The sequence below is a fragment of the Cricetulus griseus genome (genome assembly GCF_003668045.3).
Source record: "Cricetulus griseus strain 17A/GY chromosome 1 unlocalized genomic scaffold, alternate assembly CriGri-PICRH-1.0 chr1_0, whole genome shotgun sequence".
Lineage (NCBI taxonomy): Eukaryota > Metazoa > Chordata > Mammalia > Rodentia > Cricetidae > Cricetulus > Cricetulus griseus.
Genome location: NW_023276806.1, coordinates 11831684 through 11975862, shown reverse-complemented (window position 1 = coordinate 11975862; position 144179 = coordinate 11831684). Strand labels below are relative to the sequence as shown.

Here is a 144179-nt window from a genome sequence, read left to right as displayed (position 1 = left end):
CATAACTGGAATTGGCATACATAGATGGCACATGAGCAGGTCTCTATAATAGTGATAATATACCCTAAAATTAAACTATTTTGGCCTTTTTGAAAGTCAAATCATTTTGGTAAATGCCTTTGGAAGCCTCATTATTATTATGACTACTACTAATTTATACATATATAATGCATTTAGCTTTATTGTATTCTGAAAATTGTATTTTAGAATTACTTTACCCACTGGAGAGAGCTTAACAGCTATTTCATAATAGTCAGTGATGTCTCACCCTGATGGCGGACAGAAATGCTGTAATATGTCACTTTCTCTAGGGAGGTGGCACAGTTTTAAAGAGTTCAGCTTTGACAAGTGGGTAGACCAAGTGTTGGGTACTTCATGGAGTTGTGCTTTTCTTCGCCGTACCTGTTACTCATCCCAGGCTGAGTGGATACTTTAAAATGTTTTATACTGGTAAATTGCTATGTGTTGGAGTTCACAGAAGACCCGGCCCTGGACGTTGGACTCTTTCCCACTTTCTCTTCACTCTCAAACATGTTTGTCTCACAAGACCCTCCAGGGCCCATTTTCTGGGATAGGCTGTCTCCTAACTCTGTGAGAGGAGAGGGAAGAGAAAGGCAAAACAACCCACAATGGGAAATGTGATGTCTTTGAGAGCAGCTATCAGGTAAACCATTTCCAACAGAGGTTAGAAGTGCCTACAATGGGGGAAAAACCAACCTCAGCCACAGGAAGCTCGTTTTCAAGGAGAAGACTTGGGGAGTTCACCTGTCAACTTTATCAATGGCTTCTGTTGGACTTGCAAGTCCTCATTTGGGGGTGTTCCCTTAGTATCCTTCCTGCTGCTTTTACTCTTTCATTTGTAAGTCTCACCTGAAGAGAAACTCTGTTCTGCCCAGGAGTCTCTCAAGAGCATTAGCTCATTGCCTCAATGGGGCTTCCACCACTGATACTTGATTTCTGCTTCATATTTTGAACACCCAAATTGATGTTTTTGCTATTTATCTGTCTGTCTTTCTGTCTGTCTATCTATCTATCATCCATCTATCTGTCATCTAGCTATCTGTTTTATTTATTAACTATCTATCTGATATCTCTATCTAATATATTTATCTAGCACTTAATGTTTCCATCTGCTACTCATTTTTCTTTTACCTTGTATTGCCATATACTTAATGCACTCAACTCATTCAAAACCAAAAATACAGCTATTGTTATAATTCTCAAGATTTGAAAAATAAAGGTTCCAAAAAACCCACTATTTAAATTTCATCTTTAATTGAACATCAGACTCTCCTGAAGGACTTTAAAATACACTACTTAAGACCAACTGCTACTTCAGTGTTCTAAGATTTCACAGATGACTTCAGGGGACAGCTACAGCTGAGCACTGCTGATCCACCACAGCAACATTTCAATTTTACTTTATATTATAATTACTTGGGCATGATCTTACCCAGATCTAGTGAATCAGATGATAAATGAAATAATAAATAATTAAATTGTTAAGTTTGAAAATCACTGAACTGTAAGCTATGGGTGAACTCCTGATTCTTTCTGTTCCTACTCTGGTTTCTCTCAGTACCCTTCTCTACTCCCATCATTTACACTGTTAAAATGCAGCAATATCTGTGGGAAGGGAAACATATCAAATTAGGCAGCCACTGTGAGAATGTTCTGAGCTGAGAGCAAGGCTACAAATGAGTAGATAAAGATGGGTAAATTGTACAGATAATACGAAAATCTAGATTCCCTCTGTTATGTCTCCATCAGGCTCATAACATATCTGCTGCTTGCTAAGTGCCGCAACCCAATGCCCAATCATGGCACTTTTCCTCATGGCAAAAGCAGAACAAATGACGCTACTGATTAAGCGTTACCTGCAATAATGCAATGCTGCTGATACTATCTCATTTTATTTTAGTTTTTACAATAACCTTATGAGGAGCATAAATTATTTTTAGATTTTAGATAATTAACCTAAAATTCAGAGGAACTTAGCTCTTATCTGAAGACCCACAGCTGGGGAAAGGCTTAATGAATATCAGACCTCAATTCTCTGGACTCACACTATTCCCCTGATGCCTGCATTACCCTGTATCCACCAGATGTAATGAACAGAGAACTCTGGTTTCACAGATTTGAACGGCTACTGTGCAGAGAAAAAGTAGATGCGTTCTTTATTGCTGCAGAAGTCAGAGCATGGCTTAGCTCATATAAATTCAAGAGAGGTGGTATGTATATCATGCTAATGCACTCTGACTAAAATTAATTAAAGTACTGGTAGCTGTTTGTGGAGCACCAGGATGAGTGGTTGTATTAATACTTCTCATGTGTCTCCACAACACCCTAGGATTAGAGCAACTGGGCTGTCTCAGAGAAGTTAGGAAAGTTTCCCAAAGTTACAGGATCCTACATGGTTGCCATGGTGGCAAAATCAAATGAAGTGTCTAGGAACAAAGTGCTCAGGTCAAGCACAACTCAAACAACTCCACATCTCTTATCCCTGACACCAAGATAGAATTTACTAACATGAGGATTATGAGTCTGGAGAGAGGACTCAACAGTTAAGAGCCCATATGGTTCTTGCAGAGGACCTGTGTTCAGTTCCAAGTACTCATGCTGGGAGGTTCAAAGGTGCCTGTTAACTTAAGCTCCACAAGACCTTTCTCTGAGCACCGGGTCCATATGCACTACCCCCTCAAATACATAGGATTGAAAAGTGAAAAATGTCTTAATAAAAGAATCATCAAATAATATGGCAATGACTTTGTATATCAAGGGTTTCATGTCAGTCTCTACGGAATGTTGAATATGAGTCAGGGGGCCTCAGTTCCTTGACTGGATAATGGTAAATACCTGTCTTACAGATGTTACATTCATATTGACAGTGACTTAACCCTTTTTGAATGAATGCTTTTGGCTTCAGTAGTTGCTTTTTTTCCCCAATTACCATGTAGATTGGGTCTTTCTGTAGACAATTTCCCATTTTTAGCTCTGGCCTTTTCAGTAATGTTGTAAAAGCACAGGCAACCACAGTAAAATTAAACAAGTGAGACATTTCAAAGTAAAAACAGACAACAAAAATCCCCCCCACACACAAACAACCAACAACATGGAAAAGCTACCTACAAAGTAGGAGAAATTGTTCAAGAATCATATATATTAGACAGGATTAAAATTCAAAATTCTGTGAGGAACTCACACAACGTAATAGCAGATAATGAAACACTCCATTTTCCCATTTGGAAAAAATGAGCCCAAAACTTGAACAGACAATTAAATGGCTAACAAGTACATAAAAATGTGCTCACCACCACAAGTCATTGGGGGAAATGTAAATCAAATCCCAGAGAGATGCCACTCACACATGTTAGGATGGCTATGATTTTTAAAAGCCTTACCAGTGAAGATGAAGAATATAAGGAACCCTTTGCATGCTGTAAGTGGGGATATAAATTAGTACAGCCATTATGGAAAGCAGTATGGATAGTTCTCCAAAAATCAAACATAAAATTATTGTGTGACCTAGCAATTCTACCTCTGGGAATTTATCTGAATGAAATGAAATCATTATTTCCAAGAAATATCCATTTCATGTTTACGGCAGTGCAGAATCCATAAATGGATGGATAGATAAAAATATCTATATGTACACACACACACACACACACACACACACACACACCCATGAAAAGAAGAGAATCCTATTTGGAACAACATGGATGAGCCCTGAAGGCATTATGCTAAGTGAATAAGTGAAACGAGAAAAGGCTAAATACTATGTGACCTCATTTATATGTTTAATCTTAAAATGTTGAGTTCAAACAAAAAACAATAAACAAACAAAAAACATAATGGCTACTGCCAGGTCCTGGGAGGTGGTATACAGTGTGGGAATATAATTGCCAAGGGATGTGAACTTGGGATTAGGTGATAAGCTCTGAGGAACTAATACAGAACATGGTGCCTACAGTAGCTAACCCTGTCTTGTACACTTGAAATTTATAGAGTCAATCATAAATGTTCTATCCACTGTGATCAGAGAGTTGGGACTTATACAAAATGACAGGCTAATTAATTTGACTGTGGCAAAATTAATTCAAATTATCTAGGCATCTCATTGTATTCCTTACATATGTAGAATCTTATCTATCGAGCATAACTCAGTAAAATTGCAAGCAACAACAACAGAGATCTGGTGATTTTAATGTGATTCCTGTTTGAAACAGTTCATGAGATATGGCTACCTTAAAATAAAATTCTTAAAACTAGATGCGTATATGATAGTGCTGTGGCAAGTGAGTTGGCTGGACTGTTACTTGCCTTGATCAGGTAGAAATCATGATTAGGTAAAGCATAACTTCTTTGTGTTGGTAGTCCTGGGCTACACTGCACACGAGGCTCATAAATGGGGGTTAAAGGCTGCAAGGTTTATATCAGCAAGCCTTGAAAACTGCAGGCGTGGAAGCTTAGACCTTAGAAGCCAGGCACTTTTAACTTGAGATGCTGCAGTCCATTGAGGAGTTTATGGCTTTGCTCACTGCCCTGATCTGGAGAGCTGCACTTTTAAGCAGTAGCTAGCAGAAGCAGAAGTGTCCAGAGCCTTTTCCCCTGACCCAGGCCTGCATCTCTCACCCTTGGCTCTCTGTTGTCTTCCACCACCTGCAACCTTGGGTCTCTATCTTCTCTATACTCCTAATATCTTTTCAGTTCTAGTGCCTTTAGCACTTTCTATCTCCAGCTGCCCTCTGGAACCTTCAGTTGCCCTTTTGTCATGACTGCTGGTGTTGCTATGCTACAGCTACCAAGGAGGCAGCTGCTATGATACTCTAGGGTCTCTTTGTGGGGATGTTGTTACTGGCTACCCCTATCAGGAGGTATGGCTGTTGATACCTGAGTGTTTCTCACCGTAACCTCTGTATCTTCAAATCCATGGAGATATGCTTTTTTTTTTTTATACACTGTCCTACTTAGACATTTCCTATTAACTTCCTACAACCATACTTATTTGATATATATATATATATATATATTTGATATATATATATATATATTCCCTACTTCTGAAAAATATATTAGTCTTTAGTGCCTCTGTTGATTGCTTCTCTAACTCCATTTGTTGCTCCATTTATTATAAGTATTTTTATGACTTCATAAGATTAAGAGGTCATCCTTGTCTCTATCTCTTTTTTTGTAACTGTGTTCCCCTCTTCACCTAAATTCTCCACTCTTTCATTTTCCAAGCTGGCAACATTCCCATATGGTCTTTTAGGCAACTATCAATCTCTATTTAACTTTAAGTTACAGGATGGCTTAGGGCTGAAGGTCAATTGGTAGCTGTAGGGAGACACTGTAACCACGCCTCCTAAGGGCTGGCTACAGGTATGCTTAACCACGCCTGTCAGGGCGTGGTCAGGGGTTCAGGATGACGTGGGGGGTTCTTAAGGGGCGGGAGACACGAGGGAGCCCCCTCTCTCTCTGGCCTCCCTAGCTTGCTGCCTCTGGGCCTGCTCTGGCTTGCGCTTGACTGGTATTATCTGAATAAAGATATCTTAACCTACAGGCTCATGCTTCAGGTAACCATTGATATTTTGCTCGGGTATTTTATTATGACCCTGCTATGGGATTCCAGCCCAGTTCTGCAGCTGCCTCAGAGTACCCAAATAACACAAGAGACACTAATTATGAAACTGTTGGCCAATGTCTGGGGCTTCTTATTGGCTAGCTCTGACTTAATTTCTAACCTATTTCTATCAATCTAAGTGTTTCCATGTGGTCTTCTCTTATTGGAGAAATGTCCGGAGACATGTTATTCCTATCGCATCCTACATTGTGTCTCCCTCTGCCTACCTTTTCCAGACTCTTCCTCATCTCCTAGACCTGCCGATCATGCTGCCCTATTGGCCACAGTATTTTACTCATTAACCAATTAGATAAATATATATGGAAGACCGTTCCCCCCCCTCATCATACCCCCCAAAATAAACAACAGCGGTGTGATTTGATTTCAGTGTCTGCTTAGGCGATGGTTTTGTTCCCTTTATAATTTTTCTTTTTGTACTCTGTTTTCACCATAGCAGATTCACTGAAGCCATAATTTTCCCTAGAATCCTGTCTTCTTGAACCTCCGTCTCCTGCTTCAAGGCAGACTCCATCTGTACGTGCATCACACTCTGTATGAAGGAGGATTCGGGGCAACAAACATGATCTCCACCTTTAATGGAGCTGGAAAATGTGCTCTTATGAATGCCTGGAGAGTAGTGACTGACTGGTGGTGCAGGTCATACATGATTCTGCCTCTTGGAACCTGGAGACCACATGTGCTTGAGTGAGCTCTGGTCCTTGTCAGTGCTCTATGCCTCTTGGCACATATGGATGGAGGGAGTTAATAGAGGCAGCGACTCCATGAGGAGACACCTACTGCAATCTCTAAGTTTGGAGCACTGTGGCAGGCTTCCCAGGACTGGTTTCTAACCTGTATCTTTCTCCTACAATGGAAATGGACCTTGAAGAGGTAAGCTGAAGAGCTTTATGTCAGCTCTTTGGGCCTTTCCCTTGGCTTATCATATCTGACAACGGTTTGAACGAGTCCCTAGACTTGCCATTTGTGTCAGAGGAGATGGTAGTTTTGAAGACTATGTCTCAAACACTCCACAGGTGAACCCCACCAGACCATGCTTTCTGTTGGGCGCAGATGTGATGTAGTCCATGTCAAGCCTTGGACGTTAGTACAGCATTTGGAACGGGTCACATTCCTTCTTCCCCTGGATGCCTCTGGTATGTCATGTGACTATGCACACTTACTGCAGACATCGTGTGACTGTGAGAAAGCCTACCAGGCAGGGCAGGGTGAAGCCTCGGGGAAGCACAGCACAACTCACCTGACCTTTACCCCGATTCTGACCTTTTCAGCCATATGAAGTCATGAATCACCTTTGTCACTTCCATGCTATGTTTCATCAGTTTTGTGTCCTTTGTTATTGAAAGCACTAATAAAGTCACATGAAAACTCAGGTAATGTCCTAGGAAAGGGCTCAAATGAGCCTTTTTCTGTGCTAGGAGGTTTTTTGTTTTGTTTTGTTTTTAAATATACATTTGCAATGAATTCAATTTTAAGTCCTTTCATGATGACTCATTTAGTTCTAACACAAACTAGAGGTACTTACATTCTGCCTTCTACAGAAAAAGAAACAGAGGCACACTGTTACAATAAATCTTTATGCCAAAGACGCCTGAGCCCTGCCACCATGTGGGTGCTTTCTGCAGCCCACATTCTGCCCACCACTCTAAGGCCCCAAATAACACACAGAGACTTATGTTAGTTACAATGCTGCTGGCCAATTAAGTAGGATTTCTTATATGCTAGCTCAGTCTTAATTATCATAAATCTATATATTTTATAAGACTTATTTTATCAAGGACTGATGGGGAAAGTACTTCTGTATATGTTTATCTTATTGATTGTTTAATAAAGTTCTGCTTGGCCAATGAAATGGCAAGTTAGGCAGGACTAGGAGTCAAAGAGGATTATGGGAAATGTAGTAGAGAAGTGGTGATCCAGGCAGGAAGTGACATAGCAAGGAGACTCATATTTAAAGAAGGAGAAACAGGAAGCATCCCTCTTTTCCCCTCCGCTCCTGCTCCAGCAGCTTGATGTGATCCACTGGCAAGGAGGGACGCCAATAAGGCGTCCGATAAGATAAGTCTTATAAAATATATAGATTTATGATAATTAAGACTGAGCTAACAGATGAGAAGTCCTAGTCATTGGCCAAGCATCTTTGAACCTAATACAAGTTTCTGTGTATTCATTTGGGCCTAACTCAGGCAGGCAGCTGGCGTAAAGCTCACATGTGGACGTGGGGCTCAGGCAGCTTTTGGCAGAAAGATTTATCTTAACAAAGGACACCTTCCGCTGGCACCCTCTCTTGCCGGTGGATCATATGGTGACTCCAGAGCAGAGACCAGGAGGAAAAGCAAGAGAAAAGGGATGACTTCCTTCTTGTCCCTGCTTATACATGAGTCTGCCTGCTATGTCACTTCCTGCCTGTATCACAAGACTTCTTTTTACTACATTTCCCAGAATCCTCCTTGACTTCTAGTCCCACCTATCTTGCTTTCCTATTGGCAACAGTACTTTAATTATCAAACAATAAGTCAACATATACCCAGAAGAACCTCCCCACCAGCACACCTGAAAGTTAAATGATTTGCCTAGGATCAGATTAGAACCCCAATATCTGGACTCAGAGTCAGGGCTCACTTTACCACTTAGTGGCTGAATTGTCTTCTCTGTGAACGTTGCTCAGAACCTAGTGTTGCTGCTGAAGTCTGATTATTGTTCGTTGTCAATGTACCTTTCTCTATTTCTGCCCCACAGTTATTTAGCCTATCATCTTTAGTGATAGTGTCCTGAAATGTCAAAATAATTAGTTTCTTTTCCATTCACCCTGGTCATTAGTCACTAAGCTCTTTAAGTTGTAAGATACATGTAATTATATAACTTTGGATAATAATTCTCTAACCCTTCCATTGGATATTTTATTTCATATCTCTTCCTGAAATTTCTACTAATGGAATGTCCAGTATTCCATAACTTTACACTTTACACCTCTTAACTTTCATCACACTGACTCATCTTTTTATTTTTTTCAGCTACATAGTTCTTATAGAGCAACTTGCTAAGTAGTGAGAGATGCAGAAAATAGACCATTAAATAATGTGATTCAGAAAGATTTAGTTGTATAAAGGACAAGGAAGTATGGAGTTGAGTGACGCTTGTAACCACAAGGGTTTTGACAATAGGGATACCAACACCAATTTGCCCATACCATATCCACTAATTTGTGACAGGTTTTATCCTGACAATTACTGTTTTAGTTTTCAAAAGCACCTTCTTGTTCCTTCTGCCACCGCACCTAGTCTTGTTTTATGAATATTTCATATTCTTGAGTGCTATTAGAATTTATTAATATTTGTATCCTCTCCTCATTCATGTGCTGAAGCAGTGAACTTAAGTATGATGGTGTGTGGAGATGGGGGCATAGAGAGGTAATTAGGTGACAAGGATGAGATCCTCCTGATGGAATTAGGGTCTGTATAAAAATATCTCTCTTTTTGCTCCGCCTCCCGCCCCACTCCTGCTATAGCAAGTAGCCAATCCAACTGACCACAGAGCCCTCACTAGTAATAATGTAGACCACCACTCTAACCTTGGACTTCTAGATTCCAAATTTATAAAAAATAAATTTCTATCAATTTAGTCACCAAGTTTATGGTATTGGTTTATTTTTGTTGTTGTTATTGTTTGTTTTTTGAGACAGGGTTTCTCTGTGTAGGTTTGACTGTCCTGGAACTTGCTTTCTAGGCTAGGCTGGTCTTGAATTTACAGAGATCCACCTATCTCTGCCTCATAGGTGCTGAGATTAAAGGCATGCTCCACCACTAATCGGCAAGTTGATGGTAGTGTCAAAGCAGTCCCAGTGACTAAGAAAATTATGTCACTGAATGTCTGCAGTAAAAACGAAGGCAACAAGAAGCATCCCTTTAGCCACTAAATCATACCCTTCTTCCCCCTTCCTCTTCCTTTTCTTCTCTCCCTTTTCTTCTATTACTCTTCTTTCTCTTTCTCCTCCTTTTTTCTATTCTTCTGCTTGCCCCTTCCTCTGTTTTTTCCTCCTCTTTGTCCTTTCTCTCTCTTCCTGTTGGACACATTATGATGAGGGTTCTGGATGCCTCTTTGGATGCTATTCTACTCACACCCAGGAGCTTGAAGCTTACTCTGCTTTATTCCATAGTTCCAGTGTCTAGAATTGCTAAAATGTCTCATTAATTTAGCTTCATCTGTCTTTATTTCTTACCATCTCTTTTATCATAAATTTATTAAGCTATTAAGAATGTAGAATAAAATATAACTATTTTCTTACCATTACGTTTCCATAAATGTTTTTGGAAAATATTATTTTAAGAGTTACCTTTCTGAGTATCGGAACAGGGGGATAGTTGGAAATTAATTTGGATTGGTAACAGTAGAAAGCCAGAGCTGAAACAAAAACTGTCTCTGGGTAGAGTAACTAGGATTGGAGAGGTTTGTGGTTCTTAAGAATAAAATTTCTGTAGATTGATTATACCTTCCTGCTTTTTCTTGTTCACATGGTGAAAGCTTCACTCACAATGTTGCTTGCTGTGTTACTGTTACATCCAGTTTGAAGGAAGTTTCTGTGTGAAGGAAGGGGAAATGCCCAGGCTCATGAAATCTCAAGGCTCACAAGGATCAGGAAAGTTACAAGACTCCAGCCCCTTCCCCCAACCACAAAGTCAGAAAAGCAGTGAACAATGGCTGAGAGAGGAGAAGCTCAGCAGCAGTGGAGCTGCCTGCAAGTTGCACAGGGCCTCCAGTGATGTGCCCTTTGTGGGCTGGCATCCATGCAGGTAGTTGAATCATCTATCTGTGATTCTAGCTATGTAATCATCTATCTATGTATTTATATATCATCTATGTATCCTTTTGTGTATCTAGCAATCTACGTATCTATTTGTGTTTCTATCAGTGTATTGATATATCTACTTATCTATGATCCATGTTGTAGTGATATGTTATTTATGATTGATTAAAACTTACCTGGGGATTCAGAAAGCAAAGCCAGCCACAGCTATAGAAGTCAGGCAGTGGTGGCACACACCTTCAATCCCAGGACTTAGGAGACAAAGGCAGATGGATCTCTCTGAGTTCAAGACCACTCAGGCTTACACAAGACTGAATCAGTCTAAAAGAGTAACAGAGCTCATGCCTTTAATCCCAGGACTCATGAGAGGTTTTTAAGACAGGAACAGAGTCAGTAAGCGGCATTTGTTCTCCATCCACACTGAGGAGAGGCAGCAGTTTGAGACTTGGTGAAGAGCTCATGTGTGGATCAGCCTTTTCAGCCAAAGCTAAAGGTGAGTGCCAGTGGCCAGCTGCTTTGCTTCCCTGATCATAAGTAACATATCACTTTCAATGTACCGATGATCTATCATATCTATCTATCTATCTATCTATCTATCTATCTATCTATTTATCATCTATCTATCTACCATCTATCATCTATTTATTTTTGAGACAGGGTCTCATTGTGTAGCTCTGGCTGGCAGATGAGTCTGGTCTTGAACTCACAGATAGCCACTTGTGCTTGCCTCCTGAGTGCTGGGATTGAAGGCAGGGATAATGCCATACTGCTGGTTATCTACAGTGACAGCATTGCTGAACTGCTTGTGCTCTTGCTACTGGCTCCCAATATATTCATTGGTTCACCGCAACAGACTCAGATGAAACCAGTCATTTATTTGGCATCTCTCCCTGCCTTGGGTAGATAGAGGTAGACTCCCTAGAAAAGTCAAGCAACATGACTGCATCTAAAATAGGGTCTTTAGAAAGCACGGCTAGATGAGGTCACGAGAATAAAGCTCTACTTTTGCAGGACGATGGCCATCTAGGAAGAAAACTGTTCCTGTCCACCATGTGAGAATCCAAAGCTGCCAGCTTCCAAAATTACAAGAAAGTGATCTCCTATTGTCTTGCATGCAGCCTGTGCTCCTTTGCTTTGGCAACTAAGGATAACGAGGCACTAAAAATAAGCGCAGAGAGAAGCTGATTATTTGCTATGGGGTAGAGTTCTTTCCATGAAAACCTTCTGAACTTGAGTCAAGGGATCTACTGAATGAAGTTCTGGCTCTGCCATTGACGTCAATGGCTTTTTGGGGGGTTTTTGGACAGGTACTTATGACATTTGACTACAATTTTCTACTGTGTAGAATAGAACAAATTCTATTTCCTGAATCTTGGTGTATCAAGCAAGTTATACTATCCCACAATTACTTGTAACATGCTACTTATTTATTTGCAATTGGTTTTCTCAAGTGATCTATAATGTCGGTTGTTGAGTCTGTGAGCTAGAAAAGATAACTAAGTACTAATGGCTATGGCTGGCATGGTGCTGGGCACGCAGCATGCGCCCACTGAATTCAAATATAAAGTCAGTGTGTAACCAGATGGCTATAAAAATCTATGGCTTTCTGCTGGTGGTCCCCACAGGGGAGCTCATGGAGATCTTGGCAGCAGAATCCTTTGCAGGGCTGAAAATCCATGCTTCTCGTTTTCCCTCGGTCAGCCCGAGACAGTGTCCCTAGCATATGCATCTCTGCTAGGAGTCTTAACCTCCTGCAAAGTTCAGAGCCTTTGTCTCTGTATGGCATCTAGCACTTTAAAGTGATTTGCTTCTATTTGCATATGTGTGTTTGTGTGTCTGTGTATCTATGTGTCTGTGTGTGTATATGCATGTATCCATGGGTGCTGTGTAGAGGGCATCTGGTTTAGTTGGAGATGGAATTACAGGCAGTTGTGAGACACTTGCTTTGGGTGTTAAGAAATGAACCCAGGTTCCCTGGAAGAGTACCAAGCATTCTTAACTCCTGATCCATATTTCCAGCCCCAAGGCTAATATTCTTAATAAGAGAGATTTGACTAATACTTTATCTTTGTTTACAGACAGATCTTCTCTAGTGAACTTGCTGTATTGGAATAATTTTTATTCTCAGAATTTGGTCTTTTGCCCACCAAACAAATATTATTTTTTTACTGGAAACTTTTCTTGCACAGGGGCGTTAGACTGTCTGCCTTTGTTCAGTTAGTTCTTCAGGAACCTGCCTGCACATCTGTCTTTCTGCATGCATCTCAGACACAAGTTCTTATTTCTATTTCCACTTAATTGAATGAGATCAGACTCTTACTCTAGGGCTGTGTGGCTGCCATTTTCAACATTATATTTGATGTGAATAATGGCACAAGAGGGATTCCTGATGAGATTATTGGAGAAGCTATATGCTCCATCTGTGGGAGCATCTAGTCCCATTGTCAGAGTCCATGTTGAACACAAGCTGTATGTTCCTGACCTTTAACTGAGCCTGGAGATGAAAGCCACTCTGACACTGATCTTTGTCAGCCATTCCCCAAAGGGCATCCTGCGCTGCTGATACAATTTTCTATTTTGAATGTAACAGACAGTCTTCCATTTGATTCTCTATTCCTAGCCACGATAGTGGGTTTCCTGGGTGCCAGATGCACTTTATGCTAGTTTCTTCGAGGATTTGACTTTGACGCTTTACATTCTGCAAGGTAGCTTAGAACATCTTTTTAAGCCTCTCTGTCATTTTTTATGTTTTGAAGCATTGCAGATAACTGCAATAAACTATTTTTCTTCCATATGAATGTTTGTTTATCCATTGAATATTTACCAGGGACCTTATTTTTAAAGTATTAACTTCTTATATTTCAAAAATTAGCTGATGATATCCATGATGTTTTCAAGCCACTAAGTTGAAAAAGTAGAACAACACATGGCTAAATTTAAAAATTGTTTGTTTGTGTCTCTGTGTAGGTTTGTGAATGTAAGTGTTGTGCCTTCCAAAACCCAGAAAAGGGTGTTGATGTATTAGAGCTGGAGTTACAGGCAGTTGTGACCAGTCTGATGTAGGTGTTGGGACACAAACTCTGGTCTTCTGAGAGAGTAGTGATATGCTCTTAATCCCCGAGTCATGAGTTGACTAATTTAACACTAACTTTCAGGTAGATTGTTCATATTTCATCATCTGAGTAAGTGCACATATTAAATATGTGTATGATTATACAAGTATATGTTATCCTGGATCTATATGAGGCAGATAGTATTGGCAATTTTCTCTCTATACCATTAACACTAATAATTACATAACTTTTTATTAGTAAAGTGCTCCAATTTTTTAAAGTATCTGGATCTTCATAAACTCTCAGAGGTCTTCAGGATATATATGATACTTCTACATAACTAAAATGTGTTTCAAGTAAATTGCCCAAGGGTACTGCATAAATAAGGGGCAGAGTTGGGCTAGGCTGATTCTTAATATGGTATTTTTTTGACTGGAGACCCTTGCCCTCAAGGAGTTTATGATTTAGATGTTATTAAGACATGCTCATGCACATTAATCAGTTAAACACAGCATGACAGTGTGCGATTATGTGCTTTTTATGATATAAATGCAGCAGATTTCCAGAGACAAGGCAGCTGCATGGCCTGAATAACTGAAGAGCTTCTTCGAGAAGAGGTAAGTCTTGAATAAGGATATAATCAGGGCAAGGCATGAAAATGCACAATTCTGCCAGGGAAGAAAGCAAAGTCCTGACTATCAGCCTGAGAACCAGGGGGCTTTATTCTGTCATTAGGAGGAACACTGCACCCGTTAAGTAGCTTGCTACAATAAGCAGTTTCACTGCGGGCAATTTGTAGGGGGGATTAAAGTAAGACGATTCTGCAGATTTCAAGTAGTACCATTTTGGAGAGCTGGGGCAGTATTGTGCGGGGCGTTCGCTGCTTTTGTCATCTTTCCTGTACTCAGAGGGTGGAGCTTGTAGGGTCTGCTCTATGGGTTGCACTTGTCCTTTCACAAAAAGAGGCTGTGGCTAGGCCCCCACGATTGTGACTGTATCTGTTCCAGGGCAACAAACCAAGCTGATCGTGTCTGCCTGATTGGGAGTGTGTGGTCCACTCTCCGCAAATGCCAGGGCAGCTTCACATCTCCGGGTCCTGTAAAACTGCTCAGAACATCTGGGCTAATTTACCAGCAGACAGATTCTGAGTCTATCACTACTGACAAATGTGACAAACACAAACTCAGGCACATGTTTGGTGGCTTTGGATGAAAATGAATCCTAGCAGGATCTTTTAAAAATTTAATATTGCAGGATTTCCCAAATATCAATACAGTCAGCTTAATTTTGGCCCCTTAAAGATAGCAATATAATATCCTCAAGCTCCAGAAACATCCGAGATGTGCTTGCTCATTTGTTAGAGAAACATATGAGCATATATTGATATAATCTGTGCTAGTTTTCCTTTCCTTTCCTTTCCTTTCCTTTCCTTTCCTTTCCTTTCCTTTCCTTTCCTTTCCTTTCCTTTCCTTTCCTTTCCTTTCCTTCCTTTCCCTTCCCTCCCTTCCCTTCCCTTCCCTTTCCTCCTCCTCCTCCTCCTCCTCCTCCTCCTCCTCCTCCTCTTCCTCCTCCTCCTCCTCTGTAAGCCTCAGTCAGCAGAGATCATTTGTACCATATGGAAATGTGGTCAGGAGGGAAATTGAAGTGAGCAACTGCACTAGTGCCATCCTGAAGATAAACTTGAATCTGAATTATGCAGGGGCAGAGGTGATGACGGAGGACCACTCACAAATGTTGTTGGAGGTCCAGATGACTGGAGACGGTGTTTTAGATACGTGCTCCCTCTGACTTGGAGAATGGTGGATTCTGTGGGAGAAAGAGTGGAATGACAGACATTAGTAGCAGCCTGCGTGGTAGACATGGGTGCATTCATCAGAGTTCTCCAGAAAGACAGGACTGCCTCTGAGTGACAGCAAGAGAGTATGAAGGTGGGGATGGGTGGGATGGAAAGCGGGCAAGGCAGGTTGATTTTCTTACCCCAAGAAATAGGGGGGTACTAGCAAGTGGATTCAGCGAAGAGCTGAGTTCAAAGGCAGCTTAGGAGTGGATTCCCTTTGCTTGAAGGAGCCCAGTCACAGTCTTCTTTGCTCTCAGAGCCCTGGTTGCATTGGATGGGTCTATGTATGACACGGTGAAGGTGAAAGTGGTTTACTTGAAGGCTACTGGTTTTCTAAAGTTAATATCTAAAGAGGCTTTCTGGCTTAAACATGGATCCCACTATGGGATTTTCTGCTTTCCATACGAAAATAGAATCCCCATAAGCTCTTGTTCTGTTCTCTAAGCAGCTTGATGAAGTTACAGTCAGAATAATAAGAATAAGAGCTAAGAAAAAAGACAGAAAAAAAAAACCATGAAGCTTCTTTTGGAAAGATATACTTTAAAACATTTAACACAATGTTATATGGGATTCCACATCTGGTCTTTCTACATTTATGACACCAATAAAGCATGCACCTGTTAGTTTTTCATCACAAGCCATATTTCTCATCCATCATGCCTGACCTTGTCATGGGATATTTCCTCTTTAGCACTCACTTGGATTTTTCTACTGAGTGCAAGTTGGAAGTGGCTACGAAAGAAAACAGTTTCTTCTGACATCTCGTGGATGAGCCATTTATCTCCGTGGAACACAGGGAAGTACTAGATGAGCAGACTGGAGAGTCAGAAATATTTCCAAAAGTGTATAAGACTTCTCTTTCATCTCCATGGCCATGCATGCTGTATATGATTTTGCACACATATATCTAACCTATGTCAAAATATGCCTCTGGTATTACTATAGGAATGGTTGTTTCAATCTGAAGATCTATGCCTTGTAGGAGGAACAGACTGAGAGGGAACACATGTCCCATGTACTGGTTTCCTTTCAGTGCTTTATTTATTTTTATTATGAAAAATGTCCAACATACAGACTCAAGAGAGAAACTAGATTGTTTGTACACTCTCAAGTGCTCCCCTTTTTGCTAGAAATTGAACACAGTGCATCCTGTACGCTAAACAAGTGCCACACTGATCTAGGTCCCTAACATCCCTTTTACTTTTTATTTTCAGACAGGATCTCACTAAGTTGCCCAGACTGGCCTTGAACTCACTTAGTAGTAAGAAGCCACCGAAACTCTAATCTTCTTGCTTTGCTTTTTAAGGAACTAAGGAAGAGACCTGCAGGTCCCGGTCCAGGTCCCTTTGTATCTTTTGAGGAAATTCATGTAAAAGATTCATAAAAAGTTAAGAACTCCTTCCCCTATATATTGTAAGACATTATCAAAACTAAAGCACTGTACTTCAATCTGATTACATGTCAGTTGTCACTCCAACTTTGATATATAGTGTCATTCAAATCAGAACTCAAACAAAGTCCACACACTGTACAAGGTTGGACTTTTTAAAAATTACCTTTATTTAGTGTGACTGTGTATGGAGATCAGAAGGCAATGTATGGAAGTCAGTTCTCTCCTTCCACCACATGGGAACTGGGATTAAATGGAGGTTGTCATGTCTGTGTGATCTGAGATATCACCCTGTCTCATGAGGTATTATTATTATTATTATTATTATTATTATTATTATTATTATTATTATTATCTTTAAGTCTCCCATTCTTAAATTCTGCAGCTGGAGGAATTATGCTGACTTACTATATTTTCTGTTGTTGTAGCTGAATACCAAGACTGAGTTGTTGCTATAGAATAAAGGTATATTTAGCTCATGGTTCTGAGAGCTAAAGAGTCCATAGTGAGAAGGCTGAAGGCCCTTCTTTTTGGTGGGGGCTCTATAGAGTCCCAAACCAGAGTAGTCCCAAGCCAGAGCATCACACGGGACTTTAAAAAATGCTAGCTTAGGTTTTTCTTACTATTTTTATAAAGTTATTAATGCAACCAACAGATCCTAATGTTTATAAATTTTTGATCTTATCTATCTTTTAGACATCTAACTTGATCTCCCTCTTAACACTTTAACAGGGTGATTCATTTGTCTCAAAGAAGTATTCTTTTCATGACTGTTGATTTAATCTTAAGATGTCACATTGTATATTTCTTTGCTCCCTCATCTTCTTCCTCCTCCTTCAGTCCATATTTTTGGAAACTGGAGCTCTGGAGATGTGATGAGCTCCAGATTAGATACTTTGCACAAATCCTTCGTAGGTCTTGTAGTGTATTCTTTTACATCAGTAGGACTTGCACTCTCTCTAGCCCTCTTTAGCTAGTGCTAACTCTGACCTGTGGGTTCACATGTTGTCAAGCTTGTCGGCCTTTATAATTTTTCCATTTAGCAACTGTCAATGACTGTGTTAGAGATTTTTTAAGCAATTGTTTTCACAGGGTGATGATACAGTGTGTCTATCATCTCTCGTTTGTTTAGTGGGAGATGTTGATGGATTCTTACATTTCATGTAACCAACTTCTTCACATAAAAATAAAGGATTAAGTGTTTCACAATAGAATATATTCAACATGATAGCATTAAAAGGAGGATTCAGCTATAATCATTGTTTCATGTTGACTCACCAACCTGAACCTCAGGACTTCAGGGGAAGCTTCTTCTGGTGAAGTCTCAATTTGAAAGTAGATGCCAGGCTGAAAAACAAGAAAGCAGGTTATCCACTTCTACCCACTAAATGTGAATGGGGTAGCAAGGCAAAATGCTAAGAAACATAGTCACTAAGTTAAAAACCACCATCGAAAACAAGTATGACAATTCAAATTGCCCTACCCCTGACTAATTTCCAACTGTAAAGTCTAGTTAGAAAGACTAATGGAAAACCAGCCTGACTTTTTAAATTTTCTTTAGAATCATCACTGCTTATGATAATTCTGAAATAAAGGCATATTTTAAATTTTTTTAAATGGAGGACTAACATGCGTATATCTAAGTGTCAGAGTATGTGATGTCATATGATTTGTGTGGAAATCACCTTCCTGAGTGATTTTTATAACTGCCCTTCATAAACATTTAGGAGTGGCTTCCCAATTTTCATTTTCTAGATCTTGTAAGATTTTCCTTTGGCTGTGGGAGCTGATCACAATGTCCAACTTTGCAAACTTCTACTAAAAGTGAATCAGACTTGAGCTGAATGCTCCTCTTCCCACCTGTAATTTATTGGGTGTGGAGAGGCTCTTCACAGTGCTACTTCTAATGTGAGGCGCTTGGGTTACATGTGCAATGTCTGAGAACTTGGCACATTCGATCTCACACTACATAATATGGGACATGAGAAGAGGAAATGCAGAGCAAAAAAATTCGCTAGCTCCTTTGAAATCCCCTAACCGTCACATGCACATTTCCAGTATTTAATTCCCTCAAATCTGCATGGCTGGAAGATGCACATGACCACCTTTCGTAAGTCCTCTGGGGTCCTGTTCTTGACAGAGACATCAAATGGGCTAAATTGTCGCATCATCATAGAACTGCATTTGCTAACTCTCATCATAATCATTTTGGAGTCAAGGAAACTGAGGTTCAGAGTGGTGATCTCTGCAAATATGAGCAGCAAGGTCAGAGCCCAAATTTCCACTCGGACATCTGTCCAACTCACAAACTTGCTTGTCTCTACCAGACATCCTGACAGTTAGCCTTATCTGCAGGCATATTATCTCAATTTTCAGGAAATGTTCTGTGCCATCTTCATTAAGGTATATTTTGTAATGGCAGAATGTTGCTGCCGTGGTCTCTTTTCTGTTTGAAGAATCCATTTCTTGTAGATGTATCCAAAAAAGCAGGTGATCACTGCCCTTTTAGCCCTCTCCCTGGGAGCTTTGCAGTGAAGAATTGTATAAAATAGAGGTAACTTGGTATGGTGCTAGGTGAAGTGGAATTCTTCCAGCTCTGGCCCAAGCAGAAAGTCAATACATTAAAAGCCAGAAACCACCAAGGAGCAATGTGCTTAGAAATCCAATACTGTAATAAGTAACTCAGTACTCTGTCCATGAAAGATCCCTCATTGTCCCCCCAAAATGTTAATGTACTGCCCCTTGGTGTCAGTCACTCCTGCCTCTTAAAACACACACATGACAGAAATCAATAAGGGGAAATTTTTTTCTTCCTTGAATTTGCTACACATTCTCTGAGATATTATCAAGGAAGAAATGCTATGCCATTACTTAACTACATTGGATGCCTTTGTTGTGAAATTGAAATTAAATTGAGTACTCTTAGAATGTGCATTTTGTATGAGACTTGTAATTATATATATAATTAAAAATTAAACCTAAATGGTCTAGTTCTCTTTATGAAGCCCTCTTTCTCTCACGTATTGAGTTACCGTATTAGTGGGTTTATGAACTCCATTAATGAGACTAGGCTTTCACATTCCTTTCACTTCATAGCTCGGTATAGATAGGTGCCAGAACCTCTGACCACAATCTGTCCTGCCTCCCAGATGTGCTGGGGAAATGGTAGTGCAGAACTCGTGGGAGTGGCCTGCCAATGTCTGATATAACTGGAGTCCCACTGCTACATTGTTTGGATGGCCAGGAACCAGAGACTGGATGTCGCAGAGAACTGGGGTAGAACTAAACCCAAATGGTCTTAAAAAAATGAAAAACATTCCTAATGATATTCTGTTATACCCATAGACCAGTGCCTTGTCAAGTCGTCCTCAGAAAGTCTTACCCAGGCAGCAAATGGGAGAAGATGCAAAGATCCACAGCCAGACATTATGTGAAGAGAGTATAAATTGGAAGTCTCCATCAGTTACCTCCCCTTGAAGCTCAGGGAACCCTGAAAAGGGGGGCAGTGCTGTAGGAGTCAGAAGGGATGAAGAACACCAGAGAACATGGCCCACTGCATCAAATAAATTGGGCTCATATGGACTCACAAAAACCAAAAGTGCAAGCATAGGACCTGCTGGGGTCTGCACCAGGCCCTATGCTTGTATGTCGTGGTTGTTAGCTTGGTGTTTTTGTGGGACTTCTGAGAGTGGGAGCAGAGTGTCTCTGACTTGTTTACCATTCTTGGGACCCTTTTCCTCCTGTTGGGTTGTCTTGTCCCATCTCAGTGTGAAGGATTTCGCCTTGTCCTATTGTATTCTGTTTCATAGTGTTTGGTTGTTTTCTCTTAGAGTCCTCCTCTCTTCTGAAGGGGAGTGGATCCTGAGGAAGGGGAAGATGATGAGGAACCAGAAATGGAGGGAGGAGAAGCTGTGGTAGGGATGTATTTTATGAGAGCAACAGCTATTTTTAATTTAAAAAGGGACTTGATATCATCATTTTTTATTGAGCAGTTTGCTCTATCTTGGGCCCTTGTTAGACTGAGAAAACAAGGAATAAGATAAATGACTTCTTTGCCTTGGGTTATGTGTTACCAGAAAACACAGGAACAGGGACAGTCAATTACGATACTGTGTGTTAAGTATTCCGATGCTTGTTGATGTTTGTAACAGAGTCGTCAACTGATCTGGGGCAGTAGGAATAATGGATCACTTAGAAAATTAGTACCATAGTGACATTAAACCGATGCAAAGGCAATTTAGTCAGGTGGAGGCTACACTGGGCCCAGACTAGAGGCTTGGGAGAGAGGAGAGGATCCTTAGACAAAGGAAAGTCTCCCAGAGGCTGGAGAAGTCTGGAGGACCTACAAAACTCAGAGACACTCAAAAGACAGGAGTGAAGAAATATGAAATTTAAGGGGCTGTTTCTAAAATTGTCAGTCAAGTATCTAGAGAAATAAAAAGATAATTGAAGACAACAATCATGTCATTGCAAGGGAGAGTTTGGTATGATCCCATTGATATTTCAAGAAGGACTAGTTGGCTGCTGCTAACAGCAGATGGAGGGGAACCTTTAAAATAATCTAGATTGGTTAGATTGGCAGCTTCATTTGGAAATCTTTGTGATAAAAAACCTGAACACAAATTCATAGTCATGACAGGTAGTTGACAGGACTCAGTGATGGTCATCAGTGACTTGGAGAGATGGACAGAATCCGACAGGATGCCCAGCTTCTGGTTTAGTGCTGAGTTCATTTCTAGGCATACTGGGTTTGAAGTGCCAGGATTTTCTCAAGAGCAGGCACTTTTCCCTTGAGGACACTGGGACAATGGCAAGGGTTTCTACATGATTTAATCATCTTCTCCAAAGGTTCATGTGGTAAAAGCTCCAGCCCCACAGTGATGCAACTGGAGGTGGTAGAACTTTGGAAAGGTTGCTTGGTAGCAAGACCTTAGGAAACTGGCGATCTGTAATCATTCTGTGTTAGCCATTGGTATTTCTTTCAAGAGGATCACTATAAAAGGAATATATGTGGCTCGCCCACCTCTCTGTGCTCCTGGTTTGAGTATGTTTACATCACTGTCCCCACCCATGATCCCTCTATTGCTGCACACATGTTGAAGTGATGAACCAAGGAACAGCATTCATACTGTGAACTCCCTGAAGGTGGGTCAGGTTTGCTTTAAAGATAGCTTCATCGAGATATAATCTGAACACTGTAAAAAATCGCATATTAAAGAACAAAACTCAGGGGCTTGGGAGATGGCTCAGTGTTAAAAACACTTAAAGTTCTTGCAGAGGATCTGGATTCAGTTCCTAATATGCACACGGAAGCTCACAGTTATCTGTAACTCCACTTCCAAGAAACTGACACTCCTTTATGGCCTCCAGTTGCATCCAGCAAATCATTTGTACACATGCAAATTAAAGCAAACAAATCACTAAAGGAGCATTTAAAGTATAGAATTAAATGGTTTGTATTCAGATTTGTGAAACCATCATTGTGGAAAATTATAGAATATTTCTAACACTTCTAAAAGAAATCTCTTAGGTACTACTCTCCATCCCCAAACAATTGTGATCTACTTTCTATGTGTATAGAGTTCCCTAATATGGACCCTCTCCTTCTCTCCCCCCCATCTCTCTCTCTTTCTCCCTCCCCCCCCCCGTGTTGAATATCATGTGATGCATATGTACATGTGTGTATGGGTGTGCTTGCCTGCCTGGACTTGAAGTATATATCACATGCTCTTCTCTGTTACCCTCAACCTTATTCCCCGAGACAGTTTTTCACTGAATCTGGAGCTATGCTGGTTGCCAGTGAGCCCCTCTTTCCCTAGTCCCCACAGTGTTGGGTTTACAAGTGTGTGGATGTGGGGTTCAGGACTTGATGCTTGCAGGGCAAGTGCTCTTACTGCTGAGTCATTTCCCTGACCCTGTTCTGGACTTCCCTGTCAACTGAATTATAGAGTATGCGGTGTTTTATGACTGGCTTCTTTCACTTAATACAGCATTTTGGAGGCTCATTTGTGTCACAGCACAGATCAGTTCTTACCACCAGTGTGTGTCACATCATTCCATGGGCTGGGGCTCTGGCCTGAAGAAAAAAGTGAAAACCAGTAGAGCACCATACAGTGTTCTGTATACTTGAACAGTGAGACAAAATAAGCCCTCTCTACCTAAGTTGTTGTTTACAGATACTTTTTGTCACAGCAACAAGAAGGGAGAATAATGTGAGGGACCACTGAGAATCCAGAATGATCTCTGTATTTCAGGATCTGACATTTGAAAAGACCAGAGACATACTGTAAGGTAACAGTGGGCTCAAAATGAGATCAATATTTGTTTGACTTTGACTACTTGTCCCCCAGTTCTCTTTACCACACCCATCTTTAGTGTGTAGATACATCATACAAGGCTGAACAGCACACAGCTTGACCCTTGTCACTATTGCTACACTAGTTAACTCTTCTTGCCGATGTGACAACATATATGACAAACACAACCCAAGGAAGTAGATTTTATTTGGGCTTGTAGTGGGAGAGAAAGTCCACCTTGGCAGGGAAGATATGGTGCAGGACCATAAAGCATCTTGCTACATCATGTCAACCAAAGCAGAGAGAGATCAATGCTGATGTTCACCTCACTTCACTTTTGCTTTGTAGTCCAATACCCAAGCCTAGGAAATGGTGCCACACACATGTCGGGTGGCTCTTATAACCATAATTCACCAGACCTAGAAACGCCCTCACAGGTATTCCCAGAGGTTTGTGCTCTAGGTGATTCTAGATCATGTCAAGTTGACAGTTAATATTAACCCTATTAACTGGTTTATACAGGATATGCCAGATATAGAATAATTTTTAAATATTTATCTATTTATTGTGTGCAAGTCAGTGGGGTTGAAGGAGTCCATTTTTCTCCTTTTACCTTGTGTGTCTTGGGATGGAGCTCAGGTAGTTTGTTGGGCTTGGTGACAAGTTCTCACTGAGTTGTTTCACCACCGCAAAGCTGGCTTTCATTGGAAATACTATTTGGGAAAGATGTGTTTTGCATTGAAGTCAGGAATTCTCAGGAATGATTCTGACTTGGGAGTAAAGCAGAAAGGAAGCAGTATGAACCAGTTGTAGAGAGTGGTTTGATGGTAGAAACTTAGACGGCTGTGCTCAAATGTGTCTTTTCTCTTCAGTCTATATATGTTAAGTTCCTGTCTCTGTGACACTGGGAGGGCTTGGTAGACTCCTAATATTATCAGGGCTAGAGGAAGCCTTGGGGACAGGTGGTGTTGACATTATATTCTTCATTTGGAACAGTGGTGTAATTAAATGAATTCATTTATTCAGTATTTAATGAGAGCCTACCATGTTTCAGACATGGTGCCAAAGGCCAAGTTGCAGAGATGAAGCAGCATGGCCATTGAATTAAGATCTTCATGCCTAGTGGATGCAATTTCAATAAACATGGCAAATTCTGATTGTGCTGGGAATTTCAGGAGATGCTGAGTGAGTCAGCAAAGACTGAGCTGGGGGAAAAGCGGGAGGAGGCAAACCAAGCAAAGAACATAGGATCTCCTTGGGCTAAGCATATTCAGGGAAGAATTGCTCAACATTAGCAGAGACTGGAACCCGATGTGAGAGGAGGCCACAGAGGCTTCTGCCCCCAATCCAGTGATTTCTGACTGAGTGAGATACAATCACGGCATTCTGTAAACTTAAGTACATTTTAATGCCATTTCCCCTTTTGTTACATCTGTTTTTTACAAACCAGTGTTACTGAGTAGCTTACCCTTGGGACATGGGATGGTTTTCACATCCTTTTGAACTTCTTAGGGCAGCGGAGAGGTCTGCAGACCATGTGAACTAGTTTTGGGATGTGTGTGAACCCTGGCTCTTGGACCTGATTTTGTTTCTGTTTCCAACATGCAGTTCAGCTCTAGCACCCACCCAGCATGGGGGCCTCCAGTTACACCAGCTGCTGAGAGTGTCTGGTACATCTATGTGTGCACATGGTTGAAAATTCCTTCTGCATAAAGTCATTGTTCCCCTAGCACAAAAAGAGAGATTGGAGAGCGTTCTATGTTCCATGGAGAAGAGGAAAGGAAAGAGAAATTGTTTGCTTTCAGGGTTTCCAGATTGTTTTTTTTTTTTTTTTTGGTTAAGTTTCTTGGCTGTTTTTCCAAATTCACTAACCTCAGGTTTGTGCCCTGTCTCCATGGTGCTGCGTGTTTTCTGTGTTTTTACTAACTGGATGAACAGTACAAAGAATCGTCATAGGAGACAATCCTCCATTACACCACCCCACAGCATTTTCTTGTCTCTTTCAATTGACAATTACTTCCATTAACTAGAAGAACAGTGACAGCACAACTTTTGGGATGTCTTCTCCCTGCTTTTGTCTCCTGTATTCCTTGGGGGACATTTTTTTCCATTCATTTATTTAGGTCCTAAATAAAGTCATGCACAATTATGAACATACACAATACAGTATGTTCACACTGGCATGGCTAAATTAAACCTATTAACCAATTATGTTATATCACACATATTCATCATTTTTGTTTTGAGAACACTTAAAGTATACTATCTCACAACTTTTAAAATATAGCATATTGTTATCAACCATATTTATCATGCTCTCAGTAGACCTCAAGACTTCACAGAGTCCATGCCTCTTGTCCAGCTGCAGTTTTATATCCTTAAACCAATCGTTTCCCCATTGTTAAAAGACCCACACTGAAGCCTAATAGCCACAATTCTGCTCTCTGTTCCTTGGGGGGACATTTTGAACTGTAGTGTAACAACATGCAACTTGCCCTCATAGCTCCTTTTCCGACTGGGATGGGCTTTGAAGATGATCACTTGGAGATGGCGCTTTGGCATGCTCCCTGTCACCTGGAGACTGGAGGGCTTTGGAGGAAGAGTTCTGTGATCGGCTCCTGCTCCCCTGTCCTCTACCTCCCTTTCCTACCCCAGAGTGGTCCTAGAAACCAGAATCATTATTCTCCAAGCCAAGTCAGAGACAAAGTCGCTCTTCTCCAAAGTAGGGATGAAGCCCAGAAAGGTCACTCCTTCCCCTCTTGCTTGAGAATCCCCTGCTAGGGTGATTCTGCCCCATCTGTGAGAAGGGAAACCAGAGAGAGAGAGAGAGAGAGAGAGAGAGAGAGAGAGAGAGAGAGAGAGAGAGAGAGAGGCCAAGAACTGGAGCTGACTAGCCTGACTGGATCTTCCCCTGCAGTCTATGACTAGAAAATCACACCTCTACACAATCACATTTCCAGACTCTGTCTGTTCATCATCAAACCAAAGCGCCTGTAGAGAATTTCCAATCTGAAGCGTCCTCCTTCATTTAAATGAAGTTTCATTTTGACTAAAAGTATTTACTACATATTTCTCATGGCAATTTGTCTTTTGTTATAGGAATGTCAGCTGTGACCCTTATGACAAGTAAAGAAAGATAATGCATTCTCCAATCTCTGTAGCTGTCCAGGTTTGTTTTCTGTTGCTATGACAAAGACGATGGTCAAAAGAATCTTAGTGAGGCAAGGGTATATTTTATTTTACACTTTTACACCAGAGTTCATGGTTGAGGGAAGTCAGGGCAGGAACTCAAGGTAGGAATCTAGAGGCAGGAACTGAAGGAAAAACCATGGAGGGCTAATGCTTACCATCTTCCTCATGGCTTACTCAGCTTGCTTTCTTTCGTAACCAAGGGCCACCTGTCCAGAGATGGCACCATCAACAGAGAGCCAGGCCCTCTCATATCAATCACTAATCAAATAAATGTCCCCACAGACTTGCCCATGGGCAATTTTTGGAGGCAACACCTCAACTGGGATTCTTTGTTTCAATATATGTCTAGGTTTGTGTCAGGCTGACACAAATCTAAACAAAACAAAGCAACAACAAGAAAACAGTACACGCTCTATGCACTTTTTGAATCTATAAGACTCTACAGGTCTACTTTATAGACTCTAAGTCCCAAGTTCCAGAAAATAATTGCTAAGGAAGGAATGGAAATACTGGGACCCCCCCAAAAAAAAAACCTCCTTCTTTTACATTTGGAGACGGCATACTAACAGTTGTACAGGGCTGTGAAGGAGATAACAATATATCAGTATGTCTCTATAAGTAACTAAACAAATCACTAGTACAGTCGGGCAAACAGCTCCAGGTACAGGGGATGAGTAGTCTAAAAGGCTCAATGGGTACAGGAATGCCTTGCCTGGTGGAAAACAAAGAGAACACATTTGCAGAAATAGGCTAAGTTGGTTTATAGAGTAGAAGTAAAACAATCTCTGAAGGGGACTGTAGAAAGAAAGAGAGACAGACAGACAGAGAGAACAGAGGGGGAGAGAGAGAGAGAGAGAGAGAGAGAGAGAGAGAGAGAGAGAGAGAGAGAGGAGAGAGAAACAGAAGGAGAGAGAGATAGAAGACACAAAGCACATTTATATTAAAGGGGACATTTGTAAAGAAATGGTCAGAAGCTTGAATGACTTGTAAAAACATGAATAATTTGTTAGGGAGAGAGAAATTTTTAACTGTATTCATTGAGGACTGATAAACACTCTTGTGTAATATTACCTAACAATTCCTAACTGAAGAAATGACGGTGATGGCTCTGTTGTATCTAGACAAGACTTTAGGTTGAGGAAGGGAAATCATTTTTCAGACCCTAGGCTACATGACAAGGGAAAGAGTTGGGAGTTTTGCTTCCACTCTCAGGCATGGATCGGGTACTCTGCAGCTGCCTCAAATAGATTTGCAAAAGCCCTCTGTAGGCCTCCTATTTGAAACGAAGACTTGGAAGCACCACAGGATTAGCCATCACATTCTCTAGGCCTTTGAGGAGACTTCTGTCACTTGTATGGCTATGAGTGTGACCCCGAGGGACTATAAAATATGGCAGCATAAGGAGAGTATAGGATGAGTTACAAAGAACCACCAAGGATGAAAGGTAAGTACCAATGAAGAAAAGCAATTACAGTTCAGTGAGCTAAAAATAAAAATATTTTTTTGGAGGAAGGAGCCAAAGTGGGAATGAAAAAGATTAAGTTGCAAGGTTTCTAAAGGCTAGTAAAAGCTTTTTGGGTAAATCAAAAAGCCTGTCACAAATTTGCTCAGCTTTTACATTATTTTAGGTAATCTTAAAAAAAGCCTATTAGATGTAAAGCCAAGGATGAAGTGTAAAGCTAAAATGTAACTCGGATTCCTGGAGCTTCATGCATTAAGCCCTTGGGTCTAGGAATGCATGGACACTAGGAAAGTTCCTGAGCTGAACCTGATGACCCTAATTATTTAGCTAAGGAAACTGTGGCCAGGGAAACTGCATTCCATCACCGTGTGGTCGAGTCTACTGCAAAGCAAGGGTCAGAGTATGAGATTCTGCCACCCCAGTCAGCTCTTCATGCAGGAGGCGATGTAGGTCAGGTACGTAGTGCCTACACCAGGGAAGAACTCCATCAAGGTCTATCCACGGGACAGTCCTGGAACATGTGGTCAGAATCAGGATTAGATTTCGAAGGATGATGGAAGACGAAGAGAAGTGTGACCTGGGAGCCAAAGCTAGGAGTAAATGAAATGAGGCAGACTGGAGGTTGAGGAAGTTCTAGGGACAAGATGAGAAGCACAGAGGCAGGAAGGGGGAGGCCAGAGTGCTGTCGGATTCTTCCAGGAACACGTTTGAATTCTGAGAGCTTCTGTGATGGCTAGTCTTGATTATTTGCTTGATGGGATGTAGCATTTCCACAGAAACAAACCTGTGGACATGTCTGTTTAATGAGGTTAATTGAGGTAAGAAGGATCACTCCAAATATAAGTGGAAGCTTGTATTGAATAAAAAGAAGAAAGCCAGTGACCTACCTGCATCTTTCTTTCCTGCTGTTTCTCTTTGGTTGCAATGTGGCCAAACCCTTCAAGCTCTTGTGGCCAATAATTCCCTGCCATAATGGACTGTGTACTCTGGGACCATCAGCCAAAATTAAATACTACCCTCCTCCAGATGCTTTTGTCATATTGTTTCTATGAACTTGAGGCTGATGTTTTACTGGGTATTTGTCATTTTCTGTCTTGAGTCTAAGCCACTCAGACCAACTTGGGCACCATTCAGAAACTTACCCTGCCTCCATTGTCATGGTAACATTTACCTATGGTTTAGAAAGACATTGTTCTACCCTCCCTCTGCCCCCATTTGTTTTGTTTATTAAGACTGGAAGTATACACTGTGTAGAAGTCCTCTTTAAGGAAAATAAAAATTAACACAACTCCCCAGAAAGTCAAACCCGCCTCCTTTTTATTTCAAATCAAAAGTTTTATAAAAGGTACTTGTGTCCTATCCTCAGACAGAATTTTCTGGGTTACTCGGAATGTTTTCATGAGGAGACGATTAGCTGCAGGCTTAGTGTTCTGGATGGCTCTTTTTAGGGCTGAGGTGGGCCCCAGGGAAATGAAGAATAACTGACACAGCAAGGAAAGTGTTGACATGGTCACCTGTACTTTATTTTTCTCACTTCCTTTGAAAATACACCTCTCCTGTCTTTCTACCCTTCCAGAACACCAATGCCATAAACGGGGTGTTGGATGGGGGTGTCTATAAGCAGTATATAATCTCTATTTCATAAATAATCATCATTTAAGGTAAGTCCTGAAGTTCAGATCTGTAGCTTTCAAATTCCTGCCTCATTTAAGCAGAATTGAATTTACTTTATTTTATTTATTTATTTTGTTGTTTTTTTTTTTTTTTGAGACAAGGTTTCTCTGTATTGCTTTGGAGGTTGTTCTGGAACTTGCTCTGTAGACCAGGCTGGCCTCTAACTCACAGAGATCTGCCTGCCTCTGCCTTCTGAGTGAGGGGATTAAAGGCATGGGCAACCAATGCCCAACTCCTTGAATTCTTTTAATCCACAAGTAACATGAGTTCCATGTCCTTGGGCAGAACTAGTCACCCTAGAACTAGAGAAACTTACATTTTCTTTTACAAAAATAGTTTGAGCATTATCTTTGAGAAGTTGGGAATATTTCTCCTGGAAGAAAATGTTTAAGGATCTTGCTGGAGCAATTCTTGGCCATTTGCGTGCTGTAGCTTTTTCTTTAAATCTCTTTGGTTTAAACCTCTTTGGTTTACAGGAGCTGTGCTGTAGCTCTATCAGGTGGACCTGGGCTCCCCAAGTCTGCAGTTTGATTAGTTGTGGGTTTCTACAATGGTCTCAGTTTCTTAAAAAGGGAAGTTTTCTTGACAAGAGGTGAGGGCTACGTTTACTTTTGGGCATAAGGATATATACTTAGAATGTATTTATTAAAGCAGTGGTTGTAGGTTCTTCTCTAAGATCCATGACCTTACTAGCCCTGGGTGGTTGCCTGGGTTTCCAGCACCAGGCATGATTTCCCTCCTGTTGAGTGGATCTTACGTCCGATTAGAGCGGTGTGATGCTACTGTAACCTTAGGATTATCATGTTAGGCTGGTCTTCATTTGCATTTGTAGGCATCATAGTTGGGTAGTGTTACGATAAATCTTTCCGCCAAAAGCCGCCTGAGCCCCACCGCCACGTGTGAGCTTTACGCCAGCCTCCCACCTGAGTTAGGCCCAAAATGAATACACAGAAATTTGTATTAGGTTCAAAGCTGCTTGGCCAATGACTAGGATTCTCATCTGTTATCAGTCTTAATTATCATAAATCTATATATGTTGTAAGACTTATCTTATCAGATGCCTTATTGGCGTCCCTCCTTGCGGTGGATCACATTGTGCCGCTGGAGCAGGAGCGGAGGGGAAAAGAGGGACTCTTCCTGTTTCTCCTTTCCTTAAATATGAGTGTCCTTGCTATGTCACTTCCTGTCTGGATCATACTTCTCTACTACATTTCCCAGACTCCTCTTTGACTCCTAGTCCTGTCTACCTGCTGTCTCATTGGCCAAACAGATAAACATACACAGTACATTCCCTATCAGGGTAGGGCTATTGGTTGCTTTTCTTCCCTGGAGGTTTAAATGTTCCCTTATGCCTTCTGGTAACAAGAAAGCTAGTCCTCAGAAAAGAGGCTTTCAGGTCAGATTTACCTCAGGTCCTCTGGGCCCCCATCCATAACAATTACAGTGCTTATTAGTTTGAAGATGCCCCATGCCCATGTTGTTTCTGTTTAAAGACTGGATAAGTCCTGAAGAGTGAAACACATGATGTGCCAGACACACCGGGATCTAATGTTCAGACTACCAGACACACCGGGATCTAATGTTTAAAAACACAGGCCTGTTTCTGTGGGGTCCATATTCAAGAGGCTGTGCTGAAATTGAAGGCTAAAACTGAGACAATAGACCAAAGCGAGAAAATGTGTTTGGCACTTAATATATTTATAAATTAAGCAGAGGTAGGTTCTGGCTTTAGAAACAATCAGGCTAATTTCAATCAGTTCCTAAGAAATCTCTAACAGGCAGCTAGTATTAAAATTAAATATCTTCCTAAGTAAGTGAAAAGTAAAAAAATCAAGAAAGCTATATTCCTTGCCTAGTTGTGAACATACCTAACAAAAGTAACTTACTGAAGGAAGGGCTTGTTTTAGCATGCAGTTTCAGTGTACCCTGCCAGGGCAGGCGAGTCATGGTGGCAGAAGCTTGAGGCAGCTGCCCTCCTCCACTCCAGACTCAGGAAGCAGAGGGAGAGGAGTAGGGGTGTTCCATTTGCTTTCTCTTTTTCATTCAGTCAGGAAACCCAGCCCAAGGGATGGCTCAGCTCACAGTTAGGGTAGGTTTTCTAACAGAATCAAAAAAATGTCTTGCAGGCATAACCTAAGGTTTTTCTCCAGGTTGATTGTAGATCATATCAAATAGACAATATTAACCGTCACAAAAGCAATATTAAAAACAAAAACAACCAACAAATTAAAAATCACCTTGCATAACAAAAGAAACGTCTTTATTTTGTTTTCCACATACTTCTTGTAAATCTCCCCGCAAAAAATTACATCTCATCTGTCACTGGTTCCTGGAGGACAATTCCTGTAATACTCGTTGTCATAGATCAAAATGTTACCTTGAAACAGTTCTGGGATCGAACACGAGTAGGCTGAAAGTCCTTTTGATCAGTTTTCATTGATTGTATTTCAGAAATATTTTCATCTTGTCATTTTTACTCAAGGACCAGAAGTGGTTTCTTATTGATCCTTAAACTCCATGCAAGCTTCTTTACCTCCTAGTGATGATTTAGCCCCCTCTTCAACATCATATTCATCAAAACTCAGTATTAACATCTAATTTTCCAAGTTATCTTGCTTTTCTTAACATCCAGCTACAAAGTTATATAGTTCATCGCGTTTTGAAAGGTCACAAAATTCTTCCTCTTGTCTTTAGTCAAATGGCAGGTGCATGAGTCAGATGCCAAGCCACCAATTGGCTGTGTTTTGTCCCAGGTCACCTCACCCTATATCCAGTTATCTTTCTTCTAGATTCCGTTGCCTTTTGATTAAATCATTGTACCCCTGAGTTGCTAATCAAGAATGGTCCTTACTGAAATGTCATTTTATTTCCTTCAAACTCACCTCATTTTGGAACACCTGACCTTTAGCTCCTGTTTTATTCATTTTTCTTGTTGCTGTGACTAAATACCTAACAAAAGCAACTTGGGTTGGGGAAGAATTTTTCGTTTTTGTTTTTAGATCACAGTTTAAAGGGGTGCAATCCTCCATGGCCAAGAAGGCAGAGAGTGAGGCGTCTGGCGTGCTGTACCCATGTCTGCAGTCAGGAAATCAGAGAAGCATGGACACTGGCACATAGCTGGCTTTCTTCTTTTATTTAGTTTAAGACCCCTGTCCATGAGGTGGTGACATCCACATGCAGGGTGTGTCTTTCCTCATCATTTCAACCTTTCAGGAAGCACATTCAGAGACACCCCAGAGATGATTCCATGGTGATCTAAACGCAGTCAAGGTGACAATGAAGATCAGCCATTGCACCCATCGGACCCTAATCTGTCTTTGTCACATCTGGTGTTAACATTTCTCCCCACATGGAGTATGATTTTGATAGACCCTTTCCTAGTAGTACTGTGTATGTTTTGTTCCTCTTGCATAAACTTCTTGGAAGAGTTTGCACCACCATTTTCCCACCTGGCCTGGTACTAAACACAATGGGTCTTTACACAGATCATGTGTGGTTTAATATCTATTGACAGAACCACCATGTAAAGGAGGAGGCTAAAGCTGCTTCGACTTCTACACATCTTCCTGCTTTGAAGACAAAACACAATTCTCTTCCTGTTGGTGCAGTGGCTGGTTCAAAGCTGTCCACACCAGCCAGAGCAAGGCATATTCCCTATCAGTTCAGTTGCCCTTGGCTTTGGAGGTGTGGCGTGAATGAGAGTCTCACCCAAGGGAATTGGTACTTACAGTAGTGGAGGGGCTGAGTTTGGAGATGAGTTGCTTTGTCCCTAAGTTCTGAGTCTGGATTTCCCTGAGGAGCCATCCTCAGCACTTACATGCCTTAGAGATTAGGTAAGGGCTAAGTTGCAATGTTCGTGGTTCTCTCTTTGTGAGGCATTCTTGCACAGCTCTGCTCTACTTGACCATACTTTCATTTCTAGAGCACAGTTTATTGTCTAGGGTTTTCATTTCAACAGAGATGTATCCTCTAAAGAATGGGGAAGGCTGAGATTTTACCTTCCTCTCATTTACCAAGTTGGCTTGCCAGTTTCATGAAATCTTGGCAAGAGAATGGACATCCTGAAACTCAGAGAGACAGAGAGTGATTACAGCAATTGCAGTAGTCAAAAGTTAGCATTTATACTAATTTCTAAACCTTACTGCCCATAGAGTCACATGACAGAGAGGCACAAAGAAACCTGCAATATATATATATATATATATATATATATATATATATATATATATATATATATATAGTGTTGTGTGACCAGCAAATCACAGCTATAGAGAACCCTACTCCTTTATGATAGGCTGCAGTCATTTTAGTCCAACCTGTGTCCTCAACTTGTGACTTTTATTACTAAAAATATCATCAAATAAAGGCAGTCTGCAGCAAAAGGTCACCATTGCTTTTGTTCAGAAGACATGGGGACATAGGTACATGGAGAATTGTGTCCTCTATACTGCATGGTCACTTTGCACTAAATGCGTGTCTTGTGTTCATCGATAAGAACAATAGTGGTGACTGTGATGGGTGACAGAAGTCAGATGATGAGGTGATGATGGCTGAATGTACATCACTTCATCTGTCTTTCTACAGATGTGCTAGGAATCTAGGTCCCCATGCTTGCATAGTGAGCATGTACCAACTGAGCCATCATCTCCCTGGCCTGTTTCCTCCTTCTCATCCATAAAAGTTTATATTATTAAATTTGATTTTGGGTGGTAGAACTGTAATTCTAAATCATTTCTTCTGTGCATCTAACAAGTCAGGTATGGTAATAGAAGAGTTTGTAGAGAACTGTGCATAATTGAAAGGCATGAGTGAGACAGCAGCACTTATTCTTGGAGTTGGTGATTAGATGCACTGACGGAAGTAATTAAGGTGCTGACTGTTCCAAGAGCAACTCCGTTCCCTCCACCTGTGAGTCACTAGTCCTTTCATGGTGACTCACAGAAACCCATCTTCTTTAGGGAACCCCTCACCTTCTCCTCTTTTTGCTGTTCTTCCTCCTCCTCTGAATACTTCCTTGTCTCCTCCTATGAAGTCAGGCATTTGAGGGTGACGCTTTTCTGGTCCCAGCTTCCTCCCATGTTCCTTCCCCCTGCAACTCCTACAACTGTGCTGGCTTTCATACTTGCCATTAAACCTTCATCCTGAGCACACAAACATTCTGTGTCTACCCTCTTCCCAGTGGTCTCTGGAAAAAACAAAACAAAGCAAAGCAAAACAAAACTAAAAACACCTTCTTTCACACAGCAAGTCGGGTCCTGTGGCCAACACCCTGTCTCTGTATACTTGAGTCAAATTTGTACTTCCCTGATTTTGTTTACTCTAGCTTTTTCTTTAAATCATCTTGCTCATTGGTGTAGTGGCTGTCCACCCATCAAGACTTTGGCTACATCTTATCCTCTGGAGGTGTTTAGCTGTCATCATGGCCCAGACTAAGCTCTCCTCCTGTGTGCACTCATTATCCTCCTTGTCTCCAGAATCCTTTATCTAGACTGGTGTCATCAGTGTACCCCCTCCATACATACTTCTGACTTCTACTTTTCTTTCTTGGACTAAAAGACACTTCGAGCCAGAGACAATGTCACATTTTTATTTCCATCTCCAGTATCAGCCAAGAGTTGAGCACATAGTGATCTTTGGAAATATTTGCTGAGTGAGCAGAACTGACAATTCAAAATGAACTTATGTATAACCCTTGACTTGATGAATTAAGTTTTAATGTCACAACAAAACCTCACTTATCAAATAGCTGAGTAACTGTTGGTAGACCCCTATATACAATAAATAATACCTATGTACAATAAATAATAAGAATAAGCAAATGAAGGAGAATACAGCTGCATTTTTAAAAAATGAATATGGTATATTTTCCTGAACTCTAGAGATAAGTGAGTATAATACAAAAGGTATGGGGTATATTGTTAAGGTTTTAGATTTTATGACTGTAGTAAAGAAAGAAATCCTGGCCACCAATATGGGGCATATCATCCAAGAAAGCCCTGTTGGTTCATAGCTGTGCCCACGGCCGATTGGACAGGACAGGCACGGAACTAGGCACTAAGGGAGCAAAAGCCACTGCTCTTAGCCCTGAAGCATTTTCTGGTCTAGTGGCATGACTGCATCTTAATAGCCTCTTAACACACAACTGCAATGTAGGTGAGCTCATGAGTTATACAAGATTGTACCCTAGGCTGATGGCTGAAACACAAGTGTTTCACCTGGAGATGTTTAAAGCTTATTATCTACATCATAACAATAGATAAGAGTTTATTATACTGGTGCCTGAATTAAAGTTGGGTAATTAGAATAAAGACAATAATCAAGGTCAACAAATTTCTTCTGTGTTTGAAGGCTTTATACAAAGACTTTGGACACAATGCCACCAGGTAGAAGCTACAGATTTCAAATGGACCCAGTATAGCCCCTGTCTAGAACTGGGAAAGAACTCTTGGCAGTCCTTCACTGCTCTCCAGATGTTTGTCTCACAGAGTCCCACGGCTGTCAGAGATTCCATTGAGGAGTTCCTCCCTCACTGCACAGGGAGGCCAGTCCGCTGATACAACCCAGGAAGGGAACCTGCCTGCCCAAGTGGCTGATGACTCACGCGAAGACGGAGAAGGCTTCCAGTAACACGGAAAGCACTTAGCCCTGGGACCCAGGGCTAAATTGCATTCTCAGTAGCCATATTGAGTTTAGACCCCCAAGAACTCTCACTGTAGAGTGAAACACAAACAGCGGAAAATGCCTCTGGAGACTACTGTTTGGTATGAAATGGTCCCCCACGCACACTGTGAATGAAACCTTTGGCGGGGATCTTAGTGGCGGCAGTAGCACTACCCTGTGCTTTGTCACGTTCCTGGGTCTCTTTATTTACTTCTGGGGAATGACATAAAGCAGTCCTTCACTAGAAGCTCCATGACTCTTGCCATGAGTAGGCCTGGGTTCTACCTTTGGCTCTCTGTGTGTTGGGGTTCATCTTCCTTTTATTTCAAGGCAGGAGTGTGACTAGGTAAGCATTCTGTCATTCTGCAGGGATGACCTAAGTTGCTTTGTGTTTTCTTTCTTCCTGAATCAGCCTGATAATAGCCACATTCTCTTTTCCCTCCACGTGTGTCAGTTTGCAGGCCTGGGCCCAATGCCTCCTCCTGCCTGTGGCAGGAAGGAGTGGGCTGGCCAGATTCTGCCAAATCTGTAGGCCACACTAGACATTTTTGCTCATATTAAAAAATAAATCTGGAGCTGTTTAACATTCCTAAGCTGGTGGTGGGTGTACGTTTGTGTTTATGTGTGTGTGTGTGCAACAGGCAAAAACTTGAAAGCAGAGTTTCAGCTGGCCCAGAACCTACCATTTCCATCCAGCTGTTGGCCTTGTGCCGTAAAACAAGCTTGCAGCCTATATTAATAGCTCCTGTAAAATATGCCCTGTTATTTTACTCAGGCAATAAGACTCCCAACAGCTGTGGGGAACATCTTTTGACCCAATAACAGACAAATAATTTTCTTCATTTGGTTGGAGCCTGGGGGCCAGGGTGAGCGAAACAATACTAAGATTTTTGTAGAATCAATGCCACTTGATTACTAGAAAATAAAGTAAGATTCTGCATAAGACATAAACATTTTTATTCGATGCAGCATCCCTCAGTTATGACAGTCCTTTGTCATGAAATGCACTGATTTATTCAGATGATGACTTGAAGGAAGTGGGTAGGATTTTCAGGCACCACTTTCTAGCTTCCAGAATGTCACTTTGGGTAAACAAGAACTGTTTTCTGTTGGATTGCTGTTAGGAAGCCTTCAGTTTGTAATGATGAATAAGGAGTTGTTAGAGGCAGGAGGAAGAACTATAATTTTTGTTTCTGCTGTTCTGCTGCTGCTGTCTCTGCATTGTTAGAAAAGGTACTTCAGGGCCGTGGAGACAGCTCACTTGGTAGAGTGTTTGTGGTGCAAGCACCGAGTTCTGAGTTCAATCCTCTGAACCCATGTAAAACAAGTTAATTGTGGTGGCGGCATGCACTTTTAATTCCAATGCTGGAGTGATGACACGTGAGGTTGTCCTCTGCCCTACACACACGCACACACACACACACACACACACACACACACACACACACACACACACACACACACACACACACACACACACACATACACACACCACACACACACACACACACACACACACACACACACACACACACACACACACATACACACCACACACCACACACACACACACACACATACACACACACACACACATACACATGCACTTGTACACATATGTAAATACACACACACAGTTAAAAAAATCCTTCATCAACTGGTTTATTTACCAAGATGCCTAAGGCATGATAAACTATATTCTAGGGGTTTGTGTCCCAGCAGCCTCCATTTCAGAGGAGAATTTCCTTCTTGGCCCATTGTCTGGTAGCCAGCTGATGGCTTGCAGTTTTTTTTCCACACCCACAGTTTCTACCTCACCCACATTTTGGAAGATTGAGTTGAGTGAAATGTTTGTACTTGCTGACGATCTGAACTCAAACAGGGTGTCAGGATTTTCTGATTGAGACCAGAGACTGTCAAGTTAATTTGATAGGGTGCTATTTGAAAAATGGAAATACGTCTGAGCGAGTATTTTTAGATCTTCATCGGAGACTTCTCTCATCCTTCTTTATGACTCTTGATTCAATTAACAAAAGCAAAAACCTAAAAAAAAGGCACCTAGATCCTCATCTGTCAGAAACTGACATGGTTACTCTAAAATATTAGAGTTTGGATTGGTTATTTCTTAGTTTCCAAGCTGTTCAGCATCTGAATATAAAAACCATTGACCCATACAACCTCCCCTCTCACATTTTGAGGACTAGAAGGCAACACAATGTGCACATGTACTTTTAAATTCATTGTGTACCATTTTTGTCAGTTTCAAAATAATGTCAAAACGAATCTGAAACGATATGATCAGGAGCTTGTTATTTGGAATCACATGCTATATTTCAGCAATTATGCAAATTAATAATGTAACACAATCTTATTTAGAAGCAATTCACATGATAAATGGAAAATAAAATACGAGAACAGAGTAAAACTCAATTCTCAATTTTTACAAGCTGTGTCTTATCATATTACTGAACCGAAACACAGTTAGGCTTTCATTGTGAAACACTGTATTTGTAACAAGTAAGATTATTATAAAAATTAAGCATTAAAGGGTATATTCTTTGCTCGCTCTTTCCACAGCTAGAGAGTATAATGTGTTCCTCAAATTGCAACCATATTGTTTCAGAAATGCCTATCAATGTGAAGTGTCATTCAATTTCACGGAGCCCTCTGTTTCCATTGCCTCAACTGTAAACCAAACAAGAAAACAGATGTGTGATTGCAGTTCTTTTGAACTACCAATTCTCGAAGAGATCTGCCTTTTCCTAGGATTACAAATTCTTTTGATAATTACTGTTTTGATAAAATTATCCTTCTTGTTCCAGTTAGCTGTTTTCATTGACTAGCAAAGGCAGTAGTCAAAACTGGCTAGAAAACGTATCTTCCTTTGAATTCTGTCTTTTCTTGCTTTTTAGAAACTTTCTGCTCTTTCTCTCTCATTCTACAGGCTCTCCACATGTCCCCTCTCCCCCGTTAATGAAGCCATGCCTGAGAATTGGACTGTCACATGTTTCCTCATGTGAGTCATCTCTGCACTTACACGAGCATTTTTCATTGACCACACAGAGAACTAGAAAGTGTTCAGTTGCTAGGAATCCTAGGAGCTGAGGCCATCTTATTTTTGTCAAAGAAAGTGGGTTTCTTTGCCTCCCGCTGTTCCTGATGTGTCCTGGAAATTTCTTTGGTAGAGCTTAAATTTGTTTCACTATACTTTTTAATAATTGACCTTAGTTTGCCTTCCAGGGCAATGCAGAACAAATCTAGCTACCTTTTCCATCTGACAGGTTTTTGAATATCTGAGGAGAGTAGCCATGTCTTTCCTTTGCCTTCTTTTGGTAAACTTAATCATTCCCAGTTCCCTCATTTGTTCCTCATTTGACATGGTTTCCTGGTTGTGCCAAGCATTTTCCCACCACCGCCCATCTTGATCTCCAATGATGAGCATGTTTGAGCTTCAGAAAGCTCTAAAATATGATATCTAAGAGTGAACTCAACACTCCAAGCCTCTCTCCATGCAGAGATTGTACGTGAGCTGTAGTTCTGTATGCATACTTCTTTTTAAAATCTATTGGAACTCTCAGCTTTGTTGTTCTTCTTCACATTTTTTTGGAGACAGACCATATGTGAGGCGTGTCTTGACATTAGAGATGCCATAACCCTAAGGAGACCATGTGGTCCTAGAAACACAACTACAGGCACATGATGGCAATGCACAAAGGACAGGACTGCGGAGAGTTTAACAATGTCTTGCCCTGTGAGGGTCTCCAGACAGTGGAGCACTGCAAACCCTTGATGGTTGTACAGCTGGGTCTTAATTGCTGATAGTAGATTACAAAGGTAACCATGAAACAGTGGAATGACAGACTCTCCATTGTTCAAGAAATCTCAATGGTGGCTCCTCAGTGACTATGAAATTTCAACTGTATTGTCTGTGGCATAATTGGTGAGTTAGAATGCTACAGATACATAACTACTGTGATTTTGTCATTGACAGGTCTAGAACTTGAAATAAAGCAGCCCTTTCTAGTGCAACCAGTAGCCTACCAGAGGATTGGTCTCTACAAGGTGATAGGGTCTAAGTTCACTGACTGGACCATATCTTCAAAACACATAACAGAGATTCTATCACCTAATTGGCATCTATTTTCTTATGCAGTACGTTGGGTGGCCTTTCTTATCTAAAGCCCAAAGCAGGCAATCTCATCTTCCCTTTAGTGAATTCTTCAATGAGGAAAAACGAATCTGTTTCATGCATGTCTTCCCATACACTTGCATTGATTCTCAGCTTTTTTATCTTTTCCAATACACTTCCAGCTACTTACACAGTGGTCCTCTTAATTCTCAATCCACATCACAGCTGGTCCTTCGTAATGAATGGTAGGTGGGAATGGGGGCAGGAGCGCTAATGAGAGAGTCAGGGAAAAGGCCCGTGTGATGGGAAGAAGATGTGGAGGTAGAGAGGCTTTATGTGTTTCTGGAGGATAAATACTTTATATCTAGGGATCTCTAGAGATGACTCTCCTGTTTGTTTCACATCCAACAGGAGAAATAATTCTGAAGAGCCTCTACAAGGTTGTGTGGTGGGAAAACTCTGGCTCATTGTGGTTTCTTTCCTCTTTTGCCCGTACTATTGCTCATAACAAAATATAGGACTAAACAGTCTAAGGAACATGTTCCTTAAATGTTATTTACCTCTGCAAACAAAGCCCAGGACTTTCCTGTCATGGAATTGCAATACATGCTCATCTTTTGTTGCAAACCTCAGAGATGACCTTAATGCCAAGTTCTTCTTAATATCCTGCATTCTGTTTAATTCTTGATGGTTTAATAAAGTGTTGATTATTGTTACCCACTCTGTGCTAGCAGGAAAGGTAGTCTGTATTCTAAAATAAGATGACACTGGAGCTTAGATAGATCAGGACTGCACCAAGGTCATGGGCATTATATTCGGGAGTTGGCAGTATTGTTTCTCTTCTAGGGCTTTCTCCAGAGACAGTACTTCTTTATAGAGTAGAGGCTCTTTATGTCAGCATATTATTTCTCTTCTTTTCAGTTGTCTTCCCAATGGCCTTCTAAGATAGAATAGACAAGCATGATACATTTGCTTCTAATCAATCAATAGGCTAACCTGGAATATACACATACACACATGAATGTCAAAGATATCCTTTGCTGTCTGTGATATGATATTTTGCATATGAATAGCTAAGCCTTGTCTATGTTGTCATTTAGGCACACATATACTAATATCTATGTGTCATTCAGTGGGAATTTTGATCAGTTTTTATTAAAAGACTAAGAAGACTAAGAAGACTTAGAATGGTTCCTCACAAGCATTGCTAGACAAATGGATCTTTAATCTTCTCCTTCTTTCCTTCATGCTCCTCATGCACGCTCTTCCAGGTTTTACATTTCTTCTGAGTCCCCATCAGCATCTGCAGGTTTGTCTATACGCGGGAGCCACCACTCATCCCTGATTCTACCTTCTCCTTCTGCAATCACCACTGTAACCTCCACCTGCTTCATCAGGTAAAGCCTTCTGCTGATCAGTTCCTGAAAGACGTGCATGTTCGGCTTAGGTCCCTGTCACCACCACCTTTTAAACAAAGACTTTGCGGTTTGGGTCTTCCATCCAACATGCAACACGTTCTGGTTCCTTTCACTTACATTTGGAGTGAGACCTCTTTCTAAGGCCAGATCTGCCTTTGTTTGATTAAATTACACCCATTGCTCACAATTTTCTGAAATCCAGGGGCTTTGGTTATGTATTTTTCAGAAAGGAAACCTGATTTACGCAGATAGGGCAAGTTCTTAAAACACAACAAGAATCAGTCTCCTGATTTGAAAAAAAAAAAAAAAGGATGCTCCATTATATAATAAGAGAGAAAGGAGTGAGTGTGGAGGAAGAAGAGAGAGAGAAGATTCCACTTGCAGATAGTTAAATGATTTCTAGATGGGCTCCTAGACTTGGGTTAGGGAATCTGAAAATTTAAGAGAATCATTAAAAAGTGATTGTATTCTTATAAGACTAGACATGGCCACCATTCAACCTAGGGGGCAGAAGATATTGTTTGTAGATTTGAACCTATAATTACAGGGAGGGATTGTCAGAAATGGGATTTTTAAGAGATTCTTCCTCCTTTTCCTTGATCTGGTGTTTTCTCCTTCTGTTTTCTTTCATTGCCCTTTGATAATTCTATTTTCTAGTTCCTTCTAAATTTTCTTTTTAATTTGTTCCTAGTTCTTTCTCTCTCTCTTTTTCCCCTGCTTCTTGCTCTGTCTTTACATACATTGCTTCATTTAATTTGCTGACTACATAACTATATCCATACCTGATGATAAATATTGCCATCTTGAGAGGATCTAAATCACCTAGGAGTCAAATGTCTGCAAGGAGGATTCTAGATTACATTAACATTCATAAAAAGATGTACCCTAACTGTGAACAGCAGCATTCCATGGGCTTGAGTCCTGGGCTGAATATTAATGAGAAAGCAAGTGAGACATTCATCTCTATTTATCTCTCTCTCTGCTTCTGGTCTACAGGTACAATGTGACCAACAGCTGTGTCTCCTGCCATGGTAACCTACACTGTGCAACCGTGACCCAAGATAAACCCTTCATTCACTAAATTGCTTTTGTCAGATATTTGATCTCAGCAATGAGAAAAACAGCTAACACACTTTGCTTCCTAAATTAAAAAACAATAGAAAAATTCATATAGCCAATACAGTTGGCTTTCTTTTTAAAATATAAAAGAGGATGAAACACTAAACTTGAATTAACATTAGAAGTGAATGCTCTAAAAACGTGTTTAGTTCAAGTATCCCTGATTTTTTTTCCTCTTCCAATAATTACCTCAAATTGAAGTTATTAGCAGAATGACTTTTATAATCGTTTCCCTCTGTTTGTCAGTTAGTTGTCCCTGATTAATTACAAATTCCTATAGCCCAATAATTTTACTACTTTAGAATGCCTTGCCATGAGAAGAATTTGATTGTAGAATTGTTTTCATAAGCTTCAGTTTACTCCTACTTATCTGGCTTCTGTGTTCATCTTCTTATTTGGAAATGAATTCTTTCTTATCTGTGTAAGGACACACAAAGAAATATTGGAGTAAAAAGTTGAAGATGCATGTTCATTCATTCATTCATTCATTCATTCATTCATTCATGTAGTTTAAAGTTGTCCTGGTGAGAAGGCTCAGAACTTAAGAGTGCTTACTCCTTTTCCAATCAGCTAAGTTTAGTTCCCATCCCAGCACCCATGTCAGGTGGTTTACAACTGCCTAGAATTCTAGTTCCCAGGAATCTGACAGCATCTTCTGGCCTCTGTAGGTACCCACATTTATGTGGCATACACACACAGATACAACACACACAGACACACATTAAATAAATTTATTTATTATTTCAATAACACGATTTTTTATTGTCTCTTTGGAAATTTCACATCATGACCCCAATCCTGCCTACTTCCCAGTCCCTCCATCTCTTCCCCCTCACAATTACGGCATCCCGCCTAAAGAACCCCCCTAAAATTAATTAAAAAAAACAAACAGAAACACCTTACTCCTCCATTTTTTCTGCCTCACCAACACTTCTTCATTTGTCTAAGTATACTCTTTTTTCCAATCAACACTACCCACAAATGATCACTGCTATGAGGCAATGGTTTTGTGCAAGGTCTCCGGAACACCGTTGTCACTGGACCCTCACTGAAGCTCCTCTAGGCTTTCCTGCTACTGCCCCACGTCATTGAGATCCTGTGGCTATCATTCTGCAGCAAGAGTCACTTCACATGCTCCAGCAGGTCCTAGACGGGGTAGATGTTATAGTGGGCCTGGGTGGTAGCTGAGCTGGTCGGTATGGGCCCACCAGAACTGACCCCCTCAGGTGAGGGGTGGAGCCAGCTCTCCTATGCCCATGTCAACAGGGCCAACTCTCATACTCTAGTGGTGAGGGGTGGGGTCATTTCTCCCAAGTGCAGGGGTTGGGTGAGAATCTGGGGGTTTGGGGTTGGAGGCGAGAGGTAGCTCTCCCATGAGGGGCAGGGCCATGTCTCCTGCTGCAGTGTCCAGCAAGGAGTGGGGCCAGTTATCCTAGGGCCAGTGAAGGGCAGAGCTAGCTCAGCATGGGCCTCAGACTCTGACATGCATAGTTCCTAGGGCCATAGACATCACTACAAACCCCAGCTATATCAAGACCATGGACCTAGACATAGCCCTTGGCAGCAAGCAGCTCAGGCCCAGATGCCACCATTACCTCAGTGGCAGCGAGGCCACCCAGATCAGTATGCCCCTAGCTGTAGCAAGTCCCTTGGTCATCACCATGGCTGACCAGACCCCAGCCATCCACACTGCCCATGGTGGTAAAAGGAGCCATGGGTGTCAACTAACTCAGACCCAGGCAGCACAGGCCACTCAGATCAGCATGGCCCCAGTGGCAGCACAGGACACTCAGATCAGCATGGCCCTGGTGGCAGCACAGGCCACTCAGATCAGCAGGGCCCTGGTGGCAGCATGGCTCTCAGACACCAATGTAGACTCAGGTATCTGACCAGACCCTGGGCATCCACGTGGCTTACAATGGTTACTAAAGTCTTAGACATCAACATTATCCTGGCTGCTGTAGAGTCATAGACCTAGACATGGTCTTTGGCAGCAGCTCAGGCCCAGTTGTCATCTTAGCTCTGGGTGACAGTACAGGCCCCTCAGATCAGCATGGCTCTGATGGCAGCATGGTCCTGGACAGCAGCCTAGGCCCAGAGGTCCCCATACATCAGCCTGGTCCTCATTGCCTTTGCTTCTCACAGCACACAAACCATTCTTTTCTTTCTCTCCCATGTCTTCACTGTGTATTTATTCATCATAATAACATCTATGCACCCAGTGGCCGAGGACCTATGGTTGTCTTCAGCCAGCCTGGACTGTGAGGATCCAGGTTGGCCCATCTGTGTCTTTCACCTGCCTGGGCAGAGTGGAACCAGGGGCTTGTGCCAATAAATACGTTTGAATGGTAGTTTATAGTTGCAGGGGAAGGCTGTCAAGTCTAGCCCGAGGTGATGCAGGGGAAAAGCAACAGAACTGTCGGGCAGGGGGAGAGCCTGCAAAGACAGGCTGTTCCTCAGAGTTTTACTGGGATTAGAGAGGCCCTCTCAGTTCCAAGTAGAAGCCAGTGCCCAGAAGTAAACACTGGGCACTGTTAGTGATCAGAAAGCAATACTCCAACATATACTCTACTTGAATGTATTGAGTACTTCCAAGAAAGTAGCCTTGGAACCAAGGTCTCTGTAACCCTCTCACCCTCTGTTCCCCCACTAAAACACAGCAATGTACCTTCCTCTGAAGTTCACTCATCTTACAGGTGGATACGGTAGACATTGACCCTTCAGAAGGAAGTGTGGATGTCACGTTTCATTGAAACTTATCTTCCTAAAACCATTACTCTACCCCCAGATTGCATTATTTCCCCCTTTTCTCTCTCTAGTGAGAAAGGCACATATTTTTTCCCACCCATTTGGTTGTGAGGTATTTACTTTTGTTTTTTTGTGATATGTCTGTGCAAATTATAAATTTAAAGCCATTGTTGGGGCTTATATTCTCTCCATTGCCAATTTATTTCAATCATAGAACTTATAAACAGCTAATGGGAAGTTCATATATGTGTGACTTCCACCAGTTTCCAAAGTTGTAGAACTTTAAAATGATATTTCAACTTCAGTTTGGGTATTTTCCTTTTCCTAGGAGTGTAAAGAGATTTGATAGGTAACTATTGCTTATAAGATACTGGAACACACATGGAAGTGAGCAAAGTCCAGTTACCTTTACCTTGAGTTATTGGTCTTGATAATCATTATGTCTCTGAGTAAGTTGCTAAACTCTCTGTGCCTCTGTTCTTTATAAAATGGGTGTAGAATCTCAACTTATCTTATGTCGAGTTAATTTGAAAGATAAGAGTTTTCATGGGAATCAAACTATTATATTATCCCATACAAATACAACATGTCAATTAAAAATGTAAAGAGAATTTCCACACTGAGTATAATAAGTGTCATAAAACCTAGCATTATTGTGATCTTCACATCTTCAAAGACTGTCCACCCATGAAAGGTTTTCCTTTGTAAGCAATCAAGCCAGATACAGATTTTCCTGTCATGAATCTTTAAGGCTGAGTGTCAAGCAGCAAATTAGAGGACAGTTTCTTAATCAGTGGCATTGATTTTCACTTTCTTTCTATATCATTGCTCATTTGTATTAAGGCTCAACAGAGATTGTTTTTTTAAAAAAGTGCCAGCCTTGGTTAGAGAAATGCTCATAGAGACAGGGACACCTACTAAAGAGATACTGAGCTCCTTTGAGTGATTAAACTGCTCTGTGAAGACAACATTTCCTGTAGTGTGCACAAGACTGGGAAAATAGGGGTTACAGAGCTAGCCAAGCACTGCTGCCTTCAAGGCATGTGTCTTCCAGAAAGGCATTTAACACCCAGGATTCTCTCTAGTCTTTAAATGAGAAGGAGAAGTTGGAAGGGAGAGAGGGAGGGAAGGAGAAAGAGACAGAGACACAGAGACAGAGACACAGAGACACAGAGAGATAGATACTCTAGGCTTTAGGCTGGGTATGTAGCTCAATGGAGAAACACATGTCTAGTATGTGTGAATCCATCCCTACGTTCAATTCCTAGAACAGCAAAAATCAAACAAAAGGAAATACTCTGTTTTTCACAAGGAGAATGAAGCTCACAGGGTTATGAAATGCTTTGTGTAGAAAGAAGGATGAGAAAGAAGAATGGGATTTGTTAAACTCTAACTTTTCTTTGTTGCTTGCTACAAGTGTTTTCCCCCTTCTTTGCTCCTGGTTTGCTTTGCGATTGGTGATCAAGGCCAGCGTTCTGTAGTCTCCTTAGTATCATCAGAAATTCAGGTTCAGAGGCCCTCCCTTCTACCTATCCTAATTTACCTGCTATGCAATTACAATATGCAGAGGAAAGAAAATACACATTTGTAATCTGGAGAAATGGCTCAGCAGTTCGCGGTGCATACTCTTCCTGCAGAAGGTTGAGTTTAGTTCTCAGCACCCATGTAGGTGGTTTACAATTGCCTATAACTTCAGCTCCAGGCAATCTGATGGCCTCTTTTGGCCTCTGTGGGTACCTGCAGTAATATACACATAACCACATACATAACTAATAAGCAATATAAATCTTTTAAAAGACATAGTTGCAAATCATATGTGAAAGAGGCAGAGTGTGGGACTTGAGAGATGGCTTAGGAGTTAAGAGTATTTGCTGCTGCTCTTTCAGAGGACCAAATGCAGTCCCCAGCCCAAACTGTCTATAACTTCAGCTGCAGGGGACCCAGTCCTCTCTTCAGAATTCCAACGGGACGTGCACTCACACATGCAAATACCCACCCCAACCACACATAGGTATATACTTAAAAAATAGAATTGATCCTTTTGTTTGAAAAGGTAGAGTTGGAAAATGGCTGTACCATTGACTACTCGGAGGGTACTTTTCCTGTTACTATGCCCACAAAATTCAGCAGGAACACTTCATTGTACCCACTGTACGGAACGCCTTAGTGGAGAATGACTTATTTGGGCTCTTGGATTCTGGGGCTTCAATTCCTCATGATAAGGAAGGCCTAGCAGAACAGCTGAGCTCATTGTAGCTGAGCTCATGGCAAATGCTCTTCATGTCATGGCAGATGAAGACACAGACGTCTCCAGAAACAGTGACTTTCCACTCTATTAGGACCCATCTTCCAAAGGTTCTGCAGCCATCTGAAATAGGAAACCAGCATTCAGAGCATGGGCATGCGGAGGGATCCACAGATCCAAGCAGTAATGGAGTAAACTCTAAAACTATCAATTTCTAAGGTCTCCCCTTTTGGAAGCCTGGCATACTGGTTAGATGGGTCTGGCTGGGCAAAATTCCATCATTGGCATTGCTTAGGCTTTTCTTGTTTTGCCTTTTGCTGTTGCAATGATGAACTATGACAGTTTTCTTATGTGATGGTTTTCTGTAGATGAATTCATGGAACTCTGTATTATCTACTTATTTAACATGAATTCTTCTCTTACATATAATTTGCTCTGAGTTAAGATCCCTGTGCCATCCTCCATCCACAGAAAGTTTTGCCTTGCAAGGTGCCTTAAGAATGTTTTTTTTTTTTTTTATTCACCCAGTAGGGTTGGGTTCCTCTGTGGTGCTTTCCTCTTTCGCTGGAGATTCTTTCTGCAGCTGCATGGAGTTTAGAGACGCTAACAGTTCCTCTGGGCTCATCTATATGTCTTACAATGCACTTTATCCTTCTGTGAGGAATGACAGCCCTCGTTTACAGCCCCCACTGAGAACACACAGCCATACTTTGTGAGAAACCAGGTGGCACATATTCCTGTAACACTTGGCCCTCCCTCTGGAAGAGACTTTAGCCATACCCCTTTTTGATGACATGAGTAAAATAGTAAGACTTTCCCTCTTTTCCCCATCAGAGCTCTGGACCAGTTAAGATGAATGAATAAGCACATGGCAATTGGGACTTTGTTTTATTTCTGATGAAAACTTGTTGGTGGATCTAGAAGCCAAAGTCTTCTCCCCCACCTTTCTTCTTGTATTTCTCGAGTGAACCTAGGGCTTCACACATGTAAGACAAGCACCCTGTCACTAAACTTCATCTCTATCCCTGTTTGCAAATATTTTTGAGATGGGGAGGGTCTCACTAAATTGTGTAGGCTGACTTTTAATTACTCTATAGATTAAATTACTATATAACTTCAGGGAGTTCTTTAATGTACAATTTCCATGCTTTAGCATTCCTAACAGCTTTGATTACAGGCCTGTATCTCTAGACCCAGTCATATATATATATATATATATATATATATATATATTACAGGAAGAGCTTGTAATAAAACCTACTCTATCAAGAGTAATGGGCAACAATCAGCTCCTTCAAACATCCGTCTTGTAAGTGGGGCATACCCTGAATCACAGAGACTAACTACTGTGTGGTCTGGGAAAGACCTGAACAAATGTTTTCAACAGGCCAGCCTGCACTGAAGGAGGGAGCTGGGTCCTACATTGTCAGTCATCCACATCATTGTGTCACTATGACCAGGACAATGAGGCAATGAGGCAAAGCCTCTCTTTGTGGACATCAAGCAAATGGCAAAGACAGACTTCTTCCCATCATCATCATTGTACTCTGCCAGTGGTAAAACCCAGGCCAATATTTCCTACTTTGCCAGAGTTAGGCACAACTTGATAATGCCATAGCTGGCGATGCATTTTACCTATCTGGTGATAATTCATGTTACAAAGCTCATTCATTCATTCATTCATTTATTCACTCATTCATTCATTCAATGCTCTAGCCACTCACTGGACTCTGGGTACAGTACCTGGCTAGGTAGAAAAAGTTCTTACTTCTTGAAAAATTGCCATTCCCAAACAAAGGAGGCTGAAAACTGTATCAGAAAGGAAAAAAAATAGAGCAATATGACTAAGGCTGTTCAGTTACAGAGGTCAGAAGAGAAGGTCTCTCCACAATGAAGTAAGATTTGAAGAGACAGGCTTGGAAATCTAAAAATAAAGCCTTCTAGACCAATAGAATGGTCAGTGCAAAGGCCCTAGAGTCCTGTGGTGTTTGGTTTTCTGTGTGCATTTATGTTAATTCAAAGAGAGGAAGAGGGTCAGAGAGGGCAACATGCAAATGAGTAGACAGCTTGGCTCTCACACAGAGCATGAGCACTTCTTATTTTGGGGGCTAATCTTGCTGGCAGTTATCAGTGATTACAGCCCTGGGCCAAGCATCCCTCGAAGACCTTGCCAAGTCTCTGTTGCAGTTCTCAGATGAGCAGTGTTATTCTAGGTTACTCATCTGGAAGAATGCCTTGGAATTATCCTTATTGTCCTTTGATTCCCCTCTGCTGATAAAGCGACACCACCTCCAAGGAGGGAAGGCCACACACACTGGGTGACAGTGTGTGCAAATCCTAAAGTCTGATTTACTGCTTGTTCCTTGTCATCCACTATTAGTGAAGGTGTCACAGGCCCGACATATCCTGTTGGGCATTTGGCATGTTTCTGGTGAATGCTTGTATTACATTGATTTTGAATCACCAATGGTATTAAGTGGGTAAACAGCACAGCTTTAGAAGAAATCCTCTGAGCTTTGGGATATTAAGATATTCTTAACATCTACTCTATTTTTGTTACAGCTTAGTCTTGGCTAAATTCCATAGGATCAGAAAGCCTTGTTCATCATTAGACTACCGATTTTTAAAACTTGTGTTTTCAGCTGGTAGCTGTAGGGGAACCTGTAGCCAGGCTTGCTTAAGGACTGGCTACAGGTCTGCCTGACCATGCCTGCGAGGGCATGGTCAGGGTGATGTAGCGTAAGTTTTCAGGTGGCTGGGTTTCATCTTTTCAGCTTGCTGTACAGACTGCTACCACGCCAGCTGGCTAGGTTGCTCTGAGTGGGATATTGGAAATCTACAATCCATTTGGGACATGCTGTGGGTTCCACCGGGCCTATGGCCTAGGCTGGGAAAGCTCCCTCTCTCCACAGGTGCTCCTGGCTCCCTGCCACACAAACACATTCCTGCTTCAGCTGTATAGGTTGCCATTCATAAGCCATCCATCCATGAGGGTGTTTCTTAGAAGCTGGCTTTTCTACCATGGTAGTTGGGTACACTAATGGTGTACGAGTAACAACCTTAGAAGTATAGTCATGATACCTGGGTGGAGTAGGTGCCTGGGATTGGAGTGATTCTGCCTCTGAGGCATCCCAATGATCTTTAAGCCTAGTAATGATATCCTTTTGAAAAGTTTCAGTCTCCTTAATCATAAAAGATTCCAAGCATTTTAATGAATCTGTAAATTGCTCTAACAATTGCTCTACATGTTTTTCTAGGTCTTTAATATGATCATCTTTAGGCAGCATCTGGATGGCATGGAAACTGCCTTGTAGGTATTGGAGTCTAGATTCGAGGTCATGATTTGCTGATTTTGAGTCCTCAGCAATCGACTGTATGGACCTATGTAATCTGTCAGCCCTGTACTGTAAATTATCTTCCAAACATTCAAATCTATACTCAAATTTGTGATCTGCTACCTTAGATGCTTCAATAATTGATTGAATGGCATTGTCCAATTCTTCAACCCTATCCTGGGTATTTTGCACCTTTGCATCTAATTTCTGGGTAACATTGCCTATCTGAGTTTCTAGCTGGCTATAGATATTCTTTAGCTCATCATGGTCTTCTGACAGCCTAGCCTCTAAGTCCTCAGACATGGAGGATCTCTCTGTGTTTATCTTATCATAAATATGCTGCATCTCATCTTGGGTAGTAGACAGCTCTGTCTTTAGCGTATTGGACACAGAGCCAAGCTTATCATCCAATTTCTGTTCCACTTGCTGCACAATTGTGGTCTGACCTAATCTGTTCTCCAAAACCTCATTGTGTAAAGCTGTCATTTCCTGCAAGCAGGTGGTAAGGTTATCCTTATCCCTGTTCCTGAGGACTCTGGCTAGTAATACTATTTGTACCAGCAGGCTAACTGCCATTATGGCATATAGGCCAGTAATTGGCAAATTAGCATCCTCCTCAAACATTGAATTCATGTAATAAGCAAAATTATTACCAATTTTAGCAAGTGATAAATATTCTGCCATAATTTTACCTGATTTCTACTCCAGATACAGTAACTATCTTTGATCAGCAGGTGGCGGAGGCGTTCAGCTACATGGTGCAGCGTTTGGCAGTGGTCAGTGGCAGCAGTGGAGAGAGTTCACAAAGTGGCTGCACTTATCTTAGCGAGTATACGGCCTTGCGGCCGCAATCACTAAAAGACATGTGGCTTTACTGCAGCAGTGGCCAGGGGAAGCCGCTGCTGAAAGCCTGAAAGCCGAGGCCTACTCGACTCTAGGCAACTAGAAACTGTCTCCAAGCTGGGCGGATGGTTCTGAGCAGCTCAGCTGCAGCAGGAACATGCTTGTGTGGCACAGCGGGTCGGCTGGTAGCCAGGAGCACCTGTGGAGAGAGGTAGCTTTCCCTGACTAGGCTGCAGGCCCCGTTGAACCCACAGCCTCTCCCAAATAGGGTTTGGGTTTCCAATATCCTGCTCAGAGCGACCTAGCCAGCCGGTGTGTCAGCAGTGTGTACAACAAGCAGAAAAGGTGAAACAGAAAGTGAAACCCAGCCACCTGAAAACTTACTCTACATCTCAGGCAGACCTGTAGCCAGTCCCTAAGCAAGCGTGGCTACAGATTCCCCTACAGGTAGCTACTGTCACTACAGTGTGAACGGATAAAGACTCACTTGCATGTGTGATTTTTGGGATACCAAATCGAGAGCCAGTGTGCAACATTCACCTAGAAGAAAAGTCAGTGGGCAAGGAGTGGGAGGGAGGGTAATAGTGCCTACAATGTCTGTGAACACTAACTTGTTCAGTACTGTACTGAGCTGGTGTGTGTGTGTGTGTGTGTGTGTGTGTGTGTGTGTGTGTGTGTGTGTAGACTTTCATGACTATGGAGGCGGCATAGGGAGGATTGAGAGGATCTAGAAAAGACCGACTTGTGTGCTTGTGCATTAGTGCAGCAGGAGCAGAGGAAGGTGTCACATGAGTGACACATGATACTTCACACAGTGAAGGTCTTGCTGTCAGCGTCTCCTTTACCAGCATATCCTCAGTCACCTGGACACTGTACCTTGGTGATCCCTTCTAGTCACCTTTCAAGCCACATCTGTCGACCCCTCAGTCATCCTTCTGTGTTCTTGTATGCACATGCTAATCCATCCATTTATCTGCATATCTATCTATGTGTGCAGCCGTCACATCCATATCTATAGGTTTGTGGCCTGTGTTGGGTTGTACGTATTGGGACCTGATATAAAGAAGACATGGGTCTGTCTTTAGCATCTGAAAATCACTCTCATTACTATGACATTTGGGGTTGATGTATCCTTCTGTTTAAAACTCTATTGTATAATGTTAGCATACTCACCTAATATCTGTAACTGGGAATTAGACCATTGCAGTCCTGATACAATACATTCCAATGTCTTATGATGAGCATGAGGAATCGGTACTATGTGGGACTGTGAGACTTGCCTCAGTCCCTTGAACTCTTGGTAGAAAGGCTGAAACAAGGTCTTATATGTTCCCTCTCATGTTCCTTCCTCCGCATCAGATGAGTTCTGCCTTTGCTTGTTGTCTCAAGGGGTGCATATCAAGATTAACTCTGAAACATAGACCATATTGGTAGTCTGAAGTCTGGCTCTAGTTCTTACACAGCAAGGCCCTCTAAGCTTTGGAAAATTAGAAACTAGTCTCCAAGAAGCCTAATGGAGTTTGTTCTATTCTAACTTTTAATCGCTAAAAGCATATTTATGAAGTGCCATTAGAAGCCTTCAAGCCACTGCAAAATACTACATTTACAATGGAAACCTTCTTCAGAAGAGCCTAAGGGGGTGGGGCTCATTAGTGGGCAATCAGTCATTCCAATTGTTCAGCATGAACTCATTTCTGCCTTTTTCTGCCTTGCATATAGCAAAGTGGGGACAGAAGTAAGAAATTAGAGTTTGAAGAAGGCCACCAGCCTTGGCTAGCAACCCCCAACATGGTCCTACAGGCATCTTGACAATCTCTTTCATTACTCTGTGTCCCCTGAAGGAAGAGAGCTTTGAAAAGTGGAGCCACAGTCTGATCTAGTTCCTTGTTGGTGTTAAAATGGGATAATGTTAGGCATACACAGTAGAGGTCTTTGATTCACTTTGACTTAAGTTTTGAGCAGGGTAGTAAATAAGGATCTATTTGTATTCTTCTATAGGCAAACATCCAGTTTAATCAGCACCATTTGTTGAGGATGCTGTCTTTATTTCCAGTGTATATTTCTGGCTTCTTTATCAAAAATCAGGTGTTGGGGACTAGAGAGATGGCTCAGGGGTTAAGAGCACTGACTGATCTTCCAGAGGTCCTGAGTTCAATTCCCGGCAATCACATGGTGGCTCACAACCATCTTTAATGAAACCTGGTGCCCTCTTCCGGCATGCAGGCATAAATGCAGGCAGAATACTGCATACATAATAAAAAAAAATCAGGTGTCCACAGGTGTAAAGACTTATGTCTGCATCTTAAATCTAATGCCATTCATTAATCAATATGTCTGTTTTATGTCAATACCATGATGTTTTTATTATCATATCTGGGTAGTACAACTTGAAATCTGGGATGGTGATTCCTCGGGCAGTTCTTTTGGTTGTTGACTATTTTGGCTATCCCGAGTTTTTTGTTTTTTGAATATGAAGCAGAAAATTTTCTGTTGAAGGTCTGTAAAGAATTGTGTTAGAATTTTAATCTGGACTGTGTTGAATCTGTAGATTGCTTTTGGTAGGATGGCCATTTTTATTATGATAGTTCTACTGATCCATGAGCATGGGAGATATTTCCACCTTCTAATATATTCTCTGATTTCTTTCTTCAAAGACTTGAATTTTTATAATACTAGTCTTTCACTTGCTTGGTTAGAGTTATCGTAAGATATTTTATATTATTTGAGGCTATTGTGAAGGGTGTTGTTTCTCTGAATTCTTTTTCAGTCCCTCTGTCATTTGTATATAGGAAGCTATTAATTTTTTTCTTTTGAGTTAATATTGTATCCAGACACTTTGCTGAAAGTGTTTATCAGTTATAGGAGTTTCCTGGTGGAATTTTTATGGTCCCTTATGTATGCTATCACATCATCTGAAAATAAAGATATGTTGACTTCTTCCTTCCCAGTTTGTATCCCCTTGATCTCCTTTAGTTGTCTTATTTGGTTGTCTAACTAAAACTCCAAGTACTCTATTGAATAGATATGGAGAGTGGACAACCTTGTCTTTTCCCTGACTTCAGGGGAATGAATAACCACTCACATACTGGAAGCCTGTGAGCTGTGATTTGTTGGCACATGACCTCAGATCGGATAGAGAGTTCTTATACCACCAAGGGCTATATGCAGAAGAAGTGCATTAAAGAAGACATGGAGAGCACAGACTCAGGTCAGCTACTGGATCCTCACACTATTTCAGACTTCAGGGGCATGGTGTGTCATGCTTCTCAATCAGAAGTGTAGTGTGCCAAGTACGCTGGCTGCGAGGTCATGCCTAGGTTTTCTTCTACAGCAGTGAACATTTAACATTGTCAATACTACAGATACTCTCTGGGAGAGGAGAAGAGGGAGAGGGGTTGGCCAAGGAAGTATGGACAGAGAAAGAGAACTAAAATGTAAATTTTAGGCTCTAGAACTGGTGCTCTCTAGGAAGTAAGTATATCAGTTACTTATCTTGTTGCTTTGATCAAATGTCCGTCAATAAGCAACTTAAAATAGAGATTATGTGGCCCAGAATTTGAAAGTACAACTCTTCATGTGGCAGAAGTAGCTGTGATGACTCAGCTCACATATCGATGGGAAGGAAAAAACTGTATCCGGATGTTCCTTCTCATTCAGTTGGAGATCCAAGCCCATGAAATAGTGTCACCCACATTTAGGGTGGGTCTTTTCTCCTTAGTTAGGCTTAAACACCCTTACATACGTGCCTAAAGGTGTGTCTCTTAGGGAATTTGAAATCCAATCAAGAGTTAACAGAGAAGAGTAACATTTACAGACTGGAAAGAAAAATGTGAGCCTGCACAGGAGAGAAAGGCAGACTGAGATAGAGACTGAGGTTTGCTGACATCTTGGGGTGCCCGTGATCAAGGACAGGGACCCTCCAAAGCATGAAGTCTCTGAATAGGACTAACAGGAGAAAGCCAATTCATTAGGGCTTTGCTCACACGGCAGATTCGAGGCAAGGTTACAAAACAGCAATGCTCTATGGTGAATGAATTAACACACAAGGCTAAGGAGAAAGGTGGGGAGGAGGTAAGTGGCAAAGGGTCACAGTTTTCAGGGTCAGATGCCTCAGTCTGTCTAGCCTATGGCAGTGAGTGGGCTTCAAAGGGACATGGCTCACAAGTGGCCCATGCAAGATGCTGCAAAACCAGGTCAAGCTATGGCCCTTTTTTCTATCTTCTTTGGTCAAATAATGAAGTCAAGAGTTTGGTGTCAGGAACACCATGACAGTTAAGACCAAAGCCAAGAAATTTAGAAAGGGACAACACTGGTGATATCTGTGGATCAAAATTTACCTGGAGTCAACTATACCCTGAATTCCTCAGCAATGAGTTACCACCTTTCCTGTGCTTCTTGAGAGACTTTGCAGCATTCACAGCCAAAAGTGGCCTGAACAAGGTGACTCTGATGGTGTAATTTAACACTTCTTGGGATCCTTGAGAGAATATCACACTCATGGTTCTTCAAGGTAGAGATCCCTCTCACATTATAAAGGACAACCCTGAGACTGGGGCAGCTGGGGTCTCCTGCTTAGATAAAAACTTGCAAAGCTGAAAACCTTATTTGCTCCAGTTCGGGTATCAGTTGCTCACTTTCCTGCCCTGTTGCCCTTAGATGGTGGTATCTACCCAGAAGGTCTTTTGACTCCCCATCCGAGAGTCTTTTATTACCCTACACAGCACTGGCCTTCCTTTCCACATTCCTTCTTGCAGCTGTGCAAGCTTTGGTTTTGTTTGTCTGGTTTTTGTTATTGTTTCCTCTTTTCTCTGTACCTTCTGGAACATCTGGATTGCCAAACAGAATCTTGCTGTGGCTGCAAGTGTCTGGCTGACTTTCTGTGTGTGGCATGCTCATGAGCCTAGATGCAACATCTTTATTTAGGAAGCAAATGCCAAGTAGATGCTTAAGAAATCACATGGGAGGTTACACTTGTTGTTTGTAGACACACACTTAACACAAACGAGGGATGCTCATATCAGGAGCTTTACCAATCCAAAAGGGTTTGGGGTGGAATCATGTTTTCTCTTTCTCTCCACCTCTCAGGCCCTTCCTAGGTAACTAGGCTGTTTCCTGCATGCCTGTATGCTGGTCTGCCAGGTGGGTCTTCCCTGTTAGTGCCAGCCTGATGATTTCTGTGGCACTGTATGACTGACTCGATGACTTGTGACCCAACTGTCCATCTGGCTGCTCCAGAGTTTGCCCAGCTGCTGATCTTTGTTTGCTGTGTCTGAGTTTCCATTACTCCTTTCAGCATCCCACTTGAAATCTACTCTGCTCTGTCTGTTAAATGTGTGAACAGAGAGGGTGACCCCAAACTACTGGTTCCGCCCTGTGTCCTCCTCTCTTCCGCTGGAACACACTTGCTCCTCGTTCTTCAGAACTTGCTATCACTGGCAGAGTAGCCACTCCAGCTTGTCACGTCTGTGGTGCCCTGTGAAAGGATAGATGTTTTATTTTGCACTTGGCAGGCACTCAATTTAACTGGACAGTGAGGCCCAGGCAATATGACACCATCTGTTTCCTGCTATGTTCTGGTTCCAGTGATGGGTGCCCGGGCATCAGCTGTTACCTGAGTATGCTGGAGCTTGTGAAATGAACCATTTAGGAAACACCTCTTCCCACCACACTTTTCTCAGTAGCACAATTCACACAAGCCAGGCTGCAAGGCTGAGCAATACTTCTTGACTCGACTCCAAAGTAAAAATGAAAGAAGAAGGAGAAAGAGGAGAAGGAGAAGAAGAGGAGGCAGAAAAAGTCTTCTAGCATATATAACTTTCAAGTTGGTCTAACTTGTAATCTAGTGTCATGGATTGCTGTGTGTGTGTGTGTGTGTACGCGCGCGCTCATACACACACGTGCATGTGTGTGCCTATGTCTGTGCCTATGCCTGTGTATGCACGCACATGCATGTACAGAGGCACACAGAGTATGGCCCTATTGTCTTCCATTTTCACTAGTTGTCTTGAATTCTGCCTGGTGCTTCATTTTGGTTTCATCTCTTTGCAGCTGGGTTGGGGCAGGGAAAGTTGTTAGCTGATAGCTGAGTGCAGGTACTCCAAAGGGAGAATTCAGCAAGCACCAATGCCATGGAAAACATCACAGATCACATGGGCTTCCTTTTCTCTGGGGTGTGGGGTCTAGCTGGCTGCAACCAAAGCTAGAGGGAGCAATGTACACTCAGTTCCAAATGGACCTCTCAACTTTCAAGTTTCTCTCAACCAGTGACCTCCCTCTCTTTCATCTGAGGAGCTGACATGCATTTGGGGCAGGAGTTGCATTGAAAACTAATTCTTTTCTTGACTCACTGGTTGTGGTCTCCTGTGAACAGAAACACCAAGCCATCTGTTTGAGGTACTGAAAATGAAACTGAACATATGAGTACACACACACACACACACACACACACACACACACACACACACACACACACACACACTCATCAACCTTGAAAAAATAGTTCATGACTTTTTAGACTCAATCTGGGCCATCTGGAGCAGACCCAGCAGCTTCTGGAAGCTCTGTTCCTTCCTTCCTCTTTCTGATGTTATTGAAATGGGTTTGGTCAGGTATTCTGATTTTGATGCCTGAAGAGTGACTCAGACAAATCTGAACCTTAATTGGAAACGTATGCTCTCCTCACTTCAATTTGCTGGCGCTTTGAAGAGATTTGTGGGTAGAGTCTCTGCAAAAATGTTCTTTGGTGACCAGATTGTTTCCCAAATCAATTGATGAAGACTTTAAGTCATAGGGGAAGATGAAACAATGTGTTCTAATATTGGCATGGGACTTCAGAGCAAATGCTACCTTTGACTGTTGAGAGTTGCATACACTCTAGTGGAAAAAGAGGATTCATGAGATCTAGCACTTACGGAAATATGAAGGCTTGAGTTCAAATCCCCAGAACCTAAATCTGAGTGTAGTGACACACATCTCGAGTCCTGCTGCTCCTAAGGCAAGAGGCAGTGTAGACAGGTGGCTCCCCGGAAGCTCTCCATCAGGTTATTTGAGGATTTAAATAAAGTGGAAAGTGAGGGTTAATTTGAAGCTAAAGTACAGCTCCTTCCCATGGTCCTTTGCCTGCTGGGCTAAGCCACAGAGTGGAGCATGAGGATTCAAGCCATGCTTTGCCTCAGTGGCAGAAGTTTCATCAGTTTTTACACTCAGTGGGTGGTATGTGGGCTTATGTGGGCTGCGCCATCATACCCTAGGATTTATTCAGTTTCTAACTTCTAGCCCATGTTGTATTGCTCAAAATTCCTCAACAGAGGGAACAGAACACTTATTTCCCCATTTCACCCATGAAATTGGAAATAATTACAAGATTCTGCCACAGAAATCTCACAAAGTAGGAAAAAAGGCCAGCTGCACCCCCCCCCCAACTCTTTGACTTTTGTAGAAGCATGTATTGTGAAAAACATGTTGATTCTTCTTTTCTTCTGATTTTGCCTTGGTTAGGACAGAGCTACAGGAGTGACTAATTCTACCCTTTGAAGCATCTGGATTTACAGTAGTCTCACTCTGCCAGGTAAGTGCTGATGTGGACGTTGCTGTAGTCAGTGTGGACAACCTGAAGCAAAGGCTCTGTGAGCCCTGTTTGGTTTGCCCACTTTGCTGATCCTGCAGGATAACAATCTTGAGCATGTTCCCTTCAAAGAGCTAACACACAGAGAGAAAGGGATTAGGAGCCCCACAATGGAGAGCTGCTGAATGCTGTGCTGTTAGCAATAATTAGGCAGCATTTTATGATTGCACCAGCAGGGCAGTCAAGTGAATAATGCTTTTCAGGGTTTGGGAGCTCTCTCCATAGGTGAAGTATTTAGATGGATTCATGACACTGGCTGAAACAAATCAGTGGATGGGTGATTATAGGATCTGAGAATGGTTAAGCCAAGATGAATCCTGCTAGTTCCTGGGGAGAAAAGGAGATGACTGTCCCCAAGTGCCTGAACTTCCAGTCCAGGATGAGCAGGCTTCCAGGCAGCAGTTCAAACTCCTTGGGTGTACATACCTACTTACACTCTCCCAACCCAACTGTAGCATTCCCATTTCACATGATGAAGGATGCTACACAAACAATAGTCATGATAGAAGGCTTGAGATACGGTGAACAAAATAGCCAGTGCAAGTGAACTGCTTCTACTTACATTTGTGGGGCCACGAGGGCACCATTTAGGCCAAGACCTTAACAAGGTCATTTACCTTCACCTACACCAGGGCTATTACCTTAATTGCCACTCAGCCAACAGGAAAGTGTTTATGGGTAAACAGTTTTCAGCAAGGGACTTATTAAGTAGCCCCTGGATTACTATGGAATCAGGAATCATAAAAACCAAAGCAATTGTAGTCATAATAACCCATGCAGTGTGTCTGCTATGAATGTCTTAAATTTTCGCCACCACCACCATCACCACCCAGAGAAGCTTGAGGGGTGAAACACAGCACAAGATGCACAATGTTGGCCCAAAACAAAACAAAACAAAACAAAACAAGGATGGTATAATGGTTAGCATTGTAACTTGACAGAATCTAGAATGGCTTGAGGAGATGGGCCTCTAGACATGGCTATGAGGGATGACCTTGGTTGTGTTGAACTGGAAAGACCTGACCACTGTTAGTGGGTACTGCCATTCCTGGCAGAGGTCCAAGGCTGTGTAAATAGGGAGGCAGAACTGAGAATCTGGACACATTCATTTCTCTCTTCTGTCTGCAGATGTAGTGTGACCCTCTGCTCCAAGCTCCTAGTCTTGGCTTTCCCGTCATAATGGACTGTGCATTGAACTGTGATCTACAATAAGCTATGTCTCTGTTAGTTGCTTTGTTAAGTGCATTTTATCACAGCAGCATGGAAAAAGAAAGTAGGACTAAGAGGGCTCTCTTTGTTTACCAGGTATGGAAAGTATAAGAGAGCAAAAACCAACCTATTTTTCACAGTGTTACATAGTCTATTGAGGAGCCAGTGGTAAATATGTATCCTAGTAGAGTGAGAAAATGTGCGTATAAATACATTGTATGCATATGGCCAAGGTCAATGTAGAGCCAGACATTTAGAAACAGCCGGTTCTATTCCCATCAACTCATTCTGTGTCCGTATAACACCAGATAAAAGTTGAAAGCACTTATTTCAATCTAGGTTCAAGAAATCCAACCAGATTCAGTAGATTTTCAGACTATTAAGAACGAGTCATTTCAGAGATTGCCACTCCAGTCTCCACCTAAGTGTCCATCCAATCACAAACTTGCTACTGCCACATGGCTAGGCTGTACTCTTGGTTGACTCTTTATGGAAATGCCTCCAATATCAGTCTTTTGTCCTGAACTGAGAGTCTCTGTTGACACTAAGTTACTCCTTCCTGCTTCAGACCACTGAAATAGACTTCCTGTTTCTCTTTAGTTGTATTCATTTCCTGCAAAACAGAATTCAGTCTCAGAGATTTTCATTTTAGAGATTCTGCCTTGATGGGGAATGTACTTCTGTGTGTGTTCATCTTATTGATTGTTGAATAAAGTACTGTTTGGCCAACGAGGCAGCAAGTTAGATGGGACTAGGAGTCAAAGAGGATCCTGGGAAATGTAGTAAAGAAGTGATGATCCAGGCAGGAAATGACATAGCAAGGAGACTCATACATAAACATGGGCAGAAGGAAGTGGGCCCTCTCTTCCTCCAGATTCGCCATGTGTGGGAGAACGCCAATGGAAGACATCCGATAAGATAAGTCTTATAAAATATATAGATTTATGATAATTAAGACTGAGCTAACAGATGAGAATCCTAGTCTTTGGCCAAACAGCATTTGTGCATAATATAAGTCTCTGTGCATTAATTGGGACCCTAACTCAGCGGGCAGAACTCAGGTGGCTGGCAGAGACCGCCCACGTGGCAGTAGGGCTCGGACCACTTTTGGTGGTAATATTTATCATAACACTGCCTCATCTTCTAAGTTTTTAGCTTTTTCAAACAACATTGCTCTTTCATTCAGCTGTGCCCACTTTAATGCTAGCAGGAACAGGACAATGCATCATAGTAATTCATAACTAAATCAAGGAAGAGATAGTTTTTAATGCTACAGACTGCCAATCAAACAGGACCTTCAGGGATATTCTAGATTGATTATAGTGTCTCCTTCCAGAACCATAGAGAATGACATGGTTCATCTTCCCAAAGGAAACTTTTGAAATATTTGAGAACACAGACATCAAGTCCTTCCACATCTGAGTAAGAGTTGACTTTTCCCCAGCCATTTTCTATATGGCTTAAACTTCTTCCTCTTTCATGTCATTTATCAAATGAGTCACAGTTGGTCAAGGTCTTTCTTACAGCATAGAAATACACCACTGTCTTTATCTGTACCTACACTTCAGTTGCCACCTCAAACTATTGATTTTAAAACACATACAGACAGACAGAGAGACAGACAGATACACATACACACACACACACACACACACACACACACAGAGAGAGAGAGAGAGAGAGAGAGAGAGAGAGAGAGAGAGAGAGAGAGAGAAAAGGAAACTCACACTTTCCAACCTCTGTCTTATGCAATGGACTGACTCCTGTGGAGGTTGGTGTCATTTACAAAGCTTATGCTTCCTTAAATACATACATGCTTATTTTTGGTTGTGTGGTGTTGGGGATTGAATCTCTGTGATCGTCCCAGTGGCCGCACACAAGCTAAGCACATGTTATCCCACTGTGTGTATCCGAAGCCCCATATGTTCATGCTCAAACCATCCCTCCTTTGTTGTGCATTTGCACAGCTGGTCTGTGCAACATAAGTGAGATGATTTCTATTTATCCCTGTGGAAATGCACCTTGTTTGTAAACCTAACATTGCAGCTACTTTGGATGATCCAGATCCAGCATTCCAATCAACTAGTTATCTCAAATGAAAATTAAATGTGTGTACCACTCTGGTTGTTGGTAACATATTCCTATCATTACCCTACATATTAATAGAACATTTACCTTAGTTTGGGTTCTATGGGTAAAGAGTTAGCACAATAGAGAAGAGAGGGGTTTGTGGAGAATGGCAGAATGGTCAGTACTTTGTCTCACATTTCTTATAAAACTCAATATAAACAACATGTCTACCCAGTAACAGCAGGTGACCTTAGCAGATGGTGGGTGGAAGCAGCTGTGTTACTAAGGCAGAACCATGACACTACAGTATGTTCAGAAGACTAAAGGGATCTTACTACTTTGGTCATAGCAAGCTGTAACAAAGTGTGTTCTGTTTTTCACCCTCAGGAAATGATCACAGCATCAGCCAAACAAGACCAACAAGATGGTTCCCTGGGTAAGGACACTAGCTTCTAAGCCTGATACCTGAGTGTGCCCACAGAGTTCACGTGGTAGAGAGAACCTACTCTATAAGTTGTCCCCTCATTCCACACACGTGCTGTGGCTTAGTGAGCACACACACATACACACACACACACACACACACACACACACACACACACACACCCAAAACAAAGCAAAAAGCAAACAAAGCCCATTAAATGTTTAAAAACTAGACAATCAAAATAGAGCATAATCAATCAAATGAACTTCCTCTTAAGCAATGTGGCACATTTGCTGGTGCCTAGAAATTCTGCCCAGCAACAAGAGGATCACAGAGGACATCCTGACTCCTCTTTAGGCACAGTAAGTGCAGGGCTGAGCAACTACAGTGAAAGGTGTTCACACCTGCAGCCAAGGGTCCAGCATAAGAACAGGGTGCTTGTTTTCCAACAAAACAAAATAATTTTGATTTTTAAAAGTTTTCCTTCACAATCTACATTGTGTATGTATATGTATGCAAGCACAAATATGTATACATATGTATGCCTTCTGCATCATACAAAAATAGCAAATCTTACATTGACTCTATTAAAAAAGAAAAGGATCTATCTGCAGTAATCTGGGATAAACTGTTCTCCCAGGTAATCAGGGGGACTGTCTTTGTCCAGAACAGATGCTATGAGATCATGTCTCCAAGAGATGAACTGAGAATGAATCCTCTTAAATTATGACACTCACACAGAGGGTTTTAGCCTGAACATTTGTTCACAAGATTTATGGTCCTGTCCATCCAGCAGAGTCAATGAAGGGGGAGTGGGGGAGAGAAGAAACTTAATTACACCATATGGACAGCAGAGAGAACTGAAAAATTGTAGGGATCGTTTTTAGGAAATCTGAAACTTTTCCAGTCAGAGAGGGGGAAAGACAGGGAGGACTGAGAAGAGAAAAGTGTGTGTAGGTTGGGGTGGGGGGCTCAGGAGGAGAAAGAGAAAAAACAGGAAACATTTGCCATGCAGCAGGAGTGTGTGCCTGACCCCTAGTGTGTGCGGGAGAGGATGGTGCAGGCTAAGTCTCCAGTGTGCTCTAAGAAAATACTCCTCAAACCCAGCTCCCTAAGGTACTCAACCATCTCCTTCATGTCCTCCCTCTCCCAAGCCCTTTCATTTTAGCCTGGGCTTTCTGAGAGAGAAGAGAGACATTTTCCTGTCCTTTCTTTGTGGTGTCTCAGGCTTGGAATTTTAAATTTATGGTCTCAGAACTGCTCCAGTGTTTATATGACTCAGAGGGTGTTATTATCAGATCCAATTAAAAATAGTCCTTCTGCTAATAAAAAAAATATCAGCACCTTCCCACAGGAGGCCCCACCCCTTATGTTAATTAATGTGTACTCAGCATCTGACAAAAGTGAGTCTTTAATTTGTTGGCCCCAGCTTTCTCAGAAGCACAGACCTGACCTGAGTTTATTGTATATCAGGATCTCCTGACACTAGGGTCTCCTCCTGAGACCCCATCCACAAAGCCTGGTTAATGCTACTTGTTTGGCAAAGATTGCTAAGATCTACAGATGAACCTAGCTAATGAATAATACTAATGATCATGTACTCATGAAATGATAATTGGCCCTCTTTGGACCATTTAGAATTCAAATGCCTCCACCCAAATCATCACATGAATGGCAGACAGCCTCTGAGGACCAGCTAGAGCTTTTGTTTTCAAATTTGCAGATTGGAGCTGCTTTCATCAAGAATGCAGCAGTCACAGTGAGTCTACTCCGCAGCCTCTGCATAGCCTGCTGTAATTTTCAGTCTGCTTGAGATACCACTCTCTTGCAAACATCATTTTATCTTTCTCAGGCATGCGAAGACAGTAGGATTTCTGCATCCTCAAAAACTAATCATACATGCCTCAGAGAATTACTGTTGGATCTATTTTCCATAGATTTTGTGGTTAAAAAGGTGATCGATGGTTCTGTTTCCTCTCTGAGAGTCAAGTGAATTTATCAACCTGTGATTGTTGCACTTACCTAAAACAAGGCACCAGTTCTGGGCGGAGTACCTGCCCAATTCATCGTCGGTGTATTGCTCCTCTCTCAGTCTTTCGCCATGGCTGCGCCTGCAGCTTTAATGGTGGGTATCAGCACTGAACAGCAGCTCTCCAAAGGAAAGTGTCTTCCCTGTGCAGAGAAAAGAGGCAGCTCTCTCGCCGGGCCTCGCCTACAGACGATTTATCTAACAGACTCCATTTCCTGCATGCCATTTGCCAGTATTTATCTTGTGTGGGCTCCCAGAGAGGACTGCCGTAGAGGAGTGTCCTGTTAGAACCCAGACTCATATTTTTCCATCTAAATAATGAAGAGGCCTCAGCTCTCTCGCTCTCTCTTTCGCCTTTGTTCCCTGTTCAGAAACAGGCCCGTAATGCGAATGCTACATTTGTAGAAAACCTGATACCCGTTTTTGCTTATATGGGGTCTCCCTTTGTAGACCATGTCTTCGAAAAATAATCTGTTAAATTAGAGGCATGAGGCCCCTTCTCCCCTCCTCACCCCATTCCCCTTCCTCCTTCCCTTAGTTCTCCTTTCTTCCGTTTTTCATAGATATTTTAAATTGTCCCAAGAAAAATACTATTTGTTTAGAGAGTCCGGAAGAGACAATGCTCACCATAGATTTACTCCGACAGGTATATTGTATTTTCTGTTACTGTGGTTTAAATGAACAGTTATTTAAGTAGCAAGAGAACACTGCCATTAGGCAAGATTCTTTTCTTAAATCCAGTGGTTGCAAGCCATTCATTTTTACATTTCCATGTTAAAGATGCTTCCCTAAGAGTGCATTACCTTAATAATCAATAACTCAGCAGGAGGTCCTAATGGGGAGCCTTCACTGGAAGCCAGATTTTACTTGAAGTTGCAAAGGACCACCATAGGCCTGCCGGCTATAATTAAACAACCATAAAACTAGGAGGTAAAGGGTGGCAGACTACATTAGCAGTAAAATGCTAACTTGCAAGTAATAAGTCTGGACTCTTTCATGTCTATTGGAGTGTCTCTTACACTTGAACAAGGAAAATGCTATGTTAAAGAAGAAATTTACATTTAGGATCCCTTAAGCTTAAGGACCAGGGAAGGTTGGTGTGGCGAAGAGAAAACAAAGGGTGCACATTTGTACAACTGGGGAGCTTTCCCTCATGGTCCACTCTCCTTTCCTCTCCTTCCTCTTCCACCAACCAGCTTTTCATCCCCCTCTCTGAGAAGCGTCACAGAATTTAAACACAGGAAACCAATATAAAAACGCTCTCATGCAAAGAAACAGCAGGGCTGACTTTACATCACTTCAATTCATGGCTGGCTAGCTTTACATTTTCTGATCAGTGGCTGCCACTGAGACCAGGAAGCCAGTTTCTTCAAGAGAATCCATGGACCCGTCAGAAGGCCTTGCGTTATTGATTTTCTGCTCATAGATTCCAGTTGCTCTGTCAATCATGGGCCAAAAATACAAGATGGCAGTCAATAAGCAAGAGAACCGAGCTCCCATGAAGACAACAAAATAATTCAGGAGATCTGACAAAGAGAAAGTGCCAGTATCCTCGAGAGAAAAGAAATCAGATATGCTTTCCTGGAAAGAGAAGCTCATGGCACCCACCCCCTACCCCCCACCGCCCAGACACACATACTGTCTTTGTAAGTGAACATATTCCAACTGAGTAAGTTTGGGTTGTGCTCATCAAATGAATTAGCTGATGAACACACTTATTAAGCATGAGTTAGGAAACCTCAAAGGCACTGTTGACACAGCAGAAATAAAATACTGTTCTTCCCCTGTAATGTAGAAATGTACTGTGTGAGTGTTCTGCTTTAAGGGGGTATGCAGTGTACAAATGGCTTTGTGAGTACAGAAGAAGGAGCCGCCACAGCCTGGGGGTTATGGGAGAGTTTAGAAGTGACAATCGAGCTCTATCCTGCAGAATGCTGGGGACTTCTACAAACAAAGGGTACACTCAGCCTTGGGGATCCCAGCATGTGGTGTTCACCCAACACTTGCTCACTCTTATTAATACAAATTTAATGGATTTATAAATAATTAAACAAGACATTCTTTAAACTGGAGATGTGAACTGAACACCCTGCTATGTTGGTTTTCAACTATTTAATGAATTTTGCCTCACCCTGTAAGGGATACATTCCCACGTTGACTAACTTGGGCTCTGTGAAATGAAACTGCTCAATAAATATTTGTTAATGGGTGGATTAGGGAAAGAAGGCAGGATGTAACTGAATGAAGTAATAAAAATCACTTGAGGATACAGCTGTCCTTAGAACACCTTAATCAAATCACCCTGGATTGCCTAGGTTGGCCTTGAACTCACTCTATTGTCCAGGCATGTCTTGAACTGAGTCATCTTCATGCCTTTAGCCTCCTAAGTAGCTGGAGTTACAGGTCTACCTCTCACCCCTCATTCTCTTTCTCCCTCTTTTCCCTCCCTCCCTGCCTCCTTTCCATTCTTTCTTTATTCTTTTTTTTTCCTGTGTGTAAGTAAGTGTGTGCCTGTTAGAAGAGACTGCTCATGTAGGAGCATACATGTCAAGGCCAGAGGCTCATACTGCCCTTTATCACTTCATTTTGGGGGACAGGTTCTCACACAGAATGTGCTATGAATTTGGCTATGCTCACTAGGGAATTAGCTCTATGGGTTCACCTGTCACTGCTTCTCCAGCACTGGGATAATAGATGCGTGAAACTGTGCCCATTTTCTGATATGTGGGCTGAGGATCCTAACCCAACTTCTCATCCTCATGTGGCACATATTTTACCCATGACACCATCTCCTCAGCTTTCCTTCCTCCCTCCCTCCGTCCCTCTCTTCCTTCCTTCCTCCCTTCCTTCCTCCCTTCCTTCCTTCCTTCCTTCCTTCCTCCCTTCCTTCCTCTCTTCCTTCCTTCCTCCCTTCCTTCCTTCCTTCCTTCCTTCCTTCCTTCCTCCCTTCCTTCCTTCCTTTCTCCCTTCCTTCCTTCCTTCCTTCCTTCCTTCCTTCCTTCCTTCCTCCCTCCCTTCCTTCCTTCCTTCCTTCCTCCCTTCCTTCCTTCCTTTCTCCCTTCCTTCCTTCTTTCTTTCTTCTATGTGTCTTTTACATGATGTATATTGACCCCATTCATTCCTCTGCCCCTGAACACTCCCCAAATAAAGCACAATTAAAGAGAAAAAAGAAAATAAAAAAGGGTAAAATTAAAAATCTCATCATGGAAGATGAGCCACCCCCTGGCAGCTTTACTAAGAGCTTCTCTTCTTCTGTGATCTCTTCTTCTTATGCTTCATGATTTTGCTCAGAATGTCTTCTCTTCCTGCCACCCTTGGGAAAACTCCCTCTTTATTTCAATTATTTTTCAAGTATTGAAATTAAATATGGACTTCAAGATTGTAAGGACGGCTTACGTGGCTATCACCTACATCGACACATGGCCTGCCCTTCAGTGTATATGTGGACTCGTTCCAAGCAAGGGTGCTTCCTTCATGTACTTGTTCATCCACAGGTACAAGCATGCATGTGCTATGGAAGCAAAGGGGAAGGGTCTCTGTACTTTGAGGTAGGCAGCTAGGCAGCATCAGAAGAAAAATGATCCACAGACTATTCACTTCAACCTAGTTCTAATATCCTCACAGTTAGTGAAAGTTCTTCTAGACATTGACATCAGAGTTACTAGTAAATTCTAAAAGTGTTTTGCATTTGAGACCGGCTTCTTTAACAGAATAGATATTTAGATATTTTAATATAAAATTATATAGCTTTTATCGTTTGAACCAAAATCCATATGTATCATTTTTAATGGCTGTATAGTTCTATTACATAGATGATTTAGAGTTCACCGAAATTGTTCCTTCTTTCTGTAACACATACCTCCAAGAACTACAGAAATGGCTTGCTAGTTAAGAGTGCTTGCTCTGCAAATGTGAGGATAGGAGGATCAGAGTTCAGAGCCCATCATCCCAGTAACAAGCAAGCATAGTTTTGGGCAAGTTTGTAATTACAGCTCTGAATGAAGGCAGGGTGATCTCTGGAGCCATCTCTTTTTCAGCCCAATGAAGAGCATGAACTCCAGGCTCAGTGAGAGATCCTGCCTAAAAGAAGTAGTGAACAGAACCAAAGGGTAAGACATTTGATGCTCTCTTCTGGCCTTCACATACAAACACAGGCATCTGTACCCACAGGCACTCATGTTCATAGACCTCACATATAAACAACACATTCACAAACATACCACATGCTAATATAAGTACAAATTAAAAAAATAAAAGAATTCGAGTAAATTGAGAATCTTGATCAAATAAGCTGTAGTCACAGGGGTCTTCTTTTGTTATTAATATTTATGGCATTGAAAACTTTAAAACTGGAAAGGAAAACCCCACTAGAGTGAATCTCCTGCTAGGTTAGTTCTACAGAGGTTTGCCTTGACATTCTGGAAAAAAATCTGTCCATAATGAAATAGAACAGCACATTTTAGGGACTGAGGTTTCTTTTGTGCTGGGAGACAGAAAATCCTCAGATGCTGTGTGTCTGTGAGACTGCTTCAGTCCAACTTGGTTAAAGATTAGGGAAGGAGAGTTCTCAAGTTGTTCTAGAGCTTATCAACCTTTGTAAAATCAGACTAGAGACTGACAAAAGAAGAGAGCACCCTTTCCATCTAGTCTGAGTTTGATCCAATTCAATAGGAAGCAAGGTTTAAGACCTACCCCTGCCCCTCATACTCAAGCAGCTTTATATCCTGGTCTGTGGCATCCTTGTATAGAGAACAAGGAAAAGCAAATGTCTGCAATCCTTATGAAGTTATCTTGGGCTCTTATTTACCCCACCGTCTACCTCAAAGACCCCTTTCTGACTTGTTTTAATACACTCTACAATTAGAAGGCAGACAGTTGAAGTTTATTTTCCTATCCAAGTTACATGTTTGTTGTGAGGCATTTGAAATTATGAAACATAGAGCCATTCCTTAGATAAAAACAATTTTGTAAAGAAGAGAAAGCTTGCCACATGTGGCCTTTAATGCCAGCAATCCAGAGGTAGAAGCAAACAGATTTCTGTGAGTCAAAGGCCAGCATGGACTACATAGTGAGTTCTAGAACAGCCAGGAATATTACACAGAGAATCCCTGTCTTGAAATACAAACAAAATGCCTTTAATCCCAGCACTTGGGAGGCAGAGTCAGGCAGATCTCTGTGAGTTCGAGGCCAGTCTGGGCTACAAGCTACAGAAAGAAACCCTGTCTCAAAAAACAAAACAAAAACAAAAAACAAAACAAAAACAAGAAAAGAAAAAAAAAGAAAGTTTGTGTGAAATAAAGAGAAAATATCCTAAATTGGAAAATGTGACTCTGCAGTGGGAAACTCAGGCATGAGGAGGTGGACAGGGTGAGGTCGCAAATATAGTAGTTACAGTTATGTTGAAAGAAGAGTTACTCTGCTTCCTCTGTGGAGCACCAGAATCTGGAAACCAGGGAGAGATGAAGTATATGACCATGACTGATGTCAACTAATCTCAGAATTAAAACAAGTGTCTGACCTGGTTAGCATTTAGAAGGCATGAAAGGGATGGGAGTTAGAAATCTTGGGACTGTGATTACAATTGGCATGAGAGTAGATGGCTTATCCTGACAGTGCATCATCCTGACAGTGACTCTGCCTCCTGTCATTCATATCATTCAAGGAGATTCTGGACAAGAATGAGATGGGACGGGGACAGAAGGATCTTCAAATCTGCCCTCTCTTTGACAGTCTATGCACTTGGGCTGGAGAAATGGCTCAGCCGTTAAAGGCTAGGCTCACAACCAAAAATACACAGTCAATGCACTAATTTGCAAGGCAGAGAAGGCAGAACTTTCTGTTAGATAATACAATATAGATATTGTAGAGGCATTAGCTGTTCTAATAGATGAGAGTGAAGCACTTCTCTTCATGCTAACCTGTTGGGATCATATAAGGAGTGTCAGTATTTGTGGGGCAGGACCACACACACTCATCAGATTCTTAAGGTGTCTATGTTACAAACAAATAATGACCACAGTAGCACAGAGTCCTTGATGAAATCCTGCACACTTACTGATCCTCATGTCTTATGTGAGGCCGTTGTTTTCTAATCAAAAACAAAATAGGGTGTAGTGGGCAATTACCAATACGGAGTCAGGTAGAAATGTAAGGGTATTTAATAGGGAAAAGCCTTACTTACAGAGCGACCTAGCCAGCCGGCGTGGCAGCAATCTGTACAGCAAGTACCAAAGTGAAACCGAAAGGGCAAACACAGTCACCCTACGTCCTCCTGACCACGCCCTCGCAAGCTTGTGAGGGCGTGGTCAGGCACACCTGTAGCCAGCCCCTAAGTAGGCGTGGCTACAGCTTCCCCTACAATAGGGCACAAAAAACATCTCGGGGTAGTTGGGTTCTGATATTGGGGATAATGAAAAGAGGGAGCTGCGGGAGTCAGGAGTGGCAGGAGTTACAGCTCTCTCGTATTGACTCAAAATGAAATCATATTCTTCCTCCCCTAGCTATCTTGCTGCCCATTACTACCAACTGAAACACTGTATCAGTTGGGAATCTCCAGAGAAACAGGGCTGAACCTCAAATATATACACAATTATATGCACACATGAACACATGCCCATAAACACACACACACACACACACACACACACTTTATCCTTATACTTTTATATGCAATCCTTAAATATCTTGCTATTTATTAGGTACATAATGGGTTGATGTATTCAAAATTAATAATAAGGTGCACATTGATTAATATACTTTAAGAGATTTGTAGTCAGGAATTGGAAAATGGGATTTGGGGAAATATTAGATTCAAACATGGAGGCAGAACAGCAGGTCAGGAACCAAACCGGGGTTCTGCTGAGGTACTGAGGCAGCACTCCCACTTTCTGTAAACTCCAGGGTTCATTCTTAAGTTCTTCAATGGATTAATGGGGGCACTAGACATTATCAGGTTTGTTCTACTTAAAAGCTGACTAATTATGAATGACAACCACCTATTTATCTATTTCACAAACACATTGACACTAGTACCAATTTCATAGCTGGATAATGTAGTCTAACCAAGTTGAGATAAAACTTGAATCACTTCACTTGTTACCTCTTAGCCCAGAAAACCTGAAGTCACTATATCTTCTTCCTCATAACAGTTGGTCACAATTTCAACCGAGAAGGAAATGGAGGAGAGCCATATTTAATAAAGGGGAAATGAAGGCAACTGGAATACCAGAGGAATGTTCAAAGCCTTTCCCACACTCTTGTCCAGTGTTGACTTCTTGGGATGAGTTGGCAATCAGTAAGTCATTTAAACCACATTCTAAATGGTGACATGACCAGGTTACTTCCATTCATTATATTTTGTGTTATGTGATTAGCTGTGTCTCATGTTTTTTAAATGAGCAGCATAATACTATTTAAACCCATTAGACTGTCTAAAAGGCTGGCAGATACAAAAACCCATTATTTTTATTCTTATGCATCTCATCACTATCCCAATAAAAATTGTCTCAGCTAGTTATGACTGTATAATGAAAACTTAGGAGTCACTTATTTTTCACTTGTCTTTGTCCTAAGTTTGGCTGTAGGTGCTCAACTTTCTTCACATCTACTCTCAGAGTATTCATAGTCCTGCTGCTTACAGATTGTCTGCGGGTTTGCCCTGTTTACATATAGCCTGAAACTAAGGGAATAGAGGCTGAAAGATGGCTCGGTAGGTAAAGTATTTATCATGTATCCACGAGAACCTGAGCTGGATGCTTAAAACTCATGTAAAAAGAAGCCAGGCATTGTGACATATTCATGTAACCCTAGCACCAAGAAAATGGAGATTCCCTGGGCCTCAGTGGCTAGCCAGCTTACTTATCTGGTGGATTAGGACAGTCTGAGGCACTGTCTGAAAAAGTAATGTAGACAGTGCCTAAGGAGCAGTACCAGAGGTTACCTTCTGACCTACAAATGCATGTGCAGACATGGACATATGCTTGTTCAAAGGCATCCTTACCCCCCCTAAAGAAATCCCTAAAATATGTAAATGGGGGAAGAATGGAAGCATGAGGTCATCTGGTCTTGGCGATGACACAATGTCACCTCTACTTTCCTTTGATTAGAAAGACAAGTTCCATTGATGAGGTGGGTGTTGACACTGTCTCTAGAAGAAAGGACTGCAAAGCCAAATTCCAAAAATCATGGATATGGAAAAGGGAAGAGCTGGCTAAAACACTGAATCTATTGTTTTTATGATGGTGCGTTAAATTTTCTCACCATTGTAGCAATTTTCTACAAACTTGGTGGCTCAGAATAACAGAATTGCGTTCTTTGTGTTCTGTGTTCTGGAAAGCAGACCTTGAGAGCATGTTAGTAGACTGAAATCGGGCTGCTGCTGAGTTGTTTTCTTTTGCAGGCTATCTAGGGAAGTTCATTTCTCATGACGTCTACTTTCTGTTGGTTGCCAACACTGCCTGAGTGGTGGTCCTATCCCTCTCGTATCATTTTCTCCTCTTCTATTGTGTTTTCTGTCTGTGGAATATTTGTTTCTCTTTAGAAAGACTCGTTTGATTGCATTTAGATATCATTTGGATCCTACTTTACTATACAGAGGCCCCCAACCTAAATCTTTCCATATATTAATTAGCTCATTGAGTTTTCAAAGTTTCTTTTGCTATTGTTTCAGTTGTCATCTTACCTTTCTTAAAGGAGAAAATTGGAGCAAAGGGGAGCCTGAGCTTGAACCCTCTTGGCTGGTGATAGCATCTCCCTTAACTGCTGCATTCTATCCTTTCTCAACCTTGCTTGTAAATCAACAGACACATGGATGGAATAGCACTCTCTAACTCTAGGAACTTTAAAGCTGAAATTTAATAACATGAAGCCAATTGGCTTCTTATACTGGAAGACACAGAACAAGCTTCAGAGAGTTTAGGGAGTGACAATAAAGAGTATCTCTGATGCTGTTATCAATTGCTCCAAAACTTTGGCTTGGGATCAATGACTAAATTCCTGTGTGACAGTCCCGTGGCTGTGGCCAGGTTCTGAGCAGAGTTTCTCACTATGATCACTCCCATTGTACAACTTTTCTTCAAAATGACTATGAAGTTGCAATTGGCACCTGATGGAGATTGTGTATTAGCTTCCTGCAGAAGTCTGTGCCAAAAAGCCTTAATATTGCACAGTCTAATAGAAAACAGAACAGTACAAAGCTGGCTAGGTTATTTTGAGCTAGTCATTTACCAGACTTATGCATTTGTTTAAACACACAGATATTTTCATGACTTAAATGTTAAGCTCTATAGCTTAGTTTCTGATTGGCCCTCCAGATTGGGGGGGGGGGTAGCTACACAGAGCATGTTTAGCATGTTTGCTGTTTTGGCTTAAATACTGACAAAAATCTAATTTCTGATATTTCTAAGACTCTAGCATTGCATGTGGAAGAGGAATCTAACCACATCTGGTGTGAGCCACGAGTCTCCAGAGAGTTTTCTAAATATTTTTATAGACTTTACCAGAAATTTTCTCCCTTTGCTCTTTAGCCTGTTTTTTTGAAGGACATTAATAGACACATATTTTAATCATCTGTCCAAAACAAATAGAAAATATCTTACATATATCCTGATTCCAAAAACTAGTTGATTCCAGATATGCTGAAGATTCTATATTACAAATTCAAAACAATGATTATTTTCCTCCAGATTTAAGTACATTTAATTTATTTTTTCAGTATTTTATTTTATTATTAAAATAGATTCTCCTCTCATACAATACATCCCACCCACAATTTCCCCTCTGTCCTCTGCTCCCCACCCCCACCCTCACCTCCTCATACATTTCCACTCATGAGAAATTCATCTGTAAGCCCAACAGGCTAACTGAACAGTGAAAAGTACACCCTCATTTAGGCTTCTGCTAGTCTCAACAAAAATAAGAAGAGGTCATGAATTCGGAAGGGAGTGGAGGAACATGGAAGGAGCTGGGTCAGGGAGATGAGGGGAGAAGGATGATGTAAGTAGTGCTGTTGTATGAAGTTCTAGAACACTTGAGTAAAATTAGTTTCAAAGGAATGGGTAACACATTCAGAACAAGACTCTTTCCTTCAATTTTTCCACTTCTGTTACTTAGTATCAAAGTTTTAGATTAATTCTAAAGAAAATTAAGAAGGTCTATCAAAATTTATCAGCACATTTTACCAAGGACAAAACTGGCAAAAATTCAACATGGTATATGAATCAAAGTATCATACGGGAGTAGTTATGTGTCTATAACCTGCCTGCCTGAATATAATTCACATATGCACACAAAAACTAAAACTAGTATATTAAGTTTAGAAGCTGTGTGTGTGTGTGTGTGTGTGTGTGTGTGTGTGTGTGTGTGTGTGTGTACATGCTGGAAGGTAATACTTAAGCATTTCAGGAGGATTGGTTGCTCTGCCAGGGATAATTACCATGAGGATGATTTAAGCTAAGCCTGCTCACAATTTAGGACTTAGACTTCCTCCCCTCCTCTAACTGATGCTCATGTCTGGGTAGTTATGTGGCTCTGATCTCGAGTCCCTTATCACCATGCTCCTGAAAGGAGCGCCCCCTCCATCGTGTCTCTGACTCTGTGTGCTTTCCTTTTTCACATTGATCACAACAAACTTTTACTTCATTGATATTCTCCTTAAGATGAGAGCCTGGTGGACCTCGGTGGTCAACGAGTATTTATTTTTCCTGCCAAGTCCTCATTTCATATTTCCATTCCAAATTTACATTTTTGCTATGCATGGAAACTTTAAGAGATGTTGGTTAAAACACAAAGATTCAGAAAACAAAATATTCTGAAATGAAGTTCATTTACAGTGAGAACAAAGTCCCAAAGTCCCAGCAGGAAAAATGAATTCTGAAGGCCACGTTTCTTTTTTTTTGTTGTTGTTGTTTTTTTTGTTTTGTTTTTTGGTTTGTTTTTGGTTTCTTATACTTGTTCTTCTTGCATAAATGTGCAGCCACTATGAGATCACTGGGTCATAAATATAACTATTCTCCTGGCATAGCCTCCAGTGTGAGTGTTCTGTTGACCTCAGAGCCTCCATTCCCTTTGCTGATTCTCCCGCTTGTGGGAACAATGTGAGGGCTGCCCAAGTGGATTCCATGCCTGCACACAGTCAGCTGGGCTGCAGCTGTCAACCTGAAGCATTAGAATTTTAACCAGCAGTGAATACCTATGACCTCTGAGCTGGTGATGTTGTCCTGTCTGTCACCTGTCCTGTCTGTTGTCCAGGGTTGGACATTTGCAAAGATAAAAACAATCATACCATCTTTTGACAACTTATGACAGAGTGCTAGGCATTCTTGAAGAATTGCGCCCTAACATTAGCCAGTGAGTGAAAAGTTTGTGTGGTCTTCCCATTTCTTCATTTAGTTATTTCCTAACTGAACCACTTAGAACTGACACATTCAGTGGGGCATCTGGCATGTCTTAAACACTCAGCAAAAGTTAGTTTTTAATTTTCATTCCACAGTTCCTTTCTTTCTTATATGCAGAGCTTTTGCCTGATTTTTGATTATATGTGATGTGTGTATTGGGATCAGCTTATCTTGGTGAAAGGGTTGCACTAGGAAAAAAACTAGTCATAATCTAATCAGTGTCGAACTTAATTCTCAACACATTGACAGAGGAAACCTTCTAGAAGAAATGGCTGAATGATTATATCCAGTGTGACTCTTTCAGTGTAAAACCTGATAAATATATAGACACTTGGAGTAGGGACCTTGGAGATTGTCCTACCCAATTTGTTTTCCTTTCTTAGCTTTGCCAATTTACTGGTGAGGAAAGAGCTAGGGAAACAAGGTGACAGCCTGCAGTCCGGTTATCCATATTGCATTTAAAAATGGCCTTCACAGCATGGGTGGTCAGGCTTAACCACTTCCTTAAGTACTTATTTAAGAAAGTGAACCTGTGCTCAAACCCAAAGGTGATGTCTTGGGTTATTGTAAGAAAGCCAGTGACTGTGTGAGGTTGCAAGCACAGATAAAATGTTATGGGAGACCTTAATGGAATCAACTAATCAGTGCCTGTCCACTGTATGAGAGTGCAGAGCCCAGCCATAAACTTGGCAGTTAAATTTGGGTGTGGACAAAATATGCAAACTCCTGATAGATTTCAGAAGTTATTCAACATTACTTTCTATTTCATGTAGTTTGGAAGTAATAATTGCATCTTTTGTAAATTATTAAATGTTCAAAAAACTTTATACTACTGAACATACAGTTCATGTGCTAGAAGCTTTGGTATTAAAGCAAATGTTAGCTACCCTAGCTTGTACAATTTGAATTAGCTATTACCTGTTAGTCCCTTTGGGTCCTTGTGTCAGCATTCTCCCTACCTGTTCTGTGTACTTGGGAATAAGTCTTAAGTGCCACCTTAGCAAGAGGTGATGCTGGAATCAGCCAGTGGCAATGGTGGGCAGGAGGATGAGAAAGCAAGGACACAATCACCGTGAAGTGACGCTTATGGCTGCCTCAAGCTTCAGTCAGCAGCCTGCTCTATGACAGACTTCTCCTCTCTGTCCATCAGCAGTGGGAAGTCTACTAATATTAATTTGGGGTGCTACACTATCATGAGTTATCTCCTGTTTTTTAAATAGTCCTTTAATTTTTTCTCAAACTATTTTAATCTGAATGTAACCTCTGATTCCTGCTACATCATCTCCTCATCCAGTCTTTGAAACAATTGCAGGAGTTAAAAGTCATTGTCATTTGCATTTAACATACAGCAATGCTGGAGCTTACGTAAATCAAACTCATTTGCCAAAGTCAATTGCTTTATAAATGACAATATCAAGACCAGAATCCCACTTTTTGTTCTGTCTCAAAAGTCCATAAACAGTTGAACACTCCATGTTCTTGCCAGCACTTCATATTCCCTGGGGTATTGGCTTCTCAAGAGCAGGTGAAGGCTGATTGATCCAAGAAACTGATGTAAGACCCTCGGAAAGCTGAGGCTTCCAGGATCTTAGTCTAGGACCATGGCCACCCCAATCACAGAAGGGAGGCGAAAGCTTGATGCAAATTGCATGCGGTTTTATTGTAGTTTAACGAGCTAACCCCATGTTAGCTCTGGTCTTTGATCCACCCGTCTTGTCGGATGGCTAGCAAAGACAGTTTGAAGCCGCTGTGTACAGATCTTTATAGGGCAGCATTAGGGGAGTGTCTAGGGGTACGCACAGATTCAGGATTGGTGTGCCTCCAGGCTTGGAGGGTTTGCCCTGTGTTGATTGGTCAACTGGTTGTTATGGCCCATAGGCCCTCCCAGGGTGGTTGCTATGCTCTCTGAGTCATTGCTGTGCGCTTGTCCATAAAGCACACCCAGAGCCATAAAGCATAGCACCACCAGCTAACTTCTGATTGGTTCCTTGCCACGAGGCAGGCATCTGACCTCTAAGTGACCAAGGCAAGGTTATGGCAAACTCGTGTTCAGCTGTTATGGCTGCTGAAATGGGGAGCTGGCCCCTTCACTGAGACTTAGTATGTACATATTAGGCAATATTTTCTAAATTTTCTTCCCCAATACAATTATATTTGATGGTTATTTTTAGGGAAGCATGAACATCATTTAATATAGTTGTTCACATCACATCATTTTAACATACTGTTTTATTATATGACAATAATCTTACTTCTCATAAATTGGAGCCAAAGAATTGCACATAGTGAATGATCAAAACTCTGTTGGTGTGTGGTAAGGGAGAGGGACTATGACTTCATGAGTAAGTCTGAAGAATTGTTCCGGTTGATTTCTTTAGTTCTCTCTGCTTTGCTCTCTCTGAGAGTCTCTATAATGTAAAGAGCTCCGGGACTCTGGCTACAGATGAAAGAGGTGGAGTTTTTGTTTTCTTTTGTTTTGAGAGAAGCTGACGGGAGGTTGGAGTGTTTTGCTGTGTTTTGAATTTAGCTCTTTTCCTGCATTACAGAATCTGATTTCCTAGAGAAAAGTTCAGCATCTGTTTTGTGATTTGATGAATGGCTTTGAGCTGTTAATTTAATTGCTTCCTAGTAAGACACTAATGACCTTTTTGTTCCACTAAATACTAGTGTGTTTAGTTATAAATTAACCATAACTAAACACTTGGAGCTGTAATACTTAACAAATCATATCACTCAGGTTCAGGTTGTAGCCACTTCAGTTGGCATTAAAATGGGCTGTGGATTTAGCTTCTAAAATCTGAAGTATGGGGGAAGGCATTAAATTTTCTCATCGTAACAAAGTCATGAGAAAAGCACAGTGCAATATGAGTAGACAAAGAGAGCAAAATGGAGAAAAATCTCAATAGCTTTGTAGGTCTCAGGAATCTCACTTGATATGTTCAGATGAGAAGTTAGAGAGCTGGATTTTAGGTATTTCTACTCCTAAGTACTGGAAAGCTTTTGTTCTTTGGGTGACCACCAAGCATAGAGTAGGTAAGACTAGTGTAGTTCAAATAAAGTTTGGGGCTCTCACAATTATTTATTAGTCACCCAGTTTCAAATAATCTTTCGAGACAGAGTTCATGTTTATAAGTTTTGTGGGAATAAATACCAGTGTGCCACTTTCCTGGCTCCTTTGGCATAGTGACTGAGTGTCGGTTTGATTGGTAATTGAAAATAGGCCATTGCAGCTCCCTCTGGGCCTTTTCTGGCTTCCTCTTGGAGTACTTCCAGGTAGGATCTTCTCCCAAAGGCTTTCAATGAGATGGGGGAGGCCTCAGAAAGCTGAGTCCGCCTTTGCTAACTGAATGCCTGAAACTGCTCAGAATGTCTGAGCAGTTGGGAGGTTTATTCTCTGCCTTCTCTGGGACAACGGTTTCTCATCAACTAGGAATTTACCCCAAGCTCCAAGATAAATATTTTTAGAAACCAAATGATATTTGATTTTCTATAAACTGAGACGAAGATAAGGTGTATGTATGGGAAAGAAAAAGGCAAGACTTTCACTCTCTACTTCTAGCTGAGGCATATTTGGTTCTGCCAAAGTGTCTACAAATGGAAGAACTGTTGAAAGCAGCTTGTAGCTTGAGGAAAGGGCTGTTTCTGGAAGGCGGCTGCCTAGAATGGAGGACTCCCACACAAGGACTTGCTTTTAGGCCAAGGTCAGTATGAGAAGCCAAGAAACACACTTTACCTTAAAATGGACCAAGGTCATTAAAACTGAATGATTGAGATGCCAATGCTGAAGAGAATGAAAGACAAAATAGTAGGTTTGGACACTTAGTAGTTTCTTTTTCTTAATTGCCCCATATTCAAACCAACATTTCAATGACAGTATTATGCTGTCGGTGATGGGATAGCTAATCACTGAGTTTAAATTAGAATCCTTTTAAATAAAGTCACTGAGGACTGATAATTGTTAACCCCAGCCTCCATATCTCTTTAGCTGTTATACAAGAATATTAACCACCTTTTAAAATAGTGTTTTACATTTTTCTGGAGAGAGGTGTTACTGAGTTAGGACTTGCCCACCTTTCTTCATGTTAAACATGGCCATGCAGTTCATATTAGGAGTGGATTTAATGGCTTTCAAGAGGAAACTCTACACTGAACATGAGATCTGTCAGCAAACACTGGCTAAAACCAGAGTGAGACTGATTTGAACAGTCTTATTATTGCCCCCACAGTCCTTCCAGCTGCTCTTCCTAGCTCAGATTCCGATTGTTTGTTCCGACCTCAAACCTTTGCTTCAAGGCAGATGAAGTTACTTTTCTGCTCAAAACCTCTTAAGGGTTAGCCGGTTAAATCTTAAAATAGCTTTCAAGTTCTCCCGTTATCTTCTCCTACTTCTCCCTGCTCTCCCTCTTGACTCTCTTGGCAGTTCTGTCCAGCCACTCTGGCCTTCTCAACATTTATCAATGGTGTTGGAACAGGGCAGAACTGTAAATTATGTGAACACTCAGACATTACAATCGTTACAATGTTTTCTCTCATATTCTTTAGCTTTTCACTCAAATACCACCTGTTCACATGGTTAAACTTGCCAGACCTGTGTCCAGCTGGAGTCTTCACAAATCTAATATATTAAGAGTTAATTGACCTGCAATGGTTTAATTTTTTCAGGTTCTGTAAGATTTATTAGATAAGATGAGGGTGGTATTTGTTTGAAGCAATTATCTCCCCCACACCACCCGCCCCCTCCCAGCCACCAGTTCCTTCAGCTAATCTTTTCTGATGGCTCTATACTGCATGTCATGAAGTTTACCAGTCTTCTTTGCCTCTTTAATCTTCTTCTTCTTCTTCTTCTTCTTCTTCTTCTTCTTCTTCTTCTTCTTCTTCTTCTTCTTCTTCTTCATCTTCTGCTTCATCTTCTTCATCTTCTTCATCTTCTTCTTCTTCTTCTTTTCTTTTTTGTTTTTTTGAGACATAGTTTCTTTGTACAGCTTTGTAGACCTGGCTGGCCTCGAACTCAAAGAGATCCTCCTGCCTCTGCCTCCAGGGTGCTGGGATTAAAGGCCTGCCTGCTTTTTTTTTTTTTGGACCTTTTTAACATTCAGAGAGAACAGAAATCTGTAACTTCCAGTCTCTTTGAAAGAAAGGGTTTCCTCCAGCATTAGCCAGGGTCCTCCCATGGCTACTGGGTGGTATTGGTTGCACTAATTGTTGTTCCAGGGTTTCTAGCCAATGACTCAAGATAAGAAAAAGACCCCAAAAGCAATCATATTAAAAGAGAAGGTGTCAACCTCATATCTATGAGGAAATGAGGTGAACACTGTAAAACTAGACTAAGAATGAGGCCTAGAAAACTGTAGGATAAAAGAACAATGTACAAAATCAAGTTTGCTTCTGTGTAGTACCAACAAACAACAGAAACAAATATTTAAAGTCTCCATTAATATGAGACAGAGAAGATGAAATGCTTAGGGAAAAATCTGAAGAACAAAATTCACAAAAGTTGTACCTGTGGCTTTGGACATATTATTCCAAAACATGATATCCTGACATTACAGAAAACAGCCCCCTAACACCATGGCCATTTTGCACCCTCTTGTCTGAAACAAACAAGACTCATTTCGGAAGTGGCTGCCCTATGCTGAGAGGAAAAGAGCAATCTGTGTCTGAGGATTCAAAGACTCAGAGAAGACCCAGAGGAAGCCCACCTTGAAGACATTTATTTACTTTAAGAAGGGTATAAAAGCAATTCATTTATGAAGTCTTCCTAAGCAATGTTGTGTGGGATTAATAAACTCCTGTTCCCAGCACGTGTGCCTCTGGGCACACGAGTGTGTGCACATCTACAAACACACACACACACACACACACACACACACACACACACACACACGTGAGAGAGAGAGACTGAGACAGAGACAGAGAGACAGAGTGAGAGAGACAGACACACCCCCCCACACACACATGTGAGAGAGAGAGACTGAGACAGAGACAGAGAGAGACAAACATAGAGAGAGACAGACACACACACACACACACACAGATAGAGACAGAGATAGAGACAGAGAGACAGAGTGAGACACACACACACACAGTGTGAGAGAGAGACTGAGACAGAGACAGAGAGAGACAAACATAGAGAGAGACAGACAGACAGACAGACAGACAGGCAGACAGACACACACCCCCCCCACACACACACACAGAGAGAGAGAGAGAGAGAGAGAGAGAGAGAGAGAGAGAGAGAGAGACTGATTCACACTTACAGACATGCATTATATACAAATAACAACTCCAAATGTGTCTGAGGCTTCAATGTAAAAACTTAGGAGAAAATATATTTGTCTCAAAGTTAGATAAAGTTCTTAGGTGCAGTATCAAATTCATGTTTAATAAAGCAACGGGTTTTCTAACTGGACTTCATTAACATGAAAAGATACTGTTCAAACATATTATGGGAAAATTATAGAGCAAGACACACATAAGGGAAGAAAGTGCTTGCTAGACATATGTCTGGTGAGAGACTTACCTAAAATATATGAAGAAATTTCAAAGTTCAATTGTAAAACAGCCAAACAATATTCTAAAAGTGGTAAAACTTTGAATAAGCATCCCATCAAAAAGAGATAACTCACATAAACATACAAATTTGATTAGTATCATGGCTATTAGGCAACTGCCAACTGAATACCAATAAAGAAAATACCACAGGTACAATAGTCTATGTTAAAATTTCTGATCACATTATACACTGGTGAGAAATGAAACAACTAAAACGTGTATTTATTCTTGCTGAGGGTGTAAAATTGACACAACCAATTTTTGGAAAGAATTTTGACAGTCCATTAGAAATTTAAACACATTCATACCCAGTGCTCCAGAAAACTGTTGTGCAATGTCAGAAAAGATCTCAACTGTTTATTAATAAAGTATATCAGTAGGTAAGTATAGGCACACTATAGAACACTACTCAGTAGTTAAAAATACATGAAGGTAGGTGAGGGACAAGGTGGGAAGAGGAGTTTATTAGGAATGGGAGGTGGACAGGAGAATGAAGAATTAATATGTTCACAATACATTGCATACAAGTGTGAAATTCAAAGAAGTTAATTTTAACACTTGTGAAATGATAAATGTGAACATTCGAATGGGTCTCAATTATGGTAAAGTCAGAAAAAGTAAACACAAGAAAACGTGAATGTGTCTATAGTGAAGTGGTCTATTTTGCTTTCCATTGTTGTGATAAACACCACGACCCAAAACAATGTGAGGAGGAGAGGGGCTATTTCATCTCTGGTTACCATCCATTGCCTGTTCAAGACAAGGCAGAACTCAAGCAGGAGTGGAGGCAGAAGTCACGGGGGAAAGGTACGCACTGTTTTTTTCTAAGGGTCACATTTCTCATAAGCCCAGGCACACTTGCCTAGGCCTGGTACCGCCCACAGTGGACTTGGCTCTCATATTTCAGTTTATAATCCAGACAATGCCCCACAGAAAGGCCAATCTGATGGAGGCAATTCTTCAATGTAGGTTTCTTCTTCCCACATGTGTCAAGTTTACAATTGAGGTCACCCATCACAGGGAAAGGAGGTTGGGTGATGAGACACAGAAAGAATGCATTCCTAATTAGATATGAGAAATGTTGGTGAGTGATAGTTACATAAACTGTCTTGACTTTGATATGGTTTCATATCCGATACACTTCAAAATTACCAAATGTGTGCTTTGAATCTGTGCAGTTTTAGCCTGTTGCATAGATCAATAAGGAAAAGAATAACAGCGGATGGAGGGCAGGTACAGGGGAAAACAAAAAGCTCTGCTTGGGCACATTTTATTTGAGATTTGGGTTGACCTTAAGGGAGTGGCCAAGTGAACACTTGAAAATCAGCTTTGAAGATCTAGAAAGAAATTTGGCCTGGAGATAATTCTGGTGTCACTGGTAAGAATTGTAATTTAAGCCTTGGGAGTCACTCAGTGTATTCTGGTGATCACTCCTGAATCAGCCAACATATCTACCTACTGTACCTTTCTACAGCCGATGCAGCTGAGGAGAATGTGGTGTGTATGGTTCTATTGTGCACCATACACGGTGACATGGTCTGAATCATGTGTGTGTGTAGTGTTTCCTTTTTCCTTTTTATTATGCTATTTATTTATTTGTGTATGTGTGCGTATGCATATGTGTCTATGCATGTAAGTGTGTAAATGGTTGTGTGTCTCAGAACTAACTTGGAAGTTGAAGGACAGCTTGCATGAGCTGTCTGTCCTTCCATATGAGTCCCAGAATTGAACTCAGGTTTTCAAGCTTGGCAGGAAGAGTCCTACCCATTGAACCAATTTTCCTCTCCTCTTTCTCCTTACAAATTGAATATAGCTATTCATATTTGGCTACTCTGTGATAATTTGGTACACACACACACACACACACACACACACACACACACACACACACACATTTTAATGCTTGAATCGGAAAATTTAGCATTTCAGTCTCCTCACACACATATCATCTTTATGGTAAGAGACTCTAAACTCTTTTCTAGTTTGCTGTAGAATACGCAAGCAATTACTGAAAACCATAGTCATAATACTTGCAAGGCTATAATCACTAAAGCTTGTCTCTCTTATTTAATAGGGTTTGGGTGTTCACTGTCTACCCTCCCACATCATGCCTCCAATTGTCTTCCTGATTTCAAATGTTTAAATACGTTATAACTGATTTCTTTTCATATTGTATTTGCTTATGTTTTATCTATGTGTATCTAAATGTGTACCTGTCTGTCTTTACAGACACCACATAGTGCAGAAGCCTGTGAAGGCCAGAAGAGGGGGTTGGATCCCCTAGATCAGGATTTATAGGTATGTGTGAGCTTCTTGTTGGTTCTCCAACCTGTGTCCTTACAGGAGCATCCTGTGCACTTTACTGCTGAGCCATCTCTCTAGCAGCAGCCTTCTTCTCTAATTTCTACTTATTTTCTTTCTCTCATGCCTGATCAGATCTATTTTCCTCCATGAGAACATGTTTTAATGTATCTGGGCTATTTACTAAAATCCCATTGGCCTGGTTTATGAAGGGTACTGGGGGGGGGGTCTGACAAAGGGTTTCCTGCAGTGGGGGAGTTTGAAAGCTAGTACTTAAAAGTCCATGCTAATGACCTAGTAATTGTTTTAATGGATTTTCAATGAAGTGTGAAGTTCTCTGCAGGCTTCTCAACAAAGTGTGAAACGTGGTAAAGTATGTGAGAAAGTCATTCTCATGTCTGTAAATTTCTCTTTCTCTCTGTTTGCAGAATCAGGAAATATTACTAAGTGCCACTTTGTCGACTATGTCAATATTAAGCCACCTAGGGCGTAGGGGTATGACACAGCCTTTCTCAGTTTTGTCAAGAAGTTGGGATATGGAAAGGGCAGTCCACCCTCTAACATGGAATCCGGGTTTTCCTTTAAAGAAAATGGCAATTTGGGTCCACATCCTGTGCTTGAGAACCCTACCTGTTTACACATATCTGTCTTGCCCTTGGTTTTTTTCCCATTCATTTATTTAGCTCATAAATAAAGTCATGCACAATTACAATACACAATACAGTATGTTCACAATGGCATGGCTAAATTAAACCAATTAACATGTTATATCACACATATTCATCATTTTTGTTTTGAGAACACTTAAAGTATACTATCTCTTGCCCTTGGTTTTTAACCTATCTCTCACCTGGAAATGTGTCCTGGGTAGTCTTATGTCAACTTGATACAAGCTAGGGTCATCAGAAAGGAGGGAACCTCAACTCAGAAAATGCTTCCATGAGGGCCAGATGTATGGCATTTTCCTAATTAGTGATTGATGGGAGAGGGCCCGGGCCACTGTGGGTGGTGCCATCCCTGGGCTGGTAGTTCTGGGTTCTATAAGAAAACAGGCTGATCAAGCCCAGGTGAGCTAGCCAGTAAGCAGCAGCCCCTATGGCCGCTGTATCAGTTCCTGCCTTCAGGTTTCTGCCCTGTTAGAGTTCATGCTCTCACTGTATTTGTTGAGGAAATGTAATATGGAGCTATGAGTGAAATAAACCCTTTGCTCCCCAAATTGCTTTTGTTATGTTGTTTCATCACAGCAATCATAACCCTAAGACAGGGGTATTAGAATTGCTCCTGACCAGTTCACTTCCTGTTCCTAATGTTTAGTGGCAAGGAATGAATGTTCTGGACCTGTCCTGCCCCTCCAATTCTTGTGAGAGAACACTTCCAAGTAAATGGCATTGGTGCTCTCATTGAGGTTTCCTGGGTGCTAAGGTAATTGGGGGCATGCATTTATGCTGAGAGAGATTCAGGACAAAATATTATGCTGAAAGGGTAGCTGTGGCAAAGGTGCAACAGAGGCCTCGACCTAACCTATGCAGAACTCTTGAGTTTGAGTGGCATGCAAAGCTGCTCCCAACTGGGCTAGGACTTTGTGTGTTCATTATCCACCAGCTATTACTTACCAGAATATAAGTTGTAAGGGTGTCCCCTCTGGCAGAGTTAGTTACTTAGAAGGAGTTTGGCAGAGTTAATTGTTGTCCCAGTTCCATGTCTGCTGCTAACATAAAATACCCCAACAACTAGCAACCCAGGGGAGGCAGTGTTTATTTGTCTCAGAGTTCCAAATTACCTACTGTCATCGTGGGGACGTCGAGGCAGGAGCTTGGGGAAGCTAGTTATATTATATCCAAGATCAGAAGGAGAACAAATGCAATCATTCCTAGTCCTTAGCTAGGTTTCTCTACTCCTGCACAGTCCATGAACCAAATCAAGACACACCAGTGATATACTCCATCTCTGTGTAGATGAAAATACACAGGATATTTGGAATCGTGTTTTACTATATATCAAGAAGATTTTAATGCTAATTTCTGCTGATGAATAAGCTGAATTTGTAATATGCACACTGTGAGTTGACCTCAGTAGTCTCCATATCCTCTGTAAGCTTCAGGCCTATGCTGTAGCTACAGTGGAGGCTGCCTTCTCTTCCACGTGTCATTCACATTCTCTCTGAGGAAACCTGACTCTGATGCACAATCTCCACAACATCTCTGGGCTAGGCAGTGCTGTTGGAGAGGTAAATATTCAGAATGAAAGGCAGAGATAAAGTGAAACCTGTAAATTGTTTGTAGCAACTTCAAACATGACTACAGATGACAGTATTGCTGGACTCCTTTACGTAGGTTTGCAGCCTGACGTTAGCAGTTTGGCTAAGGAACAAAGCAACTGCTGTCAGCCTGGGGTCAGAGATAAACTTTCACTTGCTTCTGAGCTAAAAACCTGATCAGGATCTGGACTATTTCTTCCTTCAGACCAATTACGGATTTGATGCAAAAAATGTATTCTGAAAATTGTTTGGTTGGGGGAGGGCTTGAATTCACCTCTCTTGTTGCCTATGCTTTGCAGAGACTGCCATGAGTGCTGGAATGTAGACACAGTCACACTGAGTGCCTCTGCTTGTTTTCTCAGGCTTCATCTGATTGAATACCCACTGTTCTTGGGGCCTTCCTGCCTTACTATATCAGGTTTTTGGAGCTGAACTGCTTTACATATGACTCATGCTCTCTTTGTTCGTAGAGATATTGATCACACAAGGAAGGACTATTTCTAGGTAAATGGAAGCTATGGCTTTGTCCTGAGAAAATTCATGTGGAAACTTAATTCCTGGTATGAATATTAAAGATATAGTCCAAAGCAGACAATTGAATGATGAATGATGAGAACTACCTTCATGAATGAGATTAGGACTTAGGTTCCTTTATATAAGGGCTGGTCAGAGGGATTTCCACTCTTTTTTTTTTTTTGTCCTTTCTGTATGTGGTCCTCCTTTCTGAAGGTTATATGCCAAGATTCTGTCTTCTCCATCTTCAAAGCAAATTGTGCCCATATTACATGCTGAACTCAGGGATCCTGTGATTTTTGACTTTTAGCTTCAAACATTTCTGTGTGTTCCCCACTAAGTTACTCATTGTTCTGGTTACTATTGTTTGTCAGTCCAACAGAATAAAGAATCATCTGGGAGTCAAACCTCTAGCCATACCTGTCAGTGATTTTCTATATTAGGGTAACTATAGTTGGAAGATGCAATTTTAACTCTGGGTGACAAATTTCTGTGGACTTGGGTCTTGGACTGAATATAGAAAGGAGGGTTGAAAATTAATCTGCTTCTGACTATGAATACAATGTGCCATGGTGACTTGAGCTCATGCTGCCATGGCTTCCTCACTAGTCTTCAAAATATTGGTCAAAATATTTTATCACGGTAACAAGACATGTAGGTGCTACTTATGTACTTGGGAATTATTTAATAGCAGTGGACTTAGACAATGAGGGCAAGGGAATAATAAATGCAGAGTTCAGAAGTTACAGTTTCCAACTCAGAAGTGACTTAAACGTGGATGTGGGGAGGCAAATCTGTTGTGTTTTATTAGCCCTTTCTTTCTTTCTTTCTTTCTTTCTTTCTTTCTTTCTTTCTTTCTTTCTTTCTTTCTTCTTTTCTTTCTTCTTTCTTTCTTTTAGTATGTTGTGTCTGTGCATATCTGTGAGTATAGATGTGTTCATGTGAGGATGAATATGTGCCTATCCAGAGGCATGTATCTGTGTGTGATTGCATATGGAAGCCAGAGATCAACCTTGGGTGTATTCCTAACTTGCTTTTTTACCTTGTTTTTTGAGAGGGTTTCTCAAAATCTGGAACTCCCCAGTTGGGCTAGGCTAACTCTAGGGACTTTCAGAGATCCATCTACTTTCATCTCTCCAGTTCTAGGTTTGAACTCAGGTACACATGTTCACACAGTGAACAATTTACCCATGGAACCACTTTTCAACACTGTTGTGTTTTTCATCACCAAGCTACAGAACTAAATCATCACCAATTATGAATCTTAAATTTGTCTTCTAAGCATTTCTCTCTCTTTTAAGTGTTCACCCTCATAGATAGAAATAGAAATATCCCTTAAATATTAATCTACATTTGTTATTTAATCAAAAAGCATTTCAATTCTCTTTTTACTTTACATTAGCCTTTTTGTGAGACATACTACCAAAAGCACAAAAATGTTGCATAATTTATATCTACATGCTATTTTTTTCTATTTCAAACACCCATTTGCACAGAAAAGTGACACATTTGTGGTTCCTTGGAGAATATTACTATTAAATAATTCCCCAGTGTCATTCTTCCCTTTCCCAGTCAATGATAAAATAAATCATATTCTGGAGGTTTGTAGAAGATGCTGTAGCTGTCTTTCAGAGATCCAAAGAGTATACTATTTTTCTGAAAGCTTGCTCTTTGACTTGGAGAGCACTAGGTTCTGCTGTCCAGGTGATTCTGCAGTGTTGCACTTGGCTCACTATGTTTTGGAGTTCTGGCCCTACCCATTAACACCACCTTGAGCAACCCATATTTGAGTTTTTGTATGCATTGCTTCCTTGCTTGGTAATGGCACTTGCTTAATGCATGCTTATTGAGGGACCACTCTGGCCCTGCATGCTTTTCACTCAGAGTGACTTTTAGAAGATCCTATTTGGGGTTCTTATACTCGGGGAGGGGGGCGCTGTCCTACTCGCAGTGTTCTGTCATGGGCTGTGAATTCAGAACAGAATGTGGCTTCCGTGTTCCTTGGAATTGGTGAAGCCGGCATGCACACAGGGTTATGCTCAGGTAGTAGAGGGCTCATAGTGATCGGGAAACAGAGAGGTGTGGCATTTGTCCAAGCCTGCTAAAGGTTGGTGGCTTTGTCAGTAGGAACTGCTACCTATGGTTGATGATCTAAATCATTAAGGAATCAATATGGACTTCCTCAAGTGAAGCAGAGAGGTGCTGAAGCAGAGGCCATGGCATGAATACTCTTGGGTGGTTCTGAAAATATTTTAATTATAAACATTAATTATATAGAAATATAATTTGGTATTACTTTCATGCAGTGGGCAGGGCTGCAATCAAGGTAATGACATGGAGAAAGGAGAATCTCTGGGGGATGGGAAGGTCATATACAACTTCATATGCCATGACAGTTAGCTTGATTTTTATTTTATACGCAACAGGGGCCACTGTAAAACTTTGAGTGAGAGAGAATGCTACTCCAAGTTTAAAAATCATATGCTAGGGGATGGGAAAGGCGCATCGGAGAGGAGTGGGTTCTGGTATACGCAAGTCAGGTTGAAACTGGCTGCTGCTGTCCACAGGAGACCTGCGAATGCCTGGCACTCAGATGGAGGCAGAGCGGAACGCAGGGGTCTAGCTGAACACTCTGTAGGGAACGATTGCTGTGGAAGGCGAGCAGACGGGCTGTCGCTCACCGTGAGCGGGTGTGGAGACAGCCTCCACAGTTGTACTTGGAGTGAGAAAGCCGTCCTTGCTGAAATGATGCCCGGCCTCTCTGAACACTGCCGATACATTAGGCGTCTGGTCCCACAGGGGTCATGGTCACGTGATGTCAGATTTCCTGCAGTGGGTCCAAAGAGTTTCTTTACTCACAGAATTTTCTTTTTTCTTCTCAAGAATATCTGAAGCTTAATTCCAGTGAGGAGAGCTGTCATTTCTTCCCAGACAGGAAGCTGAACTGTCTTTTCTAATACCCCGGGGCTTTCTGAACTCACAAACCTTTCATTATAAGTACTTGTCTAACTTACAGGGAAGTTACAGAGTTCTCACCCTATGCTGTGCTTACCATTCACTTCACGTGTCTGAGCTTCCGCCCTTGGTACATGGCCCCCTCAAAGAAATCTGCCTCTGTAGAGGTCAAGGGAGCTGTTCTTTGAATTTGGAGGATGGGCCTCACGAAAGTGGATGTTGTCGTTGCTCAAGAATGCTCATAGATGTGTATTATATAGAAACTTCTATAGCCGCCTAAAGAAAAATTGTGAGCATTTTAAAAATTAATTCATGAAATTATTTAAAATATTTATTGAGAATCTACTCTATGTGCTGGTACTGGGTTAGCTAACTCCTCTTTCTCTCTCTCTGGAATCAAATGGCTGGGAGATAAGGCCATGGATCTGGGTCATAAGAGGCTGACGGGAGCATTAGATAACTTCCTAGAGCAATCATCAGCAGGACTGATGGGAGTAATCTAAGCCAAAGTTTGCATCGGAAGCCAAAAATTGAGGTATAAGTCCCATATGTAGGTGAGATCTCCAGAATAAAGAGAAAGAACTGAGTGACAAAAGATAGGGCCAGGCTCCCAATACCTAAAGGTTAATAGTGTGAGAATCACATGCACCAAATCACATATGTAATTTCAACACACAGGATGCTGAGACAAGAGGTTAAAGTACTTAAGACCACTCTTGGTTATACAATGAATGCCAGGCCAGTAGTCTGGGGTTACAAATTAAGGTCTGTCTTAAAAGCATTCTCAATTAATGAAAGAAGAGGAAGATGTCTTGGTCCTTGAAGTGCATAATGACCTGAGATTGGACCCCCTATGTAAAAAGCCAGATCTGCTGGCTGGTGCCTGTAATACCAGTGCTAGAGATGCAGAGTCAGGTGAATCCCTAGGCTTGCTGGCCAAGAGTTGAGCTGAGTTAGTGACCGACAGATAAATGAACAGGAGAGCAATTGAGGAAGGTATCTGATAGAGGTCTCTGGCTTTGAATTTTAAGTACACTTGTTCATATGTACTCCTTCCCCTCAGACACATACAAAGGAGAGTTAAAAAACACTGTTAAGAACATCCATGGGCAGCCGGGCAGTGGTGGTGCACACCTTTAATCCCAGCACTCGGGAGGCAGAGGCAGGCAGATCTCTGTGAGTTTGAGGCCAGTGTGGTCTACAGAGTGAGTGCCAGGATAGGCTCCAAAAGCTACACAGAGAAACCCTGTCTTGAAAAAACAAAACCCCAAAAAAGAGCACCAATGGGCATGAAAAGCCAGCCCTGTGGGATGATGGGACTTACATCTGGGTTTTTCCATTGACTTAAAAGAACAAGGCTGTGCTATAGACATGTGTGCATGTGTTTGTGTTCCTTAGATTTTACTTTCTGCCTGTGGGAAATAAAACTGTGATGCTTAGTCTGATTGTCAGTTGATGGAATTTATAGTCACCTAGAAGACACGTCTCTGGATGTGCCTGTGAGGGTGTTTCCAGAGAGGTTTAACTGAAGAAGAAGACCTACCCTGAATGTTGATAGCCTCATCACACAGGCTGGGGTCCCCCGATGTTTATAAAGTGGAAAATAAGGAATGTAGCTGAGTGCCAGCATTCATCTCTATCTGATTCCTGCCTGTGGATTCTGTATGACTAGCTACTTGTTGCTCCTCCCACCACACCTACAACCGTTCCCCTATCAAACTTTTCCTGCCATGATGGATTGTACTCTGAAACTGTGAGCCAAGCCAAACACTTTTTTTTTTTTTTTACCAAGTTTGCTTTTGCTGGAAATTTGTCAATAGTGATGACAAAAGTATCTACTAAAAATCCTAAAACAAATGTAAGCATATACCAATAAATGAAAAGGGTTTCTGAAGCTCTGGAGCTGGAGTTAAATATAGTTGTCAACAAAGCAGCCTGGGTGCTGGGAACTGAACTCTTGGGCCCTGTAAGAACAACAAACACTCTTAATTGTTGAATTATCTCCAACTGCACTCCAGCTTTCTCTATATTCCTTGCCTTATTTGATTCCATTTTCAAGGTTTTGTTCACATGACTTTCAGTATATGTTGAGAATTAATAGTCTATTTGCTATTTTATTTTACAGTGTACTTCTTTGTGAGTATTTTTTTTTTTTTTTGGTTTTTTGAGACAGGGTTTCTCTGTCTAGCTTTGGAGCCTATCCAGGCACTCGCTCTGGAGACCAGGCTGGCCTCAAACTCACAGAGATCTGCTTGCCTCTGCCTCCCGAGTGCTGGAATTAAAGGCATGCGCCACCAACGCCCGGCTTGTTTGTGAGTATTCTAATACATTCCATGCATTAAACTGTCCAATCCTTGTTTCTTAAAGCCAATAGTATGGTTTTTGCATGGGATTAGACACAGGGAAACACATCTGGGCACAGAATGCAATCTAAGCTCTCCAGATTTTCTGTGTGATGCATTTGGTTACTCTATTTGATCTTTAAAACCATAAAGAACTGACATTAATGCTTGTTTTATAGTCTATAGCATGCTTTCAACATTGTTTATTCTGAATTTTGATCTTTTGCACAAATTTTGAATGTGACTTTACTGCAGAGTCCAATGGATCTGAGATAAAATAAGCAGGGAGGACACCCCAGCTACCCTAACTCCCAGACCAGTACTCATCTTCCTGTTTTACTTTAAGAATTTCTCTTGGCTTCTTCCAGAAAACAGAACATCTACACAGTAAGCATTTAGGACATTCAAGCCATCTTCTTGACATTTTGCCATTTCCTGATGCTCTGAATCAAAGACAGGGAACATCAAAAATGATTTATTTATCCAATTTTATAAGTTCAAGAACATTTGGCTCAAGGAAAAGTTGTGCCTAAGAAATTTTACACAATAAAAGTAGGACATCATAAAACTTGTAGCATGGAAGAAACACAAAATAGAGTTTTGATTCTTCCACCTGTACTTGGGTGGTAGTCATGATAGTGGTGGTGGTAGTAGGTGTGTGTGTGTGTGTGTGTCTGTGTGTGTGTGTGTAAATGATGAGTTCTAGCTCTCCGGTATTTCTAATGGACTTCAAGAATTAAAATAGAAATATGTGCTTGTTTGAAAGGACCATACAAGGAGATAAAGCACTGTGGAGTGTCCAGGAGAGGTGTCACACATATTAGGAGGTCTTGGTGCCCTGAACCCCTTTTGATTTTGGCTTTGATGATTGTTTTTTGGTTGCTTTGGAGTTTTTGGTTTCAAGATCCTGAATGTCTTTGAGCTACTTTGGTGATGCTGAATGTTTGAACCGACTGTAAATCAGACATATAAGACTGTTCTTAGGGCTGGAGGGATGGCTCAGAGGTTAAGAGCACCGACTGCTCTTCCAGAGGTCCTGAGTTCAATTCCCAGCAACCACATGATGGCTCACAACCATCCGTTATGAGATCTGGTGCCCTCTTCTGGTGTGCAGATGTACATGGAAGCAGAATGTTGTCTACATAATAAATAAGAATCTTTAAAAAGACTGTCATCAAATAAATTACATGTCAATAATGTTGCCAGCTAGAACCTTTTCCAGTTTCAACCTTTATAATGCCTTTCGATTTAATTAAAGTCCTTTAAGCCAACATTTAATGATCATAGGCACCCTTCAGGTTTACAGGTTTTAGGAAAAATCATACTCAGATCTTGATCTCTGACAAACACAGGGAGAGTCTTTATTTTTCCACTCCCACTAGGATAGTTTATATCCTATTTCTCTGCAGTTCTACAGCACATGAGTAAGACATCAATTATATTTTCTTTGTATACACAAAAAAATTGGTTGACATATTTTTCTCTTTTGTCAACACAACCCTTTCAGTCTTTAGCATGTTCTTTTTCTGGCACTTGGTGCATTTGATCACCTTGCTGCTGTCCCAACTTCCCACAGTGAACCAGGGGAGTTCCACAAAGAACATTTTATTTGTTTCAACTCAGCTGAATTCTTAAGGCTCACCTTCCAGTTGAACAATTATGATACCAAACTGAAAAGCAAAGAGTAAAACTTTGAACAGCATTCTCAGAAGAGTACCAGGCTTTGGGATGTGGGCTGATTTACTGGGCCCTTGATTCTCTGTGTGATAAGATAAGTAATTAATTGATGTGGCATTGGTGTGATTCTTCTCAAAATGTGCACAGCGGCCAGCCGTTCTACAGCCCTGGTCATTCTCCAGAATACCAGCTCCCACTCAGGGATTCACTCACACTGAGATGGTGCTCCCCAGTCAGATATCAAAGACCCGACCACTGGTGCAGAGTTGTGCCAGATTGATTAAAATGGATTGTGGATTCCATAATAAGGGAACACAGATTCTGTAGCTTCCTTAACTTATAACAGAGAAAACCTCATGTCCTGTAGTATCCATCAGAGTAGAGGGAAGAAAGAAAATCTTAGGGGAAGAAAGAATGAACAGACAAGTTTTTTCAAGCCAGTGTCTCAGAAAACTCACACATTTTGTATATGTTTCTGACAATAAAGATATGCAAAAGTTTTTCAAGCCCTCCAGATATTTCAACAATAATGATCTGTTTCAAGATTTTTACCAGCCATGAAGTGATGAGTGGGAAGAATGAGGGGCCTAGAGCAAGGCACAGGACTATTGAGCATCTTGAAAGGGTTTTATTAAATGACTCATGAAGACCAGGAAGGAAATTATAGCAGTGAATATAAACTCACTTTAATTAAAGTGAAAATTGAATGTTTTGGGGTGGATATAGGACTGTATTCTGAATATATCATGATAGAATCAGGATACTTTAGAACTAAGGCCTGACAGGAGCACAAGGACTTCAGGGGAGTTATCAATAGTCTGGATCCGTGGAGCCCTGCAGTGACCTTAGGGGAGCTGTTTATGTTGCTTCTGCACTAGGTTTTTCATCTTCAGAATGGAGGAAGTTGTTGTTGTTGTCGTCGCCTGGATGACACTTTAGTCAATGTATCAGAGAAGATGGGCTTAGCAACGGTGGGTTTGGTGCATGTGTCCACCTCTATCTACATCACATCCTGACCCAGCACAAGCTCCCCGGATATGGTTCTGGGATATTGCTTTCCTTTTAGACCCCCTTAAGCAAGAGTCTGCTTCAGGGGCATTGGACAACAGGAGATGAGGTCATCAGAGATGCTTGAATGAAGACATTGAAACAGTGTCTATTATCCACATGCCCTGAAAGAGAGGATGACCTTTGAAATATACATATCCTAATTCTTAAAACATATACACACACTAAAAAGGATCCTTGGGATGAAATCAAGAAAGGATCTTGGGATGTGGTGACTAGTCTAGGCTGTCCTGGCTGCCTGATTTGACCACAGCCTCTTACCAGGGAGGATTATTATTAGTAAGCTGGAGGTTTAAAGACTCTGCCAGCTCGGAAGTTGTAGGAAGAGCTGGGGTGTAAGATGCCTGTAGAAGTTGGATGATTCTCTAAAACTTCCAGACAGTAGCAGCCTTGCCAGCACCATGGGGGGGGGGGTCAAGGAAATCCATTTCAGACTTCTGTTTTAACAACTACATAGTAGTGATTTTGTGTACTTTTAAGTAACAGCTTTGTTGAAGTTTCTTCAGCAGTAAGAGGAAATTAGCACATTTGCCCCAAACCATCATGTCATCATTTGATAATGACACGGAACTGAATGACCACATCATCAGAAATAACCCACTATATCAAGAGGAGCAGGGCTGCAAGGCACTAAACTCCCCAATGTGTAGATATAATTTGGGCTAGTTTACTCATTATGCCATATTTAGTACCTTTCTAGCCATCATTTCATACATTTCAGAATTATTTTCCAAAGTCATTAATTAAAAAACTACTCTCTCTCTCTCTCTCTCTCTCTCTCTCTCTCTCTCTCTCTCGTGTCTCTCTCTCTCTCTCTCTCTCTCTCTCTGTGTGTGTGTGTGTGTGTGTGTGTGTTGTGTGTGTGTGTTTCTGTCTGTCTGTCTGTCTGTCTGTCTGTCTGTCTGTCTGTCTTGTCTGTCCTGTCTGTCTGTCTGTGGAAGCAAGCTACTTGGGGCCTCTCACACGCTGGATTATAATCAGTTGTGAGCCTTTTGATGTGGGTGCTGGAAACTAAACTCTGGTTTCCTGGAAGAGCAGTGTACACTCATAGCTTCTGATCCATATATCCAGTACCAAATCCAGAAATTTGATCATATAGTATTCCTGCTTTAAAAAGCTCTATACTTTTCTATTGCCTTCAAGAGAAGGCTGAATTTCTTAGCACAGTCTACTAGAGTCTATGATTTGTTCTTGATTGAGCCCCTAGCTACGTGGCCAACCACATATCATCTGCTACCCATGTAGGTGCTAGACTTTATCTGCTGCAAGTACATGGTGGCTGCCAAGTGCTCTGGTTTCTAAGAGTTCCCTGCTTTTATTTTAATACTTTCATTGCAGCTAACATTTTGAGTTCTTACTGTATCTGCTGTATATTAAGGCTTTCCAGCTCTCAAGCCATTACTTTAAATGCAGTAGGTGGCGGTATTTTCCATTTACAGATGAGGAAACTGAGTCACAGAGAAGTCCAGCAAGTTTGGAAATATACTGCTCACAGCAAATGTCCTAAGCAGAGATCTTGACTTTCTGAGCCAGTGTCTGCAGGGTGGCAGAAAGAATGAATGAGGAGGGAAGAGGCAGAGTCAAAATGAGAGGTTTGTGCCAACTGACTCCACTCATGGGCAACTTGAAGTTTGACCCTGGAGATTTTTTTTTAACACAGCTATTAGTTTTATTTTGGAGGATTATAATATAATCACATTACCCCTTCCCTTTCTTCCCTCAAACCCTTCTATGCACTCGTCCTTGTCCAAGCATTCTTCTCAGCAGAAGAAAGAATGTGTCTCAGAAAAATATATCTCATTTTTCACTGTTACCACTGAAGTTATCTGACCGAAGAATTAAGTGCCTGCACTTTCTGGTGGAGTGTGTGTGTGCAGAGAATAGATTGCTGGGCTGTCTATGTGTTCTCCATAGCAGCATTGGAAATCCTGATTTGGAAAAGCGGGATAGAGAGTTAAAATGTCCTAGAATGCACTGGGTGAAAATAGTTATCTGAGAAGTTCTCACAAAATTCTTTCACAGCTAGAGTAGGTGTTGGAGGGATGGCCCAGAGATGTGAAGGGCAGCTTAATAGGCTTATTATTGTTTGACTTACAGATTCTTGACTAACGTCCAAAGTACTATTTCTGTGGCTTTTGGGTTCATGGAATAGAAAATGTGCAAATGTGTATACATCCCCATAGCTAGACAGTTCTTCTTGCCAAGAGACACATTCATGTTGACCTGAGACCTCAGCACCTCCTATAGATACATCTCCTGATGTCTACCCACCTTTCAGGTTACTTGTGATGACAAAAAGATGTGTGGTAAAGGTTGATGGCAGCTACACATGGTGGGACTACTGCCATCATGAGAAGGCCTCTGGAGACAGGAGCAGACTGAGCTGTTGAGTGGGCACTGCTGGGTGATTGAATAATGTGACCGGTGTGTCAGTTGGAGGATGGATGGTCAACAGGAACCTTATGTTCTTATGAAGAAAAACAAAATGATGAATCACTCAGAGGTCTGACTCTATAGGACTTCTGAGGTCCCCCAACCGCTTAAAAAGGGAGGGGTGCATTATTTTCAGAGTCTATTTGTTTCTCTGTTGGAGATCATGAGAGCAAAATGTAAGGGCTGTTTGTCAACTCTTGGGCAGAGAAATCACTAATTCTTTTCTTTCTGGAGTCACAGAACTCGGTCTCCTTTTATCTAAAGAAAATTGCTTCACAAAGCGCTCTCATTAGAAAGAGGAAAGGAATTAAACAGCACAGAATTCATAACCAACTCATCTGCTTCTGTTCTTGAACTGATTTTTAAGCTGGTGGTTGCTTGTTAGCTATCTGCTCACAAAGTTAGAGCTGGATTCCAATATAACCATAAGGAAACCATTAGATTACATTTTATTTGCAACAAAAATATACCCACACAGACACAGACCTTCTCACACACAATACAAACACACATTCACACACAAATGCATGCACTTGCATAATGAATATATAAGCTCACACATAACATCCACACACAAATCATACACACGAAAAACATATGCTCACACATAATCACATACAAATACAAACTCACATGTAACTTTATTCATATAGACCATCTTTACCTTGAAGGTTGAACTCAATCCAGCCTGCATGTATTGAAAACATATTAGATACCAGATATTGTGATGGGTACTGGGGAAAAAGAAAGTCATGTTTCATTCTTTCATGAAGCAATGACCTCTCCTCTAAGAGAAAAAGACCTGGGGAAAAAAATAGAGCATTTCCTTGTTTATCATTCAATACCTAAGCATGCAGTGTAAGACGATTGTGAATCAGCAGCACCACAGAAAGAGATGTAAGTGCCTGCATCCCCCCCCCCGCCCCTCCTCTCCCTTGTACATACAGAGGTGGGGACAGTACAGGGTCAATCCACAAAGAAAGGCCAAGACAGAACCCAACCCTATGGCACCATGGTCTTAGACTTCAGAACTAAGAAAAAATAAATTTAGTTAGTTTAGCCCATCCAAACTGTGCCATTTCTGCATCTCTAGAAGCCAGGTGCTTGGACAGAGTTCCTGCCCTTAAGACATTCCCAGAGGAAGAAGGAAGGTGTATCAGTGGGGCATTCGGGGAGGGAGTCTGGCACATCTGGGCATAGTTCTTCAAGGGAGATTCAAAGATGGCAGCAGCTGATACGCAGACACGCCTGCTCAGTCTGGTAGAGGGCAGATGGCAGAAGAGACCTAGCTTGACCTAGTATCAAAGAATAAGTCTGGAGAAGATGAGCTTAACTGGCAGTGGGTAGAGATGGTGTCAGGCCACTTCACACAGGCTTCTGAGAATATGTCCAGAGTGAGCACTTGGGGTTGCTATTCTGCAGGAGTCTAAACAAAGAAAACGATTGACTGGAGTGGTGGGGAGGGGGCAAGCATTGGGGTATGGACTCTCCACAGTGCAGAAAAATCCCCGGGGCCCTTCTGTTCGGGTCCCCCCTTACTACTGCTTTCCAGAGCTGGGTGAAATGTGTGAAAAAGATGGTTTGATGGGAAAAATGATTATTTTTACAAGCCCAGGAGGACCTGTCCCTTAGGCATGCTTTGTAATTGCACTTTCTGCAGCCCGCTAGGAAGAAAGTGCCTACATTATTAGGCGTTCGTGGTTAGAAGGCCATCAAGAGTCACATCCACACAACCCAAGCAGAAGATTCTAAACAAAAAGTGTTGAAAGATGTGCATAACCAAGTCACTCACTTAGCAATGCTTTTCTCTGCTGTGGGTTATAGAAATGTTTGCAATTGATGAATGACCTGCTAGAGAATGCAGCTTGTTGGGGGTGCAGACATCCAGTAGGTGTTAGCAATTACACTCCTCTGACAAGGCTCAGAGGCACACCTCTGGCATTCTTTGCTGAAGACTGAAAGTGTTGATGGGAAGGTGATCAATTATGGTGAAGACTAGGATTTGTTGGCAAGAAGTCACGAACTCAGCATGGCTGTCACTCTCCACTCAGGCGCTAAAGGGAGTTGAGAGGAGGCTGAGATTTGAAACTGTGGCTGTAGGTAGGCCTGGGAGTGGGAAGGGCAAGGGGAAATCATGTAGGCTGCCAGACACTTGGTATAGTTTATGCAATTAGTTCCTTGTCCGCACCCCCAACCCCCAGTGTAATAGAGCCAACCCAAGCTAAGTATGCGAACCAGTCTTACTGCCCTGTAAGTTTCACAAGAGTGACTTTCTGGAACTGAATCAGACGTTTCTAAGATTTCCTTTGGTTATTTCTTTTTTTTTTTTTTTACCCATTTTCTTTTTCTTGTGGACTATATTCCCTTAGTTGCTACTTGGCTGTGCTTCATCCACCACACAGCACACTGGATGTACATATACCCCTGTTTAAATGTGAAACCCCTGAACTTTGAAGAGTCATAGCACATATATCCCCAATTGGGGAGGTCTATTGCTTATTTTGCTTTCTTACTCCAGAATGCCCAATAGGCTCTAGGTTGAACTTTCCTCTCTGGTCTTCACCATGGATTTTTCTGTAGAGCCTTCCCACCCACAGGTCTCTCTGGTTATCAGTGGGAACTCTTTAGGGACAATTAAAGCCGAGCTTGCTCAAGGGGTCTGTGGGAAAGGCAAGAGGCATGCTTGCCCTCTGACTGCAGAGGATAGTAAATTGCCACAGATTGTGGTAATTCCATCTGTAACATTTGGCATGCTAAAGTAGAAGGTGGCTGGAGAACATGGAATTTTGGAAATAGAATATCCCTTAAATATAAAAATGTAGGACATTGTTAAATAAAGAGAGAAACGGGAAAAGTGTTTCAAGGCGGAGTTGTCATTTATCAGAGAAATATTTAGACAGCCTCTCCATCTCTCACACCTTTCTCTTACTGCTTAGTTTTAATGCTTTGATGTAAAAAAATGTTCTTGTTCTTTAAAGCCATAAATTAAGCAGCTTCTTGTAGCTGTTTCCAAATCTGAGGGGGTAAAACCTGGTTCATATCCCCCCACACATGTCAGAAAACCCGAAGAAAAATAGACAAGGCACAGCCTGTCAAACAAAGACTCAGGTTTAGAAAGTTTTGTTTTCCTTATGTTTGTAGCTTCTTCAGTTACAAATGTGATTAGGAATTGAAAATTAAATTAAGATTAACATGAAACTCTCCCAGTCTTTGCTCTGGAGTCCCAGATTGCTCTTTGCATTTCTACACAGATGGGCAGGAAGGAATTGGAGAGCTGCTTCAGGATGCCTTCCTCAGGTGAGGTGCCTTCCTCAGATGCCAAACTTAACCCCCAGTACACCAGAAGTGGTTTAATTTTATTTTCACAATACAAGTGGAAGCATTTTGCTCTTTTCTTAGTGGTAAGTTATATTTTCCTTGCTCCTTATACTTGCAAGAGATTCCCTTCTCTCTCCAACATTCCTGAATGCCTTTGTTTCAAACATGCATAAAATACTTTCTTTGAAGTAAGTCTCTTACTTAGCCAAACCAAACGGGTGTGTTACAGAAACAGTGTTAAGGCTGAGTTTCAAAACCACCAAGAATGGACAGTATAATTAATTAACTTTCATTCTTAAGCCAGGATGCCTGGAGGGCTAGCTAACCTAAATCATAGCTGCTTCACATTGGTTTTGAAGAGCATAGAAGCCCAATTGCAGTTTTCTCTACTTTCCTTCCTTTGTCTTCTTGATAAGTGTAGGCTGGGGTGGTGGCACCATGAAGGACACCAGGGACATTTAAAGGTGAGGATGAGCTTCAGTGTTGGTAAGAGATTGGCTCGGTAGGTTGTGGAAGCTTATGGACTCTAGAACAACAGCTAGGGTGCCTGTGTGGGACCAACCTAGGCCCTCTTGCATAGCTTGGTCTGTTTATGGAGCTCTAGAAGTGGAACCATGATATGTCCCTGGTACATGAGATTTTTTTGAACCTATTCCCTGTGGTGGATGCATGCTTCAGCCTCAGTGCAGGGAGGAGGGGCTTGGTCCTGCCTCAACTTGTTATGACATGCTTTGCTGACTCCCATGGGAGGCCTTGCCCTTTCTTAGGAGTGGATGGGGTGGGAAGTAGAAAGGAAGTGGGCAGGGGAGGGACAAGAGGAGAGGAGGAAGGGAAAACTTGGTTGGTATGTAAAATAAATAACAAATTTTAATAAAAAAAGAGATTGAGTCGATAAAGTTGGTTTGTGGGAAATGAAGTTTGGGTGCAGTAGAGAAGTTGGCAGCCTGTGCAGTTCCCACTTTGCCTTCCAGAAAACTGTGTGCCTGAGAAAGGTCTTTCATTCCCTCTTTAAGGGACCCCTTGTGAGTCTCCATTGGATGATGTTTAGGGAAGGAGATAGTGTATTTATGAACAACAGGAGGGGCACCTGAGATGGTTACATGCACACTTTCTGGCTCACCTCTAAGTCTTTACCTGTAAAATGGGATATAATAATGGCACGCACAACCCAGGGCTGTCACAACAACTTCACTGATCTGTGGAGACTCTCACTGCTCTGGCTGACAGAGAGAACAGTGACCTTTATTCACTTCAATGGCAAAGCAATCATTTCTTCAAAATTTAGCCAATGCCTACATACTCTTCTAGATAAAGTTAACTTATAGGATCACAAAGAAAAGGGCTGTGTGCTAAACAAGTAATTGAGTAGAATTTTCCTAGGTGGAGAAATAACAAGGGGATAGCAATGGAAAAAAATGTTTGGATGAAAGAAACACCCATAAAAACTGTGGTAAGTAGACTGATGTACAAGGCGGGAGGTGACGGTCAGAGTGATGGCAGTTGAGGCAGAACATTTGCAAGTGTTTAGTGCTGAACTTGGGCATTTCATTTATACAGCGAGAGGCAAGCTCTGCTGCATGCAAGTCATTGCTCTGTCCTGTTTACTGTCACCTCACTTACTACTCATTCACTCTAGTTATCCCATCGTTAGCTAGAGAAGATGAGGTTCAGGACCCGTGACGCTGCTGATGACTGGCACAGATGAGGATTAACTCAGACAGTTTGATTCTAGAGACTTGGCTTTTGCCATCTTGTTGGACTGCTTTGAAGTGTGGATCTAATCCTGCAGGAAACAGAAATCTCCCTATTGATCCTAGGATGATCTAGGTTGTGGCCTTTTTGCCACTTAGAAAGATGGTTTTAGTGACATCATTTGATGTGTTGGAGGGGAAAGGCTGAGAGTGGAACAATTAATCAAGGTGGGGGGAGTTCCCATGATGGGTGATACGTTTTCAGTGTGAGTTTGGAGGCATGTTGGGAGGGTGGAAGGGCAGAGGCAAGAAAGGTGAAGTTCACTTTGGTTTTCAACTTGGGTGTTCAAATGCGTGGTTGAGCCATTAATGCTCCAGAATCAGCCATGTGGAAAGGAGTGGGGATTAAGTCAGCAAGAAGCAAGTTCTCCTAAATCCAGGAAATATAAAATGCATCATTAGATAAGAATAATTATATGGCTTTTCAGCTTGAACCCCCAAACACCCACAGGATTGGTAGGAATGAATGACGGGATGGGGGGGGGTTCTGTATTTAACACTCAAATGGAAAAACAAAACAGTCAGAAGGAATAGAGACCTGGATTGCAAATGTCTGAAATGTCCTCTTAGGATACAAAGGAACTCATTTGAAATATGGCAATGGAAAGAGGGTGAGCAAGGCTGGCACGCCTGGGGCAGAGAGTGAGAGGGTTCTTCAGATAGTCTCAGACCCCACAGGCTGGGACGTTCTTGCAGGTTTGAAGCATGGCTCTCATTGCCTCCGTAATACTATACCCAGAACCAAGAAGGGAGAGAATCTAGAGAACAAATGAAACAAACACAACTAGATCTGCTTTTGTTTCTTTTCACAAACTACCTTCCACTCATCCCTAAATCCTTTCCTACGTGAGCCTTCTTTCCCGATGCACCATTGCACTCCTCTCCAAGTGAAATTAGTCCCCAGAGCCTAATCACAGGTCTTTGGATTCAGGGGACAGAGAAGAATGGCAATGGCACAGAACCAGGGCTATGAGCAAATTGTCCCAAGTGAAAAGAAAGAAAGTCTGTCAATTTAGAAGGAGTAGCCACCGAAGCCCTGCAAGGTCAGCATGTTCACAAAAGCTGCCATAGGCACTCTGTTTGAGGCCAGCCTGGTCTACAGAGTGAGTTCCAGGACAGCCAGAGAAATTCTGTCTTGAGAAACAACAAAACAAAACTAAAAGTCTTGAAGCATTGCAGGCTGCTTGGACTACAGTTTGGAACACAGTTATGTTGTTGGGAAGAAGTGGATTTACTGTGTTTGAATACAAAATGAATCCACACAGAATGGCAATTCTGTATGGCTAAGCCCATTAGAACTTCATTTTACTTCTTTCATGTCCTCTGAGTCTATGGGATGCCATTAATGTTACCAGCTGCATGGCTTTCTCTGAATACCAACAGCAGAGGGGAAAAACATCCACCCTCCACAGCTATTGGCTCTCTAGCTTTCCACTTAGCTAGCTATTGTGTTGCCAAGGTAAATGGGAAACAGGCTCCCACAATAACAGCAATTTCCCAAATGCCCTGTTAATTTTCAGTAAACCAAAATAAAATGTGTTATTATTTATTAAGAATATGCACTACATACGGTTTCCAGATGATAAGTATTTCAGTAAAGTACCACACGGAGAACCATTTGAGCTGGCTTGCAAGCTGTAACCTTAAAGTAATGGGTATAGCCCAGGGTCAAAATTGTCACTTTTATTGGGTTAATTCAATGTTCATGGTTTACAGACTATGATATAGGACCAGTGAAAAGTTTTTCCATCCCCAGCATCAGCTGCATTATACATATAATTTTACGTAAAAGAGCAGCATCCCATATATCATTATTTATTCATAATGACATTTACCAAACAACTGCATGGCACAGGATGATAGTGCTGTCTGGGGTATAGACTAGGGGGCACAGATTCTAAAAACTGGATTGGAGACAATACCTTCAATTATATTAACGTTAGAAGCACAAAGGGGAAATATAATCTCTCAGTTGCAAGACAGCATGTTATTATTTTACAAATAAAGTATAAAAATTTGAAGGCGTCAGGTTTGGAGACCATTTTTTTTTTCAGAATAGTTCATACATATGATAGGAACATATTTATTTGTTTGGCCCCTGCATCTCACTTTGGATCACAAAAGGCACTAATAGAACTTCTGGTTCTTAGGACCTTCTGTCTCTCAGACAGAATGGCCTCTGCCAGGGACTCAGGTTCACTTGTTCTGTTCTGGGCCTGGCCCATACCAGACCTCTTTTGAGCATTATCTGCTTTGGCTTTGTTTTCTCTTCTGTGCTTAGGTTTTCACAGCTGGGGCTCTGATGTCCTAACCTAGTGCCATCAGGATGAGGGAGGCCTCACCCCCAGTCCCTGCTCTCTGTTGGTTGCCTTGCTATTGAGATGTTTGCCCACACCAAGGTCTGGCACCCTGCAAACAGCTCTGGGCTGTGTCACCACCTCCAACCCTGAGGTGAAACCCTGTTGTCCTCACAGCTTTGGGTCACAGGATTAGAATTCCTGTTGGGTTTGACTATTTTCTTTAAAGAAGAGGAAGTTGTCTTGCTTTTAGAAAAATTACACAGACAACAATGTGGACTTATTTAGGAAATCAGAAATCCCACATTCCCTCCCCCAAATTACACAAATACCCACTGCATAGTGATAGCCACCACTAACATGTTGATGTTTACTCTTCAAGAAAAACTTCTCTGGAAACACACACACACACACACACACACACACACACACACCACCTGTTTTTACAAAATAAGGTTAAAATTAAATTATATCGTATCACACAAATAGCTAATTCTGCAAGCTGAACATCTATTTTTCTTACATGGTATCCTGTAAAACATACTCTAATATTATTTTAATGGTTGGTTGGGATTCTGGTTTACTTTAAACAATTTTTCAAAATTCAAAATTCAATGCATCTTCAGCTTTCTTCACCCCATCTTATTGTTCTAGACTCCTCCATCTGAAGACTGCTTTCATATCTGTGACTCAGAAGGGAATTGTGGCTCTTATAATGCAATGAGTAAGTAGGACAATCCTTGGCGTTGGTTTTCAGTTTTGTCCCTATGTTTGTGGTGCTAGGTATTGACAAACACTAAAGCAAACACTCTACCCCGGAGCTACCTCCCCAGTCATGACATACTGGGGACAGGATATAACTCTGTAGACTCTGCGGGTCTGGCCTGTCTCAGACTTACAATCTTTTCACTTCAGCTTCTTGAATGCTGGGATGGTAGCTGTGTGCCACCAGGCCCAGGGTTGCCAGGTTTTAACAGCAGAAAATGTCATTCAGAGATTTGGGAGTGAGGTTTCTGGTTCTTAAGAATGCCCGCAGGGACTCTGCTTCATGTTCTATAGATGGTTTTCTAAGTGACAGAGCCCTAAAGGTGCCTCCTGGCTATTGCCCTGACAGCCCTCTGTGGGGAGTCTATAGACTGGACACAGCTCATAGCTGGCAGCTCATTGCTGGTGAGAGTACCCGGGCTTCTTGGAATGATTATATCACCTTCCTGTCGCTTGTTCAATGGTCAGGTGCAGCTGTGCTTTTGTGCTGTCCTCTACCCCACTGAACTGAGGGCTTCCCGAGGATATCAACCATGTCTTTGCTATGTATGACCCCAAGAGCTGTGCGTATTATGCTGTATGAAAGGAGGAAAGCAAGCAAAAGAGGAAAAGGAAAAAAAGAAAGAGGAAACGAAGGGAGGACGGGAGGAAGGGTTGGAGGGAGGGAGGGTGAAGAAGAAAGCCGGAAGGAGGAAGGAGAATCTCTGGCAGAAGACCCAATTTCCCCTAAGCCGTTAATACCTTAAATTCTGTTTGATGAGTGCTACATTCATTACATCACGGCGGTTCCCCGACCCCCGTGCCCTTAAACAATAATGCATTTTTACAATTTATTTTGCAGCTATGAGATCAGAGTGATTAAGGTAGAGTCTGTAAGGGCATGGAGGCTGCGATGAAGGCTACCCAAGGAATGAAGCCAGCATAGTCTGCGGGGCAAATGGTGGAGATGGGACAGGGCAGTTTCATCCAGCTCAAGAAGAGACAGAGGTGGGAACAGCTTGTGTTGTGGGTTAATGGTGTCACACAGTGATCAGTTTAACTTGTGTGCTGGTAGGTGTCAGGATGATGGAAAGGTATTTAGTGTGAAGCATGGATTCTCTTTACATCACCAGTCATAGAAAGTGTGTGTTCAGAGCCAGGGATGGATGCACATTCCTCTAGGAGGGGTATAGGTGGACTATAAGGTTACTAATCAATTGCTTATCATGGAAACACAGCATAGTATGTAATGGCTACCTATGGAACAGGGTATCAGGAGTAGGTAATGGAAAATAATGGAAAAGGGCACTTACATGAGACTTATTACATATTTAGAACATGTGGACTTCTGCAACTATGTAAATATGGTTGGAAGAATAAGCAGCAGCGTTGGTGTAGGTTCCTGTTCTGTGGAATACATAGCAAACTGACAGAAGAAAGTGGGTAAGTGTGGTTCTGGAGAGATGCTCCTGAGGGAGGGGCCAGTGTGAGAGGGTGAATTTGGGGCATAGTTAATTTGAGATGTCAGAATAATTGCAGACAGATATAGAAGAGGATGTGGGAAAGAGCAGAACCAGATTGAGGAAGTGTCTAACAGACAGACATCTAAAAGTGCCATATAGACATGCAGGCAGGAGGTGAATGCCAACAGAGGAACAGCAGGAGGCTTGTTAGAGAGGCAATGGAAGCTGGCTAAGCGATAAGAAAAAATAAATGCAGAGGGGAGTGAATGGGACCTTATTCCTGACTATTGGAAGACCTTAGAGGAATAATGTCATGATATTAATAAGTGACTTTCTCATTACAAAAGAAGTCTCCGTGTGTGTTCATATGCACATAAGTGCACATGTGTGTCGTCTGTAGAGGCTAGCGCTTACCCTGAGTGTTGTTCCTTGGGAGTTCTCCATCTCACTTTTTGAAAGAAGGTCTCTTACCAATCCAGATCTCCCTGACTCAGCTAAAATGGCTGGCTGGGGAGCCCCAGGCATCCATCTGTTTTCACCTCTCCACTACTAGGATTACAGCCATGTATCATCACCCCTTGCTTTTATTTTTAGCATGGATTCTGGGAATGTAGTTCTTATTTTCAAGATTTACTCATTTTTATTTTAAGTGTACATGTGTTTGCCTACAAGCATGTACGGGTACCATGTACATGGCTGGTACTATGTACATGACTGGTACCCATAAGGTCAGAAGAGGACACTAGATTCTTTGGGATTGGAGTTACAGGCAGTTGCAAGTTGCCACATGGGTGCTGGGAACTGAACTTGAGTCTTCTAGAAGAGCAATGAATTCCCTTAGCCACTGAGCCATCTCTCCATTGCCCAAAATCAGGTTTTCACAGCAAACACTTCACAAACAAAGCTGTATCCCCAGTCCAATGTTTATTTTTTCATAGCAATATGTTAGTAGACTCTGAATTCTGAGTAATTAAGGATTAATGTTTCAAAGATGGAATTTTAGGTGGATGACAAGCTACAAAGCACTGTTTGGAGTTTGGGAATCTATAATGACAATAATAGCATCAAGCTTCTGCTAAAGAAATTAATTATTTTTTTTTGACAAAAACTATTCTTTAAAGCCCATTTATAATAGAGTCCTAGAAATTCAATAGCATGACCAAAGTCACATAGCTCAGTGTGCACTTGCCACATAATCTAAACCTCCTGGTCACTACCTGTGCCCTTCACTCCCATGCTGTGCCTTTTCTGATCCAGATAACACAGTTTTGCTTTTTTTTTTTCCTGGCTTTATCCAGAGGAGGCATTGCTCAGGCATCATCTGCTAAAGGACAGATATTGTCTTATTTACCAGCAGCCACTGATTTGTGAAAGGTATGTGTGAGAGACATTGGTTGCACTGTTCTTCTTGCACTGTTCTGTAACATGAGTTTTCTGGTTCGGCAGGTCCTGTTGCCCTTCTCTGCTCCGAAGAAACATGTAGATGCTATATTTGTTATAAAGCTGTTGTCAGGGATGGAGAGATGGCTCAGGGGTTAAGAGCACTGACTGTTCTTCCAGAGGTTCTGAGTTCAATTCCCAGCAACCACATGGTGGCTCACAACCATCTGTAATGTGATCTGGTGCCCTCTTCTGGCACGCACTGTATACATGATAAATAAATAAATAAATCTTAAAAAAAAATAAAGCTATTGCCATTGGCTTGGTTTCTTATTGGCTAGCTCTGTCTTAACTATTTACCCAATTCTATTATTCCATGTATTTCTGCATGGCCTTATCTTACCAGAGAAAAAGTCTGGGCCTCTTACTCTGTTGGGGTCTTCATCGCATCTCTTCAGCATCTCTGCAGAGAAGAGAAAGGCACAATTTCCTGTTTGTCCCTGCTTATACTCTGATTCTGCCCAGCTACGTCACTTCCTGCCTGTCTGTACAGACGTCCAGACCTCTATGGTTAGCTAGTGGCAGTTTCTGCCCAGCTATGTCACTTCCTGGGATCACATGATGACTCCTCTCTGCCTACACTTCCCAGAATCCTCCTTGTCTCCTAGTCCCACCTATCATAGTGCCCTATTGGCCAACAGTGTTCTATTCTTCAACCAATAATACAAACATAAACACAGAAGAACATTGCCCATCACTGTTCTTCTCACCCCTAAAGCTGCATGCTTTGTAGAGCATGGTAAACAGGTAGATAAGTTCCCAATTGCTTAGCTGCTGCCACAGTGTCCTGGGAGAACATCACTGTGGGAGGTAAGCAAGCAATACATCCTGTAGTATGTTCCTGAGAGTCCAGCTTTATGCTTGCATTTTGGCCTTTGTTTCCTTATCTGCTATTCCCCATGAGGAAGGGAGGAAGCAAAGGAAGGAAATCTATCTACTGTGCTACTCTAACCTTAGGGTTAGTTTCACAAAAGTACTGTGTATGAATGTGTTCACTCTGTCTTAAAGAGCTGTGGAAAGACAGGTAGAGGATAAGCATGGTCCATCTAACACACACACACACACTCTCACTCTCTCTCTCTCTCTCTCACACACACACACACTCACTCTCTCTCTCACACTCTCTCTCTCTCAACACACACACACACACTCTGTCTCTCAACACACACACACACTCACTCTCTCTCTCACACTCACTCTTTCTCTCTCTCTCACTCTCACACACACACACACTCTGTCTCTCAACACACACACACACTCACTCTCTCTCACACTCGCCCTTACTCTCTCTCTCTCTCTCTCTCTCTCTCTCTCTCTCTCACACACACACACACACACACACACTTACCTCAAAGTATGACTCCAACAGCATCAATGAACACATGGAGCTTCCAAACCCTTGCACAATTAGAAGCGAATTCCTTCTTCCTTCCTCTACCTTAACAAAACAAAACTCTGATATTTGAGTGGCATCAGGTGCAGACACCTCCTACAGATAACTGGCAGGTTACCTGATTGAAAATGAAAAGGACAGAAAACTTCCCACAGGTGCTGCAGGAGGTAAGGATGTTCATATTTCCCTCACCACACCCCCCTCTCCTGGCACACTGAGCATACCCTCATCTATCTGCTCCCAGAAGTCTCATCCCAGAGGTGCCACTTATTTCTGCCAAGTGGCTCCTCTCTTCTTCAGCATGTACCTTCAAATTAAACAGTGACCTCTCACTTATCATCAGGTCTAATACCAGGCAGGCTGTGATCCGGCCCCAAAGCTTGTCTCCTGATTCATGTCACTGACAACCAGGGCTCTTCAATAGAGGGAAGAAGCCCTTTGCTCTTCTGTACTTGTCATCAAAGCCAAAGAAGCTCACTTTCCTCGGGGCAACATCTGGCCAGGATTTATGTGGTAGGCATGGAAATGCTATTCTCTACATATTATGATTTCTTTGCTTTGGCAATGCTGAAAATGGCACCCCGCCACCACCAGAAACTAACCATGTCATTTTTCTCATGTCAACAAGCTTCTTGCCAATAATGATTTCCTGTAATTCCTTCCCTGTTTCAGAGGGAATTGCTATTCTACTGGCATTGCGCTTAAGGAAGACAAGTCCCATCGTCTGGGTGCCGTTCAGGAATCATCGCCACACTGATCCTTACCGCACCCGATTTATTGTTTCCAAAGCTCCTTCCATAATCACTGACAAAATGACCCCAGTTCTCAAACCCCTTCTGAGATGCTCTGGCTTTTCATTTGTACAAATCCCACACCGTGAATGTTTTGGAATCTTCTCTGCCAAGCAGAAGTCTGTTATTTTCTAATTCAGCCCTTGTTAAATGTTATTGGTACAAGGAGAACATGACCACATGCTTTGAGGAAACATCACACAAATGGCTTCCAGTTCTGTTCCTAGTAGGACCTTTATTCTCCAAAATCTCAGCAACAGCATCTTTGCTCTCAACACTCTATCGACATTTTAGTCTTTTCACCATCTAACAAAATGACCATGAGGAAGACTTTATAGTATTCTAGAGCTTCTATAGGCTGTAGCTCTAAAACCTTTCACTTTCTTCCCACAGAACACTTTAGAATATGTACAGCCACATGAACAAGTTTCTCATTGCAACAGCAATGACTCTATTTCTGGTACAAAATCTGTACTGGTAGAATTTTTTTCAAGGGGAAGAGAACCATAGAAAATGTAGAGTCTTCTCTTAGAATATGTAAAAATTTATGTACATGCACATAATACATTACATATAAGTGTATATTTATATACACATATTTATATAAAACAAAATGAGAATTATTTGGTTGGCTTGTATGACAGTGGCTGAGTAGTAGTCCAATAATAACTATTTCCATGTTGGAGAGATAAAGAATTCAGTTGTTCAGTCTAAGAATCTGGACACTTCAGCAAGTCCAAATCTGGTGCTGGAAGCTTAAAAGTTCCATGGACAGTTGCTCTGATTCAGTCCACGCTGGAAGATCAATGAAGGAGGTATCTAATGTCAATCAAGGGTGTAGTAGTACTAGAAACATCATGTTCCCTTGCTCAGAAAGAAGCAAAGGCAGCGAGGCAGTTATTCTGGATTGTCTCTGTCTCTGTCTGTCTCTCTCTCTCTCTCTCTCTCTCTCACACATACACACACACACACACACACACACACACACACACACACACACACACACACACACACACACACACACACACACACACACACACACACAGAGTCACGTTTTATTGGAATTCTTGGCACCTGAGCTGTCTGTCCCAATAGGTGCAAAACACATTGAGGGATGCCTTGATTCCTGCTAATTCTGTCCAGGAATTCCCTGAAAGACACACTTAAAGGACTTAAAGGTGTGTCTCCTAAGTAACTCTAAATCTAGCCAAGTTGTCAATCAGAACCAACAGTCACAGCTACCAACTCCCATCTTAGATACTAGATACTTAGATACTTGTTTCCTGCATCTTACATCCTACCAAGCACATATCTGCATCCTATTCTTTAAGGTTCCCAGTGTGTAAAATACGTTAAATGAATGATGAATATCCATATTCCACTACTTCTAGTTATAGAAGAAATACAGAATAAAGTTAAGAAAACTGCCTCTAGAGCCCCAGGTCAGTACTTGTTGTCCTGAGAGTCTCGAATGAATTGTGTGTTTCTGTGTTTCAGTGTACTCAGCTGTAGCCCCAGTAAGCATAGTACTCACAACACTGGAATATTGTGATTAATACTTAACTTGACAAATTTAGAGACTTAAAATAGTGTTGATCACCCATCAAAACAATGTTAGAAACTTTTAGGTATCTTTCCTGTGAAACTTTAAATTTTTTATAATAACAACGAACGTAATAATATTTTCTATTTTTATTCGCACAGGTTTCCATGTGCCTATGGGTAATTTATCTCCAATTTCACTCAATAAACATCTTTTCAATCACATCTGGAGATACTTGAGAGTATGCCAATGGCATGCTTATGAGCTCTCTCCCAGCCTTCATAGATGTCATGGAGTTATTGTTTCTCTTCCTTGATCAATAGTTCTGTCAAGTCTTTTAACCTCTTTCTTGCATTCAATCCCATTGCCAATATCTGCTGCCCCTCTTTCTTAGAATTTCTCCTCCTTATCCTTCCATAGCTCAGCTGGTAGACAGAGGACTGTAGGATTTCTCCCCCTTTTATCAGAATATAATATTTTGAAAAGAGGTCAAGGTAATGTTTTTTCTTCCAGTTTAAGTCTGAAACAGTCTCTTTTTCTGTTGCTACACTTGGTGCTAGTTAGTTCTAGTTTGAAACTATATTCTCTCTGGAGTTTGAAATTGCTACTTCACTGTCTTCTGTGCTACTGTTGAGAAGTTCAAAGCCATTGTAACATTGATGTTCTGTATGTATCCTGATCTTTTCACAGAAACTTTCAGTATTCTAGCCTAACTCCCAGAATTCAGAATTTCACCATGATGTGCCTCTGTCATCTGTAAGTGAAAGGAACTTGGACCTTCAGTTTTATTCTGTTGAAGTACAATTGATTCTCCTGTCTCCATTATTTTTGCTGTTTCTCTTCTTCTTCTTCTTCTTCTTCTTCTTCTTCTTCTTCTTCTTCTTCTTCTTCTTCTTCTTCTTCTTCTTCTTCTTCTGGCATTCATGTCATTGGCATTACAATGGCCCCTGTTAGTTTGAGGCCTTTCCTCCCTCTTGTCTTCTTGACTGATTCTTTTAAGTGATCAGTACATTCACTGGGCATTAGCTATGGTTTTGTTTGTTTGTTTGTTTTTACTTATAAAGGGGTTTTGTGTGCCTCAGGATATCTTTTTCTTCCTAGTAATGCGTGTAATTTTTATTTGATTGTGAAAAATATCTTTCATTTTTTGAAGGATTTCAATAATGGCCACCTAAAAAGGTTTCCTATTTCTGTACTACTCTCTCTGTATCTTTGTGATTTTCGTTTTGGTTTAGTATGTGTCTTTTTCTCTAGAGGCTTTCCTCAATGATATTATCTGGATTTGTAGCCTAAACATCTCTCATTTATATCATTCTAATGGGAATTCTAGAAGGTATGGAGATCTATGTTGCTTGGTGTTAGTCAAGCAATGCAGACCTTAAATAAATACAGGCATATAACTAGACCTTGCAGATTGAAGGAAAAGCTGTAAGGAAAAACAAGATAGCAGAAAAGAGGGACCTGATTTGAAATGATTCATCAAGTCATGTTTCCCTGGGAAAGTACTACTGAACCCGAGTCCTGAGACAGGTGAGAGTTAAGTCAGATAAAGAGTTCAGAGAGTACATTCCATGTAGACAGGCAGTCAGGACTCAGTCTGGAAGGGGCAGATCCTAAGCTCACATTAATATACATGAAAAGTGTGAGATCTGGACATCTCTCAGCTTGATTAGATCCCAGTGATTTAGCAAGCTTTTCTTCCCAGTCATTTCCTTTCCATCACTGGTGCTTTGTGTCTTCTTGACCATATCCCTCAGGCACTTCATTTTATCACCAGATTGGATACTAGAAATCACAAGGCTACAACATAATTATTGCTTCTATCTCAGATAAAAAGAGACTCCTTTAACAAAACCATCAGGATTTAAATGACACTCCATTGGGTTTTTTTGTTTGTTTGTTTTGGTTTTTTTTCATATAACCACAATATGGAATTCTGTGTTGGGTAAGACAGGGTTCAAATGTATGAGCAGAAGATAATTCCCCTCACCTAATGCCCTTAAAGATACATAACACACAGATGTTGTGAGACATAAGATTAGAGGGATTTGGCATATTTAAAGCAGATTCTTAGAGGTAATACTTAGCATTTAGAACTTATATAAGCCAAAGTGAGAAGCTGTGGTGGATTTTAATCAAGGAGTAACAAAAGTGTTGTTAATTACTTTAAGGATCCTCAATTTTTAGAGTAAGCAACCTTTCCTGTCCCCTAATATATATCAGCAGTATACCCTACTATAGGTCAGCAGTACCGCCATCACCCTACAGCTGTAGCTTCACAATCCAGGTCACCTTTGGAATTTTTCACCAATACAAAATGAGTCACTAGACCCCAAAGACTCTGGTTCCTAAAGTCCCTTGGTTTTATTCTTTGTTCTGATTTGTACATATTGCCACATTCTTGCAGATTCTTATCCAAGATGTCCGTTCTTGTCTTTGTCTTCGGCTTCCTTCCTTGTTATTCTCTTCTGGCTTCTAAGCTATCACACATGGCACTGCCAGACTGTTCCTGCAACTATATCTCTGTCTTCATGTCACCCCTCTACCTAAGAGCCTGTGACGGTCCCTATCATTTAATGAATCACACTCCCACTGCTCAGCCCAGCATCCAGAGCCTTCAGTCATCTGCCTCTGTTGCATCTACCCAGACTTTTTGTCCATTTTCATTCATCAGCAAAAGGCTCCATGAGCCCTGACTCCACAGACCTACAACTCTAGGAAAAAGGGAAAGGCAGACTCTCATAAGTCACTCTCCAGTCATAAATGGACAGAAGCAGAGGGCTTAGGAAGTAAAGTAAACCTATCTGAGAAGCCACAGCCACACGGGTGAACCAAAATGTGGCTGTAGCTCATCTGTGTGGTCAAGATGGCCTTTCTCAGCATCATGGCCAGGAAAAGATGTCAAGGCGAGGCATTGGCTGGAAGGTGTATGTTTGGAAAGGTGAAAAGCCTTTTCAGGTGATAATGTCCACTGTCCTTTACATAGTGTGTGTTTACTAGTGTGTGGGATAGTTCACAGGTTTCTGGGAGCTTGCCCAGAATTAGGGCCAATAGGTGCTGCAGAGAGATGATGAATTGTCCAGATAGTAAATAGTGTCAGGAAACAAGATCAACCCAGGTAGGATCTCATTACTTAATTTTGTTTAATTTTTTTTTTGGGGGGTGGGTTTGGTTTTTCTAGACATGGTTTTTCTAGACATGGTTTCTCCTAGGTAGTATTGAAGCCTGTCCTGGCACTTTCTTGTAGACCAGGCTTGTCTCGAATTCATAGAGATCTGCCTGCCTCTGCCTCCCAAGTGCTGGGATCAAAGGCGTGTGTCACCATCTACAAGCTTGTTTAAGTGCTTTTTGTTTTTTAATGAGAATTTAGGATGGCATTAAGAATCTGCAGAAGTGAAGAGAATTCCTCCTCTGAGAGGAGGAAGGGAATTTAATAAGTATTAAAACCTTACTAAAATTCTGGGGCCCTTGAAGCAAGATAAAATAATAAACAATTTGTTTCTTTCTGTGTAGATATGCTGTGGTGAGCTAATCATTGCATTATTGATTATTATGTGCTATAAGAAGACATCATTGGCACATATTTGATAATTTCTAAAATATTTGATAGAAAGTTTGTTTTGGAAAAAAAGGCCAATTTGTGCTAGGTTTAAAGGAGTAGAAGAGTCTTATTTATTCCAGTGGACACATAGAAAGAATATGAGGTAAGGCGACAGTGATTCTGCCTAGGAAGAATGACAGCTTCTGAAAGCCATTTTACCCTAATCTCACACAGAGGACCTTTCCATCTGAGACTGAGGCAATAGGCTTGGAGGTGAGGAGGTCAGCTTTCCACAGGTGGGATGAGCCTTTCCTGGACAGGAGTGGTCAGTGGGAGACGTGTTATGGGCAAAGATCAGAGAGATGCAATTCTCTGTGAAGACAGAGAAAGGTATTATGAGCCCAGGAATGTTGGGAAGGTCAAGAATCTCTCCTGGGGCTTAAGGAATGAAACAGAGCTCCAGGAACACTACAATTTCAATCCAATAAATCCTGCGTCGGAGGCTTGATGGGGCATGTCCTTCTGTAATATGTTTCTCTTATTGGTTGATGAAGAAAACACTGATTGGCCAGTAACCAGGGAATACATACAGATGGGACTATGAGACAAGGAGAATTCTGGGGAGAGGAGAGGGAGAGAAGCTGCCAGAGAGACATGCCATGTAGTCACTGAAGGAATAACAAGCTAGAGCCTTCTTTGGTAAGATAAGGCCATATAGAAGTACACAGATTAGTCATTATGGGTAATAATAAAGAGAGAGCTAGCCAGTAAGAAGCCTGAGCCACCAGCCAACAGTTTATTATTAATGAAATTCTCTGTGTATTTATTTGGTACTGAAGGATGGTGGGATTTGGTGGGACAGAAACTCTGACTACAGATGCTAGTCAACAAAACTTCAAGATAATGGATCTGTGTTGTTTTAAACTATCAAGATTGTAGTAACTTCTTACAGAAGCCCAAGACAACTTATGTAAGTTGTTTCACAAGTGCTATGACCATTCCCCACAAGTTTATGTGTTTGAACACTTGGTCCCCATCTGGTAGTGATGTTTAGAAGGCTGTGGCACCTTTATCAGTGCCTCACTAGAGGAAATAAGTAGAGTCATGCAGGGCTTGAGGTTTTATATCCCAGCTCCACTTTCTGGTCATGCTCTGACTCTTGAGTCTACTCCTGCTACTATGCCTTCCTTGTTTGCTGCCATATTTTTCCTGCCATGATGTAAATATATCCTTCTGGAGCTGTGTACCAGAATGTATTTTCTCCCTTATGTTGCTTTTGTCAGGGTATTTACAATGAGAAAATAATTATGACAATAAGTATGCTTCAAAGGAATGGAATAAAGCTAAAGGTTTCCCAAGAAAAATAATGCAAACAGGTCTTGTATGATTAGGCTGATACTTTAGTGACACATTTCTTAACATTTATTGAGCAATTACTATATACCAAACACTTTCCTAAGTTCTTGTATTACTATTTTTCCCAGTAGTAATTTGAGATAATAGCTACTAGTTGGAGGAAAACATTTTTTTCCCCACAGTCACATATTTAGTAAATGGAGATGCTGAATTTTGAACTTGGGAAACAGGACATTGCTTAGTCATCAAAATAGTAGTCCACAAATTTGGCTGTGTGTTAAAATCACTTGGGGTGGGTTGTCTACTTAACTTTATAACCATTAAGTCAGAATAGTTAACTCTGGGCTCAGGCATCAATAGTCTTTTAAAGAATCCAAATGCAGGAAAGTTTGGAGATCACTAAACTTGATGTGTTGCTCCTTAGACTATAAGATGGGTCTAGAAATTTATCTGACTGAACAGAAAATATCATGACTCAGCCAGGTGGTGGTGACACACACCTTTAATCCCAGCATTTGGGAGGCAGAGGCAGGCAGATCTCTGTGAGTTTGAGATCAGCATGGCTTAAAAGAGCTAGTTCCAGGACAGGCTCCAAAGCTACAAAGAGAAACCCTGTCTTGAAAAACCAAAACAAAGGGAAAAAAATAAAGAAAGAAAACACCATGACTCTGTAGAATATACATTACCCTTGACTCTAACTGGGTAGTTTCATTTTAGTTAGTAGAGCAACTGTCATTGGCTAGTTGAAAGGGCAGTTGTTAGTTAATCCGAAAAAAAAAACAGAGTTGAATTGATTGTGATGTTCACACAATTTGAGCTGTCAGTCACAGTAGTGGAGAGCCAGCAGTGGGAAGACCTTTCCTAAGACCGGACAAGAAGAGGGGAAAGCAAAGATCTTTATCTGATGTCTAAAGCCAGCAGGGAAGGGCGAGCTGCCAGATGAAATCTGTGATCAAACTGTCTGTCTGGACACTTTGTCACTGCCTTGTAAAGTCTGCAGCCTCTCTGTGGTTCTTGCCTGAGTTGGGAGGAAGAACATGGATTCCCCTGGGAAATTGGGCACTGTGCCAAAGAGCTTGTGCACACTCTGTTTTGCCATTCCTTGCCTTCCCTGTGCCAGAAAGACACCAGGGTCACCTGTCTCATAAGCATGTGGAGGGGCTGCCCAATCCCTTTTCTGGTTAGAGAACAGACTGAGTTGTAGCACTGTTGGAATTTGGGCTGTAGATTCTGGTTGTCATAGTGACAGAAGATTGTTATTTCAAATGACATTTATCTTGGGTAGATTACACAGCTACCTCTTGGGCAGGGCAAGCTCTGTCTGTTTCTTACCCTGCTGTGGTACTTTTCTAACTTTGTGAGCTAGTTTTGGAAAGAGAAGCCTTGCAGCATGTTGCAAGTGGAAACACAAATGGATGATATCGTTTCAATCTGAGATGGAGTTTTTTTTTTTTTTTCCTTTCCCTCTGCCTTGGTCCTGTGAGTCCCATAAACAGGCCTGCTTTACACTCAGTAGAGGGAGGCATTGATCCACATGGGCCACAGTTCTTGGTGAAAATATTGTTGATAAAAATTCCCGTAACAACAAGAATCACAAATTAAAGTATGTTCTTGTCTCACTGGTAAGGGTCACAGTTCCAAAAGTACAAAGATGCTGTTTCAGAAATATCACATGATCAGCTTAGATCTTCCCCCTGGGATTACTCAGGTGTGTAAATATTACAGATTTAATTTTACTCTGTTACTAATCATATTTACTTCATCAGTTACTGAGTTGCTCAAGACAGATATTTGGAATTACTGCAAACATACCATCCTCTAAGGAGTGGAGGCCTTACTGTTTGTCCAGTAGATTCCTATAGTGTAAGTGGGTAGAAATAGCAGCTAAGAAGTCATGCAGGCCAACCAAGCAATAACCAACACAGATTTTTAAAGAACAGGGAGTCTGGCTTTCAGAGAAGAAAAATAGATTAGTCATACAAATATATATATATATATATATATATATATATATATATATATATATGGAGAGAGAGAGAGAGAGAGAGAGAGAGAGAGAGAGAGAGAGAGAATTTCAAGGATCAGTTTTCTCCTTCTACCTTGCAGATCCTGTGAATCTCATTGAACTCAAGGTGAACTAATTCCTATGGGTGGATTCAGGGAAGGGACATTCATTGTCTTCAATTGTGAGCCCGCTGGTGACCCCACCAAAGTACAATGCAAAGTATAAACAATGCCCCTGATCAAACCAAATGGATCACACAATAAAACCAGAAATAAAGAATATGGTAAAATGATAGACAGGACATGGGATGGTTGACAGGAGTTAGGGAGACTTAGGGTAGACAGAAGTAAATAGAATGCATCCTTATTATATATGACATTGTCAAATAACTTAATAAGACAGCTGAAAATCACTGAGGACTGAGATCTTTCATAAATAATACTATACAGTATCTTCCCCACCAAAAAAAAAAAAAAAAACCCAAAACAAAACAACCCCCCCCAAACCAAAACAACAACAAAACAAAACCAGTCTAACTCAACCCTCTTTAAGCTGGGGGAAGTCACTATTGTTTCCTGAGAATTCCCTTCACTTTACATCGTCCTTGTTGGTAATTTCAAAATTCCATTTACTCAAAAACCAATTTGTCCTTAATACAGTTAAAGCTTACGCTGTGCCTGGTAATTTCTCCAAGAATTATATAGTTTCCTCATTCCTTAGAGATAATTTTACATAGCTCATAGATGCATACATGCATGCAGATACACACAAACTTATCAGCCCCTATCAGTAAATGGCCAAAGCCCTGAGGGAACTATGGAAAATTATACTTGGCCATAGTATAATGGTGTCTGCAATGTATTGGCTACTTATCCATGTTTATAAATAGGACACAAAAACTTAATTTTATCATAATTGAAGAGCAATTCTGGGAAAGTCATGTCATTTAATGTTTTAACTGTCTTTTATTGCCATATGTAAATTGACTGCAAACAGCAGTGATGGTTGAATGCAGTCTAATGCACTATATTTTCTCTGGAACACAATTTACATTTCAAATCATGTTTAATGCTTCTGTACATGTCACAAGTCTTGTTTACTAAAGTTTATTATAGGAAATTGATTTATAAAAACCAAAATTTGGGAGGAAACAAACCTAACAAACAATAACAAAAACAGACAAAAGCCAAAACAAACAAACAAAAAACCAGAGGAGAGTGGGCCATTTGGAAACTTGTCTGCAGGGTCCTCCAGCAGTCAGGGCTGTGGGAAGGGGCAGTCCAGCTGGTCACTTCCCAGGGCTGAGCTGGATGCTGACACCCCTCCCAGTCACCAGGGAGAACCACACACTGAGTCGGGAGACTTGTTGAAGCAGAGTCTCACTTTATTGTAACAGGCATGTGCTTATATAGAGTTGAGAAAGTGGGTGGGGACCTCAGGATGGGGTGAGGTGTAAGGGCCGATAATATCTCACCAGGCCAGCAGTTGCTGGGAAGAGACATTTTTGCTGAGTCACTCCTATGTGTAAGTAATAGCTCAGAGACAGGTCTCCAAACTCTAGCCAGGCTCAGGAAGTTCAACTAGGCCTTGCATCTGGGACTTTTTAGGCCCAACACTTGTCCAAAACTTCTCACCAAATATGCCTCATTCACTCTTCTCTGAACTTTTCTTCCCTTTGTTATAAACATTAATAGTTTCTGTCTGTGTCAGGCATTAGAAGAACTTGGAATACACAGCTTCTTGACTCTTCTTATCTTCCAACAATGTCTATAATTATTTGGTAGGTAGGTGAAGTAAATAGGTTTTATCCACATTTGTCACTCCGTCCTTCCTGTGTTTCAAGACTTTAAACACTTAATGCTGAACCAAATGGTGATGGAACTCAGAGGTGCTAAAGGATTAGCAGTGATAAATACTGCTATGGTTGGGATAATTCCCAAGTAGAGAGGGCACAGGTGCACAGGAAAGGAACTTGCTCCTTCCTGGGGGCTTCTGGTTTCTGTTGTTTTCAGCATGAGTTCAGAATCCTGACTTTGGGAGTTGACCATAGCAGTCTATGATAATGTAGCCGCAGACTTTTCAATATGCTGAGAGTAAGCCTCATCTTTATTTTGCACTGACTGCCTCAAAAGACTGAAGCCCAGCTCTGTGTGCCCTCCACTATTAGCTTCTGACTGAGGAATGTCAAACTTTGTCTTCCCTTGTCTTCCCTACCTCAGGAATGATGGTTCTGTAAACTCTTACAATGGTATTCCCACTTGCTTGTTCAGTTTTCCAAAAAGAAATTAACAATTTCCTATACACTATATTCTCTCTGTGAAAACACACACATGGCAAAATTGTTAACATTAATCTCATTGTGTGCTCTTCCAAAAGCCTGTCTGGATTATCTGTAAGGATTGGAGATGATATATTCAGGGCATTTGGAAGATTACTCAATAACAACGTTAATAGAGAGTAAAACAGGTAAAGCTATGATTGGACACAGCAGATTCTCAATGCTGGCTTGTAAGTCACTAGGTCATAAAGATAATAATAATAATAATAATAATAATAATAATAATAATAATAATAATAATAATAATAATAAATGGCCATAAATCAGCAGATAAAAATAGAACAGAAAGGTGTTGTTAAGATTGTGCATACTTTCCGGGCATTGGTGGTGCACGCTTTTAATCCCATCACTCGGGAGGCAGAGGCAGGCGGATCTCTGTGAGTTCAAGGCCAGCATGATCTACAGAGCGAGTGCCAGGATCGGCTCCAAAGCTACACAGAGAAACCCTGTCTCGAAAAAAAAAAAAAAAAAAAAGATTGTGCATACTTTTGTAATGGAGATGTCCATGTACATAAGTGATAATTCATATTCTCTAAAATTCAGCTTTATTTACTGGTACATAGAAGCATTGCCCATTAACTTTCCACCTCCCTGGTTTCAGCTGGGCAAAAACCAAAGACAAACATGAAATCCTAAAGACAGACAGGAAAAAAAAGAGTAGCACTGCAAACATGCTGTTAGACAGTTGACAAATGTACCAAACTTTACTGAGAAATTGGGCAGCACCCTGGAGGTCTACTGTGGAGATGCACAAGGCCTCACTCCTGTTAGTCCTCAGGGTGTCATTGGATGGCCTAGGACTATCTGTTTGCAGACCCCATTACTGCTACAGCACTAACTCTGTGAGAAATGGACTATAATTTTATGCTTCTTCTTAACCAGTCCACATTTTAGGTTTAATACAAGTTACTGCCCCACCCCCTTATGTCTGGGTTGTGGCCATAGCTACACAAGTAGCTATCATAGTCAGATATATAATATGATAATGTCTATACTCAAGAATCTACCTTAATAGAAATATAATAGTGCTAGATGTGACTTAATACACACAGAGATGGCAATTGGCAATGAATGCTCCTTAGAAACAGTAAAGACATGATGAGAACATGGAGGATGTCAGGCACACCACTTCAGTTAGAATACTTACTTAAAGATCTGAATGATAAGGTTGCATTTGGGCAGAAACTTAAATGAGGCTCAGAAGCTAGACATTCAAAAATGAATGTTCCAGAAAGAATGTTCCAGGTAGATGAAATAGCAAACATGGAGACCGACAGAGAATGAAAAAGCTATGGAGCTGAGGCAGAATGAGTGGGGCATCTATGAGAGTAGATGGCATTAAAATGGTACTTAGTAGTAAGACATACTGGATCTTTCAATGCTGGTGTGGGAATATTGGATTAACTTGTCATTGTGAAAATCACTAGAAGAAAGATGAACAGAAATGTGCTCTGGCACATAATTCTGACACCAACTCCCGTGCACAGAAAGGATTACAAGCATTAGTGGTCATGATCAGAGTGATAGTGTATCAGACATGATGAGGAAATATGGTTTGCATTGCAGTGGTTGCAATGAAGAAATGGATAAGAGGTTAGACTTGAGATGTGTCTAGGTTTCCAATGTTCTGACTTCATCATGAGTCTGAAAAAAGTCACTGAACACTTGGTGGCTCAATCACTCCACTTAAGCTCAATAGTGGCCTTGCACTTCCTCAAAGAGGCTAACCTGTGTCTAGTCTGTCTCTCACATTCTCATCTATTTTCTCAGACCTTTCTTCAATTTAATTTTTAACTTATTTTCTTTTGAAGGTTAATTAAATATGCTAGTGACTGAAATGAGGAAATCTATTGAAGAAGTGAGTATTACACACACACACACACACACACACACACACACACACACACACACACACACAATGGCCCCCATAGACTCATAGATTTGAATGCTTGGTCACCATGGAATGGCACTGTTAAGAGGTGAGGCCTTGTTGGAGTAGGTGTGATTTTGTTGGAGTCAGAATGTCAGTTTTTTCCTCGTACTTCCTGCTGCATGCCAATCCACATGTAGAACCCTCAGCTACCTTTCAGGCACTATGTCTGCCTACATGCCACCATGCTTCCTGTCATGGTGATAATAGAACTCTGAAACTGTAAGCCAGCCATAATTAAATGTTTTCCATTATGAAAGTTGCTGTGGTCGAACCTGGAAGCAACCTAGATGCCCCTCAACTGAAGAATGGAAAGAGAAAATGTGGTACATTTATACAATGGAGTACTACTCAGCAGAAAAAAGCAATGGAATCTTGAAATTCGCAGGCAAATGGATGGAACTAGAAGAAACCATCCTGAGTGAGGTAACCCAATCACAAAAAGACAAACATGGTATGTACTCACTCATATATGATTTTTAGACATAGAGCAAAGGTTTACCAGCCTATAATCCTCTACCCCAAGGAAACTAGAAATCATGAATGACTCTAAGGGATAAATGGACCCCAGGAATGGGAAGTGGCATAAACTCCCGAGCTAATTGAGAGCATGAGGGTAGGGGAGTGGGTGCTGCCACAATAAGAGCACAAGAAGAAGAGTAGAGGAGAAGAAATGGAGGAGCAGATATATTGAGTTGGGGGAAGAATAGAGGAGAGAGAGCATGATGAGAGATACCATATCAGAGGGAGCCACTATAGGTCCGAGAAGAGATCTAGAACTAGGAATATCTCCAGAGACCTATAAGGATGACGCGATCTGACAGTCCGGGCAGTGGAGGAGAGGATGGCCTAGAAACCCTTCCCCTAGAATGAGATTGATGACTACTCTCTATGCTATCCTAGAGTCCTCATCCAGTGGCTGATGGAAGCAGAGACAGACATCCACAGAAATACACTGAGCTGAAATCTGGAACTTAGTTGAAGAGAGGGAGGAATGAAGAACGAAGGGGTCTGTACATGGTTGGAGAAACCCACAGAAACAGTTGGCCTGAAAAAGGGAAAGCATATCGACCCCAGATGCTCTTTGGGAGGCCAGTACAGGACTAATCCAGCCCCCTGATCATGGATGCCAATGGGGAGGCCCCTGCACTCCTGGGAGCCTCTGGAGGTGGACTGGTGTTTTGCCCTGGTGGGTGGGAGGGACATCGAGAGCCCATCTCACTTGAAGGGATTCTCTCTGTCTCTGAACACATGGGGAGGGGCCTAGGCCCAGCACAGGAAGATTTGGTGGACTTGGTGGAGCCCCGGTTGGGGGCCCTACCCTGCCTGGGGAGTGGCGGGTGGATGGGGTGGGGGGTAGGTTGGAGGTGGGGGAGAAGGAATGGGGGTGGGGGAGGGAGAGGGAGAGGGAAAGTACATGTGAAAATATTAATAATTTAATAAAAAATACATTTGATAGAGAAAGTATAAAAAACAATATGAAAAAAGATATGTGAAATAAATTTGAGTTCAAAATAAAAAAAATATGAAGCTCAAAAAAAAAAAAAAGAAAGTTGCTGTGGTCATGGTATCTCTTTACAGCAATAAAAGACCAACAAAGACAGCACACACACACACACACACACACACACACACACACACACACACACACACACGTACATATATACACACACTTATATGGACATGTTTTGTGTAAGTAAATCCTGTTTTGTTTGAGACAATTTTTTTTATTCAACTGAAGATGTCATAATGTTCCACAGATGGATACATTTGCAATTTGAGTGCTTAGGAGACAGTGTATGGCTGACTTCCAAACATCCTGTTAGGTAATGATGACAATTAGACCAGATGATGCAAGAAGCAAGTGGTATAGAAAAGATATGATAACAGAAGACCGAATCTTGTGAATCTCTAACATGAAGAAGAAAGTTTTAGCTTGTTATTCAAAATAGATTCAATCAATGAAAGGGGAAAATCAATGATGGAGAGTAAAAAGACCCTACTAAAGAAAGAATTGCCACAAATAGGGCAGGTTATTAGTGGTAAATACCATTAAGATGTCATGAAACTGATGCCACAGAATTACAGATATGTAATGAAATTTGTCAAATTTGAGAGACACTAAAATCTTGACACTATTATATCATTTTCTCCATTGATATAAAGTATGTCTTTTTTCTTGGAAATCTTATAATATACCATGTACGGCATACTTTCTATTCATGATGTACCTAAGTATTATATTTTTGAAGTGATAAAGTACCTATAAAGTATATGATATTGCTTTTTAAATTTCAAATTCCAGTTTTCATAGCTCATATGTTAGAAAACTATTGATCTTCTAATGCATACTAACCTTATATCTTGTGACCTCATTATAATTCTTACTATTCCCACATTTTAAAATGACTTAGAACTTCCACAGACATCTGTGAAAAAACAGGTATTTGTATGTATTTCTTCTTTTCAAGTTTGTATAATATTTATTGTTTTCTTATCTTATTGCATTATCTAGGACTTCTAGTATGGCATAGAAAGGCACAAGCAGGAAAGTCATCTTTGTCTTATTCCCTTAGTGGGAGAACTTCAAATTCCTTATTATTGGAATTATTTTAGGTGGAGTTTCTATAGTCTTTACCTCATTAAGAAAGGTTTCTTCTTTCTAAGTTTATTAATATAATAATAAGTGAGTGTTAGGTATTTGAATATGTTCTTTCTACATTTATGGTGATGATTTGTAGCATTTCTTCCATATATTGTTAACCTTATAGGTTACAGAACCAATTGTCAAATGATAAATGAGCCTATATATGTGATATAAAATCCTACTTGGTAATGATACATATGTCTATTTTGTGTGTTGTTAGATTTCACTCATGGCTTCACATCTATGTTTATGCAATATTTTGGGTTATAACCAATGCATTTTTTACTTTTTTAAAGCTTTTTTTATTTTGATATTAGGATAACACTAGTCACAGAGAATAAGTATTAATACCTTTGTTTTCATATTAGAAAGAAATTGCATAAAACTAGTATAATTTTACTCTGAATTTTGGTAGAATTCATCAGTGATCTAATCTGGCTCTTCCTCTGTTCTTCTTCTTGTTGTTTGTTTGTTTTAGATTGTCAGAAATTACCAATTATTGATTGTTTCTATTTCTACATGTATATGTTTTGTAGATTGTGTTTTTCAAGGATTTGGCTCATTTTTTTTTTCTGGCTGTTTATGAAACAGATTCAAGATTAGCAATTTAAGCAATAAAGGGAGAGAGGATGTCTGGGTTCTGGGAACAAAAGAAAAAGTTTTGAATAAGCCATCTCAGACAATAGGTGCATGAGTTGATTAGGTTAATCTTAGAATTTTATGTTGATAACCTGGAGCTTTGATAAACAACCTTGTAATACATTTATGGTGATATTAGTCTGAATATTCCCATTTTCCCCTTTAATTTGATGGGTTTGATTTTTTAGCAAAACAAGTAAATTGTATCTGGTCTATTTAAAGTGGATGGTTAGTACTAATGAAGGACTGGAGCTTTATCAATCTCTTCTGGGTAGACAGCTGATTGAACTGTTCTTAGTTAGATAATTGGCTATCACTAATGGTGTATATTATTCTGTGCCTGTATGTCACCATGTCTCTTTTGAAATGTAGGTGAATCTCTGATTTTATAGTACCATGACCAGGGAGATGATTACATTTGCATATTTTGCCCTTAGGGAATGATGGCTTAGGGCATGGATTTCAAATGTATACATGACAGAAGTGTCACATAGTATCAGAAAACTGGTATTTACCTCGAGAAGGTGATGGGGAATGTACTTCTTTGTATGTTTATCTTATTGATTGTTGAATAAAATACTGTTTGGCCAATGGCAAGCAAGGACTAGGAGTCAAAGAGGATTCTGGGAAATGTAATAGAGAAGTGCTGATCCAGGCAGGATGTGACATAGCAAGGAGACTCATATCTAAGCGAGGAAACAGGAAGCATGCCCTCTTTCCCCTCCGCTCCTGCAGCACAATGTGATCCACAGACAAGGAGGGACGCCATTAAGGCGTCCGATAAGATAAGTCTTATAACATATATAGATTTATGATAATTAAGACTGAGCTAACAGATGAGAATCCTAGTCATTGGCCAAGCAGCATTGAACCTAATACAAGTTTCTGTGTATTCATTTGGGCCTAACTCGGGCTGGCGGCTGGCGAAAAGCGTACACGTGGCAGTGGGGCTCGGTGGCTTTTGGCAGAAAGATTTATTGTAACAAGAAGGAAGACTGAAAAGAGAGCTAACTTGTACCTTGTGAGGAACTTAATACCCTGTGGGTTGTAACCACATTGGAGTTCAAATGGCCCTTTCATAGGGGTCTCATATCAGACAGCCTTCATATCAGGTATTTACATTATGATTCATGACAGTAGCCAAATGACATTTATGAAGTAGCAACGAAAATAATTTTATGTTTGGGGGTCATCCCAACATAAGAAACTGTACTAAAGGGTCACAGCATTGGGGAGGTTGGGAACTACTACTTTTAAGGCAATAGCTTTCCATCACAGAGGTTTATGGTAGGTGAGTATTGAGCAAACACATTGGCTGGAGAAACACCAAGGAGTGGGAGCAATGAAAATAACCAGCTCTGGGCCTCAGGAGCTACAGAGGTCTTAGAAGCAGTGGTGAACATCAATAAAAGTGGTTTGCTTTCGTCATAGTAATTATCTGGCAGCACTAAACATAGTAATAATTTTCCCTCACAACATTTTTGTATTTAAACTCTAATAATTGTAAAATTGTGGATTTTAATTATACATATGTAAAGCTAAAAATTAGCACATTTTTATTACTCAACATGGAAATTATTTCATTTGAAAATTAATTTGAAAAATCCCCAGTTATGTAGTTGGTTCCTTAGTCCATATACAGGCAGACATATCTGGCTCAAGATGAAGTGTGTTAACATTGAGAATGCTATGATTTTCTCCAGGCCTGGTTGCATATCTAACTCCTATGCTCTACATACTTCCATGCTTGGGACCACAGATTTGAAGCAAAAAAGAGATAGGGAGGCTACGAGATGTTTGTATAGTAAAGAAAAATTTTCACTTGATTGTGAACATTTTTGAGTTAACATTTATTATTTACAAATCAGTTAATTTTTTCTAAAGTATTGATTGTTTTAAAAATAAGATGCCTGTATCGGTGGTATAAATCAGTAAGTTACACTTTTTGTAAATATTACATTTCCATTAAATATGCCTACATCAGTTATGAGATTATTACCTCCATGATGCAGCTGAGGCTCTACATGAGGAGTGTTAGTTTTTACCTTGCTCAGCCTAGATACAGGGGGGAGGGCCTTGTGCCTGCCTCAAGTAATGTGAAAGAATTTGTTGATTCCCTATGGGAGGAATCAGACTCTCTGGAGGAATGGATGGGGGTGGGGTGGGGAGAAGGGGGGGAGGACAGAAGGAAGAGGGAACTGGAATTGGAAGATAAGATAAAATTATTTAAAAATTCTAAAAAAATAATAAAAAAGAGAAAAAAGAAAAATTTGTTCTGAGATTTTCCAACCATTTTTATTAATAGTTTCATTTCACTTTTTATTATTCATTTCATTCATAACCATTCTTTCAAAAAATAGTTCTATCTACATTTTGGGTGCATGTGTATATGTGCACATGTATTGAGGACCCCCAGAATCTTTGAAAGAACACTAGGTCACCGGCTAGTGTAACACCGGTTGGAGTTACAGGGGCCTGTGAACCACACAAAGTGGGTGGTCGGAAATAAGCTGGAGTCCTAGAAAGAGCAGCATGTACTCATAGCTGCTGAACCAACTCTCTGCCCCCATCAGAGTCATTCCTTCATGTAATTTTGTCAGCTAGAAGAAGTAGGTATTAAAATGACCTTCTCAACTTATTGCGCAATTAGCCTTTCTATCAATAAAATGCGAGGTCTATTTTATTCATGACTTATATGTGCTTCTGTGGAAGGTACAGAGTCAGATTGCTCATACACTTTACACTGCGTAGCTAATGCTGTGTAAGGACAGGACACCTCTTCCTGGAAAGCTAGATGGCTAGATGGTGACTATTCATCAACAGGGCCAGAGGACTACTTGGCTAGGGGTACTGCAATTACTCCTATATCCCCTTCACTGTAAAAGGCTGAGGGCAGAAACCAAGGCACACTCTATATAGTATGTGTTGGATACTGAACCTTGTCTCTTATGAGCTTTGTGGAGCTGAACATGTTTCCTTACCTATCAACATGTAAACAGAACAGAGTAGCCGACAGAGCTGTGGTGAGAATTCTGTGACATAAGTAAAGGTCTTAGCCATGCTCAGTTCATACACTGAGCTCAGCCGATGTGTCTCTTTTTCCTCTCTGCCTTTTAGCATTCTGTTTCTTCCTTACTCCTTAGCACCACTTTTCATTACATAGACAGTGTCCTTGTATTTTACACCAACTTTTTAGCACCAAGGGGCCTATTAAGCATTGGCTAATGAATTGTGATATTTGACATTGAATTCTTGATGGCACTGCTAAAGTTTGCACAAATTATTTAGTGACTGATTTGAGAGAAAAATAAATGAGCAACATCCATTTTTTTACTTGATTAAAAATGTATGTATCTTTTAAGTATAAATGGGATGTCACAGCTCTAAGAGTGGAAGCCTGCAGAATGTGTGAGTAGGATGCATTACTAGGGTAGGCGGGGAGTGGAATTAAACTGAAGTTGATCCATGGTAACCGTTTTGTGTCTCCGTCTTCCCAGGGAAGATTTGTATTGGTAGCCTTGAAGTAGAGAGCTCTGTATCCCATTAGGAACCAATGAGTCATTCATCCCCCCAACAGATCCAAATAAAATTTTACAGAGTACCCTATGGCATGCCTTTCAAAATATATGAACACTATAAAATATATGTCATTTCTTTTAGCATATGACCTGCGTCTGTCCCCCATTTCCCATTTGGGACAGTGGTCCCTCCATGTGTTTTTGGCTCTAAGGTTATCATTAGAGAGACTTGGGTTCTCTGAGCTTTTCCGTTCTAAGTCCCCACGGTATTTTCAGGAGTTTTATAACTTGGTTGTAAAAATGCACTCTAAACTGAAACTTGGCAAACAATATATTAATCTGGGAAGTTAATTTCTTTTATAAAGTTCAGAATCTGTTTAGCCCCTCTTTTGAGTTCCCAGAGACCTTGGAAAAATAAAGTGAGCAATTAAAGTTTTTTGGGTTTTTTTTTTTTGTGTGTGTGTGTAAAAAATGCAATTGAATTTCTCTAAAATCCCTTCAACCCTATTTTTACAGGTGAATAGCTTATTTTTTTGGACTGAGTTCTGATATATTTTGAAATAGTTTTTTTTTTGGCACAGTGGAATAGAGTAATTAAAAGAGGAACTAGGGTAAGAATACGTCACTGGAATAACAAAGTGTATTTACAAAGTGGAGCCTGTCTGAATTTACAGAAAGGACTAAGATCCTATCATTGGATGTTCACTAACTTACATATAAATCAGGAAGAAAAACCACTCAGGTCATGTGACAGACCTCAGTCTAAATGCTGTTAATCTTGTACCTGGAGTTGACTCATTAGTCTTTGAGAATGACTTTGGCATGAAGCAGAGCCCACAAATGAAAATTAGATATGTCTATCCTTTTCGGTAGTAGAGAATGTGATTTCCACCCCCTGCTTCCCACCAGGACCAGGCTTCAAGGAGGAATTTTTCCAATAAGCTGGAAGACCAGATGCAACCTACTCTAACCCCACTTTCAACACAGAGACAGGCCCAAGGAAAGTCAACAAAGATGAAGGAGAAAACAAAGTGACATTTAAAATGGAACTCACCACTTTACAACACTTTCAAGTATATTTTACTATGGGAATGCAGAAGAGAATTGAATCATAGTCTTTGGAGTGGGAGAGATCTGGTGGTTTCTGGCTGTGTGTGGCCTTGGGGATTGCACTTAATCTTTTCAACTTTTACTTTGCTTGTTTCTCCAAAAAGAAGCAATAACAGTACATTGTTTTTGAGTTCTAATATAGCTCCAAATGAAATGCATATAATGCAGTTTAACAGAGAGGCTAGCAAGCAGTAAATAATATTTGTTTTATTGTTAATTCAAACTAATGTTCTGGTTAAATTTTTGAAATAAATTCTGATGTCATTAATATTAACATTTCACAGATAAGAAGAAAATGGTTTCAAATGGGTCTTTGACTTATATAAGATCACAAAGACCTTGTTCTCAAACTAAGTGTTCCTTAAAAAATATGTTTTTCTTCAAGGTAAACACAGTGATTATTTGAAAATAACTTTTTCCCACTCAAGATGTTTGAAAATAGGTATTTCTTAAAGAATATAAAACTTTTTAATATTGAAAAACTGAGTTAGAAAATTTAGCTAACAGGCATCAGAATTGTTCAATTTATAGTCTTTGGGGGGAGTCTCTGAATTTTTTATTGAAGTATATTAACTACATAGCAAAATTGTATGTAATGGATTTGATGTATCAGTTATAGTCTTAAGAGCACCTGATTTTCCCCCTGGACTAAGGAGCTTAGAATGAAATAGCCATATTGCCTTAATAGCTCATTGATTTCTGAACCCATGTGGTTTTCCTGGTATCACAGGCTTTGTTCCTGAATGCAATGATCATTATAACTAACATGCATATCCACAAATACTCATACAGTACAAGTTCATACAAATGCAGACAAATGTTTGAGTAGGTATGATTTTAAGAGGAAGAAGAAACAAAGTACTTTTTACTTTCAGTTGATTTGAACTCATTCAACGTAAGGCATGAACTACCTGGGGTACACCAGAGAAATGATAGATGGAATGAGAGGTAGATCATGGTCAACTGAAATTCCTGCCGTAGACAGCTGTCAATTTCACCCAAACAGATATATCTATGAAGAGGAAATCTCAGTTATGGAACTGCAGCTATTAGAATGGTGTATCTGTACAGCACTTTTAAAACTGCTAATCGATGTCTGAGGGCCCAGCTCACTGTGGGCAATGCGATCTCTGGTTAGTTTTGCTTGGCCAGCAAAGAGCATTCCTCCATCATTTCTGCTTTGAGTTACGGCCTTGACTTCCTCTGATGACAGACTGTAACCTTTAAACCCCTTCTCCCTCAATTTGTTTTTGGCTCGTGTTTTTGCACAGCATCAGAGAAGCAAACTAGGACAATTCCCTTTAGAGAGTAGTCATTTCCTTCAGTCCCAGGACTCTCGTGGGTGTTCCTATCTGCAATGTCTAACCACGGAAAAGAGCTGCATGCATTCCTGCATCTTTTGCAAGGAGTCTGTGCCCAATGTCTAGTAGATGTGGGTGGTTTCACCCTTTACTTATTTGGAACATCTCTGAGGTAGCATCCCGGATTCGGCTCTCTAGTACCACTGCTTGGGCCCCCTCTCATAAGAATATTGCAATTCAGCTTAACTCTCTGCCCTGCCAGTCCTATTTTCTTTACTCCCTCACCAGTATTACCATGCCAAGTGATCTGGATAAACTTTCTGCCTGTGTACAGTTCTCCACCTAAGTGTGGGAATCCCAACCTACAGTTGTAATTGGACACAAAAGAGTTAAGTAGGGTCACTGGTTGCAGAGAAAGACTTTTAAAATTACAAGAAGAAGTATGACCTGCATTCCTAGAAAAGAGAGGCAGAAAGATAAAATCTGAGTGGATCCTAAGTCACAGAAATGAAAAATAAACAAACACAACCCAAATGAGCTCAGGCAGAGGCTGAGCCTGTGTTTCCATGGTATTTTGTTATAGCTCAGGGAGAATCTATGAAGTAGTTCATATTGTAAGGAACATATTGTTGTATGGCAGCTTGACTTTGGCAGTTAGATGGCCACAGATGCTGGAGATTAAGTGACTTTAGCATGGTATGTGTAGGCAACACGGCCCCTGCTTGAGATATGACAGTCATTGACAGTGTCTCAGCAGTGTGGGCTTCAGAAGGGGGCACAATGGTAAGAGCACCAACTCCATAGCAGGAACGTGGGTGGGAGCAAAGTGTGCTCTTCCTCATAATGCCAGAGACAGGTGGGAGAGATGGCCCTTTGGTCATAAGAGTGGGAGAGCTGTCCTTGACCCCCAACAACTGCAACACTCAGGAGGGCAGGCCCTGCATCTCCACAGGGCGGTATGTTCTCTCCATGTGAACATGGGAGAGCTGCTGAATTTCTCACCTGTCTTGTGGCAGCAGCATGGGGGTGGGGCAGAAAGAAACACTTGCCTGCTCCCACCCATCAATGCATGGGGCAGGTGAGAGAGCTGCCCTCTGGTTTTAGGAGTGGGAGAGCCATCCTGACCCCAGCAGCTGCAATACTCAGGAGAGCAGGCCCAGCACCTCACCAGGGCAGCATAATAGAGCCAACCTTATCGGCAAAGGTGTGGGAGAGCCAGGCCTGAAACTGTGACTGAGGGAGAACTGTCCTCATTTTCTGTCTTGCAGACCAACAACTGCCCAGGCCCAGAGGAGGGCTATGACTCAGCCCTCCCCAACATCCATCCCATCTATGATCTTCTGGAGCATGTGAAGGGATCTGACACATACACCCAACAACACAGGGTGGCAGCAGATGTCCAGTAAGAGTCTTAGTGGGGACTCAGCCTCAAATGTGCAGTGGAGACCCGGGGACTCGAACCAGATCAATAACTCTTTGCAATGAAAAGTTGCAAGTAGAGATATATGGACCGTGGGGTATCAGGTGTGACTTGTTGGGTTTCACTGCAGCTTCCATGATGAAACTTTTAATTTCATAACCCCCAAATTTTTATTTTTCTCATTTTTATCTTCTCCTTTTTTCTCTTGAATTTTGTTTTATTGTTGGGAGGATGCAGGGGTTGGGGGCAATTGCAAAGGGACTGGGAATGAACCAAATCAAGATACATGGTGTGAAAAACAAAACAAAACAAAAAAACAAAACATGTAGGTAGAGTTTTCTTGTCCTGACCACCTGCTTCAGAGATTTAATATAAATTACAAATGCTCAGTCAATAGCTCATGCTTGTTACTAGTTAGCTCTTACAATTTAACCCAATTCTACTAATCTATGGGCTTATCCAAGACTCATGGTTTTTACCTCTATCCAATTTGTGCGTCTGACTCGTTTTCCATCTGATTGGAACTCATCTCACTCTACCCTTACTCATCCCATCATTCTCAGTTTGGCTTTCTACCTAACTTTATCCTGTTCAGTTATTGGCTAGTCAGCTTGTTTATTAAACCAATAATAGTAAGATATATTCATACAGTGTACAGAAGGATTATTGTATAGCAAGAGCACCAACAAACTACTCGCTGGAGTCCTTGGTTCAACTGCACCACTCACATGGTGGCTCACAACCATCCATAGTGAGATCCAATGCCCTTTTCTAGTGTGAAGATGCACATGCCAACAACACACCTATTTGCATAAGTCTTCAGAAGATGTCCTCAGAGCTAGGCTTGGTGGTATATGCCTTTAATCACAGCAAACGGAAGGCAGAGGCAAGCAGATCTCTGTGGGTTTGAGGCCATCCTGGTCTACACAGAGAGTTCCAGGACAGCCAGGGCTACATAGTGAGACCCTGACTTAAAAACACAAAACCAAAACCGAAAGAAAAACAAACAAAATAACCCAACTGTCCTCAACAGCAGCCAGGATTGGATAACGTTTTCAATGCAGGTGATCATGGCACAGGCTTGAGCTTGGTCTGTCCCACCAACTAAAGGGAAATAAGAAGGGGCTAAAAAGAGCATGGAAATGTCTGTCAGTCTCAGAATGAGTGAAGTCATGTGGGACTAAAGGAAGGTGCTGAGGATTCTGGAACAGGTTCTGGGGTGTACTCATATGTGGTGTCTTCTGAAGTCAGGTGCATAACTGTATCCAGAGTGACAGAGCTGCACTGATATTAATTATAACTCATACCTCGGCATTATTTCTGAGCCAAAGCATTCAGAATCTACACCAGTTCCTGAATTTGACATCTCAACATAAATGCTCAAGTGGTGGTGTCCATGGTAAACGTGGGCAAAACTCACTTTCTTCTTCAAGTGTCAATCTCAGTTCTGACCTTGCTATATGTCATTGTTGCTTTCTATTTAACTGACTCCTAACCAGCCAAAAAGGAGTGACTGAGTGACTGAATTTAACAACAAAAAGGGTCAGGAAGAGGTGGAGGTATGATTGTCACTAGTTTGGCTCTGGAGTATTCCAAGATTTATCTCTCTGGTTCCAGTTCCCACAGCAGTGACTCACAGTCACCACAGTTCCCATATTGACATATAATTCATTTCTGTTCATCCTGGATTTAATTATCATGCCTTTTGAAATGAGATAGTTGTAGGATTTGACACTCTCAGGCCCTCTTACGCCTTATGTTTTAGTACGTTCAATGAATTCACTTTACTTTGGTACATTTGATCATCAAACACGTTGAGTTTCATTGGCTTTCACTACACTTATAACTGCCTATATGGTCTCTTTGAACAACACTGTGTTGAACTCAGCAGAATCAAAGGCTATGCAAGTACTGGATTACTTTACAATTGCTTCTTTAGCTTTCACCGTGGAAGAGAGTCACCATTCATTAGTGTTTCTCAATTGATTAAGCTGAAGGAGAACACTGATGGCAGGGAGACTCCTTTGTCTGTCACTGTGACAGAATAAATGTTGAGCTCAAGAAAAGCCAGAGTCCCTGTGGTCTAAACTTGAAAACCAGCTCAAGGTTATCTTTTATTTATTCATTTATTCACTAAACACACATCAAACATTGTATCTTTGATGACGGTGGACTTCTTTCGAATCTTTGCTCCTGTATCTTTATTTTATCAGGCAACTTACAGTTTGTGTTTCTTTTTCCTCTTTTGCAGTTGAAACGTATTCTTAGATATTTTTTACCTTCTTTACTTTATTAGTAACTAAGATGTTAACCTTCATTTGGCAACCTTGCACTCAAACATAGATCCAAATCTTAAGTTAAAAGAATAAAGTGTGTCAGGCATCATATCAAGGAGAATGTATAACATCAGAATCTTACTAATTTCCCCAGAATCATATAATCATATAATTTAATTGTTCTCCACAGTAGACTGCTCTTGGGCACTCATATCCAAGGAGTCAGGCCAACTGGAAGTGAATTTAGATGAAAGCAAACACAAGAGACCAGTAAAGAAATCTCACTGAGCAGGGGCTATGTAAAGTAGAACAGTTCATGGTGATGTTGGTTACACTTCTGTGCTCAGCAGCAAAGGCTAGATCTTACCTGCAAATTTTTGTTATTAGCCTTAGTTATGTAATTGTATGAAGAGAATAATAATAGCAATAGTAATAGTACATTTTATTGTGAAGAATGCATGATACAATTCTATTCAAAGACTAACAGAACCATGCTGGTACTCCATAACTGTTAAATGAATTTTGTGTGGAAGGTAGAGAAGGAAGTGAAAAAAGGAGAAAATGGAGAAGGATGAGGAGGACTTGGATTTGACTGGTTTAGGGGAGAGCTGTATGTTGTGAAATGAAGATTGGTTGCCATATGCACCTCCTTTCTGAGGCTGGTTAGCATTGCTGAATGATGCTACTAGTCTCCCATGAGGACCAGTTGGTTCTGGTAAGATTGCAGTGATCATGCATTATCCTGGTTCAAGGTTCTGTTGTTGTACATGACTGTACCTTGTAACAAGGAGTCCTCCTAATTGAGGCACTCCATTTTCCCCCTAACAGTATGTTTTCCCCAAGTTTGGTGAAGGTTGATCCAAGAAGAACTGGAATGAAGATTGGATTCTGCCATTCTTGCATTCAGTAAATGTTTACTAAAGACCAGTATTAGCATCGCATGGTGAAGTTTCATTTACTACCACTAACATGTAAACATGTCCTAGTGGGATTTGAATCCAAGGAGGTTCACAAGATAGGGTACTCAGTTAGAAATTGACAAGAAATTCATGACACCAATGTTCCAAATACCTGAAACTCTCACATACTGCTGATGAGAGCAGAGTAGTAACAGCCGTGGAAGACAACTCAAATTTTTTTAACACACATATATGACATGGGATATGGCATGATAGCATAACATACAAAGACAAATACCTGATAATCATTCAAGAGCAATAAAAATTAAGTTCACACAAAAATTTAGACTTGTTTTGTGGACTACCATATGCAGCTTTTAGATTAAATATTCTATAAATATACAACAAGTTCATTTGGTTTATTGCATAATTCAATTATGTTGACTATTTGTCTTGATGGCATTTGATTAGAAAGATACTAAAGCCTTCAAATATTATCTTATTGGCCTCTGTCTCTCATTTAGCTCTAATAATGATTGTTTTATATATTTAGATGCTTTGCCTTTTATGTACTCATTTTTTATTTTCTTTCCTTTTATTTAATTGTTCTTAATCATACATTGTGATCATCCCTGTATTTTTGTTTTACACTTTTGACTTATAGTCTATTTTGTCTAAATATTGATATTTTGCTTATGTTTGGATTCTCTTTGTATAGTATAGATTTTTTCACCATTCCAGTTTTAGTTTATGTTTATGAGTTTTGAGGAAATGGGTTTCTTGTGGGCAGCACACTATTGGATTTTGATTTTTGTTTTAATCCCTTTACCAGATTCAATTTATTTTGGAAGAATTTAATCTATTGCATTCATCTCATTTCTCCTGCTGTTTTGGATTTCCAAATATTGTTTTTTTTATTACTTTACTATTTGTTGATTGACTTTTTTGTATTAAGGGCATTTGGTTTTTTTCCTTTAATGTAGATAACCAGCTAGTTTCAGTTTTCCAAATCTTTTCATGGTGGTTCTCTCTCTTTTACTTACTTTTGTGTGTATGTCTCTATTGAGGTTGCTTTATTTTTGTTTTTTTTTTTTTTGTCTAGTATAGTGGGGATAAACTCAGTTTTTGTTATCTTCAAGGTTTTTATTCATACCTCATTTCTGGAGTATATGGTTGCTGTTTAAAATACCATTGGCTGGCAGTTTCTCATTGCTTCCCTTTATTTTATAGTTTTTGCTAAGAAATGTGCTGCTAATCTAATGGGAGTTATTCACGGTAATTCTTATTCTCTTCCTTTTATGATTCTCTCTGGTTTTTGACCCTTGAATGTTTATGTGGCATATGCCTCAGATGTTCGGTTTGTTCTATTCAGATCTATTTGGCAATCCTTGGAGCTATATGGATCTGGTTGTATATATTTTCCCTAACATTTGGGAATGTTTTACTTAATATTTCATATATTTGTTTGATTACTGACATCTTATAGATTTCATAGGCTGCGTTTATGTTTCTGTTCTTTGAACTATATCAACATATCCTCAAGTTCAGTATCTATCCTACCCGTTTTTTGCTCGATTTAGTTAGTAACTCATCTCTAGTGTTTCTATTTGGCCCTTTTTCATAACCTTTCTCTCATTTGTTTCTAATTTTAGTGATTATTTTATGATGCTTTGTATATGGATGCTTTTCTGCATGTATGCCTAAGCACCATTTGCATGCCTTGTCCTCAGAGTCCAGGAGACGGCATTGCATTCTACAAGGATACTTCATGAATACTTGAATACTTTCTATTGTGGGTTTGAACCCAGGACTCTGAAAGAACAGCCAGTGCTCTTAATTGCTGAGCCATTCCAGCCCCACAATCTGTACTCCTTTCCTGGATTTATCACTTATATAATCAGCTATTTATCTTTTACCCTTCCTTCCTTCTTTCTTCCCTCTCTCCTTGCCTGCCTTCTCCTTCCTTCCTTCCTTCCTTCCTTCCTTCCTTCCTTCCTTCCTTCCTTCCTTCCTTCCTTCCTTCCTTCATCTCTTGCTCCCTCCCTCCCCCTTTCTTAAAACAACCTTTTATTTAGAAAGTGCAAGTACATGTTAGGCAATAGCTGATCTCTGAGCAAAAAACATACCGAGGAACAATCATTGTAGTGACATTTTTGTGGTTTGGAGAATGTTAATTGAGGGGGCATTTCTAGGGTGAAGGTATTTAATTGTCAAGTTTATAGTAGCAGAGACTTGGGCAGTCAGGAGTCCCACCCAGTGGAGCCCATTTTCTCTTAAGTTTGTCCTGACTGGGTTAATCATTAAACCAGTCATATATAGTGGTCAGCTGGGAGGTTTTAGGGATCTGTGTGTGTTCTGGGTTGTTGTTGCTCTTGGTGTTTGTGAAGATGTGGATAAGTATTCAGACAAGTATTTGAGATGACAGTGGCTCTCCCTTTCTACAAACTGATGGCTTTCCTCAATAAGTGCAAAACAAGGGAAGGCATGGTAGTTCAATGATGGAACATTGCCTCTGATTTATCATTAGTTGTTTTTCAAATTCATAAAATCACTTATCTGTGTACACCATGTTGTATATCCCTACCCTATCTGTACTGTGTATTCTTGAATTGTTTTCAATATATTTCATCAATTTTTGTGTGTATGTGTATGTGTGTGAATTGTAGCTACATCACTGTTCTATTCTTTTGGAGGTATCACTTTGCCTGGCATTTTTCATGGTTCTTGTGTACCAAAATTGATGTATTTAGTGGACAATCATCTCTATCAATTAATATCTGAGATATCTAAAGGGATAGGTTTGTCAGCATGCTAGAGTATGGTCTATATGAACTATTAGTTTCTCATATGTCCTGTAGGAGTGGGCTTGTTTCAGTGAGCACAGTGAGCACAGGTGGCTTTGGTGAAGTGAGCATGACCCCCAGAGTACTTATTCTTCAGAAGGATTTGAGCTTACATGGCATTCAGGGACATTAGTCTGTGTAAGGAAGGACACACTATGGACTGAGGTCCTTTCTGCAGTCACACAGTGGCGAATATTCTTTGGATGATTTCCAAAATTAGGCCTCCCAAGACTGCATAGTATTTCCCAACCACAAAATCTTCTGGTGTTCTTTCCAGGAATGAGGGTTGCTGGGGGTCAGCTGTTGACCTTCAACTGGAGTTATAAGGTGGTTTGTATAAAGTGCTTTCAAATATAGGGTGTCAGGCATCACTCCAGCACCTTCTCTCAAGTATTCTAGCTCTGCAGAAATTATTTAACCTTTGTAAATGTTTCCTAATTTTGTGGGGAGAGAACTATGTCTGACACCTCCAGTTAGCCATTGTCTCAGAAATCTGTTTTTATTTCTATTTATTGGTTCTGTTGCCATATGTGGTTAGTCTTGATCTAATTGTCTCCTACCAAAACCTGGTTATGATTGATTAAGACTGAGAGATTTTGGGAGGGGGGCAAATACCTATTTAGACCTTCACCATTAATTAGAGACATGGTTGGCTTTTAGCAGTGTTTACATAAATTTTCCAATTAGCACAGGCATGAGTTGGAGATTTTTAAAAGAATTAATGAAACTTCTTTCCAATGCCATGGGATTTAGGTCAAACACAGCTAATGAATAAAAGGAGTACATCTCTAGAATAGTTGAAATCTTTAAGACACCCTTTCTGAGGACTCCTAATCCCATATTGTGTTCTTTCTTTGGGGACCACCATTGGCTTTTGACAAGGATGTTTTGCAACAGCACTCAGTGCAACAATACATTTCTTCAAGTGTGTGACTAAGAGCTGCCTGAAAGGGTTTACAGGCATTCAGCCCATCATTCTTCAGAAGCTTCTGCATGGAGATTCCATTTGTTTTTTCATTATATTGTACAGTTTCCCTTTAGTGGATGTCTGTCAACTTCTTCACATCTGGATCCAATTAGAGATCACTCTTTATGTGGATCTAATTATCTGTCTCTCCATGTGCTCAGCAGAGACACAATTATTAATAAGAGTTTGAATGTGGCTTTACAATTTCAAATTGCCTTTTTCTTTTATTAGGCATTCTCAGTAACTTGAATTCCAGTCCTAATCCTGACTCTGACTTTTAGAAAGACATTTAGGAAACTGGGACAGAAGAAGTTTGAACATTTTTTTTTCCTAATAAGTGAAGACCAACCTAGGAACAGGACTATACAGTGACATTTCAGATGAGGAATGGCCTTTGCTTAACTTGTTCTTAGTCTTGATGGCTAACTGAGTCTTAGCTGTTGTGTTACTAACTCACTGCTATTATCAAAGGAGGTTATAGAATTGGTTTCTCTAAGGACTTAATAGTTTTTAGCTGCATGCCACTATTTCTTCTCCTCTTGTTACTTAGCAACAACTACAACAAAAACTATTTTGTTTTGGAGAGTTGATTTGTTGTTGTTGTTGTTGTTATTGTTTGCTAGTTTTTGGCTGCCGTGTCTTTATTTCTTCTCTTTTTGCCAATAAAACAATGACAAAAAACCCCAACTGTTTTGTTTTGTGTTCCCTCCCTCCTCCTCTTCACCACCTCTCTCTCACATCTTCAGGAGAACCCTGTGCCTACAACCAGGAATCAATACTGAGAAATTCATTGGAGGAATGAGGATACACTCCAAGCTATTCTGATAAGAAAACACTTCAGTTGAAGGGGTGCTGCCAGGGAGGAGCGCTGACTTCTTACTAGAGTTGGAGCATGCCTTACCAAGGTTCCAGAGCCTTTGCTCACAAGAGCAATGAGTGATGAATGGGATGTAGTCAATTCAAAGGCAGAGACTTTGGGGGAAAGACAGAAACCAGGTCTTTCTGGCATCATTTCATCTTCCAGGGTGATGCAAATTTGATATTCCAACATCATGTTTGTTTTAGTCAATTTCCATGCTAAAAATTCTCCTCATATTTGATAAAGGTAAGCCCGGGTTACTCTTGTTGACTACAACTAAAGGATCATGACTGCACATTTACTATTTTTGTGGTATTCTTTTCTTACTAGGTTCAATACTAGAGGGTTGAAGGTAGAGTGGTGAAGGGTATGAGTTAGGTAGGACATCAGTCCAGTGAAAATAGATGAGAACATTTGGCAACCCTAAGGAGTCTGACCTAGAACTCAAAGCCCGGGTTTGACTTTGTGCTGTGACCCATTAAATTTCATTCCACTATAATCTCTCTCTCTCTCTCTCTCTCTCTCTCTCTCTCTCTCTCTCTCTCTCTCCTCTCTCCCCTCTCTCTCTTGTGTATGGTGTGTGTGTGTCTGTGTGTCTGTGTGTGTGTGTGTGTGTACCCTCACAGAGGCAAGATACAGGCAGTTGGGAACCATCATATACCATCAAATACAGATGCTAGGTATAAATTTCAGTCCTCTACAAGAGTAGCAAGCACTGTTCACCACTTAGCCATCTATTCAGTCCCTATAATTAAAATTTTTAACAAGTGTGACTGCAAGTGTGACTATATGAAGCTTCAGGAAAATGCATACTAGAACAGACATCTTGGGATAAAGTTCACATCTAGTCTTGCGTTGTTTGCCTCTATTGAGTGTCTCACCATTGACTTGCATCTTGCCTTTCCCCCAACTGAGTCCCTAATCCACACTTTCTCTGCTGATTATAGTTAGACATAGGGCCTTGAAAAGTTTTGTGTAGGCTAAGGGGTAGCCTTTGAGTGGACTCTAATCCACTGTGTCTGGTTTCCTTTGAAGAAATGGAGGTGCAGGACCACAGAGAGACACTGCAGGAGGAAAATGGTATGAGAACAGAGTAA

General features: G+C 41.1%; 1 protein-coding gene across 15 annotated transcripts; it reads left to right on the top strand.

Moving 5' to 3' along the window:
- The first annotated feature begins 61534 nt into the window (after positions 1–61534).
- Positions 61535–109847, top strand: LOC107979438. 15 transcript variants are annotated; one of them, XR_004771975.1, is made up of 12 exons: positions 61697–62101; positions 63137–63185; positions 65111–66848; positions 69240–69311; positions 72351–72496; positions 85377–85445; positions 101945–102094; positions 103392–103461; positions 106714–106783; positions 108139–108246; positions 109565–109640; positions 109713–109847. XR_004771975.1 is itself a non-coding variant. In XM_027395939.2 (11 exons), exons 2-9 carry the CDS (start codon positions 63140–63142, stop codon positions 108231–108233), a joined length of 687 nt encoding a protein of 228 aa, XP_027251740.1. In that variant the 5' UTR covers positions 61535–61597; positions 63131–63139; the 3' UTR covers positions 108234–108246; positions 109565–109640; positions 109713–109847. The 15 variants fall into 15 exon arrangements, 4 of the variants coding, with proteins under 4 accessions (XP_027251740.1, XP_027251739.1, XP_027251741.1 ...); XR_004771970.1 differs by having other exon boundaries at positions 64897–66848; XR_004771972.1 differs by having other exon boundaries at positions 61697–63185; positions 64897–65298; positions 66629–66848.
- The last annotated feature ends 34332 nt before the right edge of the window (positions 109848–144179 follow it).

Bases quoted from the DNA above. Each gene is read 5' to 3' on its own strand.
- LOC107979438 (XM_027395939.2), top strand. From the start codon at position 63,140: ATGATCACAGCATCAGCCAAACAAGACCAACAAGATGGTTCCCTGG. The intron at 69,312-72,350 runs GTAAGACATTTG...TCCTCATAACAG, and splicing joins GTAGTGAACAGAACCAAAGG to TTGGTCACAATTTCAACCGA. The intron at 103,462-106,713 runs GTAAGTAGACTG...TTATTGTTCTAG, and splicing joins AAACACCCATAAAAACTGTG to ACTCCTCCATCTGAAGACTG.